The sequence below is a fragment of the Thermobia domestica genome, chromosome 11 (assembly GCF_964235325.1).
Source record: "Thermobia domestica chromosome 11, izTheDome1.hap1.1, whole genome shotgun sequence".
Taxonomy (NCBI): Eukaryota; Metazoa; Arthropoda; class Insecta; order Zygentoma; family Lepismatidae; genus Thermobia; species Thermobia domestica.
In genome coordinates, this window is record NC_137464.1 from 119,787,040 (window position 1) to 119,931,218 (window position 144,179).

Sequence of the window (144,179 nt, forward strand, 5' to 3'; positions counted from 1 at the left end):
ACTAAATACTATTTGAAAATAGTAGTTTTCAAACTAAGGTTTCCAGAGCAACCACTGCCTCATTTTTTTATACATAAAAGTCGATTGAACGAGTTTTCCATTAGCCAATTCATATGTGAAACACTAAAGTAAGCATAATAGGACCTTATTCAGTTTCATTATTACGTGTGATTACGTCATACTAAGGGCTTGACTAACGCTTGAATCATATGGTAGTCAAACCCTTAGTATGTCACTAACCACATGTAAGAACAACTCTGGGTGCAGCTCATAACTCTGGGTGTTTATTGGATTCTAACCCAAATAATGTACGTTTAGTACCGATAGAAGTGTGGGAAAGTAATACTTCCGGAAGTAGGAACTAAGTACACGTTTCTGATTGGTTGGCGTTATCTGTGTCTTGCCACGTAGCAAACATATAGCAGAAATTAAAGCCGGCCATCGTGGCCGAGCGTGCGAACGCTAGGTGTCCATAATGGAAATCGCTTTTGGTGTGGGTTCAAACCCGGCCCGAGGAAGTTTTTTATAGTAGTGGTAGGAACGGGTTAGAGGCCCCACAGTCCTCGTTTAGTTCCACTTTGACCCCATGTTATAAATTTTCTGATCAACTCAAAACAGCTGACTAGGATAGCGCGCGAAAAACCGTACTTCCGTACTGTGTAAAAACAAACTTTAGTGTATCTATCCGTTATGATAGTTAACTAAGAAAGTTAAAAGGGAAAGAATTTCAAATGTAAAAAATAGGAGAATTCCAGATAGAGAAAGCTGTAAGGCGTACTATCTCAAAAACATGTATAAAAGCTATTATACATCGTCGTAAATTTTCATCTAATGTTGTATCAAAATTTTGTTTGATGGTAATTTGGTCAAATAGGTTGGTTAAAACTTTAGTATCCATTATAAACGAACGAATATAAAGATGAACATCCTTGTTCATTTATTTATATTTCTTGGTTCAGTTGTTAAGTGGTTTTATCATACATGTGTAGTTTTATGGTTGCACCTGGTGGCGTAAGTATAACGAATAAGGTTGTAGATAAAATTGAATTACTGGTCACAATTAATTCTGGCTCATTTTCTTTCTTTATTGCTAATTTGCTATTCCCAAGTACTTCTTAATTTCATGCTTTCCTTCTTACTCATTAAATAGGTCAGGTATGATCTATATTGTATTTGTTAGTCCGATGCTTAAATTTCGTCTAATTCAGTTATTTCTGGGTGTTGATTAAGAATAAATAGTCGGTCATAAGAATTATCGTTTTACTATTAAAATGAGAGAGTGTATATAAAAGAGAATTCTGTAGGATATAAAATCCAGGAGAATTTTTCACAGTGTAGGAAACCAGTAATTTATATTTAGAAATGCGAAACCATTATACGTGCTGTAACCTATATACTTTATGCAACATCAAGCATTTTTCGCGCTATCATTACTTATGCATACACCTCCTATTGCTAACGCCTTTCTGCTGTGCTCCTGTCCTGACTTGGTTAAATAGCATGCTTGTTTTTTGTGGACAAGTTGATTTTTCTGCAGTCTTTTTAATGATATACGTCCAACTCGTATTTAAACCATAATGAAAGCCCTGCTAAAGTGAATCTGTACCAAGAGTGTAACTCACAATAAGAAATAATTTTCAAGACATACGAATGAATTTCATGAAGAAATAATTATATGAAGCACATAATCACACCAGAAATATCGAATGCACTCATATTATCATTCTATACGCAATTATCTAGGCGTGCGCCAAAATAATAACTAGGATTGGAAAAAAACAAAACGTGTTTAAAACATAAAAAAGGATGTTCAAAATATTTTAAACATGTTTTAAAATACACACGAAGAAAACATGTTTTAAACATTTTGAACAGTGTAAAACATGATTTTAAACATATATTTACTAGCAACCAGTGGTGTGTTATTCTATTTTTTTAACAACCGGTTCTGTATTATATATCTATATCTGTATCTATTTATCTATCTATCTATCTATCTAACTTATATATATATATATATATATATATATATATATATATATATATATATATATATATATAAGTCAACCCCCCTGTGTGTGCCTTTAATAGCAAGTTCGTAGCTCGAAGACATAGGAAGATTGTCCTCCGAACATTTTCTATAATGTGCGGGAAAATTCATTTACTAATTCTAAGAAAGTAAACACGTTCCAAGTTTCGTTAAAAGTAATTGTATTTTCAATAAAAGATTATGGTATTAAAGTGCATTGTGTTGTGTAGAGAATGAACAAAAGTTACCAGTTCACAACCTACGGAGTCTGACTATTTTCTCTATTTGATGACGATAATCGAATAGCAAACACATATCTTCAGGGTTGATGTTGATGTTGGTTCTCAGGAAGCTAAGGTGCAGCAGAGCTAACTCCAACCACTGGTGATAATGCTATCAAGATACTCAAAAGTCGAATGGTTCGCCATAGCTTGTGAATAATCTCACAGTAAATCTCGATGAATTGTAAAACTTAAAATAAATGAACTGAGAGTCTCTTCTCCGTCGAATGCACAACAAATGATCGTCTAAGACCTATCTCCGTCGAATGATGATCATCTCATCTTGGTAGAGTATTTATTTCCAACTTGTTAATTTCCAAACTGCCACCTTGCTTCACGTTGCTCCACATGTTTGCTATCTCATTGCCGAAATTTACATTTCTGCAATGATCATCAAATAGACAAAATCTCCAGACGTCTATCTCCGTAATCTGACAATTTTGTCACATCCTAAAATTTGTGTCAATGTTAACAATTGACAAATAACAACATAAACATTACAACGACTCTAACAATATTACTAACACTGCATTATTTCTTTGTTATTCTTTGTAATCAAAACATTGTACACTTACACGTCTGTATTTACAACTGACATAACCAAAACAATACTTGGATAACATAATTTTGAAATCTATTTTCTTAACCTAATTCGACGTTGTTGTAATTTCTTGACTTTTAATTTTCTCACATTTATTTTATCTGTATTTGATTCAATTATTAAAAATTTAAAAATAAAAACCATTTAACTTTACTTCCTCAACAATATATATATATATATATATATATATATATATATATATATATATATATATATATATATATATATATATATATAGAGAGAGAGAGAGAGAGAGAGAGATATGATTGAGAGTGCATACATACAGTAGATATAGATATAACTCTCTTAGGAAACACCGTACAAGGTAGACCAAAGCAGTTTTTACTGGATACCACAAGTGACAAGTAGAGACCTAGACAGCATCCTAATACAAGATGGTGTGACAAAATTAGGTACTATGCGAATAATTTGGAAACAAATTACCCAAGATAGATGGCTGTCAAAAAGTATTGGAAAGACCTTAATCCAGCAATGGATCGAGAGGTGCTGAGCGTTTCAAATATGAATAACTCTCACCGCTACACTCATGTGATCCCAGTTCTCATTCTTGATATCTGATCATTCATTTAAGATTAAGAAATAAACCCTTACACTTTGTTCTGCGGAATAATATGTTTCACCCTTTATCTGTAAGAATTTTAGAAACAAATATAATTGGACTAAAGTTTACTGTTCCTGGGTATAATGTTGAAATTTACTGTTATGTCTGGGTATAACAAACGATTCTGTGAACTCGAAATATTTTAACAACCGGTTCTAGAGAACCGGTCCGAACCGCCTGAATAGCACCCCTGCTTGCAATCGACCTTTTCAATTATTATATCATAATTAAGACTACACTGTGCTGGGTACAGAATATTTCAGTATGGATATGTAATTCTAACTTATTACACCCTCTTGACTCTCATAAGTACTTTCTTGGTTGTAATAAGCTTTTTAGCCCTTTCTGCACGGGAGTAGAAATTCTTAGATTATTTTCATGAAACCATTTTTTCCATACTACATGAAACATGTATAGAACATTTTTATTTTAAAAAAAATGGACTCGCACAGTAGGTTCACAGTAGGTTCTAAGAAAGTGGACTCGCACAACTGTGCGTGTTTTGAAGTCGTAGTAAGGTGAAAATGAAAAATTCTTGCTAGTGTAATACAGAAAAACTCCCCGCACAATTGTGCGGGCTCGGGCGGAAAAGGTTAGGTAGATTTTAAAATCTACCTACTACGTAGATTTCACACAACCTATCAATTTACATAGTGAAACGAAAGTCCACACAACCCTTGTATGTTGACAACGGGTTGAGGGACAATGATGAAACCCGAAAGTGGTCTGACACATCAGATGGTGCTATCAAGCATCATGGCGGCAATATTTGATTGGTATTCGAAATGTCAAATGCAAAGCGAGTCATGTTACATGTTTTTAAGGCTATAATTTTACCAGAAATAAGCTTGTACAGTTATTTTAGCCCTAAGACAAGTAATTTTGTTGTTACTGCTTCTGAAAGTTTCCTAACTATGTCCTTAGGGGCTACGTTCGCGTTTCGAGGAAGCGAGTGAGGTTTTAGCTGTAAAATTTTATTACTATTTCAGAACACTGATGCTAATAAAATTATTTTGAAATAATCTCTGTGTTTCAAAAAGTTTCGAAAAGTAATTGGTGTTTAAAGCACGCTTCATGTTGTGTTAACTTTAGAATATTTTCTGCAAGCATATGCAATTGGTTGTTTTTTCAAGTCAATAATTCATTGAAAAAAAGTATTATTTGGGGAGTTCAGAGCACAATGAATCCAAAAGTCCATTTTCAATAAAGTTCAGTTTTGCTCAGTAAGTGAATTCTATTTCAAAACATAATGTCTTCGCAGTCAAGTGTCCGAAATAAATGTAACTAAAACTACGTGAAAGGGCGTAGAATAGTTTCATATTACAGCTGCTAGACCGGAGCGTCAGTGAGGCAGGAGGGCAGCCGATCCCAGCCGCATTCTGAATTTCAGATTTTGGAAGCAGTAAGACAGTTTTAGAAACCTTTTGATAAGCAAAGTCCAACAGAACAAGCTTCAGGTCCTTATACCGAATAGATACGGAGGAACTATAGATGATCAAAACTGGGGAGTTCTTAGGCCCAATTTCCAGAATTTTAAGCAGGCCAGAAACTCGAAACTAGAACCACTTTAGAATCCTTGTGCCAAAAAAATATACAAGAGAGCAATGTAGGCCTATAGCTCCTTACGGCCAATGGAAATGGATTATACCTGATCAAAGTCCGTATTTATTCGGTGTAAGGACTTCATATATTTTCTGTGGACTTTGCTCAGAAAAGGGTTTCTAAATCTGCATTACTGTTCCCAAAATTTTAAATTCAAGCTAGGGGGCGGATGACCTCTAAACGGACGCCCGCCCCTCTCTAGCGACAATCATATAAAACTCTAGATTGCATCTTGTTATGTAGTTTTTCTTTCTTTCATTTCGGATTCTTTCTTTCTCTAACGTATGTATGTATGGAGACTGATAACCAACATGTACTGCATCAACGAATGCCTGTGATATTTTAATTTCAAAACCACAATTTAGCAAAGCACCCTTCGTTTGTTTTCTGAATAGAATGTAAAAAAAAAACGCCTGTTTCCATGATAATATTTTATTTATTATTTAATTTCAATTCTATGAGTAGTCCAACCTTCGGCTACGACACTTTCTCGCAAGTTAACTGACAAACATTAAAACAATGCAATAAACGGTAAAAACAAGGAGAAAAAAGAAGTAAAATAAATTGTAGAACACCACATTGACCTGCTGCAGCCAGAAGAAATCAAAACATTCACATAGGAAGAAAATAGTCTTCTGAATGGGAAGCACTTTTCGACAATTTTCTTACTCTGGCAGATTTTTTTTTCAAAAATAAAGTAAAATAAACATGTGTTTAAAACAAGTCTTAAAGTAACGTGTTTAAAACAAAATGTTTAAAATGTATAAAAAAATTTGTTTTAAACAAAATCAATTGTTTAAAACAAGTTTTAATAATTTGTTTTGAACATTTTGCTTTAAACAAAAGAACCCACATAATAGGGTCTAACATACCAGGACGTTTTAAAAAATGTTTCAAAGCAAGGAAAGTGAAAGATCTTTTTCAGTTTGGCGGAATATTCTTAATCTACACAAATCTTGGGAGGCCACCTGCGGTAAGTAGCCCAATATTCTTTAAATTTATGGTCAAACCCAGGTGTACACGGTCAATTAAAGCTTGAATAAGACCATTCAATACCTAAAATATACGCGTTCGAAGGAATATTGTTCAAGACCCTTGAACAAGGGCCTCGAATGAACTTGAAACAATTTTTTACACGATCATAGAGGTATTGAATTGTGTTTTATATACGTGTTGATAGGTAGCAGTCTAAAACAAGTGACCGAAACCATGAAAACCGGTGAAAGCGAAATTACATGCTTATTTAGTTCAGACCTGCGCGTGAATATTTATAATATTAGAATTTTTCCTAACTTTCTGCAGGCATTTGAAATTTAATAAATTATATTAAATCATTTAGAAAACAGGCCAAGTAAATTTGTAGCAACGCCATCGAATTTTAACTAAGTATTTCGTCTTTTTTCGTTAAATGCGAATTAGGTTGTATTACGTTAAAAGAGTGAAGCGCTACTTAGATATAAAATCATTCCGTGTACTAAGTCTCTTTAAAAAAAATTTCTTCATATAGCGTATTGATGACAAAGTCACACTCAAGGAGAAAATTGAAGTGTTTCCCAAAATTGTGTGTATCAAGAGGTAACTACTGCCTTTTGATGTTATTTATGCTTTGGCATTGAAGAGTGTTTAAAGAAAAGACTGAACAATACATGAAACCAAACGAAGCACCAAGCAATGATATTTTTCTCAACTACTAGACTTACCGCGCATATTTGCATCACACATTCTCCACAAACCTATCCCATATTTGGTACTGGTTACAAATAGCCCGTCAAACAAATAGTAATTTTACTGTTAGAATGTCTGAGAACATATGAAAGGATTGTCTGGGATAATAATTTCCACTGTCGGAACATGCCTGTATAATGTACGAAACCAGTGATTTATGTTAGCAGTATCGAACCATTACAAGGGCTATAGTTAAGTTCAAAGGAGTGAATACAATATCATGGGTTTCTTGCATTATAATCTCCGTCGATGACGCGCCTGCTCCCTATGGACATACTCTCGCGTGGGCCACCTTATAAACTTCTGCCCTGACACTGTTAAATAGCATTCTCAATTTTAGTGTTTTTTTTTGTACTTTCTTATATGTCTATGTGGCATCTATCTGGATGCGCATTTGTACCTTATCGGGAAAGTCCTCTTAAAATTAATCTTCACGAGTGAAAACAACTCCTAACTTAAAGAAATAACTTCTAAAATACTACTTGCGAAATTTTATGATAAAATAGTTAAAGAGTTACATATATTATAATAGGACAAGTAACCATTTCTAGGGTGCTTCAGTTTGCGCGGATATTATCATTCTGTACGCAATTATATATTTGATGGACTCTTCTTTCTTAACTTACACCCGATATTCTTTTATATTAAATTTTCAAATTAATATTTAATATTTATACCTAACACTGCCCGAAAATTTAACGTTACTGAAATCATGCAGGCATTGTAATTACATAAATCGTGTATATTGTGAACAAAATTACTAACAATATCTTTCAGCAGGAATTATTGCTTTTGTTTATTATTCTAATGCACACTTTGTTGAATAAAAATATTTTTATTCTACAACTGGCGCTGTCTCAAGAACGCGACGCCAACATATCATAAGGTTGTTTTGCTTTATCCTACAATCAACCTCGTCCCTTATTGGCTATTAAATACTGTTGAATTGGGTTGTTTAGAACAGGACCGAAACGAAGTCTCTTGAACGAAATTATTGAATTCAAGACAAAAATGACGTCAGTGCTGGCTTCCTTTTCATCAAATACTCTTGAATTGTTTTGAACAAGAGTCATGTTCAAGTTTTCTATAACCGTGTATAAACGCATTGTAGAAACAGGAAACTGCTAATACGCATAGAAAAAAAAATCAACTATTTTCTGCGTCCATATCATATTCATTTTTAGTGCCACAGCACAGTGATTTTCATTTGTTTTATTTGATGCAATGTTTGTTAGAAATAGAACAAGTTGTATTTTAGAACAGTCTTAACGAATGTTGTAAGTAACCCAAAAATTGGATACAACTTGGTATCGTACACGTTCACATTTCATTTTAACGAAATATTTGATACAATATATGATGGAATATTTAATGCTCTATAACTGGCTTAAACGAAATACTACTAACAATTTGGTTAACGGCGAGAAATGATTCGATTCATTATTTGTCGACGTAAACATTCGTGTACGGAATCCATTAGAACTGTCCTAGGATGTGGCAACATTGGTAGAAATTGGCCATCCAATGTGCATAAAATTACAAATTAAAAATTATTTTTTAAATAATACGCCTAAATACTAAGATAGACTGACGCATAACAATTTACTGACTTGAGAGTTTTCTATAAGTTAAGCAAATATAGGAGAAATTGAAGCTAGATAATGATAGCTTTAATGAATGTATATTCGAGAAAGTGAAAATAATAATAACAATAATAATATTGGCGGGAAACAGACAAATCGGAAGACGCTTGTCTTCAAATTGAAGGCGGGGAGTTGGAGCGGTAAGAAACTTATAGTTGTTTTGTTTCTGTATATACACCGTAAAAGTATAATTTCTGAACAACTTTTAGCTTCAAAGCGCGATAATAAAGTTGAAGAATAGTAGTGACGAATTGAAATATAAATGAGAGTCTGAAACGTTACTATTTCAGAAAGAAGAAGAAGAAAGTGCATTCTGCCTTTGTTTTGGTCTTCCTTATTAGATTAGCTTGAAGTAATTTGTTGAAGTTTACGTTAGTTAATTTAATGTGTGGGAAAGTTGTAATATCTGGTGAAGAAAGTATAAATGGCGACAAACTAAATTTATATATTATAAAACACAATAGTTCCAACATTTGTTTTGAATACGTTGTTGAAATTCAAACTTCGATTTCAAAAAGACTAGGATTTAACATAGGACTGTTTCTTTTGGTTTATATGCTATCATCGTACGCTGTGAGCGACAGGCTCTTTACATTAGTAGTACCTTTAACTTTTTCAATATTTGCCATCAAGTACCTTTTAAAACAATTGCTGTGGAGAGTAGAAAAAGGTTAGTAACGATTTCTTTGTCTGTGAAGTGATTCGTGGAGGTTTATGTGAGCAGTTTTTCGAAAACTTTTATTTTAACTTAATGTCAGACATAGTAAAACAATATTAACTGAAAACAGCTGTGATTTATACAACTTTCCCGTTTCAGGGTTTAGAATTTGTTCCACTCACAGTAAGAGCTCAGTGCATGTTTACTTTAACAGAGCTAAACTTAAAAAGAATACAGACAAATTGACTACATTTGGCCTATGTTTAGCAGAAGGGGTCCAGCTCTTTTCTCTAAAATATGTAACAATTTTGGTAATTTCTGTTCACATTCGGTTAGTTTAGGGTAGGGTTGGTTAGTTTAAGTTAGGTTAGGCTAGTTTAGTTACGTTAGGTTAGTTTAGTTTATGTTACATTAGTGTAGGAGTTCCGCATAATTTTCCAAAAAAAAAAAAAAAAAAAAAAAAAAGACAGAATTTCACTTATTCCTACTAATATTACGTTAGTTTAGGTTAGTTCAGTTTAGCTTAAGTTAGTTTATGTTAGGTTAGGTTAGATTTGGTTATTATGTTACGTCTAAGTACTTGCATCACTGATTTCTCCTGTAAATTTTGTGTTTTTTACGTGCTTCTGGACCCCTTGTACTAAACATACCCCTTCTTCTGTGTTCTATTACCACTTCTACATGAAATACGATAAATTTTCTACGTAGTGCAATAGTAAGAAGTATCCATGTGCACAAGACATGCGATATGCGTTAAATTCCTCCCCCCCCACACACACATAGTCATAGATAAAGTACAAGGGCACTACACATGCAGATATAAAGCACAGGTACGTTCTTTTTTATTTTCATATCAGTCGATAAGTAAGTAAAAGTCGCTTTGTTACCCCCTTTGTAAGTTCGTACATACTCAATGAATAATCCATAAAACTATGAGCGTCCTGCTCCTTCGGGAACTGATGCAGCTTCATGTATACTATATCCTAAATATCTAATATAGAGTAGGCACCGTGAAACTGAAAATGCCAAACTGTTTCAAGTAATCCCGTTAAGTAGTTTCGAAGTTCCTACTGCAAATTCATTCGGGTATTAAGTTTCTCCCCCAAATTACATGGTAGTGGCTCAGGCTCCAGTACCGGCTCCGGAACCGTCGATGGGGGCGTGGACTTGTATTCTTTAGGAGTATTTTGTACGGATTCACTTTAGGAGGACTTCAGTGTACATACGCTATAAGAACTATTGTGCAAAAGACACGAACCAACTTGTACTAGATAACCACTGAAAAGCATCAATGCTATCTAATCAAGTAATGACAGCGCAGCAGGGGGACCGAGAGGTTACATCCATAGGAAGCAGGCGCGTAAGCGATAGTGGGTATCCATATAAACGAGGTTAGTCCTGTGTGTGGACTTGAGGGAGATACCAAATGCCTTCCAAAAAATAACCAAGGGGGAGATATCAAATGCCATCCAAAAAAATAACAAAATGTACTAAGTGAGGTTAGGTTAGATCTTCAAATCAGAAACCTGTAGTTTTCCGATATCGAGTAGAAAACTGTACGGGTTAAGTTTAGAGATACCCCTCCGCTTTTTATAAAAATCAGGAAAATTTACAGGAGAAATGAGGTAAGAAATGACAATTTGAAGTTTTTATTTGATGTTTAGGAAAGTAACTTTGGCAGTAGAGTTATGTTTAATACGAGAAAAGATATGTGGAAGTTAGTACTATTTGCCGGATGCGGAAGCATTCGCGGAATGTTTCAACAGTATGGTAGTTGTAAAATATGGCGAACAGTCGTAACGAATGCGCAAAAATGATGAAGTAAACCTTTTAAATTTTTGTGAAGCCCACGGAGTACTGAAGTTAAGTGAAATGTAACAATTTTTAATACTTTAAGCACTGTATTTTGTATGTTGCAAAGTCCAAGGGCAACTCTGGACTGGAGGGGCAACTCTAAACTTAAGCCAACTGTACAATCGTGTAGAAGTATACGCGCCATTTCCACACTGCCTTTCCTGCAACAAAATCAACAAGTTTGCCTCCACCAAGTAGTCCCTTCTGATTTCCACGTACAGCACGCTTACAATATCAGTGACAACCAGAACTGTTTCCCTTGCTTGACTTTCACTCTTCCTCACAGACCAAAAATAAATTCTGCAATTGACCCGGTAAATTTCATAAAATTGGTCCGGCAATGCAAGACCCCCCCCCCCTAAAAAAAAGTCCTTTGCCTTTTCTTCCTTTAAATGATATCCGAAGGATGACGCCTACCCTATTGCATGCAGTCGGTTTGATAATGTTTCTGCAGACTGGCATGCCTTGGAAATGATTACGTGCTATTGCAGTTCTTTAATCGCGATATTCACTGGTAGTGGCCTAGAAATTGTTCGTAAGGTAGAGTTTGTCGTGCGTCTCAGGCTTAGGCACACTACTCAAAATACTTCATGAAAAGTTTGAATTCTTTCTCTAATCATTTATTGTCCTTGAAAAAATTTGCGCTGGGCGATATGACTTTTTTTTTTTTTATATATATATATATATATCACGATTTACATATAAACACGGAGTTCGGTTGTATGGCAGGAGAGATACAGTGAAAAAAATCGGATGGCATCTAGTATCTCCCCCAAATCGTTTCATGGCTCCTGGACCGAGTACCTTGTTTTTGTCTAAGTTGTGATAAAAGTAGAAAACAGCGAGCGCTGCGGGGCTTCTTAACCCCCTTCGCTGGCTCTGCTATATTGTGTGAAGTAACAAACACTGGAGAGCCTGTATGTTCAAGATTGGGGGAGATACTAATTGTCAGTTGAAAAATCACGAATCAACCTGCGCTGGGTGGAATCAGGGCAGGGTGAAACCACTGAGCCCGTGCGAAATGCGTACGAAGAGTACAGGCGCGTCAGCGACTCTACACATATGCGGAAACGAAGGTAGTGAGAGTGCATGGGTTCTGGACAAGTTCCAGTGGCGATTATAATAGTTTCCCACTGGTAACAATTCACTTCTAAATAGAGATGCAAAATAGCCGGCTTTTTTGGGGAAAAAAAGAACGAGAATTTTGGAAATTTTGGCTTTTTTTCATTTTCATGATTTTTCTATCTAAATAACTTTCTTATACTCTATAGTTTAATAAGATTTCATGGCCTAAATGCCATATTTCGTTCTAGAATTCACCATTATGATGGATGGAACACATGTTTTATGGATTAAGGTAAACAGAGTGTGTAGTATTTGAGGGCGATTTTAAAGGCTATTAAACTTTAACTTCTGAATTACCGACATCTTTTTTCTTCTCTAAATCATCTCATTTTTAGTCATCCGTGTTTCATTTCTTCGAGCTTAGTACTCTATCTTCAAGCACATAGTTAAACTTACGTTTTTCAATATATCCGTCACAGCGTAGTTGCACATTTCTTTTATACTGTAGCTGTGCAGCGATTTAGCAATAATCTTCCGGATACTACTCTGAATACACATTTATACAATAATCAGGAGAGGATTTAGAAACGTATTGTGGGAGGTGTTTCTCTGATTAATGTTTAGTTTTTCTAAAAATTCCTAATTTTTATTTGGGAGGAGCTTGAAGTTTGTGAGTATAGGCATGACAAATATTTCTTTTCGTTTGTATATTAAGCAATAATCTTTCGGATACAACCTTGAAGACCATTTTATACTGATAATCAGTGGCGGATTTAGAAAAGTATTTTGGGAGGGTTTTTTCTTATTACTGTTTGATTTTCCAAAAATTCCTAATTTTTTATTTGAGGAGAGCTTGAAGCTTATGAGTAAAGGCATAACTAATATTTAGTTTGTTTCAGAAACCCCGTTAATTTCAGGGTACAGGCTTCAATCCGAAAGACATTCTCACCCCAACTCCCTTCGCGAATCCGTCACTGCTGGTAATTAGTAATAACAAAAATTTTAAAACGATAAGAAAGAAAGTCGGCCGGGACTCACAGTATACGCACTATCTCTACACTCACAGACGGAATTAAGAAAAACTTTTGTTAAAATGGTCGAATGACGGGTTGAATCCCGGACATCCCGATAGAAGCGCAAAACCTGGCCACTCACTCATGTTTGTTGTGCAGTTGTGTTTAACCCTATGGAATCCGAAGGTTCAGTACCGCATTCACAAAAGCTCTCCATTGACTTCTATCCTTACCCAATTCGATCCAGTTTCTATACTATTCCTATTTCTGCGAGATCCATCTTAATATTGTCCTCCCAACTGCGCCTAGGTTTTCCTAATGGACTTTTTCCAATTGGTCTTCCAGTTAAGACATTGAAAGCGTTTCTACCTTTTTCCCTTCTGGCTACATGATCTGCCAACCTGAGCCTCCTAGACTAGATGACCCTAACGATGTGTGGTATACTGTATAAATTATGTAGTTCCTCGTTACGAAGTTCGCAATTTCCCATTCCTCTTGGGTCCGAATATTCGTCTCAGGATTTTACTGTCAAATATTTTCAGTCTGCGTTCTTCCCTCAGCATAAGCGACCATGTTTCACAACCATAAAGCACAACAGGCATGATTCTCATTTTATATATTTTAAACTTTAAATTCCTCGACAGAATTCGCGACGACAAAATATTTGTGAACTGAATAATAATACGAATTTTCTGATTTCAGTCGACATTTAATTTCTTCGTGGATATGATTTTGGTCTGGTAATATTGATCCTAAATATTTGAAGGTATCCACTTTGTCGAAATTATTATTTGATGTTTTAACGCATTCATTATTTGCCATATTACGATCCTGGTGAACTTCCATGTATTTAATTTTCTATGCATTTTCTTCTAAATCAGTGTTGCTGCAAGTGTTTAATAAGGCCTCTGCACTTCTTTCTATTGTTCTCCTATCATCTCCTATTAGATTTACATCAGCATACTCCATAACCTGCTGAATACCATTCAGCTCTAGGCCCTGGATATTATCTTTGATTTTCCTTATAGCGTACTCCGGAACAACTGAATTATAATGGCGATAACGCATCTGCTTGTTTCAGAATATTCTCGATGTGGAAGCTCGCATTTTTCTACTCAGATTTTACTCTGGGACTCATTTAAACACAATTTAATTATCAAACTAGGTTTTTCGATATTCCAAATTCTGTAAGAATGTTGTACAATGTTTCCCTCCTAACCGAGTCGTAAGCCTTTCTAAATCAATAAACAGTTGATGTACTGGGTAATATATTCCGATTTCTTTTCGAGTATTTGTCGAATGGTAAATATCTGGTCGATATTTGATCGATTTAGCCTAAATCTACACTGATAATCTCCAATAATTTCATCTGCGTATTTGATTGATCTTGTTACTAGAATGTTAAGAGAAAAGTGTCGATAATTTTTACAATCAGTTTTGTCTTTTTTCTTGTGAATTGGAACAGTGATTGGTTCTTTCCACTCTTCTTAAATGTATTTCATAGTTTTTCTTTATATATATATAAACCGTAACGATATGTTGAATTCCTCTTGTTAAAAATTCAGAAACCTTCAGGACTGGGTAAACCGTGATAGTGGTTATATATTCTAGAGCCTAGGAAACCACAAGCTCAGATGAACAGTCTAGTACGCATATAATTTATGAACAGAAAATTCGGCGCTTTCCAGATTCTGAACAAGCTTAAGGAACAGTCAGTGCATTACAGAATTCGAAGCACCTGATAGGTGGTAACAGATTATTACGTATGTGATCAATCAATGAAAAATTCATTCGAAATATTTATACAATGTATATGACAATTAAAATTTAACTGAAAAATTTCAAGAGTGTACAAAACCACCCGAAACGAAGTTCTTGATGTGCAGTCTTTAAGAGTATTATATAAATGTATTTCTCTCATGTTTTACTTGATTTTGTTTCAAAAAGAGGGTATGTGATATTTTGAAGTAAAAATACCACACAATTTTGCTAATTATTTGTGGATATATATATTTTTAAAGAAGTCCTACTCACTTTTGTATATAAGATGTTAAATAATTATTAAACATGGTGTTTCAAAACAACACTGGCAACGTTTGGGAGCTGATTCCTGACACCAAGATAAGACGAAAAGTATAGACCAACCTGGGTGCACAAATGCTTCCTTTCGGAGTTACAGACTACCGAAAACATGAAAAAATTAATTTTAAACGTCCATAGCTCAAATACTATTGGACCTACCGTAGTCGAGTCAAGTTCAAAAAGCTGATTTATTCGAGAAAAGTTGGATCATTTGGTTTCTGAGTGACAATGAGAAAGGAGCGTAGTAGTTATACAGCGAAATTTACACTTCAAGTTATCAGCTATGCAAAGGAACACGGAAAGCGGAAAGCTGGACGCAAATTTGGTGTTGATGAGAAAAACTTCGTCGGTGGTGTGCAAGTGAAGAGAAACTTAAATAGTTTGAAAAGTCGGTGTTCGAGTTCAAAAGTGTAAATATCCAGATTTGGAAAAAGATTTGCTTGATTTTGTAGTTTAAAACAGGAAATGTGTACGTTACAACTGAAATGATTCAAATTGAAGGCTGCACAATAATATGTGTATGTCATTTTGAAACTGACAGTTTATGATCTGAGTGGGAAAAACTCAATTATAGGCCGCAACATGATTTTTCAAGGCAAAATTTAGGAAAAAAGTGCGGCCTATATGCAACACAGAAGAGTCGGGAGTGTAACTAATTACATTGTGTATGTATGGAAATATAATTACAAGCTTTATTTGTCGATGTTGTATGTTCTAAAACGATGCAATATGTATATTTCATAAGATATTTGGCAACATACGGGTAGTCTGTAGTAAAGTTCCATATTATCATTTACAAGGAAATCAAATGAGCCTTCTTTTCTGCCTCATGATAAATCGCAATATTGTCTTACGGACAATTCTAATTACAATATTTTTGAAAAAAAAAAAAGAAAAAAAGTAGCATGTTGAAATATAATTTCTTTAAAGTTTAGAATACAGTAGCGTGATTTGCAGCAATGTGTCAATGAAAATCCTTATAGCATAGATCTTCTGTATGTAGTGAGCTAGTCATTAGAGAGCAGAGCTCATAGTTACTAAGAAACCTTTGTAATTTGCCAATTATTAGGTTAGCATTTCAAGCCAAATACAGAGCTTGATTCATTTATAGTGAGCCAAAGTCAATGTGCAACTGTACCGTGCAGACGTAACCCATGGCCATAAGATTGCCACGTGGCAAGTAACAGTATCTCGTTAGTGAAAGCAGTAGAGCAGTGTGATCGAGCGTAGTTTGATGCTGCCGCAAGTGAACAGATCCTGGAAGGAGTTCATTGTGGCCCTTTTCGTCGCTATCACGGCGTCGCGCATCATACAAATGTGTCAAGTTCGTAATTTTCGTATAGGCCGTGTCCTGTGAATCGTATTGTACGGATATATACGGTACAACGTCCTGGACCCATCACACCGATGCGAGCAGCGGCATCCTGTAAAAAGTACCCTGCCGCTATTGTGTGTGTGGTTCGGCGTATGGTAGGCTGACCAGATTCTGACAAGCGAAAAGTAGGACACAAATATAATAGTGATAGGCTATTGCGTCGGCAATACGCATGTCCTTATTTCACACTAGCGTTAACCTTACGTTATTCATTCATTCTCTTTTTTTAAAATTTTTTTTTTAATTTTTTTTTTTTTTAAGAAAGAGAAAAGGTACTCAACAAAAATATTGAAGTAATTCATCACAACTCCAAATACTTTCTTGAATGACAAATACAAGATTGATGAAACAATTTAAAGCAATTTGATGGATAACATAAAGGAATAAGCTTAATGAAAAAGAAAGCTTAAGTATGTTAAAGCATAACATTTCTTGTTTACCTTGATGGTTATTTACCCATTAACTTCAAACTATTTCCAAAATGTCACCAATTTATTTTTTAATATAGTTGTTCTCGGGCAATCAGCCATGTGAATTCCACGTCGTCCAACGCTCCGAGAACTTACAACATTGTTCTCGTCTTTAGGGTAAGGTATGAGAAACCAAAAGCATAAGCCTTCATTATATATGTCCTGGCAGGAAGGAGGCGGAATTTGATTGGTCAATGGCGACACCCAATCAGCTTAAGTCTATATGTGCGTATGATTCGAAAGTTGTGGATAAGAACGAAACATTAAAATATGCAAATTAAATCAGGACATCTAGGTGTCCTTGCAACATGCAGGATACCTCTTTGAAAAACAGTACTGTAGTGCGAAAATCAGTACGTCTGGTCACCCTAGCGTATGGCGACCTCCGAAAATCCCCCACACAGCTTTTGATGGCCAGCACATGCCACATATCGCAGGCGACGACCAATTACGCCATTTACAGGGGTTTACGCCTCACGGTTGTTCGCAAGAGCAGTGCTCTGAAACCATGTCATGTGGCTGAGCGAAAAGAACTATAGAAAGTTGTATGAACGTGGACTTACGGTGATCCGTGGAAGTTCGTTGTTACTTTTGATGAGGCGTGAATTTATCTCAGACTGAAGAATTCGTGCCATTATATACACACCTGTTGGCGCCAAGGGCCGAAGCACGTTCTTCCTCTAGTACGTGAAGTCTTTCTTAAGGATTGTGGCCGGTTTCTCGTAAGGCTGGATTGTGACCGTTTTGGGGCAAATTGCACTCCAAAAGGTGGAGCGAAATATAAATATCAACTGCGCACTACGAGATTCATGTCCTGACTGAAATGTACCAGCATGAAATCCCAGCATTGTACGGACAAGAGCCAGTTTGAACTGCATCAAGACAATGTATCCAGTCACACGACGAAAACATCGCTGGAACTCTGTCGCCATATGGAACAGGAAACTGGAATTTTGGCAGTTTCCTTCTTTGACATCTCTGTCAAGAGTCCGGATGCAGCCCAATGGACTATTATTATTTCGGACTCACAAGCCGCACCTGTTGTGGGAACACATTTCCTATATAAATGCCACATTCACATTCAACTCAATATAAATGAATCAGCTCTGTGTAATATTTTTATGTTTCCAAAAAATCTTTATTTATATGTATTATCATTTTCAGAATCCCTGCTTATTGTATCTTCAGTTGGTGTACAACTTACTACTACCTTTGCTAGCGGGCAGCAGATCTCCCAATTTATCAGTTGGCGTGCTGTCCGTGATATTGTTATTAACGAAGCTATTTCTTTGGTAAGCTTTTTTTCTTCTTTCTTTATTTTACTTTGCAGTAACTATAATAGAGTAATAAGCTGATGAAATTTCATATTAATGCAGCGTGAGATCCGTGTGTTGTTAACATCCAGAGCGAATATGTAAAAAAATATATATCAACAATATTCCTAGGTTTACTGTAGTATGTATTGGTCATTCGGGGACGATACAGAATGCATAAGGTAAAACGAAGGAAGTAATAAAATGACATTTCAGATGCACACGTACATACATACATTCCTACGCACACTGTACAGCGTGGTCCGGAAGTGGGCGTACCCCTAATTGGTGTTTTCTGACGGCTTTATGTTTTACCCACATTTGTTTGGTAACATTGCTTGGCATTGTCTGGTAACATTGCTATCCATGTTCGTTTGTTTTCTGCTTGGTAACAGTTGTTTGCAGTGAAGTTGGAGTAATCAGTAATATGTGATTGGAAGAGGTTGTGCATCTTCACCAGCTCCCTTTGCCTGGCCTCGAAGAAGTCCCGATCTGACGACACCAGACAGTGCTGCCTGGGATTTTCATAAAGCGACAAGTAAGAAACACTCGATATCACACAACGCGGGAATTACGAGCAGCTGTGGAACACGCCTTCATCCTCGTGACTCCGGAGTATCTCTGCAAAACATTTGCAAGAACTTGGTGCAGAATTCAGCTGTGTTACGACATGGATGGTGATCATACCGATGTTTATGACTTTTATGACTTCAAGGTAACTGTGTACAGACATTCTACAATAACTAACACTATACTGTTAAAACTAAAGGAGGGGGGTATGCCCACTTCCGGGACCACCCTGGATATAGCTGCGGTTTTTAGGAAAAGGGGAACATGTCTCAAATTGCCAATTTTCAGCTATTTACAGTGTCCACAGTGTGCATCTGGACCTTTTTTTGAGCAACCCCCTTAACAGTCGAAATATTTATTCCGCCCTCCCTTACGAAAGGAAACTGAGGATAACTGGAAATTGACAATTTTGGACTTATTCCCCTTTTCCCAAAAGCCACAGATACATATAGCAGAAATAAGAGCCCATTGTTTTTCCCTTAGTTGCAATAGAAATTTACTTATGAAAATAAGATTAACACAGATTTAATGTTAAAAATAATTTGATTAATTTACCATGACCAGTACATGGTATTTGAAGGGTATGTAGAAAATGAAATACGTATAAACTTCGAAAAGTAATTCTTTATACCGAGTGGAACAATAATGCTCTAATAAATGGATCAAAAATTGCGTTCTTAAATAAATACAAGCTGTCCATAAAGTCTACACGTATCCCTAGAATTTCAGAAACCAAATTGACCTGTAGAAAATCACTGAAACGTGTTCGTTTCTATCCAAACTGGCATCTAATAACAGAAAGTTCTATCATTTGCTACATTTTATTGAAATACCTTCATCCACTTTTAACTTCCTTATTCCAAGGATTTGTAGATATTAAAATTACAATGAATAGTAATTAACCAGAAATCAAGATTTAGATTCACGAGATTCCTATGAGAAATGAAAGAAAAGAAAAGGGTGCGGTTAGGATTTGCGATTCAAATTATCGTATAATAATATTAATTTGTTTCTAGTACATTGTGGAAGTAACGAATTGACATGTTCATTCCTGTTTTAACATTGACATGTTCATATCTTTACTTTAAGAAAAAAATGTACATGGGATCTCCATCATGTTCATATGTTGCTATTCTGTGTTATTTTTCTCCAAAATCCTTGGTTTTTGGACTAGGGAAGCAAACTGGTTCCTTGCTGTGGTATCTAGATTCATTGAACGATAGAAACTAATCCAAGGAATGTGGACCATGTTTCAGATGTTACGGGAGTTAGAAATATTTTTCATGTTGATACTATCTAAACCAGAAATTCGGTGGCGTAATCGGTAGATCGTTCACTTCTGTCACCAAAGTCGATATGTTCAAAACATGGGTGCATTTTGTGGTAAACACTAAGTGGGCTTTTTTCTCGAGTTTCTTCCGTTTTCCCCCTGTTCACATCCCTTTTGTTCTTGTTATTAACTCAGAAATTATCTCGTTTTCGGGACGTTAAACTAATGATTGAATGTAAAGTATAAGTGTGAAGCAACGATATTTCGTCTGTCAATAACTATAAGGCGCCTTCGGAGATTGTGAAACTTTAGGAATTTGCAATGATTGACTTCTTTCTTTCTTTCGTTTAAATTATGTTTCGGGATACGATTTTATTTTTCTCAGGAAGAAGCTGTTCTTTACTCACTTTCTGGCGTGGGAATTTAGTTTATTTTGGCGATAGTATTCGTTACTGGAAAATAGAATTTGGTAAATATTCACATGTGCGAAAATAATGTTTAAAGCAAAGTAATAAAGACATTATCACAAGAAATTCTAAATGAATAAATAGCAACCTCAGAAACACAAGCCAATATGAATTTATACAAAAACTGACGTCACTTTGTCCATGTTCCAAATTAAATTCTGAAGCCATGATGTAATGCTTATCAGCATTTTGTCTTGTTGTATCAATTTATTAACTGGTAGGAGCATTAAGTGAGTATCTGGAATTGTTATATTGTTTCATGATATGCCTCAATCAATTCAGCACCTAATTCTATCATGTCTTGCTTTGATATAAAGAAAACATCAATTTATTTAACTTTCCTCACAGAATCTGTAATGTCAAAAGTATAAATTATTATTTGTTCCTCAAAGAGGCTTTACAAATTAGCTTCAATGTTTCACCAGTATCATCAAGAAACTTATTTGCCATGACTATGTGCGTAAAATGACTATTTGCAACTTAAATGGTAAAAGTGTTGCTTATGGTAGTACACATTTAAGAAGTTCTTACCATTTTTGAACTGTACTGTACAACGTTCTGAATCCAAACAGTAATTTTTCTTCTTATTTTCAACACGACGCCCCTCTTCACTGTGGCGTTGATGTGCGTTAATGGCTTTAGGTGTGGTGTTATCTAAACCAGATAATGTATGCTGAGAAACTCCGCTATATAAAGCACCTATAGGAACACATTGAACACGCGTGTGACCAGGGTGGAAAAAATCATGACTTTTTTTTTTTTTTTTTAAAAAAACCTTTTTGTTGATTTTTTAAAATTTAAATCAAATCATTCTCTTCGTATAATACAAGTCGCGAACTGAAGGAAAAGCATTAGGAATTAGTGTTAAATGCTAATTATGCTATTTAAGTGAAAGTATTGGTGTTGAATTATGAATTATCCCCAATCGTTAACCTATATCAATCCCTATGACTCTTTTTAAAGGTAAATTATAGAATTTCAGTCAAGCAGCTACAGTATCATCCCTATTTATCCTAGGATCATGGTACATACATCACTCTCTTTAGAATAGAACAGCTTTTGAAACGGTAACATTTAAATTTCCCTATCATATCCCTGAAGCGGGAAATTTTGAGAATAATCGGCGTTTTTTTTTTTTTACCTTTTTTTTTTTTTTTAATATTTTTATCTCCTCTGGATTCCCCTGTGTTGACGTACGGATCTCAAAATCAACTGGGAAATAGTAAGGGGTGTACTAAATATGTGTACAAAATTTCAAGCTTCTATCTTGAGTAGTAAGGGCGAGGTAACTATGTAACAATGAGCTAAGAACATTCCCACAATGCCCCAGATGACCCGGATGTAATATAAAAATTTCCTCAGACATCCTTATTTATCTTAGGATCATGATTTGTACATTATTCTCTTCAGAATAAAACAAATTTTCAAACGGTACCCTTCAAATGTCTCCATCATGTATCTGGGGCGGGTAAATCACGAAAAAAAGGAATTTTCTGTTAAAAAAAAATATATATATATATATATATATATATATTTAATTTTTACCTCTGTGGACCCCTCCCCCTGTTTTAAGGCAGAGATCTGATACAAATCTGAAAAATACTGAGGGGTGCACTGAGTAAATGTGCAAAATTTCAATCTTGTAGGTGCAAAAGTAAGCCCGCGAAAAATAATATTCCCCAAATACCCCAGATTCCCATATAAAAGAGGATCTCAAGTAACAGTTTCCTGAGACATCCCTATTTATGCTAGGATCATAGTGCGTACATCATTTTCTTCAGAATAGAACATCCTTTGAAACGGTACCATTCATATGTCTCCATCTGAGGCAGGAAAGCTATTTTTTGTTAAAAATATCCTTTTTTTAAAAAAACATTTTTTCCCCTCTGGACCCCGCTCTTTCCACGAAGAGATCTGAAAATTATTAAGGGGTGCACTGAACGAGTGTGCAAAATTTCAGTCTTCTGAATGCAAAATATAACCCGCCAAAAGATAATAATAATAATACGCATAACAAAAAATATCTTTTTAAATTTATGACGTCATCACACACCATGCCTCAACGCAGAAAGGCGTGAAAGCATATGTAACGTGTTCTAAAATGCCTCCAGTCTTGAAGAAAACGAAGTAAAAGGCCTTATTGGTACTTTTTTAATCGAATAATGAAGATTCTACCCTATCACCTAAAGGTAGGTGATATAATTTAAAAGGTTAAGCATTAAGGGAAATGCACAGCAACGTTTATCAAAAATGACACTTTTTTTTTTTCACAAAAGTTACTGATATTTGGCAGGGGCCTATTTTTAAAAACTCAAAACTAGCTTGCGGCATGAAATACATAAATTTTGCCTAAAGTTATAAAATTAACAAAAAAAAAAAAAAAAAAAAAAATGGAGAAGGGATAGGACCCCTCTAAATACGCCCTATTATCTGGGAACAAACAAGACACGCACAAAAAAGAATTTTCGTCTTAAATGTCGATGGTGATTTCTCCGTTGGAATAGTTAACGATTTTAAAACCCAAACACAATGTTTCGGAAAGAAGAAAGCAGGATTGCTCCGTTACCTGTTCAAAACGGGATTTTCCCTAATCATCCTCTGCATGACACCTATTTTCATACTATACTGTACATTTGAGTCTCATTGTATTATGATGATTAACTTTCATAATCGAAATAACAGAACAGAAACGGGATTTTACTTATTTTCACTTTAATTTATTTCGGAATCCGATTTAAATCTACGATTTTTATTTAAAAAATGTAGTGATTTAAATCAATCCACGCTGCGTGTGACCCCACTCCACTGGATATTCTCCTGCGTGTGCAGTTAGAGTGGATACGGCGACTACGATTGTGGATTAGACGTGATGACCACCACATAGAACATATGTTATAGCGTGCCATTCGTAGGTAATTTTGAACTTTTCAGAGTTTGTAAAGTGCGAATTATACAATATATAAAAGTAACAATTATCCATTTAGATTCCTGAGCTCACGCCAGTATGCAACATGCCCCTCTTCTTATTTGAAATTTCGTTCAAGATAGCGGATTTCAGTATTGCGTCCATTGTTGTCATATACAGTCCGCAGCAAAATACTTGCAACATGAGAATGTAAGTTAATTGTGAAACTACGCCTAATAGCGCAGGGAATCAACATAACGTCTAAGTGGCACGAATCACGGCAGAGAAACCTTGGCGTCCTCCCCTGCACACTTATTTTGGAGCAAAAGACGTCGTCGTTTCACAATAAGCTCATGTTGCAGGTTTTTTGCTGCGGACTGTACCATGTAAGTTGTTGCTCTCACTCCATCTCCCAATAAGATATTTCATATTTTCCTTTCATAAGTTTCAAAATAAAAGTGTGTTCAAAGATTTTTGTCTTACCCTGTATTATAATTTTCTTCATGAAACCTCTAATTTCTCCAAAGGATTTTTATTCTCTAATAAAAATTACTTTACAGCTTACCTATAGCTAAAAGTAAATAAATAAACTATTTTGGAAATGAAGCAAGTTATTTTATCGTACATTATATATTGCGTGGTTTTTCAATTAATTTAAATATTTTAGCATGCATGTTTCAATAACTAAATTGCCTAATTCCACAAATAACAGTTAATACAGCACTACAAAGCATAGGGAACATAATAATAATAAAAAAAAATATATCTCCAGCCATTTCGTATGTTTAAACAAACTCCTGACAAAATATCGTGAAGATCGCTATTGGTGGGTCTCATGAGCGGTTGAATTGACACAGAACGACCCTTTCATGACAATTCCTACTCCGTTGGATTATCCATAAACTAGAATTCCATTTTTAATTCCACACATGTTGCATTTGATTAAAACACTTCCATCAGCCGCTTAAACAGTACACTAATTGGAATTTCTTCAGGGTTGGATTTAAACAATATTTATGAACAGAATATTATAAATTCAGAAGGGATCGAAACCTAATTTCTCCTTTCACTTTCCTGTGCATTGTATGTGAAAGTTGAATATTAACTTGTGGATTCTTACGATAATAGAACGGAACAGGAAGTCTAATAAAAGCATTGCGTTACGTATGTTAGGTAATCCGATTCATCTAACGTATTCTTTATAGACTAGAGAATGTCCGCAAGTCATCTATAGATGACCCAAACATATAGCAAGTTGATCTCGCGATATATCGTTTTGTGAATTGAGTAATAGAATTAAAGTTCTACTTCCTTAAACAATTTTATAGTTATCCGTTTGTAGATTTGGATCCTAATATGTAGGATATTACCTGAACAGTTGATTTAAATTTCTGGCGTTGTTAGTCTAATGTTCATATTTGTGTATATTTCCCTTTTATTTCTCAGCAATTTGTACAATTTTTTCATATAAGGATAAGCTTATACACCCACAAAATTATATTCATATCTTTATTGTGCTTCGGATTACAAAGAACTCTAAGTATATAGGCACAGAATAATGAGCTAGTTTGTTTAGTTTCTAGTTCCACCCGAAAACTGATGAGACTCCTTAAAGTTTATTGTTTCACAATGGTAATTGCTTCACACAAATCTCTTCATGAAATTAAGCATTCAATTTGTTTGGGGTCAATATTTATGTTGGTACGAGTATCGCTGTAGTAACAATCTTTCAGTTTAAGAATATTAACAACTTCTAAATGGATAGTACATAATTTAAAGCATTTTTCACAATAGGAATTAAAAACCCGTGTTTTTAAATACCCAGCCAGTGGGTTTTATTGGGCAAAATCAAGTTTATTAAATTTTGTATGTACATTTAAAGCCGTATTCATAGTTGAAAAAACCACTTAAGCATTCATGTTTTGTTGTACACATTTGGAAGAAAGTATGGAATTCCCCTGTCGTACAAAGAGAATCCGTGTTTTGTGGGACACTTTGCACTTGGTACTCGCTTATATTTCGATTTCTAGTAAGGAGGAAGTACACAATTTTGTAGAATAACAAAGAGGTATAATATAGAATAGGAATAAAATCCCCTGTTACTCAGGGTTCAAGGGCTAGCCGTTCTGACTGAAGATTTCTTTATCTTCTCTCAAAACATGCCAGGCAAATACTAAAATAGTACTTTAAGTCAGAAGCCAGATATCAAAGAAAGCGACATTATTAACCCTTTTGGCACAAACGCTGTGTCACGCACCTATAATCAATTTTTACCATTCTTTAGAACATATGCTGGCTTCAAAGTATTCTGTATTTTTCATTTTTTTTTTTTCTTATACCCAGAGGGTATAGCGTATTAACAAAATGGATTTTCCGCTCTGCATTCGACAATAAAGGATGATGACGTCCCTTTAAGTTTGGGCTTCTTGAAACAAAGCCACGTGTTTTGGGATAACCTAGGAACATTTCTGCCTTTGGTCTGCAAAAGTGGAAGGAAAAGAAAGTATTTGTCGGTTCTTTAGGTCTATAGTTAATGCGTATATATTAAGAAATGAACACTATAGAATTTTTCCTTCCTGTCTCCCCATTCCCCTCCTTACATCCAGAAATTTTATACCATATAGCTCTAAGCCAAACAAGAGAAGTGAGTGTTGTTTTAGCTGGTATTTATGTGTGTTTGTTACATTTTTATTAGTGAATGCCAATTGGGCGGTGTAAATTCAAGTGGAATGCTTGGTATATGAGGAATAAAAATGTTCTTGCTGGGTTCAGTTCTCCAGAAGTTTCTAATTTGTATTGTCAAACAGGATTGAGAAATATTTTCCCCTTGTAATTGAAGGGTAAAAGGAAAAAAAAAACAAGGAATGTCCATGTGTGTGCTTTATCGGGAGCTTTGCCTTATCTGTTGGTGACTCTTGGTAATATTTGACATGCGTAGATGTCGAAATGTCCAGGTAAAAAGACACAAAAGGTTTGACTACCTTATTCTTTTTTATGCGGTTTAGAATATAAAAACGCAATTTTCTCGAAAATGCAGTTTTGTGACATTCCTACTTTTTCCCCTTACCCTTAAATTATTCTAGATATTGAAACGAAACTTGGCATACGCAGTACGTAGCGGCCATAGTATTTCTGAAACAAGATTATATTCGGTTACCTGTAGCCGAGACTGCCCCAGGGAGCATCAAATTTCAAGGAAGTGATAATTCGGATTGAAACTTTCCTATTTTCCCAAATTTCTCTTGTTGTACATTAATGTACTGTACATATGTGAATGGTATTGTTTGGAAGCTTGTTTCATTCTAAAGCGAATGAGGTATCAGCGATGATACTCGGATAAATAGTACTGAAGCAGTAACTACTTGACTGAAAGTCAACATTTTCCTTTTTTTAAAAAAAAAAAGAAAAAGCAAGAATCTAAAAGGATTAATGGATTTTTAAGAAGTATATATATTGCAAGAATAGTTTTTTTTTTTTTTAAATTTCATTTTCAGTTGCCAGTTTGTTTTTACAATATATTTTACGATCAATGGACCTTTGTAACATGCAATAATCGTACTATATATCACATATTCCAGTAGATATAGTCAAGACGTTGTATTGGTCCCCAACCGGCTTCCTTTGTACTCAAGCAGAAAATTTACCCTAACCGCCCTCATAAATAACACTCCAAATAAGCCATAAACGGCACGTGTTCGGTGTCGAAGTAATACGTTGTTGCCATCGTTAAACTTTTATTATCGATGAATACATTATATAATAATAATAATAATAATAATAAAACACAACAATAATTAAAGGAATACAGTATAATAGTATGGACAGGGGCGGTCAAGGACGGATTTCTGGGAGCGGCAAAGAAAGATTGTATTTTTTCCTCATCAGGCTTTTGCGGCACTGCCTTGCGGGGGTGGAAGAGGAGGACAGGGGCGAACTACTTAACATGTTTGGTTCGTACAAGCGTTATCGTTATGGAAGTTACATAATATTAACAATATGCTATATTTAAGAGTAATATAAGCATATATCATGAAACTAATGATTGATTTATTTTTTTCTCTTCATTACAACGAATTCAAATTAAATTAAATATTTCAGTTTAACGTCCCAAAATTATGCCCTTCAAGCTAAAGGAGACGGAAGGAGGAGGATGCAATGAAAACAAAAGTAACGAAGAAACTAGATAAATCTGTCTTTCTGCGAAGACTACTGAAGAATCAGTAAGCAAGAGGGTGAAAATTGCAACATCGCTTTCTTTTTCAGCAGGTCAACTGGCAGGCCACCCTCAACTAGAAGGACATGTTGAATTATCCCTCCCATGTAACAAAGAAACACGCGGTTTCCTTCAATTGTATTCCGCTTCCTTTGTTGCCGCCTGGGGATGGTTAGAGCGATTTTACTATACGCAAGGTAAATTCGGAAGTTTCTAAATCTCATTTTAAAGGAACTATTTTTCGTTTAAAGTCGAAGTTTTCTTCGACTAGGATTACTGATCCTCCCCTGCTGTTTATTTCTCTACAGAAGTGACTAACTACTTCATAGTTTTGAATTTTTATTTGTTCAATATTTTCTTTTGTTAACCAATGTTCGGTCAGGCACACGATTTGCGGTTGTTTGTCTATTGTATGCAAGAACGTTTCAAGGTCAGTTATTTCTTATGTTAATCGTTGGATATTCTGGTGCATTAATGTCACAATCGGTTTCTGCGTGTTTCTCCTTACCTGGATATGTGGGTCGATGTCCTGTCCTCTCTGTTCTGCATTCGTTCCATCTGTTTTTCCACTCCCCCTCCGCTCCTCTTATTTGGTTGTAGGTGGCTTTTTCTCTAGGATCCCTCGCGTTTATGCTTCTTTGATAGTCGCCGTCGCCCGCTGCTTCCTGCAATGACGTGTTCCTGTCGGCAGAGGTTTTTGTTTGGCGGACCTGTTCTCCAGAATACATGCTATTCTCGTAGTCTATACACTGTTGCAAGCTGTATTTTGTGCCGTTGATAATTATTTTATCATATCGGAGATGCGCGTTGTAACCATCGTTTCTGGCCTTTATTAGATGCACTTTTAACTGTTCACGAATTTCTTTCACTCCGCGAGAATATTGCTCACCGCTACTTATGCCCGCTGTGTGTAGTTTTCGCCCATTTCTAAGAATTTCTTGTTTTTTCTTGAACAAAATTTCACAACAATTGGTCGTTGCCCACGGAAATCGAAATCGTTGTGTCGGAAATCTGTTACTTTAACTTTAAAAAGAGTCTTAAATTTAAAAAAAAGTCATTTCTTGAGTTGGTTACCAAGTCCTCCATAAATTTAATAAAAAAAAAAAAAAAAAAAAAAACAAAAAAAAAAAAAAAAAAAACTTGTATTCAAAAAATAATCTATCCTGATCTATATCTATCAAAAACTGAAATGGGAATATACTCATAAACTCAAAGAAGTTTGAAGAAGACAGAAAGTCCTTCTGCTAGCTATTTTTTTTTTCTCACAATTTTTCTGCAAAGGCACAGCAAATTTTATGCGATCACCTCACAGATCGCGGCATGTTCTGCTATGGGGGGTGCGGAAAGGCATATCTAGAAGCATTTCCTACAGTTTACAATCCATCGTATGAACCAGAATGTAAACAACTTCCGATTTGTAATCTATAAAGTGTTCTGTGTAATAGCGTGTCGAATTTTTAATTTTGAATAGAAGAAACAAAATTAAACTCAACAATATTCGTCAAAAATCCTTCTGTTAGAAAGGGTTCAAATCATGCCGTTAAGGCCTTTGCCTTTATCTCTTTCATTCCTTTCAGCCTTATCCATTAAACAAAAATTCGTTAAAATTGCTAAATAAGATGCATATTTAATAATAAAAAGCTAACCTTGAACTCCATTTAAATTCCCGTCTGTATTAACTTAATCGTTTCCGTTTCGAGGATTCCTTATCATCATCGTCAGTACGTGACTTAAATAATTCTGTGGACCCGCGAACTAATGTAAAAGATTCCTTATTAACAGATATGTACTAATGATGATGATGATACTGAAGGAGTCAACCAAACGTATACGATTAAATTAATAAAAACTACTGCTTAAGTTGAGTTTAAGGTTACTATTGCATTGGTTCACTATACCTACTTTTCATATTTAGTCTTACGATGAATCATTCTAGTATAGTCGCTATTGGGATAAAGGGGAAGAGGGAGAATTTCTGTCGATGTGTAGTTGTAATGTAACAATTATCTGTTATCTGTTGGAAAGCAAATTATTCAAATTATACAGCTGTTGGGTTGAAACTTGTTACTTAACGATTTATTTCATATTATTTTACTCATTGTTTTCAAAGTGTATTTCTGCAGTAATGTGTATTTCCTTTTCTTTTGTAGCACAGAGTACTTTATTATCTTGCTGTAATTGTTGAAGACAGTGGTGGAACAACCGATAGGAAGTTGATACCATTATTTCAGGTAGGTTATATGTCGATAAGAACAATAACAAATTTTTAAGCTGATTAGTCGTGTTTTCGTTTTCCAAATTTCTGCTTCCGTATCAATTGATTATTGAGAAGTACTTCGTTACAAATTGGAAAGCTTGATAGGGAAGTCCCTATAGATTTAACATTTATTATTATTATTTCCTTAGACTTTTAGTTTCATACCTAGCAGCTGTGGGGAAATATTGTGCGTAAGAAGCTTCTTGAGAGAATAGTTGAAATTAACGTTTGTAGTTCACAGCATGAACACTTCAGTAGATGTCAAGTATTATTCGAACATAGATGATCAGGCGGTTTAATTAGATTACTTCTCGTCTGTTGTAGAAGTGCACGGTGATGTCGTTAAATTTCAAACACACAGGACTTTTAGGGTAAATTTACAGGAAAACCTAGTATCTAGGCTATTTCTCGGTATATCTGAATAAAATTGTATTAATTATCCAGGGTAAAGTTATTATAGTTAGTGACAGACGCTGATAGAAAGAAATAATGTTAGAGGAAAAGTTTTTCCTCTTTTCAAACCGACTCTCCCCGTATTAGATAATGAAAAAGAAAATATTCAGGATTCTTTGCATTTCAATATCTGTGTGAACCCTTTCGTTGAAAAAAATAAATTTAAGTCTGAAGCAAGACAGAAAATTAGTTCTGTATTCGTAGCAGGACGTAAAATTAGTTTTCTCGGGCTATCAGCTAGGTAAAAATATTGAATATGTGTTGCGACGTTTCGAATGCAGACATTCAGGAATAGTTATCAGTTTGTTTTCGAAGACGTTGCTCAACAAATATGTTAACGTGACCCAGATCGTATAGTATTCAATTAAACCTCGCCAACCATAGCGACGTTCATTACGTAGAAATGGTAGGAAGCTAATCTTAACCTTTAAATCCCATAATTGTGTACGGAAATTGCAGTATTGTGACTGGAAAGAATTAATTGCAAGATTTCTTATTGATTTGTAATCAGGAAAGACCAAAGTATGCTAATAACAATTTTGTGTACCTGCTGTAGACTGAGTCCTAGGAAAATAAATAAAATTACTTACATGTGTAGATCCTTCTCGAGGTAGCTCTGACGACGCATTTATGGTTGCATGGAATATAATGAACCTGGTGTCAAGCATAAGGACATGTATTATCTTCAATTGCATCATCGTGGTAATCGTAATGTTAACGAGATCTACAAATAGACTCACTTCACAACAAAATATGACCTTAAAACATGTTGGATATATGATCCTGACTGAGAAGTGATATGTGTACAGATGGTTATCAAAATACTGAGTATATCTGTAGGTTGTGATACGTAAGGTGTGTGAGATAACACTGAAGATGCATGAGTGTGGATTTCCCGCCCATTGTTAGTGGTATTTTAGTAGATCGTGTGGGACGTCTGTAATACGTCAAGCGCAATAGACGGAAATATGTGTTGAAGCGTGCAGACGAGGTTGATGTAAATTTAGAGACCTCTTGCGTTTCAAATTCCAAATAGACCTTTTTGTTGGCTCAAGTATATTTAAGGTAGCCAGTTTGTGAGGTGTATTGCGAGAAACAGTCTCCAAGTTGATGACTTACAGAACTCATGGCCAACAGCATAGCTGAAGAATAATAGTGGCCAAAGAGAAGCCTCAGTAACAGGGATCGTCAAGTATTGGAGAGGATTGTTACCAAGGGTATAGAGAGAATGCAACAAAAGTTACTGCGGAATTCAATCGGCATCTGGAACATCCTGTTGCGACAAGCATATAAATTGAACATCCTCTGCAAGGTTAAGTTTCTAAACCATTTACCACTGCCGAGAACATGCATAGTGGACTACCGATGATTGGAAACGCGTAATATGATCCGATGAGTCGTATTTTTCTTTTATCTGATTACAAACAGTTCATGCTTATGTATAACGGACGCTCGAAGCTTATGCTTCAAACGTTCTCCTCCCTGCCGCAAAACATCTACGGTGGCTCTGGTGCTGTGGACTGCAGTTTCGTGGTATTCAATATGACTCGTGATTGTTTCTGAAGACGCATTTTGGCTCATGATTATTAGGACATTTTAGGTGATAACATTCATCTACGATTCAGAGGTTGTATCAGTCCAGTGTCCTAATTTTCCAAGATAATGCGCCAGTTCAAACGCTCGTGAACATTGAAATTAACTGTATCTATTCTGGCATGCCCATTCCTAGGCCTCTGCATTATTGGACATTGTAGTCTTTTAGAGTTCGAGTCTAGAGCATATATCATCTTTCATCCTCGTTGGTGAAACTACGTGGTGCACTGAATGGGAATTGTACAATATTACTTTAAAAATCATGTATATATTAATCTAATACTAGAATCGGAAATCGGAACAACATTTAACTGTAATTATTTAGAAACTTAAACTACTTGTAGGGATGTTCACAAAGCAGTTCAATTTAATAAGAACCAGTTCCTTCAACAAAACAAAGACGAAAGTAAAGAAAGATTGAGTCCAAATGACTAGTAGGTTAAGGGATGTTCTGGCTCCTAATATTGAGAATCAATAGTTTCTTGCCGCTGATGGTCGAGTCCTGGTACCCTTTGTATCATCTAGGTCAGTAGTTCCCAACCTTGTTTACCTAGCGCACCCTTCATAAACCTTGCATACTTCACTCCTCCGTCCTTTTTGCTCATTGGTCGTACGTGGTTTTTGGCTGATCCCTTCTGCGACTTCCGACACGTTTGAATTTTCAGATCTTCAATAATAATAATAATACTATTCTCAAGAGTTTGTATCTGTTCCCAGCAAGACTGCATACCATTATAATGCACTATTATTTCCATAGTTGGTCTTTATAAAACCACAGTTCTTACTTAATAGTTATTTTGCGTTTGTACGATATTTAATGCCTCTTTGTTACAACATTTATAATATTTGTAAGTTAAATAACCATAAGAAAAAATCATAATTTAGTGTACGTTCTTGGCTCCTTGTAAATTAGTTATGGATTGTTTAAATGTTGCTTTTATTTAATTTTACTTTTATTTTATTTATTTATTTATTTATTTATTTATTTTTTTAGTATTTTCAAACGCACCGACAACCTTTTCGACAATTAAAATAAAATAATATTAACAAACAACTTTAAAAACGAAGAGTTGCGGGTAGAGTCGAAAGAGAGCAGAACAGTTTTTAGTATTCATTTCCGGCATTCATGGTAACAATTAATATACGAAACAGTCTTGGTAAAAACCATGGTTTTTATTGAAAAAACCAAAGAACCCCCCTCCTTTTTTTGTTTAAATAATTTGCTCTATGTATTTATATCACATATGGACAGAAATAACTTTGTTTCGCCTTGGTGTTACTATGCAACAACCAGGTTATGCTGGTAGGAGTCACATAAGCTTAAAGCGGAATCCAAACCGTTTCTCGACTTACAGCCGAAAGAAACTGTCCTCCATTTGAACTTGAAACCGGGACTAATTGGCCACAAATGCGATACGTCTGGCAACTCACTCACGAAGGACTCCTGATTAAAATACGTTGTACTGATCTTTACATACTTGTTAATATCATATAATTGTCTAATTGTCAAGAGTCATTTCAGAGGGACAAAAAGATACAGTTGCACAAGTGAAACCATTATACAGAATTACATATGGACAATTTCAAAATACTGCAGATTACAGAAGAACTAATTTAGTCCAAGTTAAAGAAATACAACGACCTAATTAGCATATCAGTAAGAAAATTGAATAAAGATACGATTATTTGAGTCAACTTTGGCTCTGACCCATTCATACATAAATAGATACCAAAGATGCTTCTGATTTCAATAAATGCCTCTACGCGGGTTGTTTGATCCCACATCCAAAAAAATACTGCATTTCAATTTATTTTATCAATAGTAAACATTATTAAAAAGAAACAATATTTAGAATTTTTCTTGCAGTTGCATAATAATAATAATAATAATAATAAACTATAAAAAATCACACAAGAAACATTCATAAACTTATATATAAAAAGTGGCTTTTGTAGTATAATCTCTTTGAGTAATGAATAGGGAATTTAGATCTGGAGATAATATGAATAATGTACGGGAGTGAAACGTGATAACCCACAAATGTGTGTTCATCAAGATTTTACGAACACTTATATTTGTACGAACATTTTTCGTTTTTTTGGTTTAAACCAGCCAATCCTGATACGAAAAGCCTACTTTACTTAGTATGAAGCTGATAAGTGGTCGATTGGTAACGGGCTCGTTCTTGTTTCTCACAAGGTATTGTTCGTTTCATTAATTTTTCAGGCTGGTGTTCATGTAAGAAGTTTTTGCGGTGTTGTGAATGTTGTATTGACTTTGTAATTTCTCGTTTTTCAAGCTTCCCACTCGTCCTGTAAATCCTGGAAAACCTGGAAATGTGCTTGAATTGATTTTGTCCTGGAAATGTCCTTGAAAATAAATATCTGTCCTTGAAATTTACAGAAATGCTGAATGTCAAATTTTTCTTAATTATAATGAAGATTTTAATTGGTTGCTGTTTTTGTTTGCTATTCATGCTTTTGTGCTGAATAATAATTTGTCATAATCCTTCATGTGTGGGTAGTTGGTGGGCTTTCTTTCTCCCATAGGGTGGTTGGCTGGAACAACATTTTTCTTTTTCTTTCATCCACTAGTCTGTCAACCCATTCTTGGATGCTGTCTTCACTAGCACTATCCTCCAGAAACTGTGCTTTGTACCAGTATCAGTCCTCCATAGATTGGTGTATGATAACGTTTCTCATAAAGACCTTACTTCAATCAACATCATGAAAGAAATGCTGCATCATGCCTTCCATGCAAGGGAGTGCTATATAGCAGAGCTGGAGAAAATAAGGACTGTTAAAAGAGAAAGGCAAGTGCAGAGCAAGAGGAAAGAGATAAATAAAAGTGTACAACAGCTGCAGGAAAAGAAAAGGAATTTGATGGAAACAAGTGAAGCTTTGGAGACCGAAGCAAACCAGCTTGTGCGGGGACATGAAGTAGAGCAGAAGTCATGCTTGACAAAGTCAAATGCTATCCGTAGAGCAGCTTCGCTAAAGAAGAAAGAGATTATGTCTATAGATGAGGAAATCACACAACTCCATACTTAGTTGAAAATCTTTTAATATAATTTCGTTTTTTCCTAATTATATGTCAGATTGTCACGCAATGAAGATGTCATGTATGAAAAATAGATTTTTTGTTGTTTGTAAATTTGTTCGGTGCACAATTAAAATGTCATTCAGGAAGAATAAAAATACCTGTGCTGGATGTGGGTGGATCGGGTAAGAGTAGTTGAGAGGCCATAAAAAAATCAGCACAGTACGCTCCGCTTTTTGTATTTAATTATTGTGTATTATAATACCGTACCTGTATTAATGTTCACTGTATAAGCTACTGTACTTTTCATTTCACTCTTGTGAGTTTTAAACCTACAGTTGCAATCCTGTTATACCTTCCTATGTCGAAGTCCTGGAAAATTGGTGATTTGTCCTGGATATGTCGTGGATTTTTTTTTTTTGGGGGGGGGGGGGGGGGAGAGACTGGGAACTTTTGTGTGTGTGTGTGTGTGTGTGTGTGTGTATGTATGTATGCATGCATGCATGTATGTATGAGAGAGAGAAAGAGAAAGAAAGAAAGAAAAGTAAAATGGCAACTTTCAGCTCAAAGGTATTGTTTTATGTTCATTGAAAAAGATGACATTCAACCACCTGTGTTTTATGCCATGCTATCCTTAGTAATGATGCTCTCCGCCCCATTCGATTGGAACATTTGTTAATAGTACATACAGTCTGTTCTGATAACTATGAAAAAGAATTGACATTGAATATTTACAGTTATGGTCCAGTAATATATTTGGAAATCGGGTCTGTTTCTTTTCATTATAAAGTTGGGTGGTCCGGTCAGTAAATTTCTTAAATCGGGAAACTTTCGCCTTAGCCACCGGGAAAATCCTGTTATTGCTTTGCATGTAAAATTTTATGGTCAACGTATCATAATCAGTACGCTAAAATTGAGGTATTAAATTACAAATTTATTACGTAGATTTCATTCAATAAAATTAAAACTGAAAGTCCAATCCAAAGTAATGTTGGAAGCTATGTAGGCAGTCGATAAATTTTGCCATGTCCATCAGTATATTTAAGCAATCTTGGCTTCTTTATAAATGAACAGGCATTCAAGCAAGCAGAAATATATATAATTTGGTTTCGTTTCGTATTTTTAGGCTTAACATTCTTATGTAATACCTAGGTTATTAAGGAGAAGACTTTCGCTTAAAATGACATCCGAATCGCTACTTGATTTACACTTGAAAAAAGGGTTGTGCTTCGACCGGGAATTGAACATGAGAAGCCATGATTAGAAAGTGAAAAGGAGATAAAACTAATGTAGATGGTTTGTTATGTGGAAACGTCACCATGAACTTCACATGATTTAAAACATTTTTCTTTTTTTTAGCCATTTTTTTTAAACAGTTGGTTTAAACCAGCCTACCCTGCTGCTGATACTTGAAATATTGTAAATCTACTAGAAATTTGTATCGATACTGGAAGTACTGAAAATTATTGGGCAATACTGCAAAAATTCCCTGTGATATCCTTCAAGATAATCTGGGTGTAGGTAGTGATAGAGATATGTGGCCAATCAGTGAAAAACTTAGTCAGTTCGAGATACAATATGTACAGTGTTAATCATATAACATCTTAAATTATTTAAGCATTAATCAATCCTGGGCAGAACATTAAAAGGCCCCCTCAGAAACTCTTCTGCGCTCAGAGGCTTTCCTATTTGGGTCAGCGCTAGTACTTCTTTTTGTACTGACCTGTTTTTTCAACTGTTCAGCTAATTCTTTCATCTCTGAACATTAAACATGTTTGATATTTGTAATTAATTAGTCTTCTGTTAAACAGTGTTTTCTGTACCAAATGTAATAACGATGAACCAGGTGAAGAAAATGGAGGAAACACGTACTCTTCTGTGTTTAGCTTTCTTCGATTTTAACCCACTAATTTCTGTGCATTCTTTCTTTTAGAATATTGAAGAATTTTTCAACTTATTTTACAGCCTGTTAAATACAAGGTTCCCACATTCTGAAAATCAGGGAAATCATGCATTTTGCATAAAATGTCATGGAAAGTTAGGGAACGTAAATGTGCAAGTTTATTTATTTATTCATTTTTCAATCTAAAATTGTTTCCTCTATCAGTTGTACAGATTGATATGTGAAGGAGACCACAATGGTACAGAATTTCCAATGACGACAGTGATGCAGTGTTGCTATTTCTTGCTGAGGCAGTGAGGTACTGTGTGTGAGAGACAGAGAGGGGGATAATTGATCATGTAAAAGCAGAAATCGAAGTATGACTTGTCATCTTCGTTGACATCGATTTTAATACAGAAAAATTACTAAAAGAACTGAAAACATCAGATAAAGATAAACTACCCTTCAGGTTTGACTGTCGAAATTGGGCACAGTCAAGATGATTGTGGAAAGGAGCCCTCTGAAGTACAAACTGGTACGTAATGTGGTAGCTTTGGACCCCAGGTTACAAAAGAACAATCCACAACTTGCTCAGATTAGGTTAAAAAGCTTCCTACAAACTGCATGAGCATAACAGAATATCGGATTCTGTAGCTGAGAAAGCAGTGTCAAGAGAAGATGGGCATCAGGTTAGGTGACTTCTTTCCAAAAATAATGTCCAAAAGCAAGAATATTCTGATTTGTGGAATGTTGTGAAAATGTGTAATTTCATCCTGTGGCATTGCCTCAGTTGAGGGCGGGTTCTCAGTCAATAAGACATATATTGTAGAAAACCAAATCGAAGATTTTGTAGTAGCACAGAGGCGGGTGCACGATGATGAGAAATGAAGGAGTGTAGAATCTGTTCTATGAAATTATGAACTATGAAGGTATAGAATCTGTTCCTGTTGATCGAAGAATGCTTCTCCCAGTTCGTTCAGCTCGGAGACGCTACGATGAATACCTTAAGCTGAAACGAATCAGAAGTGCAGAGAAAAATAAAATGAAAGGTGAAGAAAGAAAACTAAGTGCTGAAGTTAAAAAATTAGAAGCATAGAAGAAATATATGGAATAATGTTACAAACAAGAACAAAACGCTCTCGTAGAACAAATTCAAGAACTTAAAGCAAAACAAAATTTTGTTTAAAAATGTAAATGTGAGGATTAACATGCCTCAAAATTGGCAATATTAGGACTAATAGTGGGCCACGGTGGCTTAATGGTAGAGCGTTCACCTCTGGTGCATGGGGTCCTTGATTTGATCCCAGCTCGCACCAGGTGAACTTTGTAGTGGAGAAACACCATGTGCTTGGGTTTTCTCGTGGTTCTTCCGTTTCCTCCCACTTTCTTCATTCCACTGTTTCATTCATTTCTCATTATCATCGTCTCCTTTAGCCTAGACGGCATAATTGTGGAACGTAAAACTTTTCATTTCATTTCATTTTAGGACTGATAGTATTAGGTCTTAGGGAGAGTTGACAATATATTCCTGACTGCATGTTATATTGCTTTTTATTGTTTTTTCAAGCAAAAAATGTCTAATTTGCAGTGTCAAGGTATGTGGTACTGTATCATTCATATATTGTTATATACTTGCATGATATATTTTGTGTAAATAACAATTACTCATGTCGAACATAACTAATATGTAAATGGTAATTAAAGGAGTGTGTTAGATGGCCATGGGGATGAAGGAGGCCGTTGAAAAAGTGTATGATAGAATTTACCCCATATCTTCCCTTTTATATTCAAGAATTTGTCAGGGAAACCGATCTTCACTTTTTTGTGGGAACCCTGTAAATAGTATAGCATATAATCGTATGTGGCAATTATCTTTTTAGACTTCCAAACTATGCTGTGCGTAAGTGTCGGAAGTCTAGAACGGCTTTGTCTGTCTGTCTGTAGACAGGTATCACAGGAAAAACGATAAGAGAGATTCAGAATCGATTTTTTGTAATCCATTCAGCTTCCCAAGAATAGATTCCATCTTTTTAGTTAACCTTCTATTTAGGCTGGAAGTAGTTCAGTTAATTTCCGGTTTCAACATTGATTGCATAGAACAGAAACGGTAATAGCAACGAACTGTATCTTGCAATCGGTAATCTCAAGTTGACAACTCGCAACACCATCGAAACCGGAAGTGGTTGAATGTACTGGTACTTCTGATTTCAATACTGATTTTCATTGAGCAAGAACTATAACATGTATACCGAGAAAAAGGTTTCTTACAACCGGTTCAGCGTCCCAAGAGTAGGTTCTATCTTATTCCTTAACTTCTGTTCAGACCGGAAGTGGTTCAAAATAACTTTTTCTAATTGTTTATTTCAGCCTCTATCGCCAGGGAACGAAAACAGTAAGACATATCAAGTAATGAGTTTTTGATATTTTTTCAGCGTCCGAGGAACAGGTTTTATCTTCTATCTTATTCCTCTGTTGTAGCCAGTAGTTACAGATGTACAGGGTGGTCCGGAAGTGGGATCCCCCCGTCCCCACCCCGTTTAGTTTTAACAGTATAGTGTCAGTTATGGTAGAATGTCTGGTGTCGTCAGATCGGGACCTCTTGGAGGCCAGGCAAAGGGAACTGGTGAAGGTGCACAACCTCTTCCAATCCAGTGACCAGGTAACGTGTGATTCAGGTAATTGCGCACGTGAATACAGCTATCCTGCTGTATCACAACAGTGTCTTTGATATCATTTTCTTCCTCTTGAGGCACCAACCGCTCATTAAGCATTTCCAGGTAAGAATGTCCATTAACATTGTCTTCGAAGAAGTAAGGCCCAAAAATGCGTGTTCCACTCATTCCGTGTGGTTGGTTTCTCTCCATCTCTGTAAAACCGGGGTTTTCCTTATACCACATTACAACGTTCTGAGAATGCATACTTCGGTAGATAGCACACTCGTCTGTGAAGATAGGGGCCGCGTTGGCTTAATGGTGGAGCGTTCACCTCTGGTGCTTGGGGTCCCGGGCTCAAACCCTGCTCCCGCCAAGTGAACTTTGTGGTGGACAAACACCGTATGCGGGGGTTTTCTCGGGGTTCTCCCGTTTCCTCCCACTTTCTTCATTCCACCATTTCATTCATCTCTCATTATCACCGTCTCCTTTAGCCTAACCGGCATAAGCGTGGGACGTAAAACTCAAATTTCATTTCATTTTCGTCTGTGAAGATGACTGTAATGTCCCCTTCAGAGAAGAATACAAGTTCGGAGTGAGGAAGCGAGGAACAGAGGGTGTAGTTGTTGCCCTCTGAAAACCTACGATAGTTTATTAGTCTCCAGAAACAAACATTTCTTCAGAGTTGCCAGAAATACTATGAATGCTATGTTTTGTGGGAAAATCCAAAGAAATGTTCCCTTCTGATCGTTTGGAGGGAGGAGATGTAAATCAAGCTTCAGTGACACCTGCCACATGGCTAGCCAGCAGTTAAAGGGCAGAGAAATTCCGTCTTTAAAATGAAGGACGAAAAAAGGCGTTTTAAAAACTTATCAATGAATATATTGTATTTGAGAGTAAATATCTTACTCATTTCGCTATAGTTTAATTTATTATACTACAGGGAGAATCTGGAGAGATTGTTCGAAAAAAATAAATACAAATTATTTGACACTTTTTTTTCAGTCTCGATACTTCCATAGCCAGAAAATAAAATTAAAAATCAATTTACCTCGCATCACCATTGAATTTATACTTCTTGCATCTAGCGTTCATTATCGACTCAAACAACTTTATTATTATTATTATTATTATTATTATTATTATTATGGTTTAACTGGTTTTAACTTAAAAATTTGACAGGGTCTGTGGTTACTGCCCTTCGTGGTGATTACCCGTTTGTTAATTTCCTACCTTCCTTCCTGAAGAAAAATATCATCATGGCTTATTATCTGTTTTCGTTTATATATATATATATATATATATATATATATAACCTGTTTTCCTTATAAGGAGCTATAAGGAAAACAGGAAGAGTTTGGGTATCCGTATTTAGGTAAGTGCTATTCTGTGCTCGAGCACAGGACGGCAGAATTTAGGGGGCGGCAAAATTTTGGATTTTTTTAAAGATTCACAATAAAGTAATATTTAAGACTAGCAACCCGCAGAGTCCCGCGCAAGCGCAAGAAATATATTAATGTGTTTAATTACGGTAGTTACTAATTAGCTAACTTACCTAATCATTTTTAAAAAAAGGCATCCTCGTCTCCCCCCCCCCCCCCCAATCCCAAGGAGTAAGGATGAACTTGAACATCATTAAAACTGATATCGTTAAACTCAGCGATCTCGAAAACTATGAATTCAACACTAGTATCTGTCGTTTTGGATTACTTTTAAAATCTCGCCCCCTCCCTGGGGAGTGGAGTATGATTTTGAAGTTGAATTGGCTTAAAACTGTCATTTATTAATCTCAGCGACTCCAAAAACTGTGAATTCAGTTCTAATATTGGTTGTTTTCGAAGGGGGGGGGGGAGGGACAACAACATATAAATTCGGGCCTGGTTATTTGGCATCCAACTTAGAAGCGAGATCTCGGTCAAATGAAACGAAAACGTTGCAGTTAGTGCTCTTAATTTTTCTCTATCGTAGGATACTTTATATGGATGACTTGTCAATAAGTGACTAAAGATAATACTATATCTTGAAGCACGAATGGATACACACTTTAAAAAAAAGTTCAGTGGGAGAACTTAAAACAAGTTCTAAATTATCGTGAAATGAGAGTATTCTTCACAAATGTGAACCAGTAACCATCTGATAAATGTGAAACAGATTGTGTCAAGTGAAATACTGAGAATGGATAATGCACATACCTAATACCACATCCGTTGCTTTGTTTTCTCCAAGACTCTTCCATTTCAAGAAATAGAGTTAGTCGTGTGTTCGTCTTACAGTTAGTGAATAGGATTTGATCAGTTCAGTGCAGTTTTCGAAGTGTTCACTGATATCCGCCAAGTCAGTTTCTTTTGCTACATTTTGTTTATTTATTTTTCTAAAGAATAAATCCTCGTGTTACATTCCGTTTAGCAATACTGGTGTCTAAGCATGATTATGAACTTAAAAATTAGTGTTACTCACAGGCTGAGACGTTTCCCTTTTATATTTGGTCTAGGAATTAATTCGTGCGGTTGGTACGCACACATTGAAGCTGTAGTACAAACACAAAATACATAAATACCTTAAGAAAAATATTGTCCATCGCTAGCCACCACTTTCGCCCATCTGTCAGGCAATGTACGGATTCCGTGGCGAAAGAAGTCCTCATCCTTGGAAGCGATCCAGTCAGAGACCCATGTTTCGATATCTTCTGAAGAAGTAAACCGCTGTCCAATCAAATCGTTGTTCATGCAATCGAACAAGTAGTAGTCCGAAGGAGCAACGTCTGGGGAATACGGCGGGTGGGGTAAAACTTCCCATCCGACATTTTCTAAATAGGTTTTGACCGGTTTTGCGACATGTGGGCGAGCGTTATCATGTTGAACAATAAGTTTATCATGTCTGTTCTCCCATTCTGGTCGTGTTCTGGCCAGAGCTTGCTTCAAACGCATTAATTGTCGTCGATAACGTTCTCCATTCATAGTTTCACCCGGTTGCAGCAGCTCATAGTACACCACACCTTTCATATCCCACCATATGCACAGCATAACCTTTGCACAGTGAATATCTCGTTTTGGTTGTGATGAACCTGGTTCACCTGGTTTCACCCAGGCCTTTTTTCGTTTAGGGTTCTCGTAATGGATCCACTTCTCATCACCCGTAATAATTCAATGCAGAAACCCCTTTCTGCTCTGTCGTTGAAGCAGCAATTCGCAAATGGTTTTTCGTCTTTCAACGTCTCTGTCTTTCAATTCATGTGGAACCCAATGTGACATCTTTTGAATCATTCCCATGGCTTTCAAGCGTTTGGAGACTGTTGTTTGATCAACGCCTAATGCTGCTGCAAGTTGTTCCTGCGTTTGACACGAATCCTGCTCGAGCAATGCTGTCAATTCTTCGTCTTGAAATTTTTTTGGCTGTCCAGCTCGCTCTTGGTCTGCCAAGCCGAAATCACCACTTCTAAACCGTGCAAACCACTTCTGACACGTTCGCTCAGCTAGAGCATGGTCACCATACACTTCCACCAAAATACGATGACTTTCAGTCGCACTTTTCTGCATGTTAAAGTAATGCAGCAGGACACCCCGCAAAAACACTTTATCAGGCACAAATTGCGCCATGTTCACTTAACTACAAACTGGTGTTGTTGACGCTTTAATCCACTGCCCTATACTACGAACGATACGCGATGACAGGGGTTTGCAACACATGTGTGGATACACGGAATTGTGGGACGCTCCGTTCGTTGCGCCATCTCTTGTCCACCCGCACGAATTAATTCCTAGACCAAATAGGTAATAAGGATTAATTACATCAACAGACTTTCCTTAAGAAAGTGAATTCAGCTAACGCCAAAAATAATTTCGAAAAGGGTTATCTCCAGCTTTAGACAAAAATGACTTTACATATAGCTTTCCTCTATTTTAACGAAATCAGCTTATCGAGCTATTAAACATGTAAATAGAAACTGAAGAGGGAAAACCATAGGCTATTAAGGATTAGCTAGTTCATATAATGGATTCAGTTTCTGGTGTAATTGAAAGTACTTTTTACCTTTATTAAATTATGTAATTACGTCATTATATTTTATCCATTTAATATTTATTCCATCATTTGCATCTTTTTTGTTTCCTTGAATTGTGATTTCTAGAAGGAAATTTAGATATAAGACTGGCCATCTTGTAAACATTCTTCACAGCCGGGAGTGGGTGGAGAAACTCAGCTGAAAGGGTCACTAAGACCGAATTCCGTAGCCTTGCAACCTTCTCAGATGCGGATTACACCACGGAATCGTTTGGAAGGGAATGCTTTAAGGAGAGTTTTGCATGCCTCTTTCCGCGCATTCATGTCGACGTCACTCAGTTCATTCACATGCATTGGACGGTAAACCTTCAATTTTAGATCTTCTTTCATGTGCCTCATCATGGTGGTCCGAGGAATACCAAGCTCCAAAGACATTTTACGTGTTGATTTTGAAGGCGACTGCTGCACTGATGCTTCCGCTTCACGGCACGTTTCCCTCCGTTTTATCGGTCGACCGCCCTGGGGAAGGTCTTTCACACTGCCCGTAGCAAATGCACGTTTTTTCCCACCCCAACATTATTGCTTTTCTTGGTGGATTAATACCAAAGCAGTCTGTAAATTTCGCTTTAACACTTTCCATGGTGTCACCTGTGTAACGCATTTCGTGAAGCCAAACCGCAACAACTATTCTTTGTTCAATGCTATATGGACTTGGATCACACCTTGTTGATTACTCCAACTTCACTGCAAATAACTGTTACCAAGCAGAAAACAGCAGGAAATAAATGAACATGGATAGCAATGTTGCCAGATAATGCCAAGCAGTGTTACCAAACAAATGTGGGTAAACCCTAAAACCATCAGAAAATACCAATTAGGGGTACGACCACTTCGGACCACGCTGTACTACTTCAAGTTTGAATATTGAATTAACATAGTTTGGAAGTCTACCGTATTTTCACATTGTGAAACGAAACTTAGTTGTTTTAATTATTTTTTTTCCAGTTCACTGTAGTATACTGGAAATTTTTCTAGCAGGACACTGGAAGTACTTGATATATACTGGAAAAATCCAGGTGAACTCCAGTAGACAGCTTGATACAGAGTTCTCTTTGATTAAAATACGTATAGATTTTTACAGACTTCCAATGTAAGATTTCCAGTATTAATGCATTGGGAAGATCGTATAATTTTTATATTATTAGTGAAAGCTGAGAGGATAAGAAAATGAAACGTGTAGATTTCTTTTAAATAAAAACACCAGTTTGAGGTATTTTGAATAAAAGCGAAAGGAGAATGAACATTGAAAATACAATGTAAATTACATTTCAGGGCTTTCCCATTTCCTTTCACATTCTCATTCAACTAACTCTCACCGGGTACTTCTGTTTATTTATGCGTGTGAGGTTGCTCACGTCCTCTTGAGTTTTTTAGTGTGTGATTTCTTTTATTGCTGCTTCGCTTTTATCTTTTGTTCTACCTTGTTATTGTTTTTCCCTATTTATTGTTATCATTATCTATTTTATTCCATATATTTATTCTTTTATCTTCAATTTTAGAATTTTCCTCTTAAATTAGCAGCTTTTGATGTCTTCGTTCTAACTTTTCCGTCCTTTTACTGTTGCAGTCCGTGTTCGAGCAGCCGTTTTATAATCGTGACGGGGACACATGGCCTCGACGCTGAAGTCCCCATTTCCCCCCTAATCATTCATTCAACGAATTCTTTCACAATCAATGAGTCTGTCTTCTTTAGCCTAAGGGCATCAGCATGGAACATGGATTTTCTTTTATTAGATTGCATTTAAAAATAAATAATTCACTAAGAATGAAAGAATAAATACAATTTTAATTAAAATATAAGTTAACGTCGAAAAGAAATATGCGAGATGCCGAAATTCAATTCCGTGCCAATCATGCTGTTTTTCTAATTTCTTTTAAGTTATTTTGAATATTAATATTGACTACAAGTATAGTTGTAATAAATAAATAAATAACCTTTCAAGAACTTAGACTAGTAGGATTGAAGTGTTGAATGTTTTAGGTTTTAACATAAACTAGGGAGGAAACAGTGTGTATATATATATTTATTCAATCGTCCTATGTAGGTAGTAATTAACTGTTTCTGTACTTGTTTCAGAACACATGTCCTCGTTTGAGATGCTTAGAGAAGATCTATAAAAGTGTCCAAATAAATCTTCTTAGTTGGAAAGTAATGCGTGAACCTAACTTGAAGTAACTAGGAATACGTTATTGTTCAGCCATTGTATATAAGCAAGGTAGTAGTATTTCTTTGTCGATTTTTAACTTTGTGCCCGAGAAGTTACGAAATAAATATGTATGTACTACGAATATGCGTAAAGTAACATATCGAAATGATAAGCCTAGGGAAGAGATACTGGCTTCGCTACGAAAGCACTGTGTATACTTTTCGTTTTAAGCTTCATCGCAACAGTAACAGGTAAGCAATGATCTTCCCAACTAGTAAATAGCCTGCAGCCAGTTGCAATAAGAGTAGTAAGTCGGGTATTTGTGTTTGTCCTGTAGTTAGAATTGCAATATATTTGTTTTTCATTTATCGTAGCTGCTGTCTTACATGATTATTTTCTTTCTAACTGTGATAATTATATGAATATTCAATTAGTTGACTCAGTGTCAGTTACACCATTAAAATTCAAATTTATTGTCTATCTTTTCTACAAGAGAAAACAAGCTACAGCAGTCTTTCTCAGCGGAAAATATTCCCTCGTTTGATCTCAAGGAGGGAATGTTTTTGGACACATTGTTGAATGAGTGTTAAATCTCAAAGCAAAAACGTCATACAAAATGATCTATATTTGGTAGAAATCCGTGAAGTTAGACAGCAAGGTAATGGGAGATTGAAAAATTAATAATATAGAACGCGAAGATAATGAGGAAGGTGGTCGTAATGGTGGGAATTCAGAATTTGCTGATAAGGTAATAACTGTAAGACTTACGGCAAAGGACAAGTATCTGGTAGGTAGAGGTACAGACTATCCTCTCCCAAACTACTGCAGAAGTAGAGGGAAATTAGAAGAAAGAAGAAAGTAGAGAGGAAAGTGATCACATGCAGTTGCAGGAGTAGACATCGGATTTTTAGTACTTAATTATTCATACAATACAGTGAATTCTAATTATTTTCTAAAATTCAGCTAAGTAGTGACAGAAAACTTGAACATCGAATACTTACAGTTACAGTTCTGTGTACTGTAACTGTACAGTGATATTTACAGTTCTGTGTACTCGTGAATTAAACTCACCTAGACTAATAGAAACGTAGTGACATCAAAATATGATCTGTATCTGTTTTTAATAGTAAATTTGTGTACTTTTTTTTTCAGGAAAATAGACAACTTTTTATACTATTCCATTGTACAGAAGTTGATTCTTTTATACTTAGCCGAATTTGAATGTGCTACTTACCTAGGAGATGCCGTGTTTCTACCACTGGTTGTGTTCGATCTGCAGGCCACCTCTATTGACTATTGGCCGGCATTGGAATTTCCATTGCAGGAGATTGCGTTGCAGCTGGACCATGAGTATTGAATCTCACTGCCCTTTATAGGTTTTAAATAGGCCGGAAACGGTACGGACTCCACGTTGGGACAAGGGGGCGCGGTGGCTCAGTGGTAGAGCGTTCACCTCCGGTGCTTGGGGTCCCTGGTTCGATCCCAGCTCGCTCCGTGTGGACTTTGTGGTGGACAAACACCGTGCTCGTGGGTTTTCTCGGGGTTCTCCCGTTTCCTCCCACTTTCTTCATTCCACCATTTCACTCATTTCTCATAATCACAGTCTCCTTTAGCCTAACCGGCATAATCGTGGGACGTAAAACTAAAAAAATTCATTTCATTCATTTTCATTTTCCACGTTGGGACAGGCACCGCTTGAGAAGTCTAAAAGCACAATAGTCCATTGCGTTGGCATCTGGACTCTTGACAAGGATGTTAGAGAAGGAAATTACGACAATTCCAGTTCCTTTTCCATAGAGCGACAAGAATTCCAGTGATGCTTTTGCCGTCTGGTTGGATGCCTTGTCTTGGTGCAGTTCAGCTGGTTCACGTCTTCCCATGCAATGCTGGGATTTCAGTCAGGACATGAGTCTGGCAATAGCAGCATTCATTTTGACGTTTTGCTCCACCTTTCGTAGACGCAGTTTGCTCCTGAACGAGGAACTGGCTACAGTCATTGAACTCTTGTGGGAAACTGCGCACTGGCGGAAGAGCATGTTTAGGCCCTTGGCGTCAACAGGTCTGTATGTAATGGCACAAATTTTACCACAGTTTGTGAGGTAAATCCACGCCTCATCAAAAGTAACAACCCGCGAGATTACCTAGATACATTCTCTTGCATTTCGCTCAGCCACATGAAACGGTTTCAGGGCGAGCACACTGCTCTTGTGAACGACCGTAAGGCGTAAATCCCTGTGAATGGTGCGGTCAATTGTCACCTGCGATGTGCGGCATTTGCTGGTCATCACACGCTGTGTGTGGACATTTTCAGAGGTCGCCATACGTCGAATCACAAGCAACAGCGGCGAGGTTCTCTTCGCAGGAGGCAGTTTATAGCTGCTTTTGTTGGTGTAGTGGTCTCAGGACGCTGTGCCACATATTTCCATATAACACGATTTACAGAGACACAACTTACATGAAAATTAAGCACGTGACACATTTCTATGATGGGCAACGCCGTGAAATTAGCGTCGGATAGGGCCACAATGAACTTCCAGAATTTATTTACTTTCGACAACATCAGGCTATGCTCGAACACACTGTTCTTCAGTGTGAGGACTAGATACTGTTGCTTCCCTTGTGGCAATCTCACGGTGATGGGTTGCGCATTTGCGGTATAATTGCACATTGACTTCGGCTCAATATAAATGGATCAACCTCTGTATTCCATTGCAATTCTCGTCTGAGCACTTATTTTCGGAGCTTTACTTTTTTTTTTCGTAATTAGTTTTACAATAGGTTATGAGATGTTTTATTATATTTGCTGGTGTCACTCTGTGACATTTGTGGGGGCCGCGGTGGCTCAGTGGTAGAGCGTTCACCTCTGGTGCTAGGGGTCCCGGGTTCGATCCCAGCCCCCCTCCCCCCAAGTGAACTTTGTGGTGGACAAACACCGTGTGCGTGGGTTTTCTCGGGGTTCTCCCGTTTCCTCCCACTTTCTTCATTCCACCATTTCATTCATTACTCATCATCACCGTCTCCTTTAGCCTAACCGGCATAACCGTGGGACGTAAAACTCAAAGATTTCATTTCATTTTTTTTTTTCTGTGACATTTGTGAGTTGAAATAAGTTTCTAGCCATAAAAGACTTCTTTACATCTTACGAATGCTATTGTATAATATTTGTAGCAGGGTTGACTGGTTTTAAACCTAGGTTTAAACCAGCTTGTTTTTTCAAAAAAAAAAAGAAAGAAAGAAAAGTTTAAACCAAAAAGCGAAAATTCTTCGTAAAAGTGTGTGTTCGTAAAATCTTGATGAACACACATTTGTGGATTATCAGGTTTCACTCCCGTACATTATTCGTATTATATTCAGACCTAAATCCCCCATTCATTGCTCAAAAAGAGTGTACTACAAGAGCAGCTTTTTTATATATAAAGTTTATGAATGTTTGTTTTGTGTTATTGTTATGTAACTGCAATCAAAGAAAAATTCTAAATATTGTTTCGTTCTAATAATGTTTACTATTGATAAAATACATCGAAATGCCGTACTTTTGGGAGGAAAGGGGTGTCATACAAACCGTACGAGAGACATTTATTGAAATCAGAAGTATCTTTGATATCTAAATGAATAAAAGGGTCAAAGTGGACTCAAATAATTCGTATCTTTATTCACTTTTCGTACTGATACGCCAATTAAGTCGTTGTATTTCTTTAACTTGGACTAATAAAAGTCGTAGTGAACTAGCTTGGACTAAATTAGTTCTTCTGTACTCTGCAGTATTTTGAAATTGTCCATATGTAAATCTGTATAATGGTTTCACTTGTTCAACTATTTATCTTTTTGTCCTTCTGAAATGACTTTTGACAATTATATTAACAAATATGTAAAGATCAGTACAACGTATTTTTATCAGGGGTCCTTGAGTGAGTCGGCAGACGTATCGCAGTTGTGGCCAATTAGTCCCGGTTTCGAGTCCAAATGAAGGACAATTTCCCTCGGATGTAAGCCGAGAAGCGGTTGGATTCCGCTTTAAGCGTTATGTAACCCCTTCCAACATAACCCGGTTGTTGCATAATAACACCAAGGCGAAACAAACTTATTTCTGTCCATATGTGATATAAATACATAGAGCAAATTATTTAAACCAAAAAAACAAAAAAAAAAAAACCTGGTTTTTTGTTTTTTTCAATAAAAACCATGGTTTTTGCCAACCCTGATTTGTAAAAATGTAAACGTTTGGTGTCGATATTTGTTGACCACTTTGAATTTAACGTTCCAATGTGTTTTGTTATCTTCAATTGATCTACAGTCAGAGTTCCTGGCAAGAACAACCATTAAATTTTGAAAAGAGCGATCATCTGTTTCTTCTCCACAGAGCTGCCGAATTCGTCTAGAATTGATTGGAGTATGTGTTGGATTTTAAGGAGCTGTAAGCACTCAAAGAGCTATACCTCTTGCGTCTCGAGCTTCTGGATTGACACTTAATATGTTTTGATCATTATCAGATTTCACTTTTAATATTCGCAATAGACTGAAATAGTGTGACGTCACATCCTTTTCGTTGCTATGGTGATCGCGATTTTATTTTGTAAACAGCAGGTAGCTTAAATACATAAGACGTAAATGCAAAGCGGAAACAGTGATGAAATATTTCGGAATTGCAAATATTATAGTGAATGAAATATTTGTGTTTCTTTTTAAATATTTCTAATCAATGAAACAAAAAAAAAAAAAAAAAAAAAAGAAAGAAAGAAAGAAAGAAAAAGAGAAAATAAATGTACTCATCTTGTTCATAATCAGATATTAATGTTAAGTCACTCTGGAAATTTTTTTATTCATTAATATAAGTATCATAACAGTGCAGACATGAACAGGATTAATGATTAACAGTTGTTTAGAACGCTGAACCATTCATAATTGGATGCATTTATTGTACTGTTTCTAAATGCTTTAAAAAAATTGATAGGAAATATAAGAAAGGATTCTACCTATATCCACTGATGGTCCGCACTGAAAATTTCCAAAGGCTTGCTTTTCTCTCCTTTCTTTTGTAATATTGTAGGTATTGTGCACTTCCATAATCAAGAGTGGTCACAAGAAAAATAAATGTTCCAGTAGAATTAACATTATTCTAAAACATTGTTTTCTTTTAGAATCGTATATTTTTACAGTTTTCCTTGTGCCGACAGTTCGTCAATTTGCACGTTAGGGAGTTTATATTGTGTATAATTGCTTCTTAAGGTAGATTACATGACAATGACGTTTACATTAATTATTTGATTTCTACCTTATCACTTACAAATGTGGAGCTTTTACAAATAAGTCTTTTACATATTACTCTTTCTTTTTGAATTTTCTTGATTTTATTCGTAGTTTTCAAAACGCATATCCATATTCTAAATCTGTATCTTTTCCCACCAACTTTATAGCCGTTAAAACATTTTATAATTGTAAATAAATTTACAGCTTCTGTCCTTGTTTTTACTAGAATTTAAAATACACCAGTCGCTTCACGCGTTTGTATAGAAAAAAAACATGGCGATCACCATGGCAACGGAAAGGAAATGACGACATTGCTGTTTCAGTCTATTAGGAGTTTCTGTACTCTGCTGAGCATCAGAAGAGTTAAATTCTTGCACAACATTTTACAGCTCATCAAAATTGCCACAATAAGACATCACAATTTTAAGGCGTTGCCTAGCGTGTTAAGTGGATCACAAAGAATTTGGCAGTTCTTCACGGTATGCTTGGATAGTGCTTTCACAAAGCAGAGGTCGGATATTCTATTACTATGTCATATGTACGAGGGATATTTCGAAAGTTCACTGTGTCGATTTTGTAAAAGCTAGTTGTGTTATCGCACGTCAAGGTAGCCTATGGCGTTCTTTGTTAGTGTAAGTAAAGTCAACGTGAAGGTGTCGTTTGTTCGCTTTAAAAGCCAAAGTACAGTGTATATTACAATGGCGGATGAGAATGATATACTGTTAATTACCAGACAAAGGATACTATTGAATTTTGTGTGAAGTTACGCCAAAATTGCCAGGAAACGTTTGAAATGATCGAACAAGCGTACGGTGAAAAGGCAATGGACAGATCAGCGATATTCAAGTGGTGGAAGCATTTTAAGGGAGGCGAACGTAGTGTGCAGGATAACATGAGAAATGGGCGTTCATCAACATTAGTGAACAATGAGAACTTTGTAAAAGAAGGGACATTGTTAAAAGAAGATAGACGTTTATCGATTCGTGAATTGGCAGGTAAACGGACTGTAGCAAGTTGTCACGTATTCGTCAGAGAACACCTGAAAATGTCTCATGTTTTTGCAAGATGGGTTCAACGTTCGTGAAGAACGGAAGCTCCGCCACATTTAGTGTTATCAAATATTTCTTCAACAAGTGGAACAATATAATGAATTGTGGAACAGAATCACCACTCGCGAATCCTGTATCAGATGATTCGGTCCTAAATCAAAGCGGCAGTCCAGCGAATGTTTAAGCACATATATGCTTCAGTGTTATAACATTTATTTTTCTTCATTGCCGATATTTTACACCGTGCATCATTTGGAACTGAGGGCACGTGCACGTGCAACTGTTTTTCCTCTATTCTTAAAGAAGAAAACATTGATCACTGTTGGAACTGACGAGGATTGTAAACTTGAAAAGACACTGTTGGTGATCATTCCATGCGTTTACTTTTGTAACTTGTATAAATACCGTGCTAGCAAGAGTTACTATAAAAGTTTTGTGAAAACACTTCTAACTTTGTTAATATTGAAGTTATGATGCACAAACACTTTCAATGAATCAAAATTGCTTTTATAACAAAAATCAGTCTCTATATGTAATATTTACGCCAAAGAAATACGGATATTGTAGTAAAGAAATGCAGTTGATGTGAACATTTCTCTATAGTTACGAGGGTCATTCGGAAAGTAAAGAACGTTTTTGTATAAACACTTTAATAACTGATATACAAAGGCGAAATTTGTGTTACATACTATGTGATACTTAAGTTACTTTTCGACATAGTCGCCGTGTAAATTTAAACACTTGTCATACCGTGGTACAAGTTTTTCTATGCCTTCGGCATACACAGTTGCCGCCAAACTGTTGAACCAATCACTAACAGCTTCCTTAAGTTCATCACTGCCATAGTGGCTTCCACCCAAAAAGTCTTTCAAGTTTAGGAATAGGTGGAAGTCACTGGGGGCTAAGTCTGGACTATAGGGTGGATGCTCCCAAACTTCCCACTTAAACTGCTGAAGCAAGTCCCTCGTCAATGCCGCGGAGTGAGGACGGGCATTGTCGTGGAGGGGGATGACGCCGCTGGTCAGCAATCCGCGCCTTTTGTTTTGAATCGCGCGGCGAAGTCGACGTAACGTCTGACAATAGGCAGCTGCATTTATGGTCTCACCTCTCTGCATGTAGTCAACGAGTAAAACACCCTTACGATCCCAAAAGACCGTAGCCATAACCTTTCTGGTGCTCAAAATTTGTTTGGCTTTTTTCGGCTTTTTCGGAGAATTTGAATGGTGCCATTCCATGGATTGGCGCTTTGTTTCTGGAGTGATGTGCGAAATCCACGTCTCATCTCCAGTAACAATACGATTTAAAAGTTCATCGCCATCCTTATGGTAACGGCTGAGAAAAGTCAATGCGGCTCCCATTCGCTTGGTTTTGTGTTCCTCCGATTAGAGTCGAGGCACCCACCTTGCACTAATTTTTTGTAACCCAAGTTCACCACTGACAATTTCGTACAACACAGTTCTTGAAATTTCAGGAAAGAATTCGTGCAGCCCATCAATAGTGAATCGCCTATCCTCTTGAATTTTCCGCTCAATTCTTCCTTTGAGTTCGTCAGTCACAACAGAAGGCCGGCCCGAGCGTTCCTCATCGTGCACATTCGTCCGTCCGTCATTAAACATAATGCACCACTTACGAACTGATGCTTCATTCATTACATTTCCATACACCTCAGTGATTTGTCTATAAATTTCTATCGGACGCACTTTTCTTGCATTCAAAAATCTTATCACACTACGAACCTCACACTTGGCGGGATCAGTAATTGTATCGCACATTTTACAGTCGCACAGAGAAGCAATAAGGGACCGTAGCGGATCGCAGCTGGTGCCAGACTGAGGCTAAAGCATGCCCAGGTCAATAACCCAGCAGCAGCGGGGGTGGGGGAACACGCGCTAGCGCAAAACGTTCTTTACTTTCCGAATGACCCTCGTACAAATTACTAATTTCTCTCTTTAAAGAGTTTTCAACTACTTGTGAAAACTTTTGTATACAGACAATTTTGATTAGTAAGAAGAAAATAGTAATGCCTTCATGGATAAAAAACGTAGATGATTTTGTTGTGTGTGATTTTTCTTGATACACTTTAACAACATATCCCATTCTTTGTCTAAATTGCCTTCCTCTCTATTTAATATAGGGTTTCTTGAATGCCTTAGATACACTTCTTTCAAGTATTGCATCCTGTCTAGTACCTGAACCTCCCAAATGTAATCTCTTATGGGAAAAAAATCTGTAACGTTCCGTGTTTATGCATTTCAGGTTAACGAAGACGGATGATTAATAAAAGTGAATGATTATGAAGGAATTGTTGGAATGAAAACGTGAGAAGAAAGAAAAATTCCGAGGAAACCCACGGACACGACGTTGTTCATCAGAAACTTAACATGGCATAGGATCGAGCTAGGGACTTCTCACATCAGAGATGAGCGCGCTACCACTGAGCTACCGAATCCCCCCTTTTTGTGCAATTAAGTTCTTGATAGCCCTGGCATGGTTTCGCTACTTTTCATTGAAGTCCTAATTTTTTCCGTGTAGATGGATGGTTTCAGGTTGTCTTAAATTATATTTTGAGTTTTTTTTTTTTTTTTTTCAAAATTTTCATTTCCTGATTCAGTAATACGATCTTCATTTTCAAATGATAGAATCTTAATGATTTCGAAATATTGCCAATGAAAAAAATTATTTTTTGCAACATTGCATCATAGAAATATATAACATCAATATCAACATTTTAAATGTCACTTTTGGGGAGCACGGTGGCTTAGTACTAGAGCGCTTACCTCTGTTGCTTGGGGTCCCTGGTTCGATACCCAGTGAAGTAAATGTGTAGTGTACTCCTAGGTTTTTCGTTGTACTCGCCTTTCGTTCCATATTCTTATTTCACCGATTCTTCCATCATCATTTACTTGTCTTAATCACGTGTCTCCTTTAGCCTGAAGGGCATAATCATGGGACGTTAAATGAAAGATTTCATTTCATTAAAAACCGTTTCATGTAGTACCCGTGTTTATTCTCCGAAGTATTCAATGCTACACAAGAAATATTTGATGAAGCTTTACTTATCACTACTACTAAAGATTTAACCATTCCTATCTTCGCTCTTATTTCACTTTCGCGCTTCATTTTTTTTAAAACGCTGTTACTACCTACGTACCGAAAATAAAAAGTTTGTTCTGTCTTCTTCCTTTCTACGTCTCTAGTTGATACAGATAGCTTCGTCCAAATCGCCATACTTGTGTCTTTTTAATATTTTGGTAAGTGTGTGAGTGATAATAATTTGCAGACGTTGTGCAAATAGTTGGTCGGCGTATGCTTTTACTTTAGTTCTTGACACTTACGATTAACTGAAGTTTTATTTCATATGTAAACTACAAAATCTACAATTAAATAACATATTATCCAGGGTATCCACTGATACTTGAAAACTAAATTTGTATCGATACTGGGGGCTTGGTTTGGCTTACTTTCGCGTATGGCTTGCCCTTTCTCTTTCAGTTCACCGTAGTAGCTCCAGTAGATACCCTGTTGTCTACACTTTAGTAAATTAACACGGTCATCTCTGTACTAAAGTATTTTGTACTTGCATATAAGTCAAGCAGTTCTACAAACCGTTCGTTGCAATCGAAAAATCCACTTCGTCCGCAAAGCACCTATCCCCCCCCCTATAAAATGAGTCATTTTGTTGGGTTCTTCAAAAACTCGTTTCTAAGTTTCTCCGTTCTGAACGTGAAGTTTAATGTTTTATTGTGCTATAATGGGAAAACAAAGAAGGAACAAGTTTGAAAAATGTTGAAAATTATCCCAACACAAAAACCGTGGCTTGCTTACCTTCTCTAAAACAACTTCTTTTTCGAACCCGTTTATCTCTTAGACAATAACAGTATTATTTTATTTATTTATATATAGGAATCTTGGAAAGCCAGTTCTTATGTAATATAAAGGTGGCCTGTTTTTTAGGGTTCCTCCGTTTCCTTTTAATATTAAAGAGAATGTTAACGTGCTAATTGTTTCTTAACATATTTTGTGCATTCAGTTTGCTCACTCATTCATTTTGCACACAGCTCATGAAGGACGGGAATTATTTTTACTTGATCGAAAATATTATACCTATTTACATTGGCTCCGAACTACGCCAGAAATTGAATTCAAAGTACAGATCATTATCCAAGATTACATCTCATAGGTCAGCTCCTTCCCCAACGTGCTCTATTGCGTCTTTAAAGTGAGTTAGGTGTGGGAGACCCTGGTTTAGTTCCTATGGGGTCTTATGTTAAGCTATAGGGGCAAGTCTTATATAGATTGGGTGCTGAAAAAGAACGCTGAACTTCAAAACTAACCAAGCCTCTAAGAAAGAACACATTCTTTTCCTTCCAGATTAATTCTCAAACGCATGTCGATATGATTTTGAACTCGCAGTGGAAAAGACGAAGCGTAGTTGAGGCCAGCATACATGCAATATGTTTGTGCATGCTCTTGGAAACAGAAAATCATTTAATAATCGTGTTAAGTGTTTTTAAACTAAAATATATCCGTAATAATCACGCGGCTGTCATAAATTTGTGCATATTTAGTGATACTATTGTGATAGTTCTTAATCTTTTTTTTTTTTTTCCTTTCTTTTTAATGCTCTGTTGCTTTAAGATCACATTCGAATTTAAAATGTTGTACGCTGTAAGGCTTCACAGTTGAATTTGCAAAATTTAAGGGCAGCGTTGGTCGGTTTTATCCTACTACATTTTGGTCCTTTATTAACGAATTCTTTTGTTACTTACGTAAGTGAGGAATTAGTGATGATGTCAGTTAATATTACAAAATATTTCTAAAGAAGAAAGTTAGCAATATATAGATTTTAAAATACCATTGCAAGTAGTAAAGGTTAGTAATATTTTATTGCAAGTTTCTGGAAGAAGAAAAAGTCAACATATTGAATTTCATAATTGAAAGATTACAGTTAGAAAATTTATTGTACAATTCTATACGGGTGTGCATAAAGCCAGGACCAAGTAGGGAAATGTGCTTCTTGTAAATTAAGTAATAATACTAATGACCAAGGCCCGGATCTTGTTGACCTAAAATTTTATAAAAAGTGACCTACAAAATGACACTAAAATTCCTGAAAAATGGCCCTAAAATTCATAAAAATTGACCTCAAAACTTGCGTTTTTTTAAAAACGTTTATTTCGTTAAACATTGTAATTTTTTGTATGTCTATTAGATTTTACCTATCATTTCTCACTCATTCTCAAAAGTTTTGTTTCAGTTAATTGCAGTCTATTGATCAGTCCATTGTACGGCATTGTACGTACTGAAAGCGTCAGTTCACTCTCGAATTGAAATTAGGAAGCACACTATAAGAATAGATATTCGCAAGTGTAGACTATACATGAGAATAATAAAAACCCTGTTTAAAATCTTTGTACGTCGTCTAATCCATTTTTAGTTACTCACATGATCACATCCTTTGTGATCAATAATCCAAAACCATCTGTGTGGCCACCTACCAACCCCTACCCCAGTCAACCAACTACAGCTTAGTGTTCATTAGCGTTTTAGGAATGCAGTTTTCCACCCCAGTAGTCAGGAAGCAGGAAAAAGAGACAACTTAGTATTTTTCAAATCCGTAAACGGTGTTCATTTTAAGATTTCCTTATGTAGAAGAAAAAGACTAAAAAGACCAGAAGTGACCTAAAAGTTACCTTTAAAAAAAAAAAAAAAAAAAAACCTTCAAAACGGCAAAAAGTTACCAAAAGTTGACCCTAAAACAATATACACCCTGTTTAAAAAAAAATATATATATATATATACGTATTACGAAGAATTATTTTGTCCAAACTATCCATCGCTTCGCCTCGGCTCGGCTATTGGAGAAACGAGTACACAGTCTAGTTCATATTAATAGCCCTAGATGTCAGTTGTCTTCTGTTTTGCTTGGTAACCGTCATATGTTTAAAATGGCTACTCCGCAGCAGAAATCATTTTTTGTTCTCGAGTTTGCGAAGTGCAATTCCATGATTACAGTGCAAAGACGTTTCAGGTTGAGGTACCAAATTGATCCTCCGAATGGGTGAAACATTCGCAGATGGTATCGACAGTTTGTAGATACAGGATGTGTATGTAAAGGAAAGAGTCCTGGCCGCCCTCGTGTTCCTGAAGTAAATGTTACACGAATTCAAACTGCTTTCCAACGTAGTCCTTCAAAATCAACTCGTCGTGCCTGCCATACAGGTGCAGACAACAACAATTTGGCTTGTTTTGAGACGTCGGTTGGTTATGAAGCCGTACAAGTTACAGCTGTTAGAAGCTCTGCGTTCTGATGACAAACGCAAACGTGTGGCATTTTGTAACGAGATTTGCATGCTATTGACAATGATAACACTTTTGCACAACGCATCGTGTTCAGTAATGAAGCGACTTTCCGTGTTAGTGGTCAGGTAAACAAACAAAATGTTTGAATTTGGGGCCTACAGAACCCACATGCAGTCATTGAACGTGTACGAGATTCGTCCAAAGTCAATGTGTTTTGTGCGATATCCCGATCATCTGTTTACGGCCCATTCTTCTTTAATGGAAACACGGTTAACAGTCAGCAGTATCTCGCTATGTTACAAAACTGGTTGTTTCCGAGGCTGCACGAAAACAACTTCATTTTTTAATAAGACGAGGCACTCCCTCACTGGAGTAGCCAAGTGCGTGAATATCTGAATGAAACTCTACTGAACCGCTGGATTGGTCGTCAAGGAGCTGGTGACTTAGCATGTCTCAGCTGGCCTCCACGGTCCCGGATTTGATACCCTTTGACTTCTTCCTGTGGGGTTTCGTTAAAGACAACGTTTATGTACCACCACTCCCACAGAACCTGGAAGAGTTGAAGAACCGGATACGTACTGCCATAACATCAGTGACGCAATACATGCTTGCCCGAGTATGGGAGGAATTTGAGTATCGATGTGATATTGTTCGTGTCGCTGATGGAGGACTTATTGAACATCTGTAATTTAAACTTTGAACTGTAATTTGAACTTGAGAGGTTCGTAAATATGTGTGTAAAATTTCATATTCGTATGTCTTAAAATTTAATAAATATATGCATTCGAAATACGTATATTCTTTTTGAAACAGGATGCACTTTTAGAACCTTGAGTTGACGGATAACGTTTTTATTTGAAGTTGCCTTGTGCTATGCGTAACGGAAAAAAGTTGACTTGTCAACAATATCCGGGCCCTGCTAATAACTGGGTGAAAACACATCCGTTTTTCTGAAAAGGATGGACGCAAAGAATCAAGAGAATTCTCGTCTGTTGATATATCTGTTAAATGTTATTTCACCTGGAAGAAGTTTCACTGCAACTTGCATGTTTTTGGGTCCGAAAATATTACTCAGAGAGCATGGTCAAATTTCTTCAGACTTGTTTGGACATGTTGAACTTAATTTATGCAGGTATTGTGTTTAAACATTTATTTCTTATATTTCCCATTCGTTCCAGACTTTATGCATAGTTTTTAGATAACAGCATGAAAATTCTTGAGTACATTTCCTTTCGTGTTTAATTGTATATTTGTTTTTTGTGTTTAAGCTGGTCTTCAATAGTTTAAGCGAAAATCATTTTCTTGCGTTGATTTCTTTAGTGGCTGGCTGTAGGGTAGAAGTTTCTGTAAATCATGTTATTGTATTTTTGATTATTTTCATTAACTCTTCAGAAATTAATTTCTTAGTCTTATACTTAACAATTATTTTTCCTTATGCTATATAATATATCCGTGAAACAAGTTATTTTTGTCATAACGATAGTATAGAATGGTATAACGTACTTGAAATACTAGAAAACTGTATAAGAGTAACAATATAAGAAGAGTAAAAATATAAGAGTAATTTGTTTTGTCTTTGTATGATAGTATTATTTTTACATTGGCGTTCTTCATAACATACGTATAATATTGGGTGTCCCACTCCAAACTGTTCTCTTGAGTAACTTTTGCAATGACAGAGACCGTGCAACAAAATTTGAACAGGAAGGCTCTAGTCTGTGGGAAATATAAAGCTGTTGGCGAAATATGAGCGGGAATATCTCATTTCGACTAGAAATATAATATTGTGGCGCGAAATGTCCGCCCGCGGTATCCCACCAGTTCGCTAGGAGTTAGAATACCTGTGAAGATACTGTTTTGCTTCACGACCGCCAGCAGCACCACAATCTGTGCATCTTGTTTCCTGGTATTCTGCTTTTGTTCACTCAGCTCTCTGTGGGAGGTTGGAAGGAATTGATTAGTTGCGCTGGTGGGAGTAATTGTTAAGGAAACTGCGATAAAATGTGTCAGCATACTATTAAGCAGCGTGTCTTCATTGTTCGGGCCTCTTGGAAAATATTCAATTAAGATATAAGTAAACCAACAGAAGTTGTGTGACATTTTGAAAGTAGACGTGTACCGAATAAGTCCATCAGTTGGATACTAGGGACATAATTGATCGGTAAACTAGTGGCAGCGGAACTACTAGCCAATTTCCGAAATATGGAGCGCTGAGAATTCAGTTTTGTTCAGACGTAAGTAGTGACCACTTCTAGTACATGTTATGTCATCGCATTTCGCACAAAACTAATTACATCTGTTGAAAATTTTGTTGCAGTGTCTTCTTTAATACATAACTTATGGTGAGTTTGGCTTGGAATAGGGACATCTTATTTTTCTTTCCTTGAAGTAGACTAACAATGATAAAAAAAATAATCGTAGAAGTATTTTCAAGATTTAATAAAACTAACATTATATAAATAACTCATTGTTAATAGTTCCTACATAATTTTTGCATAAATTTTTGTTCATTATGTAAATGATCATGTAGATTTTTTAAAATGTGGAATCATTCGTAAGCGAAATATACGTGGCTTGCTTACCATTATATGCCGCAAACATTTAAAGCCAAGAGATATACATATATAATGAAAATTATATTTTCTTATTGTGGAATAAAGTGCAGAACTTTTCAACACAAAATACAACAATATCAGTTGATATATTTCGGATAACATTCAATGCTAATTAGGATAGAGGGCAGGAAACGTTAAATAAATAAACGACTGAAGTTAAACAAGATAAAACCTACATACCACTTATTTACAGAAACAATGTAAAATGCTTTTTTTATTTTTTGTAACATGATATGAGTATGCTAAGTGACTGAATTTTTTCTTTCTTCTAGAAGAAAGGCCATACCTTTAACTCGGGTAACCATCGAACCGATTGCCCAATGGATGTATCTCACATGCTACAGAAGGTTGATTCGTCTATGTGTCCGATTTTAAATCTTCACTGCTGCTCACAGAATCGACCAATCCAAATTATTCTAACATCAGAAGGAAGCCAAAGCCCTAGTATCGCGCCAAGTTCGCATGTTACGTTATGCCTCCCTAGGGGAACCGGTTTTGGGAAGACTACGTCGTAGCACTTTTGCACGCCAAGTTTTCCGTGATACAAATTCAAATACAGTGCAAGGAAAATGGATGCTGTTGGGGTCAGTGACATTCAAGAACATACTCAGACAGAAAATACAAGTGGTTTACAGGCGCCTGTGAAACATGCATAAACAGGCATATTTTTACAGGCGCCTGATACATGCGCCTGAAAATGGAACACTTTTTTTTAAACGCATGAGACAGGTATCGATTTTTTTCACGATCATTGCATGTTCATTTCACGGAAACAGGTAGTTTTCATGTTGATAAGGTTGCAACCTTGCAACGTAAAAAATGCATGTAAACAACATGTAGAGAGTGGAAAGACATGTACGTAACCGGCATATTCCATGTAGTTGACATATACGTTACCTCATAAGGATCTGACGACAGCTGCTTTTCATTTGATAAGAATGTAATTGACATGTTAAATACATGTGAAATATAGATGTTAGGGAATTAGTGGGTGTGTTAGCGGAATATACATGTAAAGTACATCGCATTAAGTGCTAAACATGTGTCAGGATCTTGCATATGTGCATGACAAACTGGAGACTTGGTGCCCGAATATTACATGTATCCTACATCTGTAATATTAATGATTCACTCCAATCAACCTTGTTCATGGTATGCACCAGTTTAACCCATTTATTGGCAATCATGGTGATTGCATTTTCCGTTTACCTGCACATTGCCTGTACATTGCGTAGAGGTGGGTTGACACTTCGCATGTACACGAAGATAATACAGGCAATGTATTCAGTTGTAATCCCATGCATTATACGGTAATGTGTCAGGACCTTGCATAGTGAATATCGAACTGGAGACTTGTGCCTGAATATTGCATGACTTTTATGCCTATAACGTGAATGTTTAGCTCCAATCCACCTTGTCCACCCTGTTTAATAAATTTATTGGCAATCGTGATTATTGCATGTTCCCGTTCACCTGTACATTGCCTTTACACTGCACGTAGGGGAGTTACACACTTCGCATGTACACGAAAATGATAAATGTAAAATAACATATGCATTTTCCATGCTATACGCTAATACATGATATTTAGATGTAATGCAAATATCACACATGTATATTACATGTTGATAAACAGGCACCTTCCTTGTACTTTTCATTCTTACTGTATTGCGAATGTTATCAACAATCACTCAAGGTACTTTACATGCACATATGCCATCCATTTACTTGCATGTGAGTGACTACGTGTACATTGCATGTTCTCGTTGTACAGGCTGTATACAACGCGTGTTTCCGTGCAAAATTTCCAACAGAAGTTTAGTACTTTTTCGACATGCATATCACCTGAAGACAATGTGCCTGTAATATTTTCTTTACATGTTTTCGCCGAAACAGGCGCCTGTATAATGCCTGTCAAAATCTGACAGGCTTCTACAGGCAGTTCCATGTACAAAACATTGCATGTTTCCTCAAAAAATTTCATCACAGTAATTAATCGACATAAACACACGACGTTGCAGCACTTCATTTACTCGTTAAGGGCAATAGAAAGCGACCGTGTACTGCGATGACTTCACCTGTATCTCGGAAGTTGCAGCGAATTGCCCTGCAGGGAGGGGCCGCGGTGGCTCAGTGGTAGAGCGTTCACCTCTAGTGCTAGGGGTCTCGGGTTCAAACCCTGCTCGTGCCAAGTGAACTTTGTGGTGTGGGACGTAAAACTCAAAAATTTCATTTCATTTTCATTTTTTGCCCTGCAGGCAAACCCTCTTACACAATGTGTGATGGCAAAACGATTGCACGTCGTACAGTCAACTGTGAATCGCAACCTACGTGGCAAATTACAGCTTCGGATGGTGTTTAAAAGTCACGGACATGTGCTTACTGTGGCCCATCGGATGGAGAGAAAAGATCCACTACAGGCGCCTCTACGAATGCCATCCATCCAGAAGGAAGTGGAAATTACTTGCACTCGATGAAGTATGGATTTATCTATCATATTGTGGTCAAATTCGAGCCGCAACATACATCTCACGAAACAAAACAAAAAAGGTACTTCATCCGTCAGTGCAAAGCGTTTCTCGAAAGAATTTCTAGTTATCGCGTGATACTACTATGAAGGCAAGTTAACGATTCGGCAAATTTCGAAAAACTGTAAAATCAACTGGCATTTTATCAGCAACATATCTTCAATACTCACACCAATTTATACAGATCTGCTCTGTTTGTATGGAAATACAGTGTGCATATGAATAAGGCCTCGTCAAATACATCCTCTTCTATATACAGATTTGTGCAACAGATGGCGGTAAACACCGGAATCCAGGCCATTCTCTTCCAGGACATATCAGTGAAGTCACTTGATGCCAATCCCATTGATTTTTCGGGTTTGACTTACTGAGAAGAATATTTGTATACGTCATGCCACCAATGTCCGCAGTCTCTGGATAACTTGTCAGCAGGACTTTCTCAAGATTTTAGTTCCTGTACTTCAACGGAGCCTCCTACAAAGTGGAAGTTAGCGGTGCAGGGCTATTGCCAAGACACATGATGCTTACATAGAGGGCAACCGATGGTTGTCCCATTGTTTCCTATGTTAGATGACATGTCAAAATCGGACACACATAGACGAATCAACCTTCTGTGCTTATATCATGTTAAATTTATGGAGGTTTTGTTTTCATAGAAGTGTTTCCAAAACCTCCTTGTCCGTGTAGGACATTAATAGGATATTATTTTCATATTTTCATCGCAAAATACGTTTGGCAACATTACACCTGGTCAAGGGATACTGCAAGATAGGTTACGGCTTTATGTATTTGCCTTCCAATTGGACAATACAATGAGCTGTGTCCCTGTATTTTTTCCTCTCTACCCTTGGCTGTATTTGCGAAAGTATTGTTTGTTCTCCATTTAATTTTTCATATTGTATTATAAGGACTCACCTGCGTCAAATGGTTATGAAGTATATTAACACGAGAAAATATATCTAGTAAAAATGATATAAAGTAATAAAGTGGTTCTTACATGATTAAAGAAGTGGATGCTTTCGAGTTTCGTATTTTAATAATTCTGGGTGCGATTCGCTTTGCAAATTTGATTTGTTTTCCTCTAAATGCTCTCCTATTTACGTAAGGCGAATAATGATATTAAAAACTAACTCACCCACTCGATGGCCTATGGAACCCGGAGGTTCAATGCCGCGTTTACAAAAGCTCTCCATTGGCTTCTGTCCTTAGCTGACTCCATTCAGTTTCTACTTTGTATTCCAATCTCTGCGAGATCCATCTTAATATTGTCCTCCCATCTGCGCCTAGGTCTTCCTAATGGTCGTTTTCCGATTGGTCTTCCAGTCAAGATTTTGAAAGCGTTTCTACTTTCTTCCATTCTAGCTACATGATCCGCCCACGTAAGCCTCCTAGACTTGATGACCCTAACAATGTTGGGTAAACTGTATAAATTATGTAGTTCCTCGTTATGAAGTTTCCTCCATTCTCCATTCACGTTCCTCTTGGGTCCGAATATTCGTCTTAGGATCTTGTTCTCAAATACTTTCAGTCTATGTTCTTCCCTCAGAGTAAGCGACCATGTTTCGCAACCATACAGAACAACAGACATGATTATCGTTTTGTATATTTTAAGCTCCAAATTCCACGACAGAATTCTCGACAACAGATTTTGAACCGAATAGTAACACGAATTCCCTGCTTTTAGTGGACATTTAATTTCGTCGTGAATATGATTTTCGTCTGTTAATATTGATCCTAGATATTTGAAACTATCCACTTTATCAAAAGTATTATTTAATATTTTAATGCATCCATAATTTGCCGTATTACGGTCCCGACGAACTTCCATGTATTTAGTTTTCTCTGCATTTCTTTATGTTATTCTCCTGTCATCCCCTATTAAATTTACATCATCAGCATATGCCGTAACCTGGTGAATACCGTTCAACTCTAGGCCCTGGTTGCTATCTTTAATTTTCCTTATAGCGTATTCCAGAACAAAGTTGAATAATAATTGGGACAACGTATCTCCTTGTTTCAGGTCATTTTCGACGTGAAAGCTCGTGAACAAAAAATTTCTTACCCAAACTTTACTTTGGGGTTCATTTAAACATATCTTAATTAATCTAATTAGCTTTTATGGTATTCCAAATTCTGTAAGAACGTTGTATAATGTTACTCTCCTAACTGAGTCGTAAGCCTTTCTAAAATCAATAAATAGTTGATGTACCGGGGTATTGTATTCCCACTTCTTTTTGAGTATTTGGCGAATGGTAAATATTTGGTCGATAGTTGATCGATTTCGTCTAAATCCGCACTGATAATCTCCAATAATTTCATCTGCGTATGGGGTCAATCTTGCTAATAGAATATTTGAAAGGATTTTATAGGATGTTAACAGAAGAAAAATGTCTCGATAATTATTAGTCTTTTTGCCTTTTTGTGAATTGGAACAATGAATTGATTCTTTCCACTCTTGTGGCAATTCTTCCTTGTTCCAGATTGAAGGAGAATGAGTTTGTGTATCTTGTTCCACAATTTTTCGCCTCCAGCTAAAATTAACTCAGCCGGAATTTCGTCTACCCCCGGAGATTTGTATTTCTTTAATTTCTTTATAGCGGTTTCTACAAGTTTTGGTAGTTTCCCGCCTGATGTCTGCGAAATTTTGTATTAGGATTTTTTTAGCCAACGTAGTTTTGCCTGTTTTCTCTTCTCTACTAGTTTAATGCATTCCTGGTCGAACCATGGTTTGTTCTACATATTTCCGCGTGTCCCAATTTTTCTTTTGCTGAAACTTTAATGCTATCTCTAATTTCAATCCAAGTATTCTCAACGCTAGTGCACTCCGAATCTTCTAAAACCGAGAATCTATTCGAAACTTCAATTTGGTATTCCTCTCTTACCTGGCTTTCTTCTAATTTCTTTAAATTAAATCTCTCCGTTTATGGACATTGAATATTTCCTTCATTGTACGATAATTTCTCTTATTATCGCTGCTACCAGGTAGTGATCAGTGTCACAATCAGCCCCTCTAAACGACCGGACATCAATTATGCTAGATTGCCTTCTTCTATCTATTAGAACGGGATCAATTTGATTGTGTTTTTCCGTCTGGTGGGGTCCAAGTGTATTTATGCAAGTCGCGATGTGGGAATTTTATACTCTTTACGATTAGGGTTTTGGATGTTGCAAAGTTCACGAGTGTAGCACCGTTGTCATTACTTTCCTTTACTTTACTTATGCACTTTCGTTCCTTATAATTGGTTTGAAAATATCCTCTCGTCCTACCTTCGCATTGAAATCCCCTAGTAGAATTTTCATATGATATCGTGGGAGTTGGTCAAATATCTGTTCCACTTCTTTGTAAAAACTGTCTTTTCTATCGTCATCCTTATTTTCTGTTGGGGCATGTACATTTGAAACAATAATATCACACCACCGACCCTTAAGAGTAATAAAAGAAAGTCTGTCAGTCACAAATTCGACCCGCTTAATTGCTGGTAATATTCGTTTGTGAACGAAAAACCCTGTTCCTAATTAATTATTTTTATTTCCTTCCCCGTAAAAGAGCGTCAAATTTCCGGAATTCACAGATCCTCAGATCACAGGAATAATGATATTAACCAAAATTAATTAACCAGAATGTATGTGTTTATCCCTTTTCTCTATGTTCCACGAAAGAGCTTTGACGACATTTGCCAGAAAGACTATATTTGTCGGTTGTAAACTAATGACTACAGTTGTCCGTTTGAAGGGGAAAGACTCATCATGAGTAAAAGGCGACAGGTCATGTTTGGATCTCCCGATAAACGATAGGTCTATATCTCGTATAACCATGATACTGAAAATCAGACGTATTTATTTTCCGAAGTAAATAGATAAACGGTATTAGCAGGATATTGACGACCTAAAAGCTTTTAATCTTACAATTTAATTGAAAAAAATAATGAACTGAAATTTAATTAACTTTTTTTAACATACACATTTCGTGGTAGCAAGGGAAGAAGGAAAATAAAACACAAACACATGACATCTACTTCGTAAACAGAAATATTTTAGAACACTAAAGCTACCTATCTACCAAACATTACCCCACGATCTCATATCTGGTCAAACATCTATGTGCTCTTGCTACAGATAATTGTAATCAATTTATCATTCAATAGGAACATAATTCGAAGGTTTAGAACATCACGTTATATTGATAGATCTTTTATATATATATATATATATATATATATATATATATATATATATATATATATATATATATATATATATATATATATATATATATATATATATATATATATATGTGTGTGTGTGTGTGTGTGTGTGTGTGTGTGTCATTGTTGCTAGTATGCTAGTCATGAGAGCCCCCTCCGAAACAATACATGTACTTTATTTTATTTTTATTAGTCATCCTGTTTAATTTAAGGAACTTTAACAATTTGAGCTCTAGAGATTGAACGAATAAAACTAAGAGCTATAGAGGTTATATATGCGGAACGTGGAACCTCCTTTCCTCCCTTAACCAAACTGTAGGTAGGATCCCACTTCTGTTTGAATAGCACTTTGTCATATTTTCAGGAAAAAATATCTTCGAACAGGTTGGAAAGAAAAACTTACTAGTTTCCACCGACTGATTACATAACATCAGGTGTGGTTCATGTATCTGAATACCACGTTGCCCGTTTCTGTTTTTGTGCTTTAAAACCCTCTTCACCCGACCTTCTGTGTGATTTTTGAGTTCGTGTTTGCAAAAGAGGGAGGGGAGAACAAGACAACTTAAAAAAACTGTGTTGCCAATAGCAGATTTATTATTTCTGAGCAAATGCACTCGAGGGAGAACTATAAATTCCAGTGGTGTACTAAGAATTGCTATGATATTAAAACACTGAAGAAAATGGTTAAAGCATATGATTTAGAAAGTGAAAATAATAAACTGGTTGAAGTCCCACAGGTACAAAAATTCTGTTGAACTTTTTATATTTACTTTTTTTTAAATAACTACATGTCATTATCAATCCTGATTTACTTGTAATATAGTATCCATTAATTGATCAAACTATTTCTGGGTTACAGAACCATAAGGAATTGAAAAAGTAGATTTTGCTACTCATCTAGAATGTAAAGTAAAAATCACAAAAATTATTTTAGCTTTAAAAGCAAGTAAGCTTTCCTTGTATACTTGTGAATTATACTCTTGATACCCCCTTTTTAACTTTCTTGCCTTCTGTCCTGATGATTGACATCGGATATTTGAGTGTAATAAGTCGACTGATGTATTATATTTGGAAAGTTACTAAACACAAACAGACCGCTTTTATCTCTTTGGCATAGACGTTCTAATGATCTATGTAATGAAAGTATGAGGGTATTAGATGGTATACAGAAGGTATACTTTTATAATGACTCAGCATTGTTGTCTCCTAGGAGGAATACTCGGTGTGGAAATAGAGGGTATAGATGAGGAATTTCGAAGTGTTTTTATGTTGAAAATAGACAGATTTTTTTTTTTTTTTGTTGTTGTTGTTGTTGTTTAAGAATGTAGGAAAAAGTAAATTATAATACTTTGTTTTCATTTGAATACGCTTGTAGTGATAACAGTTCAGTTAAAATTTCTCATTGCTTTATTAATTGTTGGATTTTTTTTTCTTTTTTCCAATATTTATTATTTAAATAATTCAAGTAATTTGATCGAATGTTGGATTGTCCCAATTCTAATTACTCTGATTTAGAGGTTATAAAGATGGGTGAAACTGTGATCAGTCATCATAATTTTTCAACAGTATTCTTCTTACTAACCTATTGCTATTGATTATAATTAACAATCCCGTATGTTTAAATATAAATTTTGCAAAAAGTATTGTCTGGGAATTAAAATAACATACTATCTAATTATACGTTCTGAATTTGAGTGTAGAAACTTCTTTATTTGCAGCATATATTTAAGTCCAGAGGAATTGAGTAGGGAATTAGCGCAAGCAGTGTCCAGTGTATTGGATTGTCCAAAGAAACTGCGAACTTGCCACACAACACATCTTACAATCAAACCAAGTATCCTTTTTAAAATTCCAATAAGGTAAAAATAATAATAATAAAGTGATATGTGACATGACTGAATGGTCAGTGTTATTAGAAATAGAATATCTGAATTGGTTATTATGTCGAAGAAAATTTTCGTTTTCTGCTTGAACACTGTCGTTTATACAGTGCCCGAGAATTATCTTGGCAGTGACGTCAGCGCTCTCAGTTGCAAGGCTACCAACTTACGCTACTCACAAATAGTACTTAGAAAGCTCACTGAACGCTTCGTACGTCACGTCGAAACTGCAGTGTAATAATATGCTGTTAGCAAACTATGGGAGAATTTAGATAACAATTGATTTGTATAATTCTAGTATATATGTGCATTGTTATGACAAAGAAAGATAAAAATAATATTACACTAACCATTATCAGAATATTTTAAAATGTACACAATAAATCACAACAATACAAGTAGAAATAATTTATTCTTAACTTTAGTCTATCATTGGTGAGCAACCGAGGTCGTCTGAATCCAGTGGCGTAGGGAAAAGGGGGGCCCGGAGGGGCCGGTCCCCCCCAAAGAGGTCCGACAATGTACTTTGGTACTTCGACGTTTGTATTTTTTTAATATATTTTTATGTTTATATATTTTTTTGTTTGTAATTTTTCTATATGTACCTATAACAGCACTTGCCCCCCCCCCCCCCAAACACACATTCTGGCTACGCTACTGTCTGAATCGTCGCTATAAATTCCAGACCCGTCTTCCCGATCACTGTCTGTTACAGAACTATCGGATTCTGAATGGCTTCCAACACTCACAATTAAATTGTCAATCCGTTCATCCACAAGACAGTCCTTTTCCCAGTAAAACTGTTCCCATTTTCGCGAGTTTTCAACAGCCTTCCTCCAGTCTTCTTTCGTTACTTGTTTGAAAGCTTCTTCAATAAGCTTCTCTACACTTTGTTTGGTAAAAGTTTTGTTATTGACAGCGATGTATTTCTTCACGTTTGCCCATATTAATTCAATAGGGTTAAGGTCAGCATGGTATGGCGGTAGTCTTATTACTTTATGTCCTTTGCTTGTTGCAATTTCATCAATAATATATTTTACATGTTGAGGTTTGTTTTTCTTTATCAATTCATAAAGTTCAGCTTTCAAGAAATCCGGACTATGGGGTACATTATGAGCCGATAACCAGGACAACATTTCTGATTTTCTACTATTGGAAGTTGGAACTTTTTCAATTTGTTTGTTGTGAAATGGAGCATTGTCAAGAATGATCACTGAGTTTTCTGGTAAATTTGGAATGAGTTGCTCTTGAAACCACGAAAAAAATTTAACACCATTCATGTCACCATGATAATCTCCAGCACTTGATTTAGAGAAAAAGACCAGCTTTGCACCTTCTACAAACCCGTTTTCACTACCGGCATGGACGAGAATGAACCGAGGACCTTTTCCAGTCGGAACTCGTAACCCTCCACAGCCCTCCGAGTCTAACCAGACTTTCGGTACAGTATGATGCGTATGAACGAAACTTTCATCCAAGTAAACAAATTGTCTTTGAGGTTCGTTTACGCGCAACCTCCTCACTTCGCGTATATATTTATGTCTCCAAACGACAATATCGCTTCTTTCAAGAAGCAGATTTCTGTTCTCAATAGAATGTTTTTTAAACCTAAAACCCAACTTGCGCAGTATTTGTCGTAATGCCCACTCAGAACCCTTGAAGTTAATGCTTTTCTTAAGTTCATACAATAATTTATTTACGGTCACGGCAATGCCTTCAGCATACATATTGTGAATTGTTCTTCGAACTACTGCTTCGTCGAAAGAATCTAAATTTGTTTGCCTTTTCTGGGTATTTGGTCTTGCTTTACCGGGTGTCACGACTGGTTGTCCTGTATTTAGACTTTTCTCCTTCTCTTTCACAATTCGCGACACGGATCTCTCACTGACACATGTTGCTCGGGAGGTTTCACGCACACTATTAGATTTATTATTGTTTGATGCAAAAAAGTTGTAAACATTAAAAACAATGTCTCTTGCATCACTATGCAACGGCTTGCCTTTCTTTATGGCACTATCACCCATTCTTATACACAAAATTTCAAACACAAGAACAAAACAAAAGGATTCACAACTCTTACCAGTCACCACATACTGTATAGCCCTACACAAAGAAAACACGCGCTTTCCAGTTCATTTCGTTTTTTTTTTTTTTTTTGTGTGTGTGTGTGTGTGTGTGTGTGTGTGTTTTTCCTGGAAGCACTGTTCCTGTGCCCTATCGGTAAATATTAGAATTTTCGAAGCTACATTCACAACCCCCACGCTCTGTTTCCGCGCGCAAGAAACACGTTCACATATCATCCTCTAATTCAAGAACTGTGATAGGTAAAAGCATAGGGCTTTCTTTAAAATAAACTTTGAACTTCCCTTTCCATTTCGTCCACTGCATGTTTGTGTCTATCTTCAACAGAACGGAAGTTTGTAGCATGTTGAAATCTGAATGTTGTTAGAACAGAATAAAAAACTAAGTGGCTATCATTTAAAATTATTTTCCACATACTTATAATATAAAATTCAAATATAAAATAATCATATTCTTCATGAAAGTTATATAAATTGAAAAGCAAAAAATGTAGCATTTACGTCTTCTCTAACTCCAGTTATCGTTATACAAAGATTACAAGTATATTTGTCAGAAATTAATCTCCCATTTCTGTTCATTTGCTTTCGCTTTCCTGTTGTAGAGAACACTGCTTGCTGTTAAGGTGGTATTTGTGTTCGCGCATTTTCTCTTTCCTGAGATTGGACGTTGAATTGAACGAAGCGTCTGTTTTAACCAGTGGGACTGCATTTGAGCAATAGCGGTGTCTACGTTACTGCCAAGATAATTCTCGGGCATTGTAGTTTTCGTTGTGAAGAAATTTACATTCGATTCAGTCTTTCGCAACGAGCTGTCTTCGATTCCCGATGGGTCACCCTGAATGAGTTTCCTTATTCACACCAGGCAAATTCCAGGGTGGTACCTCACATAGGTCCCAGGCTGCTTTCCTTTCTTCCCCAATCCTTTTTCCCTTCCCTTTCCCTAGATAGTGTGCTTGGCGAGGGACGTCATACCTCAAACGCGGCCTTAGATACCAAGAGCCCAGAAATCTAAATCCTAAATCAATCCTGTGCAAAATTAGAAATTCCATCGACAATAAAACGATAAAATTCAAGGAAGTTTTACATACTGAAGTGGGTTTATCTACTTCAGTAATATTTTTCACAATTATTTCAGAACTGATTATAAATATATCTAGGTAAAAGTTTCTTGGCACGTGACAAGTCTTCCATGGTAAATACGCGTGGCTTTCATAGTGTGTTGGTTAGAAGACTGCTAAGAAAGAGACGTGAGAAATAATATGAAGCAAGATTGAGTAACAACAGTCTTGATTGGTTGATTGAATTGAAGTTTAGCGTCCTTTTCAGCATCTAGGCTATATGAAACATGGCCTAAATTGTAACTCTCTGACGTACAAAGGACAAAAGAGACATACTTGTCCCTTTCATATTTTACCTTTTTCTTTTCCCTGAGTGTAGTATTACCGTTAAGATAGATTGGACGTATGTCAGTTTTTAATTAAAATAGAAAATGTTCCAAATTTAACAGCTTTGATCTTTTATATTTATTATTCGTTATATATATATATATATATATATATATATATATATATATACCTGAAAAACGTGGGATCTGGAATCAAATCCGTGAGAGGTCTTAATAATCGTGATCGGATTAGTTTAGCAAAAAATCACTGCCGGATAATTTATGAGTTCTGCAAGCCGCAATAAGCAGTAATCTGTTGTTTATTGCAATGTGTAAGCGATAATATCAAGTGAAGATACAAACTACCGTCGCGACCAACCACTGAAGAAAGAAAAAAATAATAATAATAAAATGTGTATGTATTCTCTGGAGTAACGAGATGCTTTTATTTTGTGAATGTGAACATTTAATTTCCATACTCCTATCCTTACCTAAGTACAGTTTCTTACCTTAGTCTTGTAAATGCTGACAGTTGTCAGCGAAAATTCGACGGATAATATTTTTTTGAACGATCTGTAATGTTTAGAGGAGCAAACATGAGAACCTTTGCGTTTATTGAGCTTCACTTTTGTCTTTCGTCTTCACGACTCATCGCATCGACATCACACACATTCCTGTCGCTGATTGATGTTGCTGGTCTGCCACTTCTGTCATCATCTGTCACAGTTCTGTTACTTGCGAATACGGTGCACCACACATACACTTGTTTCTTCGACGTAACACACTCTATAAACCTCCACCAATTCTTCATGAATGTCAGGTGGTTTCTGTCTCTTGGCCCTAAAAAATCGAATAATACCGCGCACCTCTTTTACGAGGGCGACTATTTATATTTTGAGCCTTGCAACACTGATTGTAATTAGGCGCCATTTTTCGTTTGCATAGAAACGTTTGACATTGTTGACCATAACGTACTTCAAATGTTTTGTCAATAGCTTTATTTGTGTTGTCTACGCAGGCTTGAAGATTGCGTGACAACAGAAAAATAGAATTAACTCGTGGAATTTTTCGTGCGATGATTTATTACGATTTTCGACGTGGATTATCAAGACAAGGGTGCATCGATCAACTTACTTCCACATTAGGCGATGAAGCCCCAACCTTTGCCGCTGTAAAACGCTGGTAAAACGATTTTACTCATGGTCGCCATTCGCTCACTGGTGAAATTCGCCAAGGTCGTCCAAAATCAGTTGTTATTCAAGAAAACATTGATGCCGTGCAAAACCTAATAATGCAAGATCGTCATGTGACATACTGTGAGATTGAGGCAACCCTAGACTAGAGACCTGCACGGGCCGGGCTTGGGCGGGCTGACTCTGTTATTTCCTTGGACCGGGCCGGGCTTGGGTGGGCCGACACTGATTTCTCTTCAGGTCGGGCCGGGCTAGGGCCGATTAATTGCAATTCTTTAAATAATTATTGGCTTTCTTTAAACGATAATTAGAATAGAGGCAAACGTTGATGAAGTGTGCCCGTGAAAAATGTTACAAAATGAAACTTTTAAACTTTATCGGGCCCGGGCCGGGCTTGGGCCAAGAATTTAAAAAAAAAACTTATCGGGCCGGGCCGGGCCGGGCCTAGGTACATTCGGGCTGGATTGGGCTCAGGCCGAAAAATTCGGCCCGTGCAGGTCTCTACCCTAGACATTAGTTCCACCAGCATATATAAAATATTACGTGATCATTTAGCTGTGATAAAGGTTTGTTCTCGTTGGATCCCACATAATTTGACAAAAACAAAAAAGAAGTTCTCGTTGATTGGTGCACACAAATGCTTAATAAATACAATGGCGGCGCTTCAAAAGATGTATATAAGATTGTAACAGGTGACGAATCATGGATATATGCATATGAGCCGGAACTTAAACAGCAGTCGACTGTATGGATGTTTCAAGATGAATCAAATCGAAGAAAAGTTGTTCGAGCTCGAAGTACATCGGAACATTTTTTTTGGGGGGGGGGACTGGTCATGTGGCAACTGTGCCTTTAGAGAAACGTAGAACGGTCAACTCTGTATGGTACACATCAGTTTGTTTACCGGAGGTCTTTGGTCAAATACGGGAAACAAACAAGCGCCGTCGGATCATTCTTCATCAAGACAATGCGAGCTCTCACACATCTCGTCTAGCAACCGACTATTTGAATACTCAAAAAATCAAATTGGGTCATCCGCCGTACAGTCCTGATTTGGCACCCGATGACTACTTCTTGTTCCCGAACGTCAAGAATAAATTGCGTGGACAACAATTTTCGTCGGCGGAAGAAGCCGTTGATGCGTTCAAAAACCATATTATGGAGGTGTCTCAAAAAGATTGAAAAAAAAAGCTTTGACAAATGGTTGGAACGAATGCAAAAGTGTATTGATCATAAAGGAAAATATTTCGAAAAACAATAAATCAATTGACAAATTACTGTTTCCATTGTTAGACTCAAAATATAAATAGCGACCCTCGTGGTAATATTCAAGTCGATGCGTCATGTTTGTTTCTCAAAGGATCAAACGGTTTGACGTAGCAGACTTCCGTAATCGTAAGACCGCTCGCCTTGGTATCTGCAACATAGAAAAATAATAATTAACCACAGAAAAAGTTCTGAGTTTAGAGACACATTATTGTTTGATAAACTTATAAACAATAATGGTATGATATATATATAAAATATCAGAAAACTAACAAGTGCGTGGTTAAAAAATAAGATGTTTTTCAAAACATTAACGTGAATTTTTAGGTTCAAGTTCTTGATTGAGTAAGGCTTATTTTCATAATTTACTTTCACTAAAGACATTTTTCACTCCAGTTGATAGGTTATTTTGGTAAAATCAAGAATTAATATAAGGAAAATGTTTCTTAAGATACAATAATATGTTACAGTACTCATGACAACTGGAAATATTTCTCTTTGGGGTCAAGCGATCAACGCGCGTTCTTTCTATACGCTAGGTCTCTAGTTCTGTTGAAGTGCTTGCTTTGGATACAAACCCGAATAGGAATTGGGATTCCACTGTTAGCAATTGGTCATTCCGGTATGGCTTCGATGCTGAAAAGAAATGTTAAAATCCAATCACTATCAGTTGAAAATGCATATATCAGAATACTCTAATGCTGATCAAAATGCTTCTTATGCATATCATTTTATGAAGAAATGCTTCCTGCGATTAATGCATATACATATTTTACTTACGTATTACACTTTTCTTTGTGTTCCTTTTTTAGATCAATCGTATTACAAGAATGGAATCGAAAATGACTTGTGCACAGCATAGCTTAAACTGCCGCACTTTTATACTTCATACATTGTTTCATGCACTTTCTGATATTGTTTGAGTATGTAAATGATATATTAAATGTTATATATTAAGAAATAACAGTCAGGTATCACTTTCCGTTTCTTCCTCGCGTTTTTCGTAATTTATAAGAAAATCACTTTTAGGTTATTGAGGGTGTTAAGAGCATCGCAAATGTTACCAAGGTTAATTTAACAATTTTCGGGTAAATTATTGAGTTTTTATTATACTAATCCTCTGAGTAACTCATAAGAATGATCATCATAAATGGTTTTATTAAGAAACAATATCACACATGAATAATACAATATTTCTTCCATGGCTCGTCATACCGCGTGGTTTGGAACTGTAATTAAAAAGAAAGAAAAAAGCATAATGAACACTTTGAAGAGGCATGTTAGAAGAATTTTTTCCCTTCCAAATTTAAAAGACCAATTTCCGTCTTTACGTTACTTTCTGTACCAAAATCCCATCTGATAAAGGCGATCCTGAGTTGCTGACATATAATTAATCAAACCAAGAATCGACATGTGAATTCGTGTATATTTACGTAGTTGAAACAAATGTTCCATGTGTTTTAATAAATTTAAGTAAAATGTGTATACTTTTGTTTTTCTTAATTAAGTAACTAGCTGAGGAAGTGTGGCCACGGCAGAATAAGATTCTGGCTTTACTTCATTATATAAAAGAAGGCGCTGACATTCATCCATTTGATAAAGGATTCGTGTTTACAGTCTCCCTACGAGAATTTCAAGAACACGGATTGAAGACCATGTATGGTAAGTATTTGACAGTACCTGAAGGATAGATGAGTAAATAATCCCTCGCAGTAAAGTTTATGTGCAATTAATACTGAACTTACTGATTACTTTGTTTTCAGTCTATAATCAATTTTTTGTTATCCAAGGTTACCGATATATTAAGGCCTTAACCCTTAACCCTAAGATCAGAACACTGCTTCTCTTGCAAATTACAAGTCACTGTACATCATTTAAGATACCTTTGATTCTCCTTCCAACAGTATTCATCTGTCTTAAGTTTGATACATGTCATGAGAAATCGAGGCCGATTCGGTTACTAATCGTCTTTGCTTGCTTATTTCAAAACCATTAATATTTGTAAATAAATAAAACCGCTTGCATCATGGCTTTTAACAGACATTAAATTTAATCTTCTAACTACATCCCAAGAATTGGGCATGACTCCACTTAAAATAGTTTTCGGTATCATTTCAACGATTTTACTATCCCCTATATCGCAGTTCTGCTGAAAGCTAAAAACCTTGAATCTGAACATAATAATAAATAAATTAAAATCAGGACACGTATAAAGGTATCAACAAATTTAAGAAAGGCTATCAGTCTCACGCTTATATTTGAAGAAAGAGGACGGAATAAATTTCTCTGATAACGGATAGTATTTTGAATAGATGGAAATTTATTTGATAATTTGGTCAACATGTAGCCGAGAAATAGTCTTCATGGAGAAAGTAAAATGCGTATCGTATATATTAGAGTCTAACCAAACAGAAGTAGAAATTGCTATTAAGAAATTAAGAAACACAAATCTCCGGTTATAGATGAAATTCCTCCGGTTGTAGAGTTAATTTTATCTAGAGAGGGACAATTGTGGAACGAGATACAGAAACTCATTTACCTAATCTGGAACAAGGAAGAATTACCAGATGAGTGGAAAGAATCATTGTTCCAGTTCACAAGAAAGGCGACAAAACTGATTGTAATAATTATAGAGGCATTACTCTTTTGTCAATATTTTATAAAATCCTCTCAAATATTCTGTTAGCAATATTAACCCTATACGCAGATGAAATTATTAAAGATTATCAGTGCGGATTTGGGCGAAATCGATCAACTATCGACCAGATATTTACCATATCAAATACTCGAAAACAATGGGAATACAATAAACGTTTATGCCAATTGATTTCAGAAAGACCTGCGACTCGGTTAGGAAGGAAACATTGTACAACGTTCTCACAGAATTTGGTATACCGAAAAAGCTAGTAATATTTATTAAAATTATTCAAGTAAATCCCAAGGTAAAGTCCGCGTAGAAAAATACTTGTCCACGAGCCTTCACTTCGAGAATAGTTTGAAATAGGGAGGTGCATTGTCGTCAGTATTATTCAGTTCTGTTCTGGAACACGCTATACGGAAAATGAAAGATAGCAACCAGGGTATAGAATTGAGTAGTACTCACCAAGCTAGGGCTTATGCTAATGATTTAAATCTCATAGGAAATGTTAAGATGACAATAGAAAGAAGTGCAGAGGTTCTATTAAACGCATACAAGAACATGGGTTTAAAAGTAAATGCAGAAAAAAACTTAAATACATGGAAACTCGCCGTGACCATGATACTGTAACTTATTGATACATTAAAGGATCAAATAATACTTTCGACAAAGGGCATATTTTCAGATATCTAGGATTAACATTATCAAACCGAAACTGTATCGATAAAGAAATCAAATTTCAACTGAAAGAGGGAATTTGTGTTATTATTCAGTCCAAACTATCTTGTCTTTGCGAAAGCATTTAAAGCTTAAAATGTATAGGACGACAATTATGTCTGCTGTGCTGTATGGTTGCGAAACATGTTCACTTACTTTGAGGAAAGAACGCAGACGGAAAATATTTGAGAATAGAATCCTGAGAAGAATATTCGAACGCAATAGGGACGGGAATGGCGGAAACTGCATAACGAGGAACTACATAATAAATACCGTTTACCTAACATTATTTGAATCATAAAGTTTAGGAGGCCCAGGTGGGCAGGTCATGTAGCTAAAATGGAAGAAAAGGGAACGCTTTTAAAATTTTAGTTGGAAATTCGGTCGGGTAAATACCATTAGGAAAACTTAGATGCAGATGGAAGAACAATATTAAGGTGGATCCCGCAGAAGTAGGAACAAAGTAGCAACTGGATCCAGTTTGCTAAGGACAAGAGCCAATGGAAAGCTTTTGTGAATGGGGCATTAAATCTCAAGGTTCCATAGGCCATACAGTTAAGCTAGCTGCTTTATTACCGACCTACCCATCCCATCAATTTCATCTTCCTCCAGTCAACTGAATCCACTTCTAGCCTGGCAATATCACCACATGAGCAGATAAGTCTTGATTCCAATATAACGCTCACGCGGACGTTTCACAATATTTCCTGTGCTATAAATTATACTTTCTAATTCTTCCGCTCCATATCATTAAGTTCGAAAGTTCTTACAGCTCTTCATTAGTGGTACTCCAACGAGAAAGCAGGAGCTCCAGAATTGGCCGTAGGCATTCAGTAAGTTTGAGGTCGAGGATTGGGGTGGGGGGAGCTGAGGTGTTGTAGTTAATGTTACCTAGGAATATTCATAAAATAATGCCTCAGCTCCAGCAATATGAATTCTCTCATTGTCATCGTTGAAATTTACAGTAATGCATATTGTAAACGTAATTACTGGATCTACGGATTACAAGAAAATTGCGGCCCACGATGTCACAGCCTACGCCATAAATAAATACAGCTGTTGTTAGAAATAAAGTGAAAGAAGACTCATCGGACTATATTACGTGTTTCCAGTCATCAGCATTCTACCTTGTGTGTTGGCATCATTTTCTTCATGCTAAAGTGTTGTTGACTATGATCAGCGTGCTGCGGATGTTTAGGTTATGCAATTCGCGTTGGACTATGATTGTTGCATAGGTTGTTCCAGGCGTTTATCTGCAGTCACAGTTGCCACATTCACTCTGTGGACGGTCCTCGCTGACAATGCTCTTTAAACCTCAGCAATGACGTCTCACTGAAGCTTCTCCGTTCGCCCTTTAGGGAGGGCGCGGTGGCTTAGTGGTAGAGCGTTCACCTCCTGTGCTTGGGGTCCCTGGTTCGATCCCAGCTCGCGCCGTGTAGACTTTGTGGTGGACAAACACCGTGCTCGTGGGTTTTCTTGGGGTTCTCCCGTTTCCTCCCACTTTCTTCATTCCACCATTTCACTCATCTCTCATCATCACCGCTTCCTTTAGCCTAAGCAGCATAACCGTGGGACGTAAAACTTAAAAGATTTCATTTCATTTCCGTTCGCCCTTACGTTTCGCCAATATTGTTTTGACATAAGTTGTGTGGCCATTATTAACTTGGACAGTTTCTCGCGACATATTTAACATCCAGCCATCTTAGATATGAGGCCAATCCCAAAAGTAAGGAGTAAGGCCTCCATTTTTTTATTTTTTTTTTTTTATTATTATTATTAAGAAATACAAGGAAACGTTTGTTTTCAATCATGTTTACATCATTTTAAAGCTTATACATTTAGCTATTTTCTACATAACCGTTTTGATCGATGCATTTTTGTTGCTGCGGCAGTTTTTATATCCCTATGTCATACCAGTTGGTCGCCATTTGTTTGAGGAAGCGTTGAACCATATCGTTCACCTCGTCATCGTTATTGAAGCACGTTCCGGCCAAATGTTCTTTCAACATAGAAAACAGGTGCTAGTCACTGATTTGTTCAACCTTCGGGGCTGTATTGTTGTCACTACACTGAAACATAATGAGTTCTATACCAATGGTTCTAATAATTCATGAAACGTATTATTATATGTATTATTTGAACACACAAATTATATCGATACAGAACAAAACTAAATGCTCTGCAGAATGTCCTAAATTTCAAAAAACACAGAACAGTGAATACATGTTGATTGTTCGTGTGTGTGCGCATCCAGCCACAATCATCTTGCACACCACACTGCCTTTGTTCTCTTCTTCTTACAGTGTTGCTAATCTTCGAATGCGAACACTAGTTACACAATAAATAAATAAAAAAAAATTCCCAACATACTTTCCTCTTTTGATTAGTTACAACCAACAAATAAGGAAATATGATACAATATTATATCGAACCAACGTGGTTGTTAAACGTTTATTAGTTCCAGAGTTTGTTCCGATTTTCTCCACTCTTACAAGTCAATCTTGTCCCTTGTAGACTTTGTAGACTACTCCCAACTGCCATGATAGGTGAAGATTACCTTCTTGCACTAACACTATAGTATTTGGTTGCATGTTCTCTGATGTCTCCTTCCATTTATTCTGTTGTTGCAATCGATGATGATAAACTGTAGATCAACGTTTCTATATGTATTGTTGCATCGATTGGATGAGTTGTTACTTAGAAAAAATAAGTTTCTTTAACATCTACTAAATCTGGTTCACGGAAACTCATCAACGATGAACCAATACGAAAATAGGGCTAAGATAGCTAGGGTCAGTAGGTTCACTCGACAAAATAATGGTAGGTCTAGTACTCAATTCTTCATATGTGAATGCAGTATTTTCAATTATTCGCTGTTATATATTTCTTTACCTAATTGTAACACTTGCATCATTACTTACTAATAATATTTAATGAGCAAGCTAGCGTTGTTTGCTATTTGTTTATTTCACAACGCAAACATACGTAATCTTTTAATAACAACTTTCTTTCAAAATATAATCACTATTCTATAAACTTTCTAAATTCTACTACTTTTTTAGATGAGAGCATGTGTGCAAAACCATAACTCTTTCTGCTCTCAACATCTAACACTCGCTTCAGATGATATTTCATTGATTTGACGACACTTTCCCAAAAACTACCAGAATGTGGAGACCTCGGAGGAATAAAGTATCGAACGATGGCTTCTGATGCAGCAATTCATTAACAGAATCCTGAAACCTTTCTGAAGTGGATAACTTGTACAATTAATTCAATTCATGATTTGCTTCGACGGAACTGGATTCATTAGCTCTGAAAATATACAGGGGGTCTGTTGGTGACGAAAGTCATGAAAAAGTCACGAAATCAGAAAACGGTCATGAAAGTCAAGAAATTTAGCTTTTGGGTCACTTTTTATTATTATTATTGTCTGTACAAATATAAGTACATACTGGAAAATTTTGTTCTATAAAACGTCAAAATTCACCACCTAAAATGTCTATGGTCGGATTTAGACGCTATCAAATCGCAAGCAAAGCACGCTTCTATCGCGTGCATGAAAATTCGGCCCAAGTCGCACCCAAATTCGCTCTTGAAAATGTTTCTAAATTTAATGGTTTCGTAAAGAAAATGTCACGAAATTTCATTTTGCAATTTTAGTAGACACCCTGATATATGAACACTTCCCCTTCGAGATACAAGTCTTCTAAGTGCTGCTGTGAATGCTGATGTAGTTAGATCTGTTACTAATTCAAAATTAAAAGCTTTAACTGTTCTGACATTACAGGTTTCAGTTTAAAACACGACAAACATTTGTACTGTATTTGTTTGATAACTTGTCTAGCACGTGGAATCCAATATTGTTCTCGATGAGATGCTAAGAATTTTTGTGTTACAGTATACATTAAACGCAAATGTTCTGTTGTAATGATTAGTGTAATTAAGTGAAGATTGATGTTTATTGGTATAGGATAAATTGGAATGTTCAAGTCTTCCTCCTACTTGCAAAAGTAAGTAAGTAAATAATGTACCAATATCTACCAACTATAGTTGAGTAATCTGGTAGGTTTTTCGGATGGCATGATCACATGAACTAGTTGCAGGGAAGTATAGTAAACACAAAGTGCTTATTAAGAAAATAACAACGTACAGCAAGAAGATAGCAATAGTTTATCTTTGTTGTAAACAAGATTACGTTGATATTCATTGTGTAGGTTTTAGTTGTCAAAGGTAAAATGTGCTGATATCTATGGGTGTGTGTTTTAAAGCAGTATTTGTAATGTTAAACGCATACGCATCTAGATTTGGAACAGAGAGGAAAGGGCGACGAGAGTTAGTACTCGTTTATATGGTAATGCTAACAAGGTTGAGAGGACTTCTCCGCAGAGAAATGTTTCAGCAATTTTGCTGTACTGTAACTTTTTTTTAAGTTTATTTATTTACTTTCCCGAGGAATTTTAATCTAATCATATTAATATTGCCTTGTAGTAGTTTGTTGAAGAGACGTGATAAAAAAAAAAAAGTACTTCCATTAGTGTTGGGGCATCCCTTTCTATATTTCATTTTAGCGTCGTCGTCTTAGGAACATTATCATTCATATTTCTTCATGGAAACGAAATGAAATATCTAGTTTTACGTCCCACGTTATGCTCTTTAACCTAAAGGAGACCGATGATTAATGAAAGTGAAATAATAACTGAAGTATTGATGGAATGAGAATGTAGAAATAAGTTAATTGTAATCGTACTACATTTGTATAATAGATAATGGTAAGCGTTCACTTATAGAACTTCATCATTTATGAACGGATCTTGTAGATATAATATTGCCAGCTGTAACTAACGTTTACTTTTAAGCGGGGTTTAATCACAGTGGAACAACTTTTAAGTGATGTTAAATCGCATGTGTAAATTATTATAATATTAACGCCGTTCAATATTTTAGTAATTAAGTGCGACTCGTCCATTACCTCGAATTGAAGTCCAGAATGTAATGTAAGAGGGCTATTTTACTTTTAAGGTGTATTCGACAGGTATATGACAAATTCAGTGCTCCAAATTGTTTTTCAATATTTGCATTTTCATAAAAGTAAGAAAAATGTATTGCATAAGCCATCGTTACAAATTAAAGGCCATAACGATGAAATCCCAAATATTACAGCCTACGACTCATGAACTATGATTGGGCTGGTAATTTTAGTGGAAGATGCGTGGCCAGCGCATCGGCTTCGTCACCGTTGACCGGATCTCCAGCCTCTTAATTGGACGGTGTTACGCATCAATTGACCAAAAACACGGTTCTGTGATACTGAAGGAAATAAAAGCATGTTCCCATTACGATCCAGTACTTGGCGCTTGATCAAATAGCTTTTCCTGAACGTTTAAAGAAATAGTAGCGTTTCAAACCATTTTTTTTAAACATTATTTACATTGTTTCCTACTCACTGATGTCTCGAAAATCACAAAATTGCGCTTGCTCAATTGATGCGTAACACCGTCCAATTACTCCTCAATTGTCTTTACGATGCTGGACCAAGTCGGGAAATTCCATTTCACCAGCGGAATATGTCGGGAACAAAGTACGCTAGTAATTTTACCTGCACTGCAGGACAGTGATGCTGGTAACAATAACATATATGCAAGGTGTGTCAAAAGTCCCCTGACATAGGCTAACTCTGTTATTAGAGTTACAAGAAAATGTAAGAGGGGAAATCGTCTCCAAATATAATGTTTTCAATCTAAAGTGAAGGAATTTTTAAAATCAAATGAGCCGTTGTGTATGCGCCCAATGTTAAATGAAAATGCAACGTTGTCATTAGAGGGGCTGGGGGAGAGGAGAGGGGGGCAGGAGGTGGATAAATTTTGTAAGAGTATGATGAATGATGGCATGTTTGAAATGATGGCTGGCCATCGATTCGTTGGTGTAAAAGACAGTAACTTCATTCACTTATGTTGTGGGTCCAGGTAAATGGCAACGTTGCATTTTCATTTAACATTGGGCGCATAAAGAGTATACAGCCCAAACGGCTCATCCACTTTAAAAAATTCCTTCACTTTAGATAGAAAACGTCATATTTGGGGACGGTTTCCCCTCTTACATTTTGTTGTAACTGATAATAACAGAGTTACCCTTTGTCAGAGAACCTTTGAGATACCCTGTATAGATGTGAATGGTGTGAAAACGTAATATATATATATATATATATATATATATTAATCCTATTATTCGTTTATCATCTTTTTGTCGGGAATAGAAACAATTCCCATATAAACTGAACATTCGTTAGATTCGAATAAACATGGATGCACACACAGCTGAAAATACTGACTACCTTAGCATGTTCCACGAAGTATCAGAAGAGTGTAATATCAGGAAATGTATCTGACTATACAGTTACTTGGACCTAGCTAGTTTCTTCTTGTGCCCTAAAATCAGTTCATGTAACAACTCACAAACAAAAATACCGTAATGAAAATGTGCATTGCTTAGTGTAAGTAGTCAGCTCTACTGCAAATAAGTGAAATTTCACATCACTGGATTTGAGCGACGAGATGAAATTGAGTGGATAGCTTCTCCATACTTCACATAGAGTATTGTTATATAGTTTTATTCAGATTGGATTATATCTTGACAGGGTTATCAACGTTATGAACTTAATTGTAACATTGTGGGAATTCTTGACATTGAAGCACATAAACTGCGCGATGTTAAGCTAAATTTACACGAAAGACATTTTATGTTCTCGACGAAGAGAGGGACGTAGTCAGTGACTTTTGACATCCCAAGTCTTGACAAACATGCGTGTTTTTTATTTTTATTTATTATGACAAATTTCAATATATCTAGATATAAAGTTTGAATTTTATTCGATGTTTACTACATGTTACAGGAGAGACACATCGTTTACTAATGCTAGTTTACTACCATATTGTTCGTGAAACAATAAACATAAATACTAAAATGCGTATTTAATGAGGTGATTCTAGATGTAGGATACCCTTTCCATATTTATTTAATTTTGAAGTTACTTTTGTTTCACTAATCTTTCTTTTGTGCAGGATAGATGTAGCAAAAAGTGAGAGTATACTGTGCAGTTTGAAAGAAGTCAGTGTTGCTGGCAAAGAAACCGGTGAGAATGAAATGATAATTAGAGAAAAAGATAAAGTCAGAGATAGTGGAATAGCTGACTGTACATCAACTCAGGGAGATATTAGTGTAAGTTATACCCCAAGCGCCAGATCCGGAGAGGGGGAAAGTGGTTGGTTGGACTCTTCAGCAAATTCAGATACTTGCCAGCAACCACCATCGGATAAACCTTCACGTCAAACAAAAAGTCATATTCGTGCAGGTGATAATATTATCATACTTGGAACATTAACTCTTATGAATGTAACTTTGCATGATTTTTTACTTTCCATTTACTCATTGGGCCTGTTCGATTGAAGTCACGAGCTTATTATTTGTCACTTACGCACTAAACTTAAATCAAGTTCAAACATTTATCGGGTTAAATATATTGATACACAAAGTGAAGGTTTTTTAAATTAACATCGGTATTTGACTGAAGAGAACTAATTCCACGTGCAGTGTTTTCAAATTAGCAAATTGTGAAGAAAAAAATTAGCGAAAGTGTGTTCTTAAGAATTCAGATTATTTTATTAATCTTGGAGAAAATTCGTTCAGTCTAGTTGCTAAAAAGCTCAAGATATGGAGGAAATTGTCACGTTATTTCGACATTTACTTGAAAATTTAGCGTCTTACACTGCTAATAGCATGTTGACGATTTTGAGAAGGCAGTGTCTTAACATTATGTTGCAAACTGTTAAAGAAGCTCGTGAAAAGTAAATAATAAACGTTTTTATTTGTTTCGTATAATTTTCTTGGTTACTAAGTGGTTGATTTTATTTCTTTTCGTGCAAGTTGTCCAGCCTCAAATCTTAGTGGGAACTTACGTAGTTCGGATTCCACGTTGGACTATAGCTCCACGTCGCACAATGCCTCGGTGATGAAAAGGGACGTTAAACCCCCCAAAAAAACAACGCCATAGTTTTCTTTTGTTTACATCTAAACTAAGGATGGTAAACCAAGTATTTTTCAAAGTTGCTGAACAATACATTTTTAACATGATAATGATCACAACAAATAAATGTGAAGATGGAGCCCTATCCAGAATGAACTCAAACAACTGCTGTACGATTCCTCCTGGAAGCGTGGAACGTAATTGATCAGATGTAAAGAGTTTTATCTCGAAATACGTCCTAATTTGATGTCCACGAGTAATTTCAGATCGCCTACTTTCAAGTTCGTTCAGAACGTTTAGAAACTATTTTTGCGTGTTGAATATGAAGCTTGTAAATGACTACGGTATATATTCATATTTTCGTGGCCCATAATTACATATCTTAAATTAACTTAGCTCCACTCGTTCGTATCATTTTTGCTTTTGGTAGTGTGTAGTATAGTAGTTAATTCTCTAACACTTTCTTCTTTTTTAATTATCATTCTTTATAAGTTGTATTTCTATTTTTGAGTTATTTTTTTTTACTAATTTAATTTTTAAGTTCTTTTGCACTATACTAGTACTTTATTTTTTGTATAGTATTGTTTTTGTTTTTGTATACTTCTCATTGTTTATTTTATTATGCTTTTCATTATTTAATTTATTGTTGATCAAAATTATTTTTTTAATTCTTTCACTGTTTTTATGTATTTTTATTATTTACTTATCAGTTTTATATTGTTTTGTTTTTCAATGTTTTGTCAGTTAATTTCATTTTACTTCTATACACTGATGGGGGAAATATTAAAGTGTACTAATACTACCAAAAGAAGTCCATCTTATTAAACATTGATTGGGTATGTGCAATTTAACAGAATAAAGGGTAGGTAGGTGTTTTTAACGATCCTGTGGGACCTAACAAAAGAAAATGAAATCTTTTTCAATATTACGTCCCACGATTATGCCAGTTAGGCTAAAGGGGACGGTGATAATGTGGTGGAATGAATAAAGAGGGAGGAAACGAAGAACTCTGTGAAAACCCACTAGCACGGTGTTGGTTCACCACAGTCCACTCGGCGCGAGCTGGGATCGAACCACTGAACCACCGCGCCCCCTCCTAACGAAAGAGATTGAATTGTTGAACAGGAAATAGTATGTACCCTTTTTAAATACCTGTTTCTGAATCAATTAAGCGTACCTAATAGGGAGTAGCACTCCCATATGGCTAAGTAGCAGCTGTAGGGTAGTATTCATTCGACCTCCTTTCAATTGTAGCAGACATCACTATTGATCTGCTATTTGGTAGAATTTCATGAATGGTAGGATTTTATTTGCAATGTTTATTATTCATGCATCGTTTAAATTTAGTTTGATCTTTTCGAAGCGGGACAGCGGTTCGATTCCCAGTTTGAATTTGTGGTTCAGATTCCACATGAAGCTGTAGGTCTATGTCTCATATAGGTTTAGTGTTGAATGGGGCGAAACTAAACCAATCAACCAGTTTGATTTAAATCTGGTGGCATTGCTAGAAAGTAGAAGAATGAACGTTGTTTCAAGAAGTTAGTAATACTACTAAAGAAAGTAGACTTACCACATGATTACAAATATTAATGTAAACTTTGATGTGTCAATATCAGAGGTGACCACTTTGTCCTAACCTCACGCTCACATCACCAGCCTGACCTCACTAGTCTGACCTCACACACTCCGTGAGGTTGAGGTCGAGTGAGCGTGAGTTCCGAACTCGTGAGCGCCAATTTCGTGAGTTTGGGCACAGCTTTTACCGTTAGCCTATTGACTAGCACGCGCACCTTTGGTGCACAGGGTCCTGGGTAGAACTTGTGATATTTCGATGTATCGATCGATAGTTTGAAATGTCGATTTTTCGATAGTTTTCGATGTTTTCTTGTTTTCAATATCAAGGTATAGTTTCTCAACATAAAAGCTATTCATATAACACGACCTAGACTCAATACTTCAACGTTCTCTGTTACTACCTAATACAACCAAATATGAGAAACACCCGTCGATTTATCAGGATCACCCAAGTGGAATTTACAATATTGTAATATTAGTTCGTACGCCCGTACGACTTTTGCTTCTTACGCGAACTACTGAATGCAAGTGAATTATTGAATTCCGTCTCCTGGGATCGATAACTAAAATAATTATTTCGAAAAGTTCGTTAATGAAGATGATTTACCCATGGGTAGAAGTAGAAATTAGCTATTTTCGGTTTAACATTAATTACTATAGAGCAAAGACAGTAACATATAGCGAGACATGGTTTCTTGCAATTGATCCAGCGTCCAAAGAAGACCTTTTATCTCCATCTTTAACAATGTACTAAAATCGGAAGTGATATAAATTTGCTACAACTTCCAGTCTCAGTATTGATCTACATAGATCAATATATATAAAGAAGATAGTGAGTTTTTTTAAGAATCGACTTAGTTTTGTAAAAAAAAATGTTCTCACATTCACTCTTAACCTTCTATTCAAACTGAAAATGGCAGAAATCAACCACGTCCGGTTCTAACGTTGATCACTATAAAGTAAAAACTGTAATAGAGATAAAGTTTTTTTTTTTTTTTTCAATTAATTAAACATCCCAAGAATATCTTTAGTTACCATCCTTATCTTTCCACCGAAATCGAAAATGATAGAAATACATTAAAACTTGCGGATTCAATACATATTGCAGAAAAGGTAAGAACTAGCGAGAAGTATGTTTTGAAAACTGGTTAGGCATCTAAGAATAATTGTCATCTCAAGTAACCCTCCATTCTAAATGAAATCTTTGAGTTTAATGTCTTACGGTTAAGCCAGTTAAGCCAAAGGAGACTGTGATGAAGAAAGAATGAAGAAGATGGTGGAATGAATAAAGTGGGAGGAAACGGGAGAACCCTGAGAAAACCCACGCACACTGTGTTTGTCCACCACAAAGTTCACTTGGCGGGGGCTGAGATCGAATCGGGTCCCTACGCATCAGAGGTGAACGCTCTAGCACAGCCACCGCCCCCCCCCCAAAAGTCAAAGTTTAATAATAATAATAATAAAAGTAAAAATGAAGCTCTCCAAGAAATAATTGATTTTGCAAATCTATGGCTTGAATCATTGGTCGAAGTGAAATTTTAACCTTATACTTGCAGTAGACATTTGCATAGAGGCCAGTCCGTATGATGCGCTTCGCCTCCTTCCCTAAGTTCTCTTTCGCATGTGACCCTCGACATCTGCCACCTTACGAATCTCTATCTAGATAAATTTCAACAGTCCATACAGTTATTCTGGTCATTTTAGAGACACTCTCGGTAGTTTCAATATTAAAATTATTGCGTAAGTCGAAAATTCGAAACGAATTTCTTGTAATATTGAACTAGCTCGTATTGTAAAACTCAAATTAATCGTTCTCTGTAAATTTACTTTAAAAAAATGAATTTGTAATAACTTTCTTTACAGGATACAAAGTGAAAATGCATTAAAATTTGTACAAAAACGAAAGATATTTGTAAAATAAGTTTGTTCTATATTATTATTTTGTATTGTTAAAATTTTGTACATCGACAGGGGGGGAAGGAGCGCCAAACGCTTTTGGGCCTAGGGGCAGCAAAACATTAAATCCGGCCCTGAGTCGAACACTGAAAATAAATCAATCTTCGGTGTTTGTCCGACTAATATTATATAAATGGTATAAGTTATCTCCGTTTTGAATAAAATATAGATGAAATATAGCTTTAGGAACACATGTGAGCCAGTTGCATCCTTATAAGTTGTTCCGCTCTCTGAACAACGATTAAGGATTATACGAAAATGAGTTAAGTGGTCGAGGACTTTCACATTTACCGCAGTAATGCAAAACATTTATTTATGGCTCTTCTGCATAGTTATATTTATACAAAAACAATTACTTGTTAACTATATGAATTTTATTTCCAAGTAAATAGTCGGTGTATATAAAATTATATATACTTATCAAGATGTAATAATATGTCTCAAATACTCGCCCATCTCTTTTCTATTTGGAGCAGGCAGGGGTGCCCACAGGCTGGTTTTAGGGCGTTGGTTGCACCCGTTATACTTTTTTTTTTCTTTTTAAGGGGGAAGTGCATATTTTCTTTCAAAATGACAAAATCGCACTTTTAATTATACTATAATTTTCCTTTTAAGAACGGCAACTTTGAAGGCAAATGACTGTATTCTCTGTAGCTTGAAAGGATAAAATTATGACGAAAACTGGAAGGTGCATTTCATCTCAAATCAGGCAAAGGGGTGTCAGGTGACTATTAGCGATATCGTTCAAAAAAATATATGTGAAAGGCCCATGTGTGCAATGAACATTCCCAAGATATTTCAGAAAAATGCCCAATGGGGCCAGTGATATCCACATTCCAAGAAGGCGTCGTGCACCGAAAATGACACCAATGAAAATACAAGAAATCAGCCATAACTCAGGAACCTTTACTGATACAGCAATGATTCTTGCACTGTTGCAAAGATAATTAAATCTACATCTACTTGTGATAAGCATGTTGCCCTACAGCGAAAGGCATTGTGGGAATTAAGAAAAATGGCGGGAAAAAATTGCAATTTTCAAAAATCAATAACTCAAAAACCCCACCCTCAATTTTTTTGAAACTTCGCAAAAATATCCAGGAAAGGGTACACTTTGAAATAAAAACGTAAAAAATGGTAGTATTTTGGTAGTATTTTTACTATGGGGCCATAATGGAATATGATAGCGCACGGCCTGCGGCAAAACGGTACGCACGCAAACTACAACGTAGCGAAGTGTGCACATATTTGGGAACAAGGGAAGACCTCCAATGAAAGATAAAAATGTGTACTGTACTCACCAATGTAATTAAACTCCTTTCCAAATGGAGAATCCTGCCTCAATCTGCTGTAAGTCTGTTGCCTAAAAGGTATGCAACCGACCTGTTTGTGATAGGTAATATTCTTAAATTTAATTAATTTAACACAACCTCTATCGTTAAAAATCCCTATATCATTATAAATAATAATTTAAATAAGATGCCTGAACAGGGGGATAAGTCATTTTAAAAAAGACATTCTTCATAGGCACTCGGCATCTGTCATCATGTTGTAGCCATCGGAATCCACTTGCTGGACCATGTGTATGCATGAAATTGACAGTAATATCATCATGCTCAAAATGTATACCAGTCACCATCCCAATCCATCAATTGTTATCGTAAACACAAGCATTAAATTCATTCTGAGAGAAGTCACCGACTTGGAAGGACTTTACTTGGAAACACACTGGGAAGAAAACAACTTGACCTATGTGATTCGCGTGTCTTGCCATAGTTACACTGCTGGGGCTTGCAACCCGAACGTGGTGGAATTGAATTCCGTTAGCCGCTGGTACATGCGTCCATTCATTGTTTTCTAGCTCTGAGTCCAACAAGTTCCTCAAGTGGCACATGTAGCAAAGTAATATTACGCACATATTTATCGACTTCATCAATAAATGTAGAATCTTGAATTAAACTGTCCTTACTTCGCAAGTTGTGTGTTGCAAAATGTTTTGCTAGCCCACCAATGCCGTCACATGGCCCTTTCCCATGTCCTGTTGTACTGAATAACCATTTACGTTGCACCTCATTCATATTTGTTCGAACTCAAATAGCTGATACCTGTTTTTAAAATGCGATGCCGCTCCATGTGAAATATAAGTGACAGTCTGCCATTCGATACAATCTTGACCTAGATGCTCCTGTACCTTGTGGATTGCAAGTAAAGCATGAGCACTATCATGTGAAGTATCTTCCGAAATCACAGCGTAACTTTTGACTCCTTTCTGTGTATAAACAACGCAGGTAAATATTGAAATTTGGACGTTGTGCCAATGAAATGATTGTATTTCATTAGGGAGGACAAGGGACCAATTTTCCGCAAAACCGAAGTGGAAAACAATATGTAACTTTGATGCAATCTGTTTCTTCTTTCCAATTGCTTCTCTGTATTCTGTGCACATACTTATGATATACATCTTTTGTATTTGCTGTATATAATTGTCAATGAGCACTGTCACTGAGTCAAGTACTAAAACTGACTTCATCTTTCCAATCTTCCAAGTGTAATGATTCAACTGTTAGTCCCTCAGCACCTGGACAGGAACAACATTCTTGGAAGCAGCATGTCTGTGTAGGTTCCTGACATATACACAATTTGTACAACTCATCCACGTGGACGGGACGCCTCAACAAATTTTCCAGGCTGGTGCATAGGAGATCCACATTACAACAGTATACGCAGCCACACACTTTCACAGTTAGGTTGAATCTTAACCCATTTTGGTCGAAGAGAATAAAATTTCGTGAGACCTACTTTCACCTCTGGATGCTGTTTCATCATGGAATATGCTTCCTTCACAGAACATGTCATGAACCACTTCACTTTTTGTATTCGCACATTATTCTTCGTAACAAATACATCACCTTTATTTGGACTCTGGTAGGTACATCCTTTGTCACCATCCAAATAATATGTCAGACAAGTATTGACATCTCTTTCTGAAACTAGGTGACCACAATGTGGGTCACGTTCAACCCATATACCACTACCTTTTTTCAGGGTTCGCGATTTGTCTACCATGTTTTTTGTGACAGATGGTATTACTGACAACAGTTCCTGCTTGGTATATATATATAGGACTAACGATAACAGTTGCAACTGAAGGCCTCTGTTTTTGCTGTTCTGTTTTTGGATATGCAGTACTGATATGTTGTTCCCAGGATACACATGATGTACATTTCTTGTTTCCTTTCTTTTCCTTCTTTAGCGGAACAGCGTATACATCTGCAATTGCTTTACTAATCCGGTTTGTGGCATCATTAATTTGCTGCATTTTCCTCTTGGTATATGAATGTCGCCGATCTGGTCTTATAGCTGATGGATGTTTTAGAGGCGAAACGGTATTTGACATATTTAAGCTTGACACTTCTGTTCAGATTAGATACATCTGTTTGCACAGGTTCATACTCACTATCTTCTTCATGTGGATCATATTTATTAACACGTGATGTACATCTCCTGTAGCAGTTGAGACATACAGAATCAGAAACACTAACTCTAACAGCTGGAAATATTTTCTGAAGGGTTGAAGACATATTACCTACTTTCTTGAATGTCTTTTCATCTTGTATGTTTTTGATTTGTGGCAAAGTCTTGCACTTTTGTACATGCTGGACAGTACACACAGTGGACAGCTTACTATCAGTAATCACAAGCAATAGTATTTCCGCATTTAGATGTTGATGTTTCCGTCACTGGCACAAAAAGAAAAAGTAATTAACGATAACTAATTCAAATGCTTTAGAATCTTCTCATTGCTTTAAAATGTGTCTCTTGCCGCCCTTGCTGGATTCAGTGCTAGGAAACAGAATGACTAGACACAAGTCCTTTGTTCCCAAATATGTGCACACTTTGCTACGTTGTAGTTTGCGTGCGTACCGTTTTGCCGCATGCCGTGCGCTATCATATTCCATTATGGCCCCATAGTAAAAATACTACCAAAATACTACCATTTTTTACGTTTTCATTTCAAAGTGTATCCTTTCCTGGATATTTTTGCGAAGTTTCAAAAAAATTGAGAGTGGGGTTTTTGAGTTATTGATTTTTGAAAATTGCAATTTTTCCCCGCCATTTTTCTTAATTCCCACAATGCCTTTCGCTGTAGGGCAACATGCTTATCACAAGTAGATGTAGATTTAATTATCTTTGCAACAGTGCAAGAATCATTGCTGTATCAGTAAAGGTTCCTGAGTTATGGCTGATTTCTTGTATTTTCATTGGTGTCATTTTCGGTGCACGACGCCATCTTGGAATGTGGATATCACTGGCCCCATTGGGCATTTTTCTGAAATATCTTGGGAATGTTCATTGCACACATGGGCCTTTCACATATATATTTTTGAACGATATTGCTAATGGTCACTTGACAACTTTTTCGTGATTTTGCCCGATTTGAGATGAAAAGACCCGGAAGAAAATACTGTACAGACTGATCCTGTTTAGAAAGAATGGACAAGGGCTACTAAGAGATGTAGCCTGCAATGTATCCGACATGCAAACCAGTGTCGAAACTCATTGGGGAGGGGGAATCTCACTAAGAATTTAAGCACTCTGGTTTAGGGGCGATAGTATATTCGGGGGAAGTAGTTGGAGTGATGGGCTCCCCTCGGCCGAGGGCGGGGCAGGGCTGCAATTCTTATGTGGTTAACTGCTAGCCAAAGATTTCCCTTCCCTCTAGAAAATTCGTAAATAAAACACTGACTTAGCCTACAAAATCCCTATTAACCAATAGCAAGCGAAATCACAAGAGAAAACTATAGTTAATGGGACAAAAGAAAATATTCAAACCAGTTTTGGCTGTAATGTATTTTTAAAAATGTAAGTAAATACAAAAAAATTAATTTAATCGGTTATTTTATGATACTAAATCATGAATATTCTTGACCGGATTTCGAGGGCAAATACTCCACTGTGCGGCACCAGTGTGCCTGACAAAACATCAAGACATTCCATGATTATTTTTTACTTGCTTCTAAGAAATACCTGATGACAAAGAAACTAAAACTTGTATCCCAAGTTTGCCAATGAAAAAAAATGTAGCGGACCAAAGATACTCCCTGCTTACCTATGGTCGTTTTACAGTAGGTGTTATCTTCAGATAGAGAAAAAGAAGCTTTTGTGTAGAGAACAAGAAATCTACAGTCTTTTCAGATTACAATATATTTCTCCCTGCTATTGGAAGAACCAGGTGTCTAACTTTGATCCAATCTCACGCTCACATCACCAGTCTGACCTCACGGTCACTTCGTGAGATTGAGGTCCAGTGAGCGTGAGTTCCGAACTCGTGAGCGCCGACCTCATGAGTTTGGACACCTTTGGTCAATATATTTACTTAATTGTTGGCATTTCAATTTTAAAAAAGCAATAGATGTTTTGAGAAAAACAACTTTGAGATGGGAATACCCACTGAAATTTCAGAAATTAAATAAGTTGATATATATCAAAGTCCAAATTAAGATTCATGATATTACACATACTTCACAGTTTGAACCCTTTAAATAATTGGATTACTTTTGTTCTGTTCCTGGTAAACGTTCATGTTTGTAGTGTTCCCGTGTCCGTTGTAACCGTTGGGCATTATAAATCACTGCTTCAGAGCCCCTTCCGAAGCACTCTTCATTGGTGTGTATTTTTTCGGAGTAATTTGTCAAAACTGGGTTGTAAGTTGCCTGACTACACCAGTTCTTGCCAAGTTGCGGCACAATACGGGAGACATTGCAGCTTTCTGTATATCTGAAATACAGGTCATAAATTCTTAACGGGTTGTTACAAAATTTAGAATTTAAAAGTAAATTTATGCGAGGAGGCCTTGAAGTCAAGGTTGTATACGACGTGCATTTTATTTTTACCACATAGCCTTTAATAATAAGTTAAATGATTTTTTAAAGCCCTTACTTTCGATTACTCTAAATATATTATAAGCTTTGTTCAAAAAGTATGCACCTTTCATTCATAAAAAGAATAGTTTTCAGATACCACTCGTACATTAATCTCCTTCAAAGTAGTCCCGTTGAACTGCCATACACTTTTCCTAACGATTTTCACTTTATTGGAACTTTTTTTGGTTGCGCCCAGTTGGTGGCTGCGTTCTGCACGAGGTCTACTCTGGACTTAAATCTGGTTCCTTTTAGGAACATTTTCAGTTTGGAGAAAGCTAGGAATCACATGGAACCATGTCGGGAGAGTAGGGATCCTGACGAAACGCAGGTTGTGATGCGTTTGGCCAAGAAAGTCTGTATCAAATGCTTCGTCCCCGAAGACCTGTCGAATTCTCCAAGCTTGACAGAAACTTTCATGGAGTAACGTTGTTCCAGAGTCATTTTGTCAAAGATGAAATTCCAACGCCGCTCACTTACACCTCCTCACTCATTGGCGATCTGCCAGCAATAACTGCTGCAGGCTGAAAAATCAAGATCGTGCATTAGGATCACCTACGTACGTGCATCAAACCACGCCTCCCTAACTACATTTGTTTACGAAAAAAAAAAAAAAAATCGAACGAACTTCGTATGTAAAAATTACTAGTGCATTACCTAACTTAGTGGTGTTACAATGTCGTGGATGGTGTGTCAGAAGTCAAAAGAAGTTAGGAATATCTGATTTAGATCAAAGTTTTGTCGGGGGTATCGATATATTATGATTTCCGTCAGTGAAGCTAAACTCATATGAATATTGCAGTCTTTCAACAAACCTGTAAAGTGAGCCAATTTTTCCTTGATGCTGTGTCGGTGAGGCACAGCTTCTTTTATTATTATTATTCTATGACTCATCTTATACAGAATGATACTTGTTAATTTGTTAATCTCGTAACATGCTATTTGCTATTTGTTTGCTGATGTTTCATATGCAGACCATGAGTTGGTTTCTTGAGTTTGACGTTTTACGAGGGTTGCACAAGGTTTCGGGATACTGCCAATAAGGCGATATTCAGAATGCAAGTATATATCTTTTTATTGCTTTTCAAAGTATTCGCCCTTAACAGCAATACATTTGTTTATTTGAATAGACTAATAGTTAAAGCAGTTATTCTACTCAGGAGTAGGTACACTCATGTCCAAAATCATTGTCGCATATCTATACCTGTCTTCTTGTAAGAATATAGTTTGATAGTGATTTTGCAGGATACTTTTAGTACTGATACTATGTGTATAATCGCGAAATGTATATTTGTAATAAATTTCATAGGAAAAGAATTAAGTACGAAAATTAGAGTAAGTAAAACAAAATGTTGCTAAATGGACAAGAAAGTTTTATTTTCGTTTTATTGTTCTTATTTATTGCTCTTTTGACATAAAATTTACCACATACATGTCTTTGCCGATTATACACATACTAACATTATAAGAAATACTGGGCGCATTCGTTATCAAATTATATTCCTACAACAACATATTTATAGACATGCGACAGTAATTTTGAACATGAGTGTACCTTAGAAACTACCCTTTCTGAACGTAGAAATCGCTGCCCAAGCATTTTATTTTTGATGGTTGGAAACAAGAAAAATCATTGAGGGTTAGATCTGGTGAATAAGCAGGGTGAAACGAGTTCAACATTTTCTCCTGTAATGATGTTGCACACAAGATTTGATGCAAGTTTGAACCACTTGAGCATAGTCTTTTAGCACATCGCGGTGTCTTTTTACTCTTAAGTTAAATTGAGCGGAATCCAATGAGAACAATTTTTCATACATACATAATCATGAAGAATTGTTTGTATTTGACTTATGCCAATACTTCAGTGTGCCTAAATTTCACAGTATGTCACACGTCAATTACACTCAGCTCACGCACAGTGTTGATATTCTCTCGCATTATGTTTGTCACTGGGCGACTTTCATGAACTTCTTCACTGAGATCACTGCGAAATCTAAATTTCTGTAACCAGCGATAAATGGATATTTTGGATGAGGCTTCGTCATCAAACCTAGCATCGACTAACACATTGTTGATGCGTTAAACTTTGTCTAAAGTCATAATAAGTCATTGCGCGAAAATGCTCTCAGGTCAAATACATTTTTTTCCACCACATTCATCAAAACAAAAAGCACTCATTGCTAGTTGGAAAGCTACTTATCACTGAAGTGGCAAAAGTCATAGGATACCTACTTAATAGTGTGTGTGACCACCTCAAGCACAGAAAAGTGCAGCAACTCGACGTGGCAGGGATGCGACAAGTCGCTGGTAGTCTACTGGAAGGATGTAAAGAAATGCAGCTTCGATTGACCTCCATAATTCTGTAATCGTTGCAAGTGGATGATGCTGGCCACGAATGGTCCGTTCGATAATATCCCGCATTTGCTCAATAAGTTATCTAAGAGAGCCAAATCATGCGTTGCAAGTTGCTGGAATGTTTCTCAAACAGTCGCGCACCATTGCGCCCCGGTGACAGCGTATTGTCATTCCGGAAATTCTCATTGTTGGCAGGGTACTAATCCATAAAAGGCAGGAGATGATCACGTAGCAGCTGAACATAGCAATGACCAGTTAATATCTGATTCAAGTGGACCAGAGGATCTGAACCATTGTAAGCTACTTTTTTTTTTTTTTTTTTTTTTTTTTGCACAGATTTAAAAAGAAACTTGAAAATAGAAGAATTTGGTAACAATTTATAAAAAAAGTGAAAAAAATGAACGCAACAAAATCTGACAACTGAAATTACTTCACAAAGGTGACCTACCGCTTTATTCACCACTAATGTGCTTTTTAGTATTGTTTTTAGCCGTATGTCCTTGTAATTAGTTTTGTTCCTGTTTGTTTTGATGGTATCACTTTACATCAGATAAAGCAGAATTAACTTATTTTGTGATTTGTCCTTTTGCAAGTGAGACGTTTAATATCACCTGTATGAAGGAACTTTCATTAACAGCCTAAATTAATCCTGGATGGATGACACATCTACTTAACACTAGTATAGAGCAAAGTATGAATTGCTTGTGCATGTGCTCATAATTCCAAGAACGTCACAGAAGTCACTTCCACCGCAAGAAGACAAGATAAAGGACTGGTTAATTTAGCAAAGTATGTTCTGAATCAAACTTTAGAAACCAGAAAGAAATACAAAGAACGAGATAAAAGAAAAGTCCGACCTTCAGCATTAAAGTTATGATTTAAAAAAAAAAATCAAAGTAATTTACCAGATCTTACATTATTAGCAGTCTTTGCATTTAACAAATTAAGACGATAGAAATAAAAGACAGCCATTATTCTGTTCTTGTTACAGAGTATTCACTCGTGCTAAACGACTTTTGAACTCGCAAATTAACCCTTGCACCACTTGTGCTGTCTTATGGAACAAATAATTCTCACACAGTGCAAGATGTCGTTAATTAATTACTTTACTGCTATTGCTTTGCACTTAGGATAGTTATAACCGCTTTATGTAGACATTATATACATGTCAGCCTAAATGTAAGTTTACAGTAAGAATGTGTGGTTGGAATTTACATTGGAGTTTGGTTGGTCACTGTGTTGTAATATACCAACCTCGCGACTCAAACCAGACCTCGAGCCTCAAAGCCGCATTTTACGCAAAGTTGCATACTATGCATATGTATGTAAGTTATATAACTAGTTTGTGTGTTGCAGAAAATTGCAGAGGTTGTTCAGCCTGCGTTTGGCCGATTTCGTTCCTTCCTCCTCCCGGGCAGAATGGATTCACCCGACCTGGCTCGTGGCGTCCTGCATTATTGTGCAGTGGCTTCCTGGGAACGGAGTTATTTTTCCGCAGGACGACGGTAACGCACAAAACAGGGGCATTGTTGTGAGTGTTGTGTTAAATTTCTTTCCAAGTGTGTAGGTTTCCGCTCTGTGATCAAAATGACGCCCACTTTAGTGTTTCTGTCATTAGAAAACAGTGCAAGAAGAATGGTTGAAACATCAGTTTAAGTGGAATAAAAAATACTATTAAAAAGTACAAGGGCAACGAAGCTCCACCATTTGGATCACCAACGAAGTTGCCTAGGAAGCTGGAATGCACCAAGGCCGCCTCCACTATGCAGAGGAAACTTCGCAAAATGGCGATGCAAGAAAATCCGCCTACATGAAGGTGTATGGCTAATCGTCTTGACGTGTCTTTGGGGCTGTAAGCCGGATGTTACACCATCAACTAAAAGCTGGAAAAAGTCATGAAAGTTCGCGGCCATCTTCTCACGGATGCCCACAAAAAGGAACGAAAGTGTAACGCCGGGAAGCTGTACAAACGGCATCTGGCAAAACAAAGGTGGATGTACGTCGTAACGCTCGATGAAGCATGGATTTACCTTTCCGACTGCGGCAAACCGAGAGCCATCATGTACCGAGAGAAAGGCGCCAAGAACTTCAGAAGGTGGGTCCGTGTCTGTAAAGAATCCTTCCCAAAAGGGTTCATGGTCGTTACTGGTTACTGTTACCGAGGTAAACTGAAGATTCGTAGGGTGGCGAAGAACTGCAAAATAAATTCGCAGTATTTTCAGGAGCAGACCATGCGGGCGATCTACGAGCATGATATTCCAACAATGTACGGAAATGACGCCAATCTGGTGCGCATTCACATGGACAAGGCCTCATCACATACCTCACGATCGTCCCTCGCATTCTGCAGGGAGATGGAGGAGGCAAGTGGTATACAGGTGATACCTTTCAATGAGGTACCTGTTAAATCTCCAGATACAAGTCCTATGGACTATTGTGGATTTGGATTGCTAAAGCGGGCTTTGGGAAAACGGCGCGTGACAACTGTGAAAGGACTTTGGAAAGCTGTGCAAAGGGAATGGGACAAGATTCCCCTCCCAGTTCTTCAGAGAAGCCTATTACAGTGGAAATTACGCTGTCGGGCTATTGTTTGGAACCAAGGGAAACACATCGAGCACTTACGGATCTGGCGCCATAAATTCTTCTAAATTTTTAGGTAAATTGAAATTGGCCAGATGTAGACTGAACAACCTCTGTACTACCGAATGTCCACTTTGTAGCATAAATGAAATACATTCAGTTATGCGAGTGTATTATTTCTGTTTATGCATATTATTTTCTCACTTTTAAAAATTGTTTTCATTCACATTTACTTTAAATAACGCTTACACGTCGCAGAAAAGAAACCAAAAATCGACTTTTGGTTTTGAAAACCGAAACCGAAAATAGTTTTTTTTTTTTTTAATTTTACATTTTCAAAAATCGATTTTCTGTTTTCCGAAAAATTATTTCGACAGCACTAGTGTTCATCCTTTGAAACTAGTGTTCTTAAATAAACACTTTATGCTAATATTTACAAGTAAAGAAATTAATGCTTTATGTTGTTACTTATCTGTCTGAACTCACGAGTCAATTGAACGTAATATTTACAAACATTGTGAGCAATTAATGGACGTCTTTATGCATGCTCTTACTTTTCCGTTCTTTTATCAGTATATACATATTATCATTCTTGATTGTATCCTCCCCAGGCCAAGTAAGTTTGTGGTGGACATCATGTCGGTGGGTATTCTTGGGAGTACTTCCCTCCCACATTCACATTCCACCAATTCTTCAATCATCCACCTGCTTTAATCATCGTCTCCTTTAAGTTTAAAGAGCAATTCATGGGACTTAAACTGAAAGATTTAATTTGAGTATATCCTTATGTTTTTCTATATTGTTTCTTTCCTTGCAGTAAAATGCTGTCTTTTCTCAGAATATTACACACAGGAAGCACGCATGATACAATTAATGATCTTTTAAATAATGACTAATCTCTTTCGCATGTGATCAATCATGTGTGATTTTTATCTGAATACAAAATCTAGTACGAAGTATATTTCTTTACTCAGTGAAATCTTCATTCATAGCTTAAGCGCTAGTATCGCTGTCTGTCAGTCCAAGACTTTTTTCATAACTTCGGCTTTTTGAATCGAAGTGATTGCCCAAAGAGAATACAACTGAAAGCAAGAGTATTTTTTTCTCTCAATCAAAAATAAGTTTTATTTGAATTATTATAGGTACTAAGTGTTAATTGTATATTTAAAAATCACTGAGGAAATCCTTACACGGAACAGGAGAATAGATTAATATTAACATTAGTCCAGAATCGCTTAGTTTCACTTATAGGTACTTCAAAATCCAAACATTCAATTTTAACTGTTCCAGCTTGAACACTGTTAGAGATATCAAAGACGGTTCGAGGCATTATTTAGAATCTAGTATAGATTATATGTAAATATCCAGGTTCCAGAACCCGCCGCCACTTGTGGAACGAATTTTATAAAGTGCGTGTCCGTAACTATAACAGCCTTTGATTTTTTTTTTTTTTTATTATTTTTTTTAAGCGTATAGCTGAAATGAGAAAGTTTTTGACCCATGTTCATGTTAAGTTTTCTTATCTTGGTATATAGGGGAAAGTAGTACACAGTGGATCAGAAGGTGTTATTCATTTGTTTATTACACAAATTCACCTAGCGCATGTTATTTGTTCTGTTTTCCCATTACACACTTGCGAGTGAAATGCCAAAAACAATGGATGCTTCTCTCGTGTGGTGAAACAAGAAATCTGTTTTTCTCATGCTAAAGTAAAATAAATAAATAAATAAAAAAAGAGTAATAGAAATGAATGCTGTGATGCTGTGAATTATCCTTTAATTTACAATATCACGGACTGGGGAAGTAGGTAGGAATGTATTTGTAATATAGCAAACTTCATTTCGTTTTTCTTCTTTAATAATTCCTTGTCGTAGGAAACTGTTTGGGTTGACGCCAACAAACACAAAGTGGATCACCTCGGTGTGGTACACAGTAGACTGGTCCACTCTGTACCTCATTGTGTTTATAGTAGTTCAATATATTTGGCATGCTCATTTAAAAACACGTATAGTATTGGCATCTCAAGAAGTTTTTGCTTTCATGTTAAAGGTACAGATTAATAGTTTGACCACGAGCAAAGACACACAAAATAAGCAACGTGAAAGATATTTTGATACGAGAAGCAGTGCAATTAGTGACGGAGAAGGGATGTTCTATTAGCAGTGTTAGAAAGTTAAAGAACATTGGTTACACAACTTTGAATAGAAAACATGCTGCGAAGTGAACATCCACGGAAGATCTTTTAACACTGTGAGCGTATACTGCCGAATGAAAATAAGAACTCAAGAATCAGTGTTCCGCCGATGGTGGCAGAAGCATCCACATCAGTTGTTGGTTTCGGAAAGCACTGTGCGTCGTGCGTTCAACAAACAAAGTTATAATGGGCGTGTTGCTCGAAAGAAATTTTTGTTTCCGAGGTGAATAAATTGAAGCCGTTCCGGTTTGCAAACGCTTACGTGAACAAAAATGTGGCTTTCTGGGGGGAAAAAGTGATATACACAGACGAGAGTAAATCTAATGTGCTTGCTTCTGACGGTAGACAAATGGTGCGGCGGAAGCCAAATACAGAGATGAACCCGAAAAATCTGCTGCCAATCGTCAAACATGGATGTGGAGGAATGTAGTTTGGGGGGTACATAAGTGCTTCGGGAGTGGGGAAGCTGACAATTATCGACAGTATTGTGGACCGTCCTAGTGCTGATCAAATTGGCCTGCAAGACTTTATTATTATTATTATTATTATTTTATTTTTCAAGAGGACAATGATCCCAAACGTACGACACACAATACAAAACTCTGGTTACTAAACAGTGTGCCAAAGCAACTGATCATTCCTGCTCAATCGCCTGGTCTCATTTCGATTGAGCATTTAAGGTGTATACTCCAAATGAAACTCCGCAAGCGCAGCATTACGAATAAACGTTCTTTGTAAACTGCACTTGAAGAGGAATGAATGGGCTTCAATAACAGTCGAAGATACTGACATTTAGTGCACTCGATGCCGAAGCGCCTTGTAGCTGTAATGAGGGCCAAAGGGTACTCGACCAAGTTGAATCATGCATAATCATTTTCTTTCTGGACATTTGTTAAGTATACGGATATTTTTGACACATCAAAACCATGTTTACTTATGTTTCATTTGACATTATTTGTCTGTTTTCGCACTCATGAAACGTTTGTTTTGTGAATAATAAAGAATGCAGTACCGTTTGTTTCAGTGCTCTATCTCCAACAAATTCGGGACTACAGACATTTAATCATAGCTTGCAGTCGATGTACCAATAGTTCTGACTTTCAGTGTATGCTATTAAGTCGCTTCTAATAGTTCAATTTTGCAACAATTTAATTCTCATTTTTATTTAGAATTTGATCATTTATTTTGTATTTTGAGTAATGTTATGATAATGCATACAGTTTTATGTAATTTGGAAATTTTCAGATGATGAATCCCTTTATCATACGTTTCTATTCATTATTTTCAATACATTATTCGTTTATTGACCATTTTCGGGAAAACTCCAACTCAGACTTGCTCCAGTATTATAAGTAAAGGAAAAATGTTTCTTTTCCGAAAAATGTAAGAGAGGAAACACTGCTTGTTGAAAATGTTATTGTAAAACAAACAATGTTCGTTTTGTTATCTATGAAAATGTCCGAAAAGATGCAAGGCCCAGAGGAAAAAGGACTAAATTTTTTAGGGAAGGAAAGATCTTTCGCATTGAATTCTTGGCCGTACAATTGACCTTGTATTAGTGTTATTACTTATTGAAGGTTTTCTAGGATTTTCACCAGAAAGTAGTTTATTGGGGGCAGAAGAAAGAAGAGTTTCAAGTTCATCTTGCAGCTGTTCTGTTTGATGGTTCACGAGGTCTAGACTCATGATAGATACACTTGTGGGGGAAAGACTTTTCTGTCTACTGTAATATATCACAGAACCGAGAATAATTCCTGTCCGTTATGGAGAGGTTATTGAAACGTTTGGGGGGAAAAGGACTGTCCGCGTGCATATCTGAGAGGTCCGTAAAAGGGAAGTTTTTTTTTCTTCGTAAGAGAATGTATATTTTTGCCGGAATAAAAAATAGTCCGTTAAGGGAGGTTTCACTGTGTATATATATAATATGATAGGAGATCGTAAGCGAATTAAATCTCAATTTTCTAATCTTGTTAAAATTGCCAGATTGTAAATGGTATTCGAATATGATTGTAAATATTTGTTTTTACAAAAGCATTCTTTAACTTATTCATATACGAGTATATTATGTATGTTTTGTCACTTAAAAGTACAGCAGTTGTATTAAAATACAAGGGTGGATAAGGATGACTATATGGGGAGATGGAAGGCCTTCAACAATACTGACATTTCTAAGGCTCTTCGCTAAGGTTCCTCCTGTCCCAATTCTTGTAAATGTAGTAAATAACTTGGTGAACAATGAAGAATATCAGACATGTAGAAAGTAAACCAAATAGTACTTACAAAACATGACCTTTTCTTATGGACCGGAAATTTGGGTGCGCAGTTTGTGCCTTCATAATTATTGGGCACCCTAATTCATACACTATACGGAAGGCGTTGAAAACAATTATGTAAGTTCATATAATATAGTTTTGTAAGTACTGTCCAGCTCATTTTCTACATTTTATATATTCTTCATTGGCTTTAAGTTATTACTAAATTAAAAAAAAAAAAAAAAAAAAAAAAAGTAGGGGTGAGCGGAGAGAAGAGCATCTATAAAAAGAGCCCAAAAGTATGTATCTTGCTAAGGATTTGTAACCTTGGAACCATGGGTAAGCAATGATTCGCACAGCGTTTATTTAGTTGCACTAAAATATAATCTGGAAAATTTTCTGTCTTGGTCTAGAAAACCTGGGAAAGTCAGAAGTTCGTTTCTCCAAACTAGTAGACACACTGATACACCATAATAGCAGTTAAAATTATGCGTATCTCCTCTACTAAGGTTTTTGATATTTGCCGCGTCTACGGAATAGTAGCGCGAATTATCCACCAATAATCAATTATCTTAATGACTAATGTTACTCCAACTAATTAAGCAGCAAACAGAAGGAAAATTGAACCATTATCATTGTACCGCCGGCCGAATAGAAATCATAAGACTGCACTTAAGGCTATGATAACCATAAGTTCGCTATACGGTCTCACAACAAATATACGTGGGTAGCAAACATCATTCTTTACGAAGAGAAGCTTTAGCTCCCGTAGGTTTAAGAGTTGCAAGGGAAGAAGTGACGTTTGGCTGACTATCGACCTAAGTCTTCCAGCAGTAGTCAATTAGATTTTGATCGGAAGCCTTGCCTTGCCATTCCATCCGAGCCATATCTACACTGGCAAGGAAGTCGTTTACGAGAGCATTTCTATGTAGACGGGGATTATCGTCCAGGGAGGCAGACTCGGGACCAACAGCACTCAGAAAATATCTGTGTACTGCTTGAGGAGCAGTCCAACAATGGTTTGTGCGGGCATCAATTATAATGCGGCCTCACACCATCAATCCCTTGGCTGCCATGGTGATACCCTTTCTTGATATTCGACAGATTGGTGTGTTATTTGACTCTCGCTACATATACGGTTGGGATATTCTGAGATGCCAAAATGCTGGTACTTTCCACTTGGCTAATTCGTTGTAGAAACATTAACTTTCAATACAGGAGTTCTAAATTATATAGCCCCCTTACGGCTGTTGGTTAACATACGAGCCTCCGACGCGGGAGACCAGAGTTTGATTCTCGGTGGAACTCAAATGTGGATCTCATGTTAAGTTATAGGTTTACGTCTCATAAAGCCTCGCTCCTAAAAGAGATGCTGAACTCCAAACCAAGCTAGGTTTTATCTGTTACTTTCTGGTGTACTTTTAAAACATTATGAAAAATATATTGAAGTGTATCAAAGATGATTGTTAACGAAACACTAACGTAGCAATGCTCGGCAGGAAGAACCATATATGTAATAGAGTGGAAAGTCGACGCAATGTGCTACAAGCGCGATTGTAATGCCAAGATAGCCAACTCTATATTCCTTATTAAGCATAGAAAATACGGGCAAATTACATAATTTCGGAAAATTTATGCGGACTGAAATTTTTACTCTTAAAATGCGAACATTTCTTCACAAATGCTGACGTATGGTAACCTCTGCTACATGATGGTTGCGTGGTTGATTTGGAGTTAGCCTCCCGTTTAGCAACGGCACCATATGAGACGTGCACCTACACTTAAATGAGATCCCAGCCACATGAGCTTCCACCGAGAATCGAGCCTGGGACTTCAGGTCGAAGGCGCGTATGATAACCATATAGGCGCTAGGGAATGCCTTAGTACTTGAGTACACGTTGAATGCCGGTCTGTAGGCTCAACCTTGACTCACCTATCAACAGAACGTGGGTCCCGTTATAATGATGACGATACCATTCCAGATAATGCCTTCGTTTTGCAAGAATGAGTGAAACAGTGGCTGAAGGTCTTCTGGTAAAGGGATATCTTTCGTAAAAATTCTGAAGCAGTACATTTTTTACACAGTCCACCTCTACAGCGTGGTCTGAGATCAGTTTACATACGGATAGGTAGCGGTGGCACCTTGCAATTAAGACTAGATACTGATCATCTCGAGGACTTGTGGCTTTCGCACGATTTTGATAAGGTTTTTCATGGCACATCACATGTCTTCTGGACTTGATTTCATAAGCTTGGCACACACTATGGATATTCATGGTAGTAGATGCTTCTGTCCGTGTGGCTTGTTGGCATTCGACCAATTGCTTTTCATTTCAGAGAAAGGTCTAAATATCCATTAACATGACGTCATGAGAGCACCTCTAGCAACCAACAATACAAACGCTTTGCAACTTGAGTTGGTGATACAAAGAGGCACTTCGACCATATAATGTGATTATTGTGTGTCTGTCCAGTCTGCATTGATGTTCGTATATTGTGTTTGTACCTAATTACTCTTTTAGACGCTGTACCGTTTGCAAAACACGCTTAGAAACATTCAATAAGAGCATTTCTAAATATGTGTTTAGGGAGATAACTATCAAATTTATTTTACAGTTCTCAACAAACCTCATATGTGATACCTCATACGTTTATCATACCTCATATGTGATAAAATGTATTTTTGACTTAGATTTTATAGGTGATTTAAAAATGTCTTTAAATTCTTATTTAAAAAATTATTTTTCAGGGCCAGATGTAGTTTTGATACTCGATAACATAATTGACAACGTTGTTGATTCTAATATTGGATGCAATAATACAGCTGAAAGTAAGGACGGTTCAATTTGTGATCAGGACTATGCATGGAATACATCCAAACTCGATGAAACGCCAGTGGTAGGTATGGATAATAGTTACAATATGTCGTATCATAGTGATTCTTCAGGAAGTGGTTTAGATGGAACCCGCTTAGTATTATCATCAGACGATGAAATTTCTTTTCGTGAGGACCCAATGCCCACTATGCCGTCACCTAATGTAGCCACAAATCAGATATATCAAGTTGATGCTGCAAGCAACGAAGAAAGTGATTCGGCTTTATATTACGTTGTTGAAGACAAAAGTGTCTCTTCACTGGTTAAAAGTAATATAGTTGATGGTAAAAGAGAAATATTAGGTGATGCGACAAATTTTGTAAAGGAAAAGCTAAAGTTGATATCAACAAGTATGCATGATATTGAAAGATGGTCAGTGAACAAAGTGTATTGCTGTAAATGTCAAGATTCTAAAGAAAATTGTAATGTTCCATCTAATTGTGGATGTGTTAAGGAAGGGGGTGTAGAAAGTGATCATGGTTCTAAAGGTGCAGATGCTACGAATCCAGAGCTGGATTGTGAACCTACAGCAAGCATGGCTGACAATGAGCGACTTAATGAATATTTATTTCAACAGAAGACTGGGGTTCAAAATTCAGATAGTAAAGTAGAATATGTTGGATCCAATCCTAACACTTCAGAGGATTATGAAATATTAACATTGGTTGATGACAACATACAACCAGAAACTAGTGGAGGAACAGATTCTGATATGGCAGGAATAAATTTGAGATCTAGAAGACTAGTTCCATCTCATTATGAGATACTTAATACAAATAGTCCTCGAAAACGTTCCAATAGCGGTCCTAATTCAGAGAGCCCCGCAAAGAAGAAACACGATCAAGATGATGATTCATTGTATTTTCAAGTGGATACAACGAGTAATCCAAGTCAAAGAATGTATATTGACAGCACCATGTGTGCTTTGGACACTAGTGCTTTAGATGAATTGCGTCTTCTTGGATTCGAAACCTTGCAAAGTTTAAATAATATGTATTCTGATATGTGCAGTTGGCCAGTGGTAGTTTTAAACAGATTAACAGATGAAGTTATTGAAAAATACAGGAACAGAAAAACTTTTAAGAGTAGCAATGTATCCAGTTCGGGTGCTCAGAAGCCGGGGAAGAGTGTGCCACGAAAGCAGTCTTCAAAGGAAAAGAAAATTGTAAAAGATAAAAACAAGTCCAAACATACAAAAAAGAAGAAACAGCAAGATCAGGAGAATCCAAAGGATTCGGGTAGAACCAAAAAGAAAGACCATAGAGTTCCTCAGTATCAAAGTAGTCCTCAAAAAAGTAAAAATATTAAAAGGTCTGAAAGCGGGAGCAGGAAGAAAAACAAAGACAGGTCATCATATGTACGAAACAAATGAAGCAAATAAACCGCAATTTGATTCTTGATTCAGTTTAATGGCTAAACTTACCTTGCCAGAGTACAGAAGTACATCCTTGAAGACCAGTAGTACCAGTGCCATTACTTGTTATAAAGCAGTGAATGCAAATATGGTAAAGGAGAAAAATGTGATATTCTGTCAACATTCATTGATAATGGATTGTGAAGTTTTACGGAGATAAATATGCAATAATTAAAATGGGTTTTGGTGTTTTCGTCTTTTATCTGATTTCAAATCGATTATGCTTACGCTTCGAAAAAACTAAAGTTTCTTTACTAAATCAAATGAATTTTAGTTACTTTAATAAATCCGACGATGATAACATTTTTCGAAACATAATTGGTTTAAAATTAAAATAAAACACTAATATCATCATAAACTGAGATGTCTGTTATTACAAATACAACGAAATTAACTTCCTGTATATTTGTGTAAAGTATGTATATTGTCGGCGTACGCATTGATGAAGTATAACATGTTTACCGTAACTTAAAATCCTACAGTATCGTAACACACGCTCACCGTAGAAACCTTTATTTTTATATTACCGAACTGAAACAAGTTTTTAATATATTTAGTACATATATTGTAGCATAACATTTTCTTGTATATTTTTTAAATATTAATTTAGCAGTAAGAACTCCATTATTGTAAATATTTGCTTTTAGTGTAAGCACTGTGCTAAGCCTATAAGATTTAGATTTACGTTGTATATTTTAGAAATTTGTAGATTCTATATTTCATTTTTTAAAATTTTAAACACATAGTCTTAAGTTACAGTGTGAGAGAATTGCTGCTGTCAGTATATATTTTCAAATAGAATGAAACATATGCTGTACTTCGTACGCATGAATTATATTTTTAAGAAAGTGGAAAAATCTTCTAATGTCTTCCAACTACATATGTAACATATCAATTATTGCAGCAATGCCAAAACATTTAGTACGAATGTATTTTTTTGTTTGTTTGTTTGAGAACAGTATAGTTGTATATGATAATTACTTGTAATGTTTATTATTGTAAGAGTCAAACACGTTAAAAATGTTTGCGAGAAGATAAGTAGCAACTATAAGAGAGGCATGTGGCAAATACAAACTAAATTTTCAATGACATGATTATTATTTTAACTTAAAAAAAAATCGAGTCATATATACAAGGTTTGTCCGGAAAGTAATGAGACTGGACCCTGGAAATAAAATTTATTGAGTTGATTGGTATAACTTGTTAAAATTCTTCGAAGTACTCCCCTTGGCTATAGGTAGCTTACGCCTCCTGGAAGTCAGCTTCCGACGATCCTCTCAGAACAACCGTCGTTCCTGCTTGTATGGGCATGACTCGGTGTCTCTCGCAGGCGTTTGAGGACTTCTACGTAGTAAGCCGCGTTGAGAGTCTTCGATTGAGGTGGAAATTCGTTGCGTACGACCGCTTTCTTGTCAAAAAATACAATTAGTATTATCTTGATCCTGGACTCGTCGAAGAACGTCCAGAGCGTTCGTTACCCTTCACGTTTCTCGTCCGTTTTTGAAATCTCCATGTCAACGAAAAACCTGGCTCTGGACAGGGCTTGGTCTTGGTAGGCCTCGTTGATCGTGCTGAACGTCTTTGAAGTGGTTTTTCCAAGCTTGAAGAAAAATTTAGTGGCGTATCGTTGGGCAAACGAACGCTGCCTCTTAAGTTTCCAAAAATCTTGACGTCGATTTTAAACGATTCGCACGATAAGCGACCCTTGCTCTACCGGAGCTCGGAAACGAGTGATCCAGGTAGCGTTGTTTAGCTAAGACCAACCACCTCTAATCGCGCTTGTGCCAGACAGTCGGTTCACAACTGAAGCGTCGTGCAGTGGCCACTCTTACTACTTTTCGGACAAATTCTGTATATATGGGGTATCAAAAGTCCTAGCCATAGGATAACTTCGTTATGAGCAACAGTACGAAAAAAATTGAGAGAGAGGAAAGTTGTTGGAAAAAGGTGGTTTTCAATCTAAAATGATAGATTTTCTTCGATCATTGCATCTTTTGGGCTCCACAGTGGTAAGGTGCCCTATGATAAATGAAAAACCAACGTGTCTAGTTCAGGCTGTTCGAGCGGAAAGTAAGGAAATTCAAAAATGGCACAAGAAACATGCACATTGTGTGAGAGTACCTAAAACACCTCGAATCCGTCTACCAATCATGCTGTACTAATATCGTGAGGATCAAGAGAATTGAGCTGGCAATGTTCTTTTCCACCTAGCATAAGGGCACCTTACCAGCGTGGAACCCAAACCAGCTGGTGCGATTAGAAATTCCACCGTTTTAGATTGAAAACCTCCTGTTTCTATTTTTCGTCGTTATTCATACAGAGAGACAAAGTATGAACAAAGAAAAAAAAAAATCAAAAGTCCAAGATATGAAAAGTTAATAAATATACTTGCTACAAGATGAACTTTTATGTGAGATGTACAACACCTCTCATTTATATGACTTAAAAAACAAAAATATGATCCCATCCAACGTTATGTATATCCTATACTGTTATTTAAAAGAGTAGACATGTCTCACTCATCATCACCCAGGTTGTGAAATAGCTATAGGTAGAAACGGGAAATTTTGATAGAACACTTCTTTTGTCCCGGAAGCAAGACATAAAGGGCTTCTTAAAACACATCCAAAGGGGAAACAGGAGTTCAAATTTTCATTCTCACCACCACACAAATCCCAACTGCCGAATTTGAGGGTTTGCTTAAGTGTGAAATACGGATGTCTGCAATGCTTCCGAAAATTCCCTTCTTAAGGGAGGAATGGCTATTCCATAATAGCAATATTTTCCTTTCTGTATTCACAAAGTGCCTAACGTGGGAATTGGCTTAAGTTGGAGATGTGAAATTCAATATGTAAACTCGTATTTGAAAATAAGAAAATACGTGCTTCAGCGTTTTCAAATACTTCCCTTCTAAGAGGAAAGCTGGGGACCGAGTTTCCCTTACTTTATTCAGAAAGTAGCGAATATGAAAACTCGCTAAAGTCGGACATGTAAAATTCTATACACAATTTCTTCATTGAAAATTACCAAACACATGTTTCAGCGTTGTCAAGAATTTCTCTTCTGAAGGGGGCAGTTTCAACAATATGCAAATTTCCTGTTTTCTATTTAATACAATTTGATATATATATATATATATATATATATATATATATATATATACAGTATGGCGCTAAATTCGTTGTACAAAAGCAGAGGAGTGATTCCTGAGAGTAAATCAAACAAAAAAAGTTCCAATAAACAGGGCGAAAACCTCATCGTTTACGTGTTATAGGCTGCCGAAAACATGAAAAATGAATTCTAAAGGTACATAGCTCCAAAACTATGGTATCTATTGTAGTCGGGTCGAGAATTTTAGGAACTAGTATGTGCTCCAAAAATATATGTTTTAGAATTCTAAGGTACTCACGCAACAATTTTTATGGAGGTAGTTGGAGAGTACTTTATATCATAGGCCCGTAGTCAAACTATCTCTATAAAAATTGTTGTGGAAGCACCTCAGGATTCTGAAACACGCATTTTGGAAAGGACATATACCAGTTCCTAAGTGAAGTCTTGACCCGACTACGGCAGGTCCCATAGTTTTGGAGCTATGAACCTTTAAAATTAATTTTTTCATGTTTTTGGCAGCCTATAACACGTAAACGATGGGGTTTTTCTCCCTATGTTTGTTGGAACTTTTTTGTTTGTTTTACTCTCAGGAATCATTCCTTTGCTTTTGTATAACGAATTTAGCGCCATACTATATATATACATATACAGGGTGGCCCACTTTAATCTTTCCACGAAAATATCTCGGAAACGGTTCAACATAAATAAACGAAACAAAAACTCAAAAAGGAAATGCCATGGGGCATACCGAACAGTGTAGTCGCGGTGTCCTCCAGGGCCACCCTTCATAGGCGCCCAGAGCTCAACTTTAAAATTTTAAGTCAGGGTGTTTATCGGTCATGAAAGTCACGAAATTTAGCTTTATGGTCACGATTTTTTTTTTTTATCTGCACGAATATAAGTACAGACTGGAAAATTTTATTGTATAAAACGTCAAAACTCTCTGCCAAAAATGTCTATTGTCCGCTTTAGACGCTACTAAATCGCAAGCAAAGCACGCTTCTATCGCTTGCATGAAAATTCGGCCTAATTCACATTCAAATTCTCTTTTGAGACTGTTCTTCAACTGGCATCATTGAGGAGACGCATCTAACCAGTTTATTCAACTGTGAGAAGATATCAACCTTTTATCACTCTAAGGAACAGCCTTTGAAAGTAGAGATAAGATAAAGATAAGTGTTGAAGAACAGGGCCGGATTAAGGGAGGGGGTTACGGGGCAAAAGCCCCGGGCCTCCACTCTGATCAAAATCTCAACTGGCTCTCTAAAAAGGATCACGAAGATACAGTCATTATCATAAGATAAAATAGGACCAAAAATATAAACTACATTCCGTTAACTTTCCTACTGTACTTTCACAGAAGTGTACATATGTATTAGTTGAAGTCAGCAGGGGGCACATATTTTTCTAGCTCAGGGCCTCTAGATGGGCGCTGAAGAATATAGATACTGTTATTTGTTTTTGAATGTTACGAAATTTTATGGTTTGGTAAAGAAAAGGTTACGAAAAAGTCATGAAATTTAATTTTGGGATTTTGACACCCTGTAAATAGAAACATGCGGCGAGTGATACCTCGTTCGATAGATCTTGAAAAACTAAAAAGCTTTGGGGCGAAAGATTATCATATCGGTTACCGTATTCAAAATGGCCCGTTAAGACATGGTGCCTGTATTAGATAAAACGTCCAGTACCACTAACATCGAAACGGTTGAACATAAATGAACCGAATAAAAACTCAAATGGGATAGGCCATAGAACACATCGAATGATATTGTCGCGGTGCCCTCCAGAGCCGCCCTTCATGAGGGCCCAGGGCCCAACTTTAAAATTTTAAATGGAAACATGGAGCGAGTGATACCTCGTTCGATAGATCTTTAAAAATAAATTGCCTTGAAGTGAATGATTTTTCATATCGGTCACCGTATTCAAAATGACCGCCAACACACGGTGCCTGTATCAGATAAAACATCCAGTACCACTAATATGAAGGTAGTTAATGAACCGAACAAACACTCAAATAGGAAATACCATGGGGCACATCGAATGGTATTGTCGCGGTGTTCCCCAAGGCCGCCTGTAATGGGGACCCAGGGTCAGATTCAAAATTTTAAATGGAAACATGGGGCGAGTAATACCTCGTTCGCATTGCAAAAACTGCATTGTTCGACAATTTTGTTTTGTATTTCAGTTTTATTTATTCATTTCTGTATGAAATCATTGCGTGCAATAAAAATTGAAGGTACCATTTAACATGAATTTTACTTATTTTTTCTCATTAGAGACACATCTATCTCTTATACCAAGGGTGTTCAAAAAGTTTTGCACAGTGGTTTCTATTTTTTTATTTGGTACAGGAAAAGAATTAATTTTTTTGTGAACATACTTGGAACAGTTAGGTATACACTGAGCCTACTCAATGTAGCCTCCATCAGCTGTGACGCATCTGGTCCAACGTTCTTTCCATGAAGTAAATGCACTTTGGTAAAATTCTGGGGATTGATTTTTACACCATCGTTTGACACAGGAAATAAGGTCTTTCTCACTATCAAATGTTTTACCGCGCAGGTGGGCCTTCAGACATGTTTTGCTCTCAGGTTTGGACAAAAACAATCATGTTTCATCCTGGGTAATGACGCCGTCAAAACACTGTTTCCACTCTTCAGTAAAGGTCGTCATGAGACCCTCGCAGACATCCTTCCTCGTCTTTTTCATTTCTCTTGTCAATGTAGGCACCCAACGTGCACAGATTTTTCTGTACCACTGATACCACACTACCCAATGACAAACCAGTCATTTCAGCAAGCTGTCGTGTCGTCACACATCTGTCATTTTGGATGATTTGATTAATGGTCTTATTCACATGGCTCACTACCGTCTATGGTCTACCGCATCGTGGATTGTCCAGTAGAAAGAAATCACCTTCTTTAAACCTCTGCAACCACCGCTGGATACTGCTGCGATCCAATATGTCCTCCCCATAAACGGAGTAACTTCCTGTGAATCGATGTGGCAGAGTCATCGCCGGTCTTGAAGAGGAACTCCATCACCGACCGGTGTCGCAACCTGTCATCTACTTCACGGTCCACTCACCTGTAAATAAAAGAAAATACTTTTATATATCAACTTATAGCTAAACGTTCTAAGTATGTTCACAAAAATTTCACTCTCCTCCTGCAACAAATAAAAATATTAGAGACTACTGTGCAAAACTTTTTGAACACCCTTTGTAAAACACATTGCAGATAATTTTGTTGCGTATATTCAATTTCCAAAAGCTCAGGTTCTCATTTGCAGTTTCACCATTCCTTCCCTTTTCAACGGAGGGAGGTTGGAGTGATAATTTTGTAGGAATTAGATTTCCTCCTTTGCATTAAGTCACTTTTACTTTAATTATCTTTTTCTCTGTTGCAAAGTTCTCGTGCCGTGAAATGATAAATACCTTCTGATTTCCTATACTAGTTTTATTCTGTTCATTTTACTCCAACCGTTTTCTTATTAATGGTATCTGATACAGGGACCATGTCTTGGCGGCCAATTTGAAAACGCTGATCCATATGAAAAATGTTTTGCCACAACGCTGTTTAAAGATCTATGGAACGAGATATCACTCGACCCATGTTTCCATTTAAAATTTTGAAGTTGAGCCTTGGGCCCTCATGAAGGGTGGCCCTGGGGAGCATCGCGATAACACCATTCTATGTGCCCCATGGCATTTCCTATTTGAGTTTATGTTTGGTTCATTTATGTTGAACCGTTTTCGAGATATTTCTGTGGAGAGATTAAAACGGGTCACCCTACACACACACACACGCATTTTATATAAATAATGCACTATTACCTAAAGCAGGGATGGTCAAATGGCAGCCTGAGAATACAAAATAATAATAATAATGTGTGATTTGTTCCCATTTTTAACTCAGCTGCAATAGGAAGAGCGGAAGTGGCCATCAATATACCTGAAGCGAGACTTGACTCGTAAGTCAAAATATTTTCTTTAATTTTTTCGTTCTCAAGCCCATTCTGCAAGGTAAGGCCTGCTGTTTCCTCTCACATTTCATCAATTATTTCATGATCATATACTTTCACTAATCTTCTCTAGCTTACAGGGCATAAACGTGGGACGTTTAACTAGAAATTTCATAAGACCTACGCTAGCATTGACTTCCTTTCTCATACAGTAAAGTGAGTAAAATGTCAAGAGGTCTTGCCGGGGTAACATAAGTTTCCTATTGGCGAATTCCGTGAGCCATTGTTTCAAGGAGATTTTTAGTGCTAATGAATCTAGTATCGTAGATTTTCAGTCCTAATCTAGAGCCGAAATTGTAGCCTTTTTCCTGGCCATATGAATTTTAGTAGCTATATGACCTTTTGTATGTGATACATTTAAAATTAAAATGTGAGAAGATACCACAGATGAGATTGGGAGAATGTTAATTTGGTTGGAGGAGTTTGAAGAAAAACCAAGAATTATAAAAGTACCAGAACATCTTTCATCTCGGTGTATATTCCATAGGAAAGATCGAGAAGGTGGTTTCATGGGTACCGCACGTGCTTAATGAACGAAACAAAAATGATTGTTTGACAATTTGTGCTTTTTTTTTTCTCGTCTCTTTATCGAGTTTCCATTGCACACCATGTATCGTTCCTGTCACACATTGTTACTGGTAATGAAAAATGGTGTCTATGTAAATATTCGTAAGAGGAAGAAATGACTTGGTCCCAAGAAAAAAGCAACTCCTCGTGCAAAATGCGTAGTTCATCTCAAGAAGGTTATGTTATGCATATGGTGGGACACCAAAAGAGTACTGTACCATGAATTCCTTTCTAGAAATGAAGCAATCACATGAGAAGTTTATTGCCAACAATTGAGACGATTTGCGGTCGCAATTGAGGAAAAACGGCCTCGTCAACGCCACATTTTTCTGCATCATAATGCATGCCCTCATGACAAAAGCAGGTATCCAGGAGATCGGATGAGAGATTGTCTCCCTATTCACCGGACCTTACCTCTTCAGATTTTCACCTTTTCCGTTACATTTCCAATCACATTGAAGGACACAACTTTGAAGATAAAACTGCTCTCCAAACTTGGAAACTAACAATTTCAGTAGATGGGGATCCAAAAACAACCCAGACGTTGGGAGAAAGTTATTGACAATGACGAAGATTACACTGTTGAATCTTTGCTTGACTTCGTCAAGTTTTCAACTGAATTTCATAAATAAAACACTAAACAAACTAACTTACAAAGGCATATTTAAAACGCTACGGAATTAGGCATCAGCCTAATATTTATTCTGAAACATCTTAATGTGTGCGTGACCGTTTTGGATTTCTTTCAATTTTTGTTCTTGGTGGGCCAAGTACAAAATAAAAATACCATGTAAATATAAAATCTTGAAGGAATTCAGTTTTTAAACAGGTGATTTTATACACCGTGGTAAACTTTTTTCATTCACTACATCAGAATTAGAACTCACACTAGAAATACATATATATTTTGATATAAGCACACCTGACAAAATATAGAGGGTGGTCCAGAGATGGTGAAACACCCTAATAAGTGGTACACTGCAAATATAACAAAAGTAACAATGTACGGGTGGGGAACTGGTATGGGGAAAATGTTTGAGGACATCACAATGACGTCCTTCATCTTGAATTGTATACATTGTCTTAAATAGAAAACTTCAGCATGTGATATGTCATTTTAATGGCAACTTGTAAATTAATCATTGTAGCTTTGGAAAATTCAAGATTACTAATAAAACACCAACTGACCAAAGCAGTATCCATATTTTAAGATTATGTGTTTGTGTTACAGTTTCGGCTATGTAACACAAATATATAATTTTAAAATATATATACTGCTTTGGTCACTTGGAGTTTTATTAGTAGTCTTTAGTGGCAAATTTTCATAGAAACTTGAGTGGCACTATTATTTGTGCTCTAGTGCTAACTATTACGAACTTATAGTGAATAAATGGAATCCTTATAAACTGGAACTTCGCTAACACCTTACAGCTGATCTAGGTGGTCTTCTGAAATTTGCTTAATGGGCCACAGTGCAGGTACAACAAACCCCCATTTGCCTCTGACGTATTGTTTACTGATGAGAAAATTTTATGTATAGGGCAAGATTAACGAACAGAACGTGCGGTACTGGTCGACAGTAATCCTGACACAACAAAGAAATAGTCCTAACTTTGTGATGGTTAGTGCTAGAGTACTAATAGTCATCCAATTTATACGAAAAATTGATATTAAAATGACATCACATGCCGTAGTTTTCATTTACGACAATATATAAATCTCAAGATGGAAGAAGTCATTGTGATGTGTTCTCAAACATTTCCCTACCTACATTGCTACTTTGGTTATACAGTAAAACCTGTCTTCAACGGACCCTTTATTAAACGGAAAACTGTCTTAAACGGAAATATTTCACGGTCCTATGAATTTTTGAGAACAAAACGTGTAAAAGCCCCTTCATTAAGCGAAAACTGTGTTACGCGGACAACGGAAAGAAAAATAAATATTTAACGGAAAATTCTGAGTTCCGGACTACAGCGTTTAGATGTTTCGACATTCTGTGAGACATATACATTACACTGTTTGCGATAAAAGTGTTCGTTCTTTTGTTAAATATTTCTGGACAGTGTTGACCTTCCCCAACCATTACTCATATTCACCCCCCACAAATTGTCCTTAATCCCCGCAACTTAATTAAGAAGCATAAGGAATGTCGGAAAGAAGAAACGAGATATAGGAAGAAGAGGAATACGATACCGAGTTCCAAGAAGAGTGTAGAATAAATACATATCAAAATGCTCTCAGAAGTTTAAAGGAACTGCAAAAATTTGCCTTACGGAAAAATGATTCTGATTCACTTACTATAATTTCTCAGGCTAAAGTGTGTCCTGAAAGTCAAGCAGCCAAGCAGGAATGCACACAGAAAACCCTGCTTGGCTATTAGAAAGATAAAGAAAACGTGTGCATAGCATATTTTGTATTCATTTTAATTTTTTTGTGTATTTATTCGTAGAAGAAAGAGTACTGTAATCGAACAATGTACGCACAGCAATATATTTTCTCAGTATACCCCTTTATAAGCATGTATTAAAAAAAAAAGAAAGGAGAGGTCTACCTCCACTAAGCGGAAACCTGACTTTAACGGAAATTTTTGCAAGTCCCGCTCGATTCCGCTAAAGACAGGTTTCACTGTATTATGCATCTTTACCAGTTATTAGAATGTTTCCGCACTACTCGACCGCCCTGCAGAATACTGGTTAATATGGAGTTATCTCTGCATCACAAATTCCAACCGTAAACACGTTCAAATTATTCACGTCCAATATGGCCAATTAGGTTAACAAATCGTTTGCAGAGCAGCCAAATTGGGAAGATATTAATGTCTTAACCATTGTAGCAGGCTATTGTTTTCTCAGTAACATGGAGAATTGGAGGGCTATGTGAAATATGGGAGTTATTGTATATTCTAGAATCTGATCGGGCATTTCTACAGCTCGGTGGACAGTGCAGTTGTTTTGATGATGTAAACTTTGAATGACATGTTGCAGGAACGGAGCAAATGGTAATACCTCTATCGGAAAGTTGCATGCAATTGGACACTTCAAGAAAGAAACATAGGCACTTGAAATTCACTCCCGCATCAGTAGTTATATTTGTAATCATCAGCATGTGCTCTTTATTTATAAACAAACCCACGTGCTCTTCTACGAGTTACTGTGGCCCGGCGTAGCGTAGTCGCTAACGCTCTCGCTCGCATTCCGTGCGAGCAGTCCCGGTGGGGGCACTCGGTCGAAAAAGTATAAAACGCTTTTTCAGGCCAGTCACCCTGAATGAGGTTTTCCTGGGTTTTGCTCATTCACCAGGCAAATGTCGAGGTGGTACCTAACTTATAGCTCCCAGGCCGCTTCCTTCCCTTTTTCCGGATTGTGTGCTCGCCGAGGGACGCCATCCCTCAAAACGTGAAGGGTTAAATGGCCTTAGAGGGCGAAAGCCCAGAAATCTAAATTCTCCCCTCTTCTACGAGTTACTAAATGTAACACGTCAGAAATCGTCCCAACTTGGTCATGTGAGAGGAACACCACAGCGGTAGCGCTATTTCTGCTCAGAAGAAAGTACAGTGAAATCTGTCTTCAGCGGAATCGAGCGGGACTCGCAAAAATTTCCGTTAAAGACAGGTTTCCGCTTAATGGAGATAGACCTTTCCGTTTAAAAATATATATGCTTATAACGGACATAATGAGAAAATATATTGATGTACGCATCTTGTTCAATTACAGTACTTTTTCCTTCTACGGATTAATACCCAAAAAAAACTTAAAATAAACACAAAATATGCTGTGCACACTTTCCTTTATTTTTCCCAATAGTCAAGCAGGATTTTTTGCATACATTGCTACTACTTGGCTGCGGTATACTTCAGGACACAGAAAAGCTTTCGCTGGAATTTTGAAAGTCCTGAACTCTTTCCTCCTTGTTTTCACGACACGTGATGGAGATATATAACTTCTGCTTTACCTCAATTCCTTTTTTCCAGAACTTTGTTTTGTCAGTTTTCTTCTCATTTTTGTTGGCTGTCGCTAGTTGCTACACAAGCGGAACAGAAGTACGCGTACAAAGAAGACTGACAGCTGACATGCTACGTAGGACTAGCGAAAAATTGTGGGAGCTGAATATGAGTAGTGATTGACGAAGGTCAACACTGCCCATAAAGATTTAACAAAAGAACGAAGTATTTATCGCAGACAGTATATGTTTACCCTCTCACAGGATGTTTAAAAATTTTCTAAACGATGTAGTCTGAAACTCAGAATTTTCCGTTAAAGGTTTATTTTGCTTTCCGTTGTCCGCATAACACAGTTTCCGCTTAATGAAGGGACTTTTACATGTATTTTACTCCAAAATCCGTGGGACCATGAAATATTTCCCTTTAAGACAGTTTTCCGTTTAATAAAGGGTCCGTTGAAGGCAGGTTTTACTGTATAAAACTCCATGCATCGCCACAATCGATATCAGTTTCGGCTGGTCAACTCCCCTCTCTCAGCTCTGCCTGGAGCTCTGAGAGATCCTAACTTAACACTGCGTTGGTCGCGCCCTCCACCATTACGTGAGTGGTCGCGCGTTCTACTATTGTAGAACATCAGTATTTTTCTATAGCGATATGGTTTTTAGCGATATTCGGTCTTGGGTATGTTAGTTATAGTATTATACACGTCTTAAAATATTTTAAAATTATTTTGTTTGATTAATACAAGAACATTGACAGAAATAAACTTTTAGTATATCGTATTTAATATATGACAATGTTGAACTGAAAATCGAGTAAGTGTTTTGGTATAAGTGTTCATATAACAGCATAAATCTTTTTTATTACACATCGTACAGGAAGAATGATTTGATGTACTCTTTTTGAATGACTGCCTACTCCAAGCAATCGCCTCACACGCTTTTCTGCCGGTCTGGGCACACAAATCTCTGGTATTTTCCAAAAGTTTTTACTTGTTGACTTGTTGCGAGAATAGCAACTAAGGGAACATTTTCCAAACCCAGAATCTCCGTCTTCTGGTAATGGAACACCTTCATTGAAGCCAACCAGAAGTCTTCTCTACGCTGAAGCTCGTTTGGCAAGGATTCCACGGCTAAACGTTGGCTTATTGCTAGTTTTATAAACCTATATCAAAACCTAGATCCTGGGGAAAATTCTTTCGTCTGACATTCTCATTATTCTTATTTGCTCCAAATATATTAAGAGCATTAACACCAGCTACGTTTTTTATCAATTCATCATCAATTAGGCATAAAAAAGATACCTTGTGGGCCAAGCCTATGAAAAGCTGGTATTATATTGAAAATTGCGAGTTCGTGAGTTTCTTGGCATTATGGGATCTACATACCAGCGAGAAGGTCCTACGTTCTTCTCTCTACTGATATAAAACGCACGAGTATCGAGAGAAGGTGGTGCAGCAAGATCCATGACTTCAATACTGGCTTGTACTAGTATGTATTCTTCTTCTTCCGATATATTGCTCGTACATCTTCGGTATCACTGCACTCAACTTTTTCTTCATCAAAATCTTCCTCGAGCTCCTACATGCCTTCAATCTCAAGTGCACTTTCACAGTCACTTTCTGCCTCTACTAACTAAAGACGCCCTTGTTCTCTGTCATACACTAACATTTCATATATTACAAACACGTATTCCACAAAAATAACGTGAAAATGTAAAACCAATTAAATCACTAATACGAAACAAACTTGTACGCCAATAGTCGTGCGATCTACAATAGTAGAACACTTATGAAATCATGGAACAAATCTGAGCAGGTGTAAGAACAAGCGCTGAAAATTGACTCGAATGTACAAAAGGTTTTCGGAGAAAGGTACATAACCGCTTAAGGTCGAGGGTGTTGCCAATTGCTCAGGATTCTAAAAATAAAACACCTGTTCTACAATAGTAGAACGCGCGACCACTGCAGTGTTAACCCAAGGCCCCTAACTTCGTGGTTTTGCTTTCTGCCTAGCTTGCCTGGAGTTTTGTGGGACTCCAACCTCTTCTTGTCTGGAACACTGAGAATTCTAATCCTTTTCGTCTGAGCTTGCGTAGAGCTTTGTGGGAATACTTCCCTGTCCTGTCTGGACTTTGGGACACCTATATACTCTAACTATTAGTGGATTGTCTATTGGTCTTAGGACCATAGTTATACTGTTGGGAGGAAACCAATTCTCGTCTGTAAATTTCTCTACCTTCTACCTCAACAGGATAACTTTACATGGTAGAAGCGTCGTACTTAATTTAGACCGATGAACTGAACATTCCCATACCGGACACTCTTTGTATTAACTGGGAAGTGGACTTTGAAAAAATAATACTAGGTACTGCAATAAAATGTTTTTCTCTTCACTAACTGTTAGAACTTCATGCCAGTCTTAGGTCTGCCTAACAAAAACAATAAAATGCATCGACAATACAAAAATATGATCGAACAAGGTTCTAGATCGTCATTTAACATTCTACGTTAGACTACTCCGGACACATTTCCGAAGATCCTGATATTTTTTTTCACTGGGCGTTACTTGAATCGTGAATAGCACAGAAAAACATCACTTACCATGTATTTGTAGGGCGATGCTTTAGATTTAGTTCTCCAATTAAACTCAAAATCTGTTGAATAATCTTACATACGAACAATTAAAGAGCAAATTTGTAAATTTTAATCGTCCTGAGTTACCAACTTATAAGGTGGAATTCGAAATTTATCAAACACAGCAAACCGAAAATGAACATGTATAGAGTGTTTCAAAACAACACCGACAACGTTTGGGACACCAAGATAAGACGAAAAGTATAGACCAACCTTGATACCCAAATGCTTTCTTTCGCAGTTGTAGGCTGCAGAAAACGAAAAAAAAAGGAAAGAAAAAAGGTCCCTGGCTCCAATACTATCGGACCTACCGTAGTCACTTCAAGACTATATTTAGGAATTAGTATATGCCCTATCTAAATATCCATGTTTCAGAATACTGTGGTACTTCCGTAACAGTTTTTATAGAGGTAGTCGGTGAGTACTTCAAATTATATGCCCGTAGCCAAACTGCCTCTATAAAAATTATGTATCTTAGGATTCTTAAACATGTATTTTTGGATAGTGCACATGTTAGTTTCTAAGTGAAGTCTTGACCAAACTACGGTAGGTCCCATAGTTTTGGAGGCATGGACCTTTAAAGTTCTTTTTTTTTCATATTTTCGGCAGCCTATAACTCCTAAAGGAAGCATTTGTGCACCCAAGTTGGTCTAACTTTTCGTCTTATCTTGGTGTTAGGAATCACCTCCCAAACGTTGTCGGTGTTGTTTTAAAACACCCTGTATATACTTATTTCTTACGAAAATTATAAGCAATAATACAGGTAATGCCGCAGGCGTCCGAGGAACAAAAAATTCAGATTTAGAATGAAAGAAGAATTTTATGCAAAAGTCGGATTAGAGACCTTTGAAACCGTGCAATCTACACTCAGGCTGAGGATCTAATGAAAAAAGACTGCGGTGCCACAACAATATATACTTATTCCTTTTATGGACAATCTTCTAACACATTATCTGTGCCTATTAGTGAATTGCATCTACTTACCGTTACTAGCTCATCTTAACACATTATCTGTGCCTATTAGTGAATCGCATCTACCTACCGTTACTAGCTCATCTTTACCCACGTATGGAGTAAAACAAAACCAAAGCATTTATAATCAACCTCCGAATTGGTTGGTTAGCAAACGTTCCTTTCCATACCTCCTGCCCCCCAGCAGGCCCATTCTTCTTAATCCCCTCCAATAACTCATCAAATATTAGCAAGATAGCCAATCAAATGACAGAACTCTGTTGCACAAAATGCCATGAGAGGATCACAAAATGTAGAAGAAACTCGTAGCCGTATTAACGTTCAACAAAGCAAAGGAAATATCGAAAGAATAATAGGAACGGAAGGAATAATAATAATTCGAATGGAAATAATAGCAATTAGAAAAATTTAAATCCGTAAAGGTGTCAGTATGTGCCGCGTGTTTTAAGAAAGGTCACGGAGCCAGCCGTTGCTTTCAAAACAATAAACCGACCCCAGGAAAAAACAACTTCTGTGAGGCCACCACACAGAAAATTGAACAACACTAACAAATGGAATATAGAAGACCAAGCCATGAATACCTTCTTAGTACAAAAAATACGCCCGGAATTCATAATCTACTCACTGACACCACATCAAATGACCTAGTGTACACGTTTTAGCAGTAATAATAGATACGGGTCTTCCTTCTTCTTGTAGCCAAAGAACGATTTACCGCCGAGTTCTAAATTGAAGAATTGTTAATGCAATCGTTAAGCTCTTATAGCATTAATCATATTTAAGATTGAAAATAGTACTTTTTCTCACTATTTTAGAACATGATGACTTCCTGCTGTTATTCGGGTAAGACCTGCTGAAGTGCCTCTAGGTCAAAATTGACTTAAGAAGTAACACTATCCGTATATTGAAAAACATTTTTTTCCAATGGAAGACGCGGAAACGGAAGATATTTCCATACGCCAGCACGCCTCGGAGGACGAATTTACGACTTATCACGATACTTGCTGGAACGCCGTTCTTTCTGTTAATATCAAAAAGGACAGCGCATTCTTCATTGTATATCCATTACAAAGAATATTGGACAAATACTTCTTAGAAGCGATGACTCAAAATTCCAAAAAAATAAAATAACCTCACTATTAGTTTTAAATCCAACATTAGCGAAAAATACACCAATGGCCTATATATAGAATAAATTACGAGAGGTTAATCTCCAGCATAGGCGTGCGGAAGTGGGGGCACTCACCCCCACAATGTTTTGGCATTACTTTTTTTGTTTAAAATAATTTTCTCAGCTAATAAGGATTATATTTCACAAAAACGGACCCTGAAAGACGTCTGTAATCATCGCTATACAAAGTAACACTGCAATACTCGACCAAAATTTTCCGATTTAATTATATTTCAGTCTTTCTTCGTTTGTTTCCTCTCATCAGTGCATTATCACACACACACATACCTATCTACTATCTGTAAGCTCCTGGGTCCGCTACCTTCGCAGATACTTCAACATCCTCCGGGCAAATGAAAATAATTAAATTATAAAGAAAGTAATGATTAAAAGGTGGTTGCATATCTTCAGGAGTATCGCTATTGATTTGCCCCCCTAATCCAAGAGCCTGCGCACGCCTGTGATTTCCAGCCTGAGGAACAGATGACGGAAAACGACAGGACAGGAAATTCAGGCTAGATTTAAAACAGCTACAGTATTTGATATTAAACTTTTTGATATTAACTCAGCCTAACCAATGGAACAAAACCTGTTATACTTAAGTTGTTGTATAAATAGAGATGTATTCTCTTATTCGCCGGAGAATATTGGTTATTTTTGACTACATTTATAAAATACGCATTGACAAGGTGGGCAATTTCAACCAAAGGACACCGCCTATATCACTCGCTTTGCGCCTACATATCGATAAATCAATTAGACAAATAATCAGGAAACGAATGATAATTCACTTTTTCCTTTACTTGTAGTTAAGAAGCCACATACATCGGAATTTCGTTTGGTCTTAAATCTACTGACATGCAATTCATTTACGAAGTGCCTTAGCATTCCTTCTCAATCCACTGCGAATGTATTACACATGTTAAAAAGAAAATTTATTTCCTGTATTGATATCAATGGTACTTCCAGATTTTGCTTCATCGTAAAAGCTACAGTAATATGACCTTGAAGTAAACCATTCGAGAAAATCATACCAATTTCTATGCTGTTATGGGTCACAAGACCTCGGCGCAAGCTCTTCCCATTGCGACACGTATGCTTCTAGGTTTACCAACACGTAAAACTTCATTTACTGGTGATTTGGTGATAGGCTCAAGAAATTGGAACACCTCTGATTTAGAACTTCTTTTTCAAAAACTAAGAAAACATGATTTCCTTGCATGCCCTAAGAAAACGAATTGGACGTACTTGGATTTAGATTATCTGGAAAACATCTACATTTCACCAACTACAAAACACTTGTAAAAACTTTCTGGGTTTATGCTCATTTGCGCGGCCAAATAAAAAAAAAAGTTCTCAGAAAAGATTTCAACTTTAAAAAAAATTAACAGCCTTGAAAAGAGCGCTAAATTTAAATGGTCTTCAAACCACGAACTCTTCGAAAAACTAAAAATGGACATAATGCTACATCACTTTGACTCTAGATTAGAAATTCGTACATATATTGATGCATCAAGTGTAGAAATCGGGGAATTTTGGCTTGTCATAACCCTGAAACAGAAGAAAATATAGTTTCCTATTGTAACCGTCGACTAACTGAGACAGAAGGAAAAGCTTCAACTTGGTAACGTGAATTTTGTACAATCATCTATGTGCTAAGAAAATTTCGCTATATTTTGCTGAACAAAAAATTAAGTTATTTGTAGATGCAAAATACCTTACATCTTTAAATACTCAACCTACAGAGTAGGCAAATTTAGACGTTACAAAATATTTCTGGTCAATTATCATTTCGATATTTTCCATATAAAAATCCATACAGCGGGCATACACCTTGAACAAAAAGTAGACAGCAAGAAAATCACGAAGTCGAAAACTTACGACACAAAATGCAAAAGTATTTCGCTTCAACGCATTAGAAGACACCACCCTTCAAGTAGAACACCATCTGCCACTACACAACCACCTGGCGCAAGAACAGAAAAGATTAATTATTTCCGTGTGGTAAGGCAAGGAACCCGAACAAGTACACTAGCCTCAGCGAAATATTTCTGCCTTACAAACAACTTACTGTATCATACACATCGATATCCCGAATTAGGATTACTATGCTTTTAATTTTTTAAATGTATTTTCATCATACTAAATAATGTATACAGTATATTAATATTGCATTCCTAAACCATTGGCGAATTATATTACGAGAAATAAAACAAGAAAAAAAGAAAAAACACACACAGCATCCACGTGAAGAGAAACATAACAATTCTACAAACTAAGCAAGCACGTGTCAAGCGATATCATTTCATAGAAAAAAAGGAGAGACGGACATGAAATAAATTCTGTCACTAAATAAACAACCTGCATATATTTAACCCTTTTAAATTTTATCTTGTATTTTTCATCGATAGGGTAGTGTCTTTATTATTTTATTAAAAAGTACTAATAGTTTGTAGGCCGTTTTTTCAAGGTCGAGGCATTGTTGAACACGTTAGTATTGTTTCATGCCGTTCTGCGTCGACACGGGTTGTGATGTCATAAACGAATTTTTTATTAGGCCTATTTTATATTTTGGCGGGCTTACTTTTGCAGCTAGAAGATTGCTCCAGCAACTGAGCAACATTTTGGAACACCCTGTATACAGTCTAGTAATATCCATCCTGGATTAGAAGACCGTGTCGAGAACAAAATGCATTCTGACTCCTAGAGAAATGCTGATAAACGTAGGGCATAATAACTGTGCATGCATAAATTATCACTATATGATAGACTATTCCACTTTCAATACTAAAAACCATACCTATGTCATACTGCGGAACATATGTCTCATCAAAATACGTAATACAATTGTTTAAATTACCAAATCGACGAACAGATTTTTTACGAACACTTTACTAGTATATATAAGTTTCTAGAATTTTCACAAACACTCTAATAACAACAGAGGAAATACACAACACAAAATCCACTTCCCAACTTCCCGCCTGACTAAAGAATGAGCAGTGCTGACATCTCACTAGTTTTGTGCGTACTTCAGTTGTATATCTGTGTAAACGCTGAGCAGCTACGACATAGCTTCATGTGTATGACCATAAGAAGGACTTAAAAAAAATGTATATTCAAATATACAGTATACGATAGTGGGTTGAAGAGTATAATTTATCTAAAACAGCCACGATTTAAGAGAGTTAAACCATCAACAGATTAGATAATTTTTTCTATCTACTTCAACGAAAAAAAAATAGGAATAAGGAAGAACATAAATAGAAGTCACACTCTGACGACTATCAAGCAATGTTACATTTTATAGAACAAAACAAATTTAGTCACTTCTCATTATAAAATAATAATAAAAAAAATATACCTAATAGACGCTAAAACGTATTCTTCGCTTTCGCTTTTTTATACTTTTCACGTAATGCGGCGTAACCTTATTATTTCTTTTAATTCAATATAGCAATACATAATGCTTATCATTTATTTCCATAAACTCTTGCACCTTTTCTAGAGTAAGGCCGCGCTATGAAGAGCTCTGACAACTCTCACGTGCGATCAAGCGCGGTTGCCACATTTATCTTCTGTAACAATATAAATATAACAAGGGGCACATTTTGTGGAAATGAATCATATATGTATTACAACAAAAATATTATTTAACATTATGCCTGACGAAAATATTAGACAAAAGAAACAAACAAATTAGTATTGCGTTAAGATAGTTTACAAAATCGTAAAGAAAACAACCGTTACTTCTAAACACATAGGGCCTTATGCAGAGTCGTTTTGACATATGATTAGCGTCATTCTAAATGCCTGACTACTGCATGGAAACATGTTAGTCGAACTCTTTAGTATGAGATCGGGCTTCTTCGTAGCTAAGCGGTTAGCGTACGCCTTTGGCATGGGAGACCCCGGTTCTATTCCCGGCGGGAGCTCATGTTCGGATTCCACGTTAATCAGTAGGTCCACGTCTCATATAGCCTTGCTGTTGAAAGAGACGTTAAACTCAAAATCAGTTCAACTCTATAGTATGACACTAAACACGCGTCAGAATGACTCTGCTAAGACCCATAATGTTATATCTTAAAAAAAAAACTACTTACGTTAGAGAATGGCTTTCAATTGTAGATAATTTAATTCCATTTACTGTAGAAATCTTACGCTTTTTTCCTAGGGTGGATAAATTTTCCGTCGGTTCAGCGAGGTCTTTCAGTCACTTCTCTTTTGTGATTCTTTTCACAGTTGTAGGGCTAATGTATAAAGCTGAATATATTCTTTCAATCACTTTATTCAATGGCAATAAAGGACCGTCGTTACGTTCTTTCTCCAAATATTCCCTAAGATTAAACACAAATTCCCGTTCTCCTTTAGCCTAACCGGCATAACCGTGGGACGTAAAACTCAAACAAATTCCCGTGCCTGACTTGTCAAGGGTACCCCCTTTCCGCACTTCAGGCATTGTGTTCATAAACACAAACATACACACATACACATACTAAATTTATATTTTAGGTCTATATGAATAATACGAATACAAACTATGTTCCACTGATGAATGAAAATAACAACACAATATTCACACCAATGCACTGAGATGATAGCACAAAAAATCAAAACAACCTGACAACACAAAAACTTTCACAGTAATGAGTAGGTATAAATGCGACAACACTGTTCGGTTACCATGGAAACAACCTAGTGTTTCCAAATGTATTTTTGTGGGTCTAAACCTATCCTCCCCTTCACATAGTGGTGAAAAAATGTCTTCTACGAAAAGACAAACATAGCTGGATCACGTTCGTTACTTTCCAACCACTCAATTTCTAAATCAGTCCTTATGAAAAGCTCATTATAACAATCTCTGTAATATATAGAGTATGTAGGTACATTTTTTCCTTATGTCAACAAATTTCCTACAAAGATCATTAGAAATTATACTCATTTCAGCCTGACATTCCAAATAATGGTTCATTGCCCTTGAACTTTAAAAGAGCCGTGCAGACTCACTACCCTCTTCGCTTTCAATTCCACGAAAACCTACTCCCTGCGGCGATAGGGAGGTGGACCGGTTGTTGTTCCATGTAACCCCACTTCTATTTACGTAGCAAACTTGTCAAAAGGACAGTTGTGTCAATAAGTGGAAAAAGAAAAAAGTATCCATTATTGTGGCAATAACTTTAGGCCTAGTGGAACTACGTTGTGCTGGAATGTTGAGGAGTAAAGTGAAGTACGATTATTTTTTTAAATATCTAGTTTGTAAATATTTCAACTTATAATCTGATTCAATCAGTGATAAAGTAAATCGATTCCTTTATCGTTCTGTCATGTGGTCGCTTTGATTCTTCTTGCTATGACGGTTCGCGACACTCTCGTCAACTTACACGATGTTAGATCTGTCAGAGCTCAGGTTACGATGGCCCTAGTCTAGTAATCTATACCCTTTTACTATTATCCTCCTATCACACCCTTTTATACCTTCAAAAAGTCGTTGATATCTTAGAAGTTCACTAGTTACGATACCTCACCCTATTGAAATATTATTTGGTAGTATTAAACAACGGACTAGGGATTTAAAACCATCACCTCTTATTATAAAAATAGTCTTACAACGTTTTTACAAAATTCTTAAAGTCTAAATGTTTTCAGAGTTCAGTAAAGATCCTCGGCACAGAAAATTGGCCTCGGATTAAAGCTTCAATTTTATTTAGCTCGTAAGCAGGTATCGAGGATAACTCCTTCGCTCATAGCAGCACCAGGAGTGGGTAATCAAAAGATATCTCCTTCGCTCATAGCACCCACAATAGGTGGTTTTAACCCTTTCCGGTACCCGGCTTTTTGGGCTATTTTTTAGACTTTCAGTCAAGCAGCTACTGCATCGTCACTATTTATCCTAAGATCATTGTTAATACCTCATTCTCTTCAGAATGGAGCTGGCTTTCAAATGGTACCACTTGCATGCTCATACCATATACCAGGAGCGGGAAAAATGATGTCAAAGGGAAAATTTTGGAGGGAATTTTTTTCTCGCACTTTGAGCCCCTCTGGAGCGGCCCTGTGTAAACGTAGCCATCTTAAAAAATCTGATAAATAGTACTTGGTATACTGAATGTGTGTGCCAAATTTCAACTTTCTATCTTGAATACTAAGGGCGGGAGAAATTTTATCAGGAATTCCCACCATGCCCCAAATTACCGTAAAACACCATGATCTCAGGTAAAAAATTTCCTGAGACATCCCTAATTACCCTAGGGTCATGTTTCGCCCATCATTCTCTTCAGCTTAGAACAGCCTTTCAGGCGGTATGACTCACGTGTCTCCATCATGTATCTAAGACGGGAAAATCCCGAAAAAAGGGATTTTTTGGGTCTAAATATCCTTTTTTTCAACTTTTAGCCCCTCTGGACCCCCCTGTTTTAACTCATAGATCTGAAAAAATCTGATAAATACTACTAGGTGGGCTAAATGTTTATGCACAATTCCAATTTTCCAGGTGCAAAAGTAAGCCCGCCAAAAAAAAATATATACCGACAATGTCCCATATTCCCGTATACAGAGGGAAATTTTTAAACATTCCCTGAGACATCCCTAATTACCCTAGGATCATGGTTTGCACATCATTCTCTTCAGAATAGAATTGCCTTTCAGGCGGTACCATTCATTTGTCTCCATCATGTATCTAAGGCGAGAAAGTCCCGTGAAAGGGATTTTTTGGTAAAAATTTCCCTTTTTCAACGTTTAGCCCCTCTGTAGCCCCCTGTTTTAACACAGAAGTACGAAAATAAATCTCATAAATACTCCTCGGTCGACTGAATGATTGTGCACAATTTCAATCTTCTCGGTGGAAAAATAAGCCCGTAAAATATAATACCGGAAATGTCCAAAATTCCCCTATACAGAAGTATATTTTGATAAAAATTCTCTGACACTTCCCTAATTACCCTAGGGTTATGTGTCGCACATCATTGTCTTCAGAATAGAACTGCCTTTCAGGCGGTACCATTCACTTGTCTCCATCATGTATCTAAGGCGGGAAAATCGCGAAGAAAGGGATTTTTTGGTAAAATATCCATTTTTTCAACTTTTTGCCCCTCTGGATCCCCCCCTGTTTTAACGCAGAAATCTGGGGAAAAAAATCTGGTAAATACTACTCGGTGGACTGAATGTTTGTGCAAAATTTCAATCTTCTACGTGCAAAAATAAGCCCGCCAAAAAATAATGAACATAGAGCGGCCTCGCAATATTAAAAGAAAATATATATTTTAGAATTATAACGTCATCACCTTATATGTCTCGACGCAGGAAGGTGTGAAACCATACGTAAGGTCTTCTACAATGCCTCTGTACTTGAAAAACAAAAACAAAAAAAAAAAAAAACGGACGAAAAAGCTCAAATAGGAGAGTTATAACGCAATGTACCATGAAACACCCCGTATGGTACCATGGGATCCCTAAAGGGTTAAAGGAATTCTCAATAGGCCATGGCGGCCCCAGGATAAGATGTTGGTGGGTTAGTGATCAGCGATAAACTGTAGTTTCCTTTTCTTCGAGTCTTCTTTTTAGACATCTTCTTGGAGGGAGGACTCATGAGGGGAAGTCTGCCTTCGTGGTTTTCCGAATCCTCTTAGTGTCTTTCCGAAGCGTCTCTTTCCGTCATCTGCTATTGTTTGTGTTATGAACGTAAAAACATGTTTTCGTAGTAAAAACGTGGTTGCTCTGTGTGAGGATATGGAACCTTCACTATTATTTTAATTGAAATGAAGCGTACCTATTAGCTATTAATATTAAAGTGGATTAACCTGCAACTCAGCATTTTTAAAATTTCCTTTCTTGTAGGAAGAACCATATTCAACAGAAGAAAAATTACCATATTTCTTCTATTTTCAATTATATGTACACTTCCTATAGGAATACACGGTAATGAACCCATCTTCAAACAAAACTGTTATCAATTGCTAAATTTAAACGTGTAATTAATTATGAAAATACGAAATCTTTGACATATAGAGAACACTTAGATTTCTCGGCCGTACATCTCAGAACGAATCTTGTTCAGGACATGAGCTATGAATAACATTACTACACAATAAAGAACAGTAATTTTTAGATAAAGTTAAGAACATTATCCTTTCTGATTTTGAAATTGGATGTTCACAACGCATGAGGCCTTATGCAGAGTCGTTCTGACGCGTGGTTAGTGCCATACTAAAGTGTTTGACTAGCATATGTTTTCTGCAGTAGTCAGGCCTTTAGTATCACTTTAATCATACATCAAAACGATTCTGCATAAGGTGGATGGTTTCTAAACTTTTATTGGAATCAGCGAACTTCAGCCTGAATGGATTTAGTATGAATTTCATGAATTGAAATCTACCATCAGTCAAATGAAAGCACAAAGTTCTTATTTAAAGGACCAAATACAAGATTTAAAAATAGCAATTTCGAACTTATACAAGGGTCATTCAAGGTTGATCGGGATTTTCGTACGTATAAAATCAATGAATAGCCGGATCATGCTGAATCTTACGGGTGACATAATGTATTCCTTCTCAGGTAACTAGCATCCGGTATGACGTATTTGGCACATGCGCAGCAGTTGCAGCAAACATGGCGGCAAGCAATGTCTGGCTGTGGAGCAGCGGTGTGTAATCAAATTTCTAGTGAAGGAGGAAGTTAAATCAGCTGAGATTTTCAGATTTGCAAGCACAGTATGGTGAACAAACGATGTCACGGACAAGAGTGTACAGTAAGGGACACTTCTGGATGGTACAGCCATATGGAGATTTACAGGTAAAGTGCTCCACCAGTTGAGTCCGAAGCATTTGCCGGGAAGTATTGCAACCGAATTAGCTTTAAAGGAAGGCGGGTGGCATAATCGCCAGGCGGTAAAACTTCCCGTACAGTTGGGTGAAATTCCCACTAACGTCTACATTTCTCCAAAATAATATGAATCTTAGACATGTAGTTCTTATGCCAAATATACTACTTGATATTTGCCCATTCGTGAAGATAAAGTGCAACAACAAATGAAAGCCCAATCCTGTTGCTGTTGGAATGAACACTCTTTCAGTCGTTTGATTTGAAATAACCTTACAGAACCTGAATAAATATTCTGTCACTTCAGGGGGTAGGAAGAGCGAATGCCCCCTCCTTCAGTATGAAAACATACTTTTAATTAAATGCTTAGTGGGAGTGAGCCCATTGGTATAGCGCTTTAAGATTTTTAAGTTTTGCTCCTAATCCATCTTATGACATATCTGACGACATTAGAGAACAAGAGATGCAAATATGATGAAAGAGAGATACAGTCACATATGCAAATTTAGAATTTGAGATAAAATGATCGGATAGCATCCATATTTTTTCGAAAATTTTGATTTTGTAAGTAGATATGTAAAAGCTCACCCGAACCTGAGAACATCCCACTACCAATTGTTGAATTGAAGTGGAGAACTCAGTTGAGAGTATCAGATGATTACGGAGAGGGAGAAACATCTTAAGATATGGGAAACCAAGAATGCAAAATTTTCAACTGTCCTCAATGGGATTCGATCCATGAACCTCAAGATTACCAAACAACAACTCTACTCACTCATCCACGGAGCCACACAGAACGATAGGCAGTCATACTTGAGACACGAATTATTTGTCAGTTGCAAAACGTTTATTTGTAATTGGGAAAGCTAGGGAAATTCCCCGTCTCTAGTTTTCCTTTCCCTGGCACTAACTTAATCACTGTTATCCCAGCCTGGGAAGAATATTTTCCACCCCTCTAGAAACTTTCATAACAATTTTCATATATTTTTAGCAGCACAAAACATTTCTCCATGGCTGTTTTGCATAATTATACCTATACAAAACAATTACTTCCAATTCTATCAATTCCAGTACCAAGTAAACAGATACTGGATATGAAATTCTATATCTCGCGATTAATCTTGCAGAAAATATTAAAATTCAATTTTTCTATTTGGAACAGGGGGACCATACACGCGAGGTTTAGGGAGTAGGTTGCGACCATGATATTTGTTTTGCGGAGGCGGGGACAGAAATTTACATTGAGTATGGCAAAGTCGCATGTTTAATTATACCATAATTTTATCTTTAAGAACGCCAAATGCGAAGGAGAACGAATGTTTCTCTGGCTTGAAAGAATAAAATTGTGGCTGAAGGTGGAAGTCAACAGAGACTGATGATGTTTAGGAACAATGGATACTATAAAGCAGTGGCGTAGCCAGAAGGTCTGGAACCTCCGACATTTGTATAAGTTGTTAAAATAAGGCCTATGGGCAGAAACATACCAAAGAGACCTCGCGATCGAGGTCGAGGTTTAAGTCGCGGTCACATCCTCGATACTGGCACAAACACATGAATTCAAATGAGTATACGCATGCAGAAGATGTACGCCTTGTCTCAAAAAGGTTGAGCGCATTCTTTACTGCTGTTTCGTGGCAAAAATTTTCTAAGTTCAACTTCGGGTATCTTCGGAAAAAAGTAAACCAGGTTCGAACCTCGAAGCCAACCTTTGCAATCGGGAAAATTTTTGCAGATGTGTTTTTCATCTTTTAAATATAATATGACTTTTAAATATAATATATTTCCAATTGTATGAAAAAGCAACATTGATTAAAATACTTAATGATGCAATGTTTCGAAACTTTGTATTAATGTCAGCACATGCTTGTTTGTCATTTAGCTCTGCGTACGCAGTGGAACATTTAGATACGTAAACGAATCTTTCCATATATAAAAGAATGGTGAAAGTTAAGACAACATAAGTCTCTCCTGAGTACTAAAATAAAAGTCAAAGTAGAACAAAAACAGCGTTTGCAGTGGATATGAATGTCATAATTATCTAGAGAGCCGCTATACATCGTTAGAGCATCTTCCGCAGAGTGCTTGTGTTAGCTCAGCGGTAAGCCGTTGGATTTCAAATCGTAAGATTGAGTTCGATTCCCATCTGAGTCAATGCTTTTCTTATGTAATTCTATTTTCCGTAATGCATGAAAAATTATATAAAATAATTACATTAAAATACATCAGATATATATATATATATATATATATATATATATATATATATATATATATATATATATATATATATATATATATATATATAGGGCGAGTCAAAAGTCCTTGGACACCTGCATAAGTTCGAAAATCGATGGAAAAAGTAAAAAGTGAATATGGGAACAGAGGTTTGATCAGGGGCCGCAACTTTTGGAGTGTATGTCATTCATGGCCGCCATCTTGAAATCCGCCATTTTGGATTCAAGTCATTTTTTTAAATGGGAAGGGGGTGTATGACACATGAAATAATACTAGCTTGAGGTCACGAATTTAGTGGTATAATTTTTTCTATCTTGTACAGTTTAGAAGTTCAAAGGTACAGTTTACATGTTCGAAGGTGGGAAATTACTTTGATACTGACCCAGTTCTCTCATTGTTCCAGGTGATCTAAAATGGGGCTTACACGTGAACAGAAGATCGAAATCACCCTTATATCAGGGGAATGCAGCTACCGAACAATAGCTGACTACAACAGACGGCACCCAGACAGAGAACCGGTATCGCAGAGCACGGTGGCTCACGTGATCACCAAATTCCGGGAGACGGGCTCTGTTCAAGATAGGGCACGTAGTGGGCGACCGAAGACTGCCACCAATGAGGAAACTGCAACGGCGGTTGTTGCGTCCTTTGTGAAAAGTCCAAACGAAGTACCCGTCGTGTGTCCCTAGCATGTGCAATAAGCCAATCCTGCGTTGTCTGAATATTGCACGCCAATCAATGGCATCCTTACAAACTGCACATGCAACATAAACTGAACGAGAATGACCCTGATCGCCGGTTGGAGTTCTGCGTGTGGGCTACTGAACAACACGAACTGGATCCTGCGTTTGCCAAGGGCATACTGTTCAGCGACGAGGCGTATTTCACTTTGAACGTGGAGGTTAATCGACATAATTGTCGATACTGGTGTGACGCAAATCCGAACTGGGTTGACCCGAGTCGAGAACATAGTCCAGCGAAGGTGATGGTGTGGTGTGGCATATGGGACACCCGCATCATTGGGACATTTTTTATTTACAACACCTTAACTGCACCACAGTATCTGATGCTGCTGCAGAACCTTGTTTCCTGCCACACTGAACGCTGACGGCATTTTCGCATCTTATTTTCAGCACAATGGAGCCCTTCCACACTATGGACTTGGTGTCCGTGAATGGTTGGATGAACAACTGCCAGGGAAGTGGATTGGTCTCCGTGGTCCCGTGGAGTGGCCGCCCAGATCCCCTGACTTAACGACCCTTGATTTTTATCTATGGGGACATCCTAAGCAGATAGTGTATGCTGAGACAATTCGTGATTTGAGACACCTGGAGGAACGCGTCCAACAAGCCGATGACCAAATTTCAGAATACATTATCCTCCGTGTGCAGTCAGAGTGGTTGCGTTGACTACAGTTGTGCATTGCACGGGATGGGCAACACGTAGAACACGTAGAACATGTGTCAGTATTAAGGTAATTTCCCACCTTTGAACATTAATAACTTCTAAACTGTACAAGATAGGAAAAAACAAATTACACCACTAAATTCCTGAGCTTAAGCTAGTGTTATTTGATGTCATACACTCCCCTTCCCATTTAAAAAATTGACTTGAATCCAAAATGGCGGATTTCAAGATGACGGTCATAAATAACATACACTCCAAAAGTTGCGGCCCCTCATCAAACCTCTGTTGTCATCATCACTTTTTACTTTTCCTGTCGATTTTCAAACTTATGCAGGTGTCCAAGGACTTTTGACTCACCCTGTATGTATATATAACAATCGTTGCAGAACATAGTAGTTATCGTGGTTAAAATATAAGATCTGATATAGATTTTCACAGTACGTCGGTATTATATATGGGTATGTTAAATACAAATTAAGAAAATCGTTTAATAATAATAAACAAAATATGTAGTGTATTTATTTGCAACTACTTGTCATATAGAGGTTGCTTCTCAACATTCATATTACAGCATGCCATTTATGTTCTTGAAAAATTATCCGAAGCATAAAAAGAGGGTATAAACAGAGAATCCAAAGTCGGAACGCTCGCAAGAAATTCATGAATCCATAGGTCTCGTGAGCAGACTGGAATTGTCCTTATGAAACATGCCACAGGATGTGCTTTTGCAATGTGGAAGTGGTGATGCCTTGGGTCGCTCTCTCGCTCACTCTGTATTTATATATATAAAAGTGGATGTGTGTGTGTGTTTCAACATAATTCTGATATGACGAGTAATTTTAATCATATCTTACAGACTGAAAAATAGTACTGTCGGGATACATATCAAAAATGCTAGAAAAGGATCGATGTTAGTAACGAATCCATAGTTTCGTAGTCGCTTAAGTAAATAGTTCTACTTTCAATTCAAATCCAATTAAGATCCCATTAGCACCCAGGGTGATACGTAGCGACATAAAAATATAGAAATCAACCGATATTAGAGTCGAATCGTAAGTTTTCAGCACCGGTAACAGTGCCGCTTTTCCCATTAGTCCAACTAGGTCCGTGCTTAGAAGGCAACACATTTGAACAGCGGAAAGTAAAAAATTAAATCGTATTTTAATTTCTTCGTATGAAAAAGTTCAAAATTAAGAGCGAATATACTATTTCATGAACAATCCTGTTTTACTATTCTAATATGTTTCTAAAAATAATTCAGAACATTTTTCCCATTTGTTATTTTTTGTTACGTAGTTGTAGCTGTAGCATCTAGTGAGTGGTATTTAACTGTAATAAATTCACTAATTAAGCATATTCGAATTAAGTTTTATTTTTAAGTTAGAGATGAAGGGGCGGAGAAATATGTAGTTATTGGAGGCGCCCAGAGCAAAAGTGCATAGGGACGCCGAGCTTCTGAATGCAGCACTGGTCGCTAAATTAATTGGTGGAAATTTTAATGCCATTTAAGACCAAATTTAGTCCTAGTGGTGCCAGTATCCGTTTGCTCTCCTAGGAGAAATGAAAAGGGCTGACATCGAAATTATGAAAAAAGGCCGACATTAGTGTCGAATCCATAATTTTGGGGATCGCTTAGATAAAGTGTGGCACTCCAGATGCCATGGAAGTTAAGCCCCTGTTAAAACCCTGAAACAGTGTGCGAAATTGTGACATGTAGAAGTAATTGAAAATGACAAAGGTTAGTGTCGAATCCATATCTTTCGAGGTCCCCAAGTTCACTGGGAGCAGTTCTGATGACCTTTAAATTCAACTTCCAGTAGGAGTAAGATCCCCTAGCACATAAAATAAGGAGAGTCGAAGGGAGTAACATATACAATGATTCTAAACGACCGACATTAGTGTAGAGTCCATAGTTTCGTTATCACCGAGATAAATATGTAGTTATTGAGCAATACTTCTGAACAAACATGTCAGCTGGATTTTGAATTTACAGGGGCAGCATCGAGGGCATTGCTCACACAGCTCTAAGTATTTCAATGTTCCTGTATAAATGAATATTCCAGCATAACTCTGGAATGTCTGGGACAACCTTTACCAAACTTTTGGGACATATTACTTTCAATCTAAGAATTAAATATTGTGGTAGTATTAAGTTATGGAAGTTGGGAGGTGTGACATGTAAAAATAATGTAAAACGACTGATCTTAATGTTTTATCCATAATTTTCTCGGTCGTTGAAGTGGATAGTGATATACCCAATGGAGTTTACATCCAAATTCATCCCCATCTTTACAGGATGATGGCCTGGGAGAGCTAAAAATAGAATCTCAAAAATTACTGACATATTTGTCGAATTCATAGTTTTCAGGGTTGAGAAGTCCTTTTTAATAACTTCGGAAGGTGGTTTGTACCCACTTCAAGATGGGCTTTTTAATCATACCAATTTCTCTCCGTAAGAAAAAATGACCATTTCAACTATATCAAGCCAACATTCGCAATCGAGGAAAAAATTGTGTGGATGTATGTTTCACCTTTTAAATAAAATAAGACATGTTAAAATCACCGATGGAGTGGGTCAATGGGTCGGTTCGTAAGTGGGTAAAATGGGTCAAGATTTGTGAGTGGGTCAGTGGATCATGGAGCAAAAAGACGTGACCTACAGCGAAACACCAATCACGTGACTCACACTGACCCACCGACACATTCTGTTCAGTGGATTGTAGACAACATCTGAACACTGGTGAACTTGTTTACGTTTTACTTTCAAGATCTCCATTATTGTTCTTTTTTCATTTGTTTCTAATGAAAAAAGTTCAGGCACTTTTGGATTTTGATATTTGCAATTGTAAGAGAGGCAATAGCAATAGGAGTTCGATTAAGAGATGCAGCCTGGGAGCTTTTAGAGGAGCTAACTGCTGGAAAAATGTTTTTGAATCACCTGTAATATATGAATTATTATAATAAAAATTGAAAGTAACTGCCTGCGTGATAGTAACGGTCAAATTGCAAAGTCGAATGAAATGACGTTTGGTATATAATCACGCCCCACTCCCAACTGGGAAGTTATCATACGCGTATCACTTTCATTATAATACATATCCTTAGGGGGGAGTAGGGGTCCGAATTTTTGCGAAAAATTGAGTATTTCACAAACCATTTAACTTAGAGAGCTGAAATGCAGTATATAACTATTAAAAATAAACAGAATGTTTCCTGGCATTTTTAAAAAATTTCTTTTATGAGCTGGGCTTATTTTCTATATATGGAAATTGGTAGTGGTTGATTTGTAAAAATAATCGAAAACGACCGATATTAGTTGAGAAACAAATTGCGAAATGAAAACTACAGTTCTTCGCATTTTATACCCACTGCTTTCTATTATAATTGCTGAAGCTGGTGTTTAACATATGAAGCGTTCAGAGCATAAGGCAATAAAGCCATAAGTTGTGAATGGAAAACTAGTTTTTCTTTTTTTACGTTTGTCTACTTTATCTTGATTTGAGAGTTTCAAATTTCATCCTATTTTCTACTGAAATGTATCTGTAAGCCAACAAATAAATTTATATGATGAATTTAAACTCATCTTTATTCGGAAGATGAGGAACACTTTACCATTACATATCGTAAAGATCAGATTCACCGGTATTGTAACAGAGCGGTGCTTGAGCGATTGACAGTAGGAATTCAAACTCCGATAAGTGATAATTTCAGTCTTGTTTTATTACAAGTGCGACCTCTTTAGTCAAAGGAGAGAAGGACGTGGCTCATGGGTTAGAGTTGATGACGAGGGTTTTGGTCGTTCGGAGTTGCTCACAATGGTTGAGTGGTTCATGGTTGATGGTGGGTCAGAGTGGGTCACGATGGGTGGTTGGTCAATGTGTCATTTGGATGGTGGGTGATAGTGGGTCATGGTGAATCGTGGATCAAATTTTCATTGACCCACACCATCTCTGGTTAAAATGGTACTGAAGAGAAGAGGCACCGCGATGGCTCAGTGGTAGAGCGTTTACCTCCGGTGCTTGGGGTCCCTGGTTCGATCCCAGCTCGTGCCGTGTGGACTTTGTGGTGGGCAAACGCCGTGCTCGCGGGTTTTCTTGGGGTTCTTCCGTTTCCTGCCACTTTTATCATTCCATTTCATTCATTTATCCTCACCGTATCCTTTAACCTAACCGACATAACCGTGGGAAGTAAACTAAAAGATTTCTTTTTTTTTCAAAAGAGCCTGAACTTCTTTTTTCATTAGAATCAAATGAAAAAAGAAAAATGGAGTTCTTGGAAGTAAAACGTAGACAAATTTTCCCGTGTTCAAAAAATGCTATCTAAAAGGCACTGAGCAGAATGGGTCGGTGGATCAATGGGCCAGTGTGAGTCACGGAAAGTGTTATTTCGGAGTAGGGCACGTCTTATTGACCCGTGATCCACTGAGCCACTCACAAATCGTGACCCATTTGTCCCGCCGACCCACTCAACCTGATTTTAACATGTAGTATATCATTTAAAAGACGAAACATACATCTACAAATTTTTTTGTCGATTGCGAAGGCTGGCTTGATACTAGTTAGGATGGTAATTTTTCTTAAGGTGAGAAATTGATACGATTAAGAAGTTATTAGAAACGCTTTCGCGACCCCAGAAAACTATCAATTCGACAAATATTTAAGTAAGTTTTTACATTTTATTGGTCGTATCTCCGAGCCCCTCATCCTGTGAAGATGGGAATGAATTTGGATATAACACCATTGAGTGCCTCACTATTCATCTCAACGACCCAGAAAACAATGGATAACACTACGATTAGTCGTTTTACACTATTTTTACATGTCACTCCTCCCAACTTTCATCTCTTGGTGTATCTGACTTCCACAATATTTTTTTCTTAGATTGAAAGTAGTCTCCCACGTTAGGTAAAACTTGTTCCAGACATTCCGGAATTTCGCTGGAATATACACTTATTCATACATTTAAATATGTAGAGCTGTGTGAGCAACGCTTTTGATGTTGCCCCTGTAAATTCAAAATCCAGGTGACATAGTCGGTCATACCAAAACATGGCATTAAATGCCATTGCGATTTTAATAGCTTGACGAAACCAAACTGGATTTGACACTAACCTCAGTCACTTGAAACATTTTATTTTTCATCCTTTATCGCCCGTCATGACGATGGGGTTTGAATCGATTGAGTTGATTTTGAGTTTAACGCCACG

At 36.7% G+C, this 144,179-nt stretch overlaps 2 protein-coding genes across 6 annotated transcripts; both read left to right on the forward strand.

The window, feature by feature from the left end:
• Positions 1–8,393: 8,393 nt before the first annotated feature.
• Positions 8,394–77,222, forward strand: PIG-H (Phosphatidylinositol glycan anchor biosynthesis class H). Of its 3 annotated transcripts, none has more exons than XM_081731089.1 (4): positions 8,394–8,643; positions 18,185–18,312; positions 29,909–29,989; positions 45,771–46,091. In XM_081731089.1, exons 1-4 carry the CDS (start codon positions 8,538–8,540, stop codon positions 45,867–45,869), a joined length of 414 nt encoding a protein of 137 aa, XP_081587215.1. In that variant the 5' UTR covers positions 8,394–8,537; the 3' UTR covers positions 45,870–46,091. The 3 variants fall into 3 exon arrangements, with proteins under 3 accessions (XP_081587215.1, XP_081587213.1, XP_081587212.1); XM_081731087.1 differs by lacking the exons at positions 8,394–8,643; positions 45,771–46,091 and adding exons at positions 8,652–9,173; positions 77,100–77,222; XM_081731086.1 differs by lacking the exon at positions 8,394–8,643 and adding an exon at positions 8,662–9,173.
• On the forward strand, positions 45,954–111,178 carry LOC145664405 (uncharacterized). Of its 3 annotated transcripts, XM_081731083.1 has the most exons (5): positions 45,954–46,091; positions 69,506–69,621; positions 77,107–77,253; positions 86,013–86,297; positions 108,552–111,178. In XM_081731083.1, the coding sequence occupies exons 1-5, from the start codon at positions 46,006–46,008 to the stop codon at positions 110,048–110,050; spliced, it is 2,133 nt and encodes a 710-aa protein (XP_081587209.1). In that variant the 5' UTR covers positions 45,954–46,005; the 3' UTR covers positions 110,051–111,178. The 3 variants fall into 3 exon arrangements, with proteins under 3 accessions (XP_081587209.1, XP_081587210.1, XP_081587211.1); XM_081731084.1 differs by lacking the exon at positions 86,013–86,297; XM_081731085.1 differs by lacking the exons at positions 45,954–46,091; positions 69,506–69,621 and having other exon boundaries at positions 77,116–77,253; positions 86,008–86,297.
• Positions 111,179–144,179: the final 33,001 nt, after the last annotated feature.

What these genes read in the sequence shown, in the direction of transcription:
- PIG-H (XM_081731086.1), top strand. Translation starts at nt 8,888, where the DNA reads ATGTGTGGGAAAGTTGTAATATCTGGTGAAGAAAGTATAAATGGCGAC. An exon ending in TTAACGAAGCTATTTCTTTG is followed by an intron (nt 18,313 to 29,908) that starts GTAAGCTTTTTT and finishes TTTCTTTTGTAG; the next exon opens with CACAGAGTACTTTATTATCT. An exon ending in AGTTGATACCATTATTTCAG is followed by an intron (nt 29,990 to 45,770) that starts GTAGGTTATATG and finishes TACTTGTTTCAG; the next exon opens with AACACATGTCCTCGTTTGAG.
- LOC145664405 (XM_081731083.1), top strand. Translation starts at nt 46,006, where the DNA reads ATGATAAGCCTAGGGAAGAGATACTGGCTTCGCTACGAAAGCACTGTG. An exon ending in CGGATTGAAGACCATGTATG is followed by an intron (nt 77,254 to 86,012) that starts GTAAGTATTTGA and finishes TGTGCAGGATAG; the next exon opens with ATGTAGCAAAAAGTGAGAGT. An exon ending in AAAAAGTCATATTCGTGCAG is followed by an intron (nt 86,298 to 108,551) that starts GTGATAATATTA and finishes ATTATTTTTCAG; the next exon opens with GGCCAGATGTAGTTTTGATA.